The following is a 117,942-nucleotide window of genomic DNA, read 5'->3' on the forward strand; positions in this document are numbered from 1 at the left end:
ACCTAACCCCAACCCTACCCCTAAACCCCAACCCCTAACCCAAACCCTACCCCCTAACCCTCAACCCAAACCCTAACCCTACCCCCTAACCCTCAACCCCTAACCCTCAACCCCAACCCTAACCCCACCTCTAACCTAAACCATAGCCCAATTTTAAACACTAAACCCAAACCGTCTGTATGCCAAACCCGAACAGCCCAAATGCGTCATCTCATAACCCTAACACCTGACTATCCTCTTGAACAAAATCCCTCAAACCCTTCCTCTGAATGCCTAATCCTTAATGCCTATACATCTATCCACCTAACCAAAGATGCCTTTCTGCCTCACCCAAATTTCTAACCCCAAACTCAAACCTCAAGTGTTAACCCTTAACATCGTGCCTTCACCTCAAACCGTGACACTTTCAACCCTTTATCTTTTAATCCCTAATCCTACCCCTCACCACTTTAACCATATCCCAAATGCTCACTCTAAACTTTAACCTTCATCCTAATTTCCCTTTACCCTGAAACCCAGGGGTGTCCAAACTCTGTCCCGAAGGGCCGCTGTCCTGGCTGTTTTGCATCTCTCCCGCCTGCAACACGCCCGATTCAGATGATCAGCTCATCAGGCATCTCTGAAGCAGCATTACAACGATCCTGATTATTTGTATCAGGTGTGTTGCTCCCTGGGGGAGCTGGAAAACAGGCAGGACAGCGGCCCTCGAGGACCGAGTTTGGATACCCCTGGGTTTGAGGGTGTAAGGGAAATTAGGATTCAGGTTGAGGTTTAGAGTTAGCATTTGGAATATGGTTAAAGTGGTTAGGGTTAGGATTAGAGGTTAAAAGATAGGGTTGACAGTGTTAGGGTTTTATGGTTGAGGGCACGATGTTCAGGGTTAGCGCTCGAGGTTTGAGATTGGGGTTAGAAATTAGGGTAAAGCAGATAGGCCTCTTGGGTTAGGTGATTAGCTGTATAGGGCATTAAAGGTTAGGCCTTCAGAGTAAGGGTTCGAGGGATTTTGTTCAAGAGGATAGGCAGGTGTTAGGGTTAGGCGATGATGCATTCAGGATATTCGGGTTCGGCATACAGGCGGTTTGGTGTTTTTGACGCCTTTGGAAGGATACGGGGGTTAGGGTTTAGAGTTTAAAGTTGGGCTATGGTTTAGGTTAGAGGAAGGGTGTGAGGGTTCGAGGTCATTCTGAAATGTGATCAGTTAGTCACTGCAACCCTAAAGAACACACGTTTGGGGTGTTATAGGTTGGAGTTGGGAAGGGGAGTTAGGGTAAAGTATAGGATTGAGGTTAGGATGAGTGTTAGGGGTGGTGTTACGTTTGGAGGTGATACATAGTTATCACAACACTTGCAGCTGAATCAAAGCGCTTTACAGAACACTTCACATCAAATCACAAATGCAGTCATTTAACACAACAAGCATTAGTCGGTTAGGCAGTTAAGCGATTATGGTTTGGCGGTGAGAGTTACGCATTTTGGTGCCTGGTAGATGAACAAATACTGCATCTGCAAGACGGAAAGGAACCAGGACAGTTTGTGTGAATTTACCACACCGTATGTACAAACGAGGTTTTGGGGCAGTTCTGACTCACGTCCGTCTGGAAGAGCTGCAGACGCTGCTCTCGGATTTCCAAACGAAGCCAAACACGTCCACTCCTGCCCGGCGTGCAGCTTGTCTGTCATCCTGACAATCACGATGAACCTGCCTGTCTGACCGACACTGGCGCTGGGGTAAACATCAGGCATGTCAACTTTGGATTGATGTCACCAGAGTTATGAATGGAACTATTAATTGATTTACTATTAGGGTGTTAAGACTTGCGCCGAATTTTCTGACCTCATCAAGTAGTTTCAGCAGCTATCTTCTTAATATTAGCCAAAGAAATATTTTGAAGTGCGATGCCTTCGGTGTACATGCAGTGGACCACAATGGACGCCAAGGGCGGATTGGGCGCCTTTGACTTTCTTGGGGAACTTGAGCATGCCGAGGGGAGAGATGGGCCAGCTGGTGAAATGGAGCTGCGTGACCACACGTGTCATCTTGCCGGCATCGCAGGGTTGCTATGCGATGAACATAAAGTGTTATTGGCAAACCTTGCTAAGAACGAGCCATTCGATACTTCTGCCAGTGTATGTGTTGGATGTAGAACTTGAATTTACACATCGCATAATCCACCAGGATGGCAGAGTCCTCCACTGCCACGCACACATTCCCGTAGGTCCAGCAGCCCTGATCCAGCCAGTACTGTCATACATGTCAATGGACATCTTTCATTTTGTTTCAAATTGCAATTTCAGAACCCTTGGAATGTTAATTCTCCACCATCGCTTTGACTATTCCTCCATTTTTGTCTTGCCACTTGCAATGGCAAGGAATTTGAGATTTAACTGAAGAAAATGAGGGTGCGACCCGAATGAAATTTTTTGGGAGGATTGGGGGGGGGTGGTCAGATGCCCCTTTTATGCCACCATTTTTCCACCTGTTTTGATGCATGACAAACACTCACTTCCTCTCCTTCAGGTGCGCCAGCATGACAACAGTCAACACCTGCTCCCAAATCATCCTCCAGAGATCAGCTATCGTGTCCTCTTTCGACCTGGCACAACAAAAATCTTTATTTTTTTTGTGAAGTAACGTGAATCAGGTGAGCATCAACATACCTTGTGTTGCTGAGAATTTCTTTATGGTGAAACCCTGTTCAAGACTTGGAAGAAAAATCATACAATTATCTACCACTCACGTCAATGTTGAAGGTGTATGAGTGTTAGAGGGTCAGGTGTTTGGGTGAGCCCCTTTGGCCCTGTACAGCAAGCAGCGATAGCTGCCCTCTGCTGGTCAAACTTTGTCACTGCAAACTGAAAGAATACAGGTCGAGGGTGTCCGAAGTTGGTGTGTGGTTCGTGTTAGGATTAGTGGTTTCGGAGTAGGGTGAAGTCTGGATGTGATACATCGTTACTTACGTTGAGCGTACACAACAGCTGGTTTGAGGTTAGGTGTTGGGGTTGAGCATGAGGATTGGGGTGTGAGGGTAGGCGTGTCCAGCTCTGGGGCTTGAGGGCCACTTAGCTGCCCGTTTTCCAGCTCAGACCGGTGCAACATACCGGATTTAGATGATCAGCTCATCAGCCAGCATTAGAACGATCCTGGTTATTTGAATCAAGTGTGTTGCTCCTGGGAGATGAAAAACAGGCAGGACAAGGTCCTTGATGCTAGAGTTTGGACACCCCTGGTTTAAGGAGTGAGGGGGTTGGAGTTCGGTGGTTTGGGTTTCTTGTTAAGAATCAGGTTTGGGATCGGAGGTCAGAGTAAGGCTAACGGTTTGGATTAGGCAGTAAACGTAAGGCAGGTTTGACAGGAGATGTTTGACATTATGGGTAAGGGGGAGACTCGGGGTCCACGGCAGGCGATGCGGGCCTAGTGACTAGGCCGGGCCAGTCCTGCCAAACCCCTCAAGCCGCGACGCAGTCCGAGCAGGGCCGCAAACCCTTGCGAGAGGAGCGCAGAGGCCGGACCAGTGAGCCCACGCTGCGGAAGGCCTGCGAACCAACGGCCCAGCCGTTAATGGCCGCGTGCCAAACTTAACCCATCCACGAGTCCATCAGCGCTACGCCAGTGCAACGCCGAGCCTGACGTCGGCCTGTTAAGATCCATCCTTACTTCGAGGCGGACCTTACCTGAATGGCTACCCGGTGGAGATCGACGGTACAAGAATCAGAGACCCTCTTCTCGATATACTCTCATGACGGGAGTGCACCGCCAAAAGGGGCCCCCCCCTTCAGGAATAAACCCCGCAGTGGAAGGGGGAGCCCGCCGAGACCAAGCCGTTGTCCAGGAACGCAGGTGGTGAGGCCGCCGGCCCCAAGCCGCTGTGACGTCTGGAGGGATAAACCTGCCCGCCCAAGATCCAGTGGCGTGACGTAGGCACCTCCAGGAGCGCTGGCGTAATGATCTTCTTCAGCAGGATGTGCTGTCTTTAATAAGGGGGTTTAAATCGCCTTTATAAAGGCGCCCCTTAAGGAATGTGGCTCCAAGAGAAAGGCGGTGTAGAATGCATTGGAATTTGTTTAATCACGCCACCCCTTACAGTCAAGGTGTCACATCAAATTTGAAATGATCACATTCGGTCATCACAAACTGAATAAAATATGAATATTTTATAAGAAATATAAGAAATAACGTACCTAAAACATACATTTAAACAAAATTTACATACTTCCTGAGTGCCGCAATGAATGCTGGGAAAGTATAGTTTCCAGCCCAGCATTCCGCCACGCAGACCATTCAAATATAGAAATGCATACAACTCAAATATTCCTTAAAATACATCGTGAAGATTGGAAAAGTGTCAGAATGCCATTTAATTTTTTTTCCAGAATATCATTAAATCAGGAAAAGGAGCAAGAGCGGAAGCCATTTTACATTTAATGTAAAGGCGACGGAATAGCTCCCAACATGCTTTGCGGCACGAAGAATCGAGTTTAAATGCATGTTTTGTGACACTTATTTTCTTGTTTATTTTGGATACATCATTTATTCAGTCATCGTTCTCTCTTTTCATTATCAGCCCAGATTGATTTCAGTTTGCTTCATAAATGTGTTTAAAAGTGGCACCGTGAGTCTACAAGAAGGTTGGATTAGAAGCCTATTTATTTTTCATAAATGCTCCCACAAAGCTTTGCAGCACTAAGAATCGCGTTTAAATGCATGTTTTGTGACACTTATTTTCTTATTTGTTTTGGATACATTTATTCAGTGGTTTTTCTCTCTTTTCATAATCAGATAAGATTGATTTCAATTTGCCTTCATGAATTGGTTTTTAATGTGGTACCGTGATTGAACTGGAAGTTCAGACAGGATGGGTGCGATGTCGCGGCCTGTCCACCGGAGGGAGACACACACAGGCCTTCGGAGAGTGTGGCTTTGAGATAGATGATTCAACACGAGTTGATACGTGGACGAATTTGGAATGAAAACCTAAATCATCCAACAGCTAGTCGTATGACGGCAAAGAATTCTTTGCGAATGCCATTGTTGTTTTTGCTGCTGCGAAAAGGCTCCCAAGGGGGTGTCAACGAGCAGAGGGGAAGTCCTATCCAAAATGGAGGGGTGCAGTGGGGCAAGGTCTCCACCGGAGGGAGCCATATTCGGGGCTCGGAGATGCTGGCTTTTCTTTTATTTAAAACGATCATTTAGTCGATGAGTTGATAAACGGAAGATTGAAGAGAAACAAGCACCCGACTCATTCAACAGCTCGTGATATGACAGGACATTAAATGAGTTAATGAGGTCCGGTCGCAAAATTGCTACTTCTCTTGAGCCTTTGGATTACATCCAATTAAAAAAATAATAAAAACAGGCAAGGATTGGGGCAGTTTGAATAGAAAATACATATTGACCATAGATCTTGTTTTTTAACTCGCGAATGTATAATACAAGCATCCCTTTCGCAGTCAACACTGACGTGTTTATCATCAATTCAAGCCGAGCTGTATTTTGTTCAATTCTAGTCCAGTTAATTTTATTAACGTCCCTTCTTATATTGATCATCGGCAATGCCTTCATTGTAATCACTATTTTTGGATCAATTCGCCCACTATCAAGTTTCAGCTGCAACACACAAGCATTGATGGTGTTTGTGTTGGTTTGGTTCAACTTACCAAAGAGCTCAAAGTTGAAAGCTGCTCGAGACGCCGAAATGCAGCGAAATCCACAGTGTGAGCAAGTTTCCGCGCGCCAGCATTTTCACTCCTCAAGTGTCAGAATCAAACACAGTAATAGTGACACGAAAGCGCCTAAGAGAGCAACCCCAATTTGAGTCACTCCAACTTGAAAGAAAACATGTCATAAAGGTCACCTATTTGCTGGTCATAAAGAAGTCTTAAGATTCAAGGAATGAGCATGACCCAAATCAATCCGTATTAAAAAAAATAAAAACTAAAAATCAAGCAAATCCTGTCCAATCTAGTCACAATGTTTTCGCAGATTAGCCACAGCACTTTGGTTCCAGGAGCTGCGGTAACAAATTTAAAATGTCCACCTAAGCCCGACTGGAGTCAATCAACTTGATTCCCTTCCCCGCGGCTGGCTAATCAAGGCAAATCATACCGGCTGTGTGCCGTCCTTCCAAACTTGTGCAAAAACAGCTCGCCGCGCCTCTCCATTCTCTTGGCTGCAAGAAAAAGGATTTTGGCACAAATCTTGTTGGCGCAAACAAGTCTGGAGTTGATGCTCACGAAGAAAGTCACAATGTGACGTGAGGAGCACGCGAGCTTGTTCGCGCGTTGCATGCATGCAGCGTGTGTGTCCAGTGTGCTGGAGAACGAAACAACAGCGTTCAAAGAACCCGTCTCTCCTGGAAATCGGTTTGTTCTCAATGGAAGACGGTGCAGTCCTGGAGCGAGTCTCTGTCACAATCGCTCCGCATTGCCGAGACCTCGGTGTCCTTGACGGTCACGACCGAAGCCGCGACGGCGACAGCCCCGACGACGGCCCGTCCGTCTCGTATTTGGTTCATTTTTTGTGCCTCGTGTAAAATTAAAAAGGAATAATCTTAGGTGAGTATGCGTTGCTCCGAAAGAAGATCGTGAATACCGGATCGCCCGCAGAAAAGGACTTTTGGACAGCGGGCAAAGCGACCGCAATTTCTCCACTTAATCTTCTCCTGCGGCCGACGTCGCAAGCGCATTTAAGCTCAAGCTTCCTCCTCGGAACGAGCTCAAATGGGTTGAGCTCCCTAGAGAGGGAAATGACCTCTTGCGTTTATGGTGGCGTGACAAGGCAGATCTGGAAGCCTTCATTCTAAGTGAATTCAAGAACGGTCAATGGTCGCGACATGCCGCGCGCCCCCCCCCCCCCCCCCAAACAAAAAAACTTTATGCTTTGTGTATTTTGGCCAAAGAAATTCAGCAAGTTAAGTTAGCCTTCCCTCTTTATATCAGCATTATTATTTACATCAATACACATTTGAACAGCTTTGTCATTTTGTAAGCTAGCGTAGCACCAGTATTGTCTGGTCATTGTCTTCACTTCCTTTGTATCGTTCACAGTGCATCCTTCTACTTGAGTGGCAAGCATTTAAGGCCATTTCAGGTTAGTCGGGTTGCGCCGTGGCTGTTTTGTGATTTTCTTTTTTCTTTACTCTTCCCCCTCAAAAGTAGTCTGCCTTCCACCGGGCCTATAGTGGAGCTCATCGTCCGAGTCCTCAGCCTGGGGTTGCGAGCAGCCGTTACACTTGTTCTGCAGACGTCTCCTTAGCTGGAACGTGCGCTCGGTGTTTGAAAACGTGTATTCTTGCTCCTTCAGTTTGGCGTAGTAGTCGGAAAATTTGTTGAAAAGAATGGAGATGGGCATGCCGTTGAGGATGATGCCAAAGGAAATGCAGCCAAAGGCCACGCAGCGCCCCAGATAGGAGATGGGGACCACGTCTCCGTAGCCTACGGTGGAGATGCTCACCTAACGGGGAGGACAAAACTTACAACTCAACAAAATGGAAAAAAAATATGTCTTCTGAATGAAAAAAAAACCCCATATATATATACAGTATATATATACATTTGATTAAAATTTGCTGTTGACCGCAGTTACCTTAATCGTCGATTGATCTGTCACTTATGTCGAATAATCAGATGTTTTTCATAAACGAGTTGAAATTTCCATCCCGTTCTTCAAAAATATGACATAATTATAGAATTCACAAACAGAAATAAATAATTCACTTCCTATTTTGGTTCGCGACATGTCAGAGAATAGGCAAAAAATCTTCATTGATAATTGCCCACAGTAAAAACAATTGTTTTATTTCGAATGGTTGCAAAGATAATCGGTCCGCTTTCGCGGAGGACTACAGAAATCGGATCATATCGATTGATAAATTCCCAACATATTGTAAATTAAAAAGGATATTATACGACTCATCCATTATCAAATATGACGGATGAGTTGGTTATCGACAAGCCGTCGATTAATCCTTTCACCTCGAGTCGATTGTGTTATTTGTAATAATGGTATTAACCGATCATGCTAATTTTGTCAAAAGGATTTTTTTTCTTTATTCTTATCATCATCATCATCATCAAAGGTTGCTGAGCTATTTAGGAATGAGCGGTAAATGCCTCGAAACATCAGGTCAGCGAGCGCTCCTTACCGCCGCCCACCACCAGGCATCGGGAATGCTGCTGAACGGCGTTCCGGGCTGGTCCACCTCCACCGAATGCATCAGAGCCGAGAAGGTGAAGATGCCCATGGCGATGAAGAGAAACAGACAGCACACCTGAAAGATCACAACGCAACGGTCACGGTCACCCTCGTGTTGTCGGGGATGCTTTTCTCTCTCATTGTCGATTTGACAGTTTCGCAGACACCGCCTTTACGGCAGCCCCGATACATTTGCTTCTTCTACTTTCTCCCTTTCGTAGCTTTGCTGCTGCAAATTGGGAATTTCTCCACTGCGAGACGAATAAAGGTTTTTCGGAGTCTATTATTCTTAAAACATTTCATCGGTTCAATCTTAACACGTTCGACACACAATCATAGAGTTGGACGCCGTCAAATGCATGGCGAGAATGTTTTGAATTTGGCATTTATTTTGGTTTGGAAACGAAGGAGCTCTTCACATTTTCACTTGGCTCGGATCGGACTTTTGTTCTGGCGAAAGCATAAAAATAGCCCCGCACATTTTCGAGTGTCCTTTTGATGACGCGCCGCTTAAATATTCAGCACGTCCATACGCCACGACCGAGAGGAGGACGGATTATCTCGGCCTGGGAGAGGTGCTCGCCGACCCGGACTTGGGGAGAAAGCTATTGAGAAAAAAAAAAAAAAGTTCAGCCCATGAAAAACCACTCGTTTTATTTTCCGTGTTGGCATTCGTACCTTTCGATCGATGATAAGAACGTCGATAGGACCACATCTACGTCCCCTCTCCAAAGCGGCGTTTTCCCACTTTGACAATATCACACAGCACACCGCCTCGAAGGCCCCAAAAAGCCTCGACCGCGAAATAACGACGACGTCAACTTCATCTCCACGCGGGCCCGTCGAGTTCAACGCAAAGCCGCCGTCCAAATGGCGCTGGGATTAATTCTACCTTCCGTCACACGCCACCCCGAGACAATTGGTCATCTTTGCGGCAAGTAGCCGGCACCGAATGAAAGGAGATCGCTCGCGGCGGCGGCGGCGACCGATTGCGCGTCGGTCGGACGTTCCCACCTGCTCGGAACACTGACGGATGGTGAAGCCAAAGGCCCTCATGCCCGTGGAGTGACGGGCCAACTTGAGGATGCGAAAGATGCGCATCAGCTTGATAACTTTCAGCACCTTGCTGACTTTGCTGACCCTCGCCATGGCCTTCAAATCTTCCTGCGCGCTCACGTCCTCCGAATCGATGACAAAGGTCTCAAACACGATCTGCACGAAGTAGGGCATGACGGCCACGACGTCGACAAAGTTGAGCGCGCTCTTGACAAAGTGCTCGACGTCGGACGTGGTGAGCAAGCGCAAGAAGTACTCCAGGGTGAAGAAGAGAATGGAGGCGATCTCCACCCACTCCATGTAGGTTTTGCCGGCCAGCTTGTATCGGCGCAGTTCTTCCACCGTGTTCATGGTCATGGAAACGATGGAGATGAGCACAAAGAGACTGGAAAAGACGGCGAAGGCTTTGGCCGACATGGACGAGTACGGGTTCTCCATCAGGTCCCAGAGGATCTTCCGAAGGTTGCCCAGAAACATGCTCTTGTAGCCCTCGTCGTCCTGGTGAGGCTTGATCTCATCGATCAGCTCCTGGTTGACCTTCAGTTGGTCTCTTATGTCGTCCACCTTCTCCTCAAACAGAATGCGGCAGCACCTGAGGAGAGGGAGAAGATGTAAGCCACGCGGACTCTTTCAACGCGCCCCCCCCCCCCACGACCCTCCTAAGGGGAACCTGGACATGCGTGGTGGGGACAAAGACTGTTTGAAGGTCTCCCATTTGAACGCTGTCCTCACAGTCCTTGAGGAATACCCCCAGACATGACGTGCACTCTTACCCCCCACCCCCCCCTACCCCTTTGACCAGGAGCGGCGCCGGACGCGCCGAGAACACGTGCGGTTCTCTGGACGGCTTTAACGGCAACGACGTCCGAGAGGGCCGCCGGGGACCTCTGCCGCGATTGAAGACGCCGGGTCGGGCGCGCCCCCGCGAGGGCCCCTATTCAGCCCGTCTCGCACGTCTCCCTCCTCCGAGGCGCTCGATTCAAAGGATCGGCGCCGAATTTGAACGAGGTTTGTCGGAAAAGAGAGAAACGGGCCGGACGGGACCTCTGTCGCGATTGAAGACGCCGGGTCGGGCGCGCCCCCGCGAGGGCCCCTATTCAGCCCGTCTCGCACGTCTCCCTCCTCCGAGGCGCTCGATTCAAAGGATCGGCGCCGAATTTGAACGAGGTTTGTCGGAAAAGAGAGAAACGGGCCGGACGGGGGCTCTGTCGAGGGCCAGAACAGGGCACCCCCGACGTCAGCGATCCTTTGGCTGGAACGTGCGTTTGCATCTACGGGTCCCGCGATCGGTCGGCGACCGGTCCGAGGGGTGCCCGGCGGGCTCCGGCCGCTTTTGTCGTCCGATTGGACTCGGAGGGGGGTAGCGTTCGGCGGGAATATAAGGAAGTAAGGCCGCACCTGGGGGTGTCCTTCAGTTTCATCCCCCAAAAGGCCATCTCTTCCTCAAAGTTGACGGGGCACAGACTGTCCATCACCCACAAGACGTTGCTGCAGTAGTAGTGGAAGATGTAGTGGAAGAACGTCGGGTCCCTGTCAAAGAAGAATTCGTCGCTCAGCACGTTGTAGTCGTCGCACAGCGTCAGACGCTTGGCCGGATCTTTGCACAGGGCCAGGATTCCGATCCTGGTTTTGGGATGTCGCAGGACCAGATGCTCGGGGATGTGGAACACCTTGCCGCCCACGTTGAGGTTGACGACGTTCGCTTTCCTCAGTCGCGACGGATCTTCGCCCGGCGCTTTCCCGGCGTCCAGGTTGTCCATGGACGTCCACGGCTTCACCGAACTGTCCTGAGAAAAAGGGAATTCGCTCTCTTGCTCCTCGATGCTTTGCGAGAAGCTCTTCTCCCGTTGGACGGTGGCAAAAAGACTGGAGCGCCGCTTCTTCAGCACTTTCAGCTTGGGTTTTAGAGCCTCCATGGCGGCGGCCGCTCGCGGCGCCCTCCGCCCGACAAATCCAAAGTCTATCGGCGGACGGCCGATGGATCGCGGGGTGGGTGCCGACGGGTTTGAAGAAGCTCCGGTTCTGGTGTCTCGGCGTGCGAGGAGATTAGCCGCATCGAGTTGGGGATTCGCTAATCTTATCGCTGCTCTTTCTGTCCAAACGCCAAGTTAAAAATACTCTCGGCAGGGATTAGTCTTGCGATTTAAGGCTTGGAGCTTTGACCGCCACCACAACCCGGCAAGTCGGGACTATGGTCAAGGGCAAACCATGCGGCTCAATAACTTGCTTCTCAAAGACCAGCGTTGTCCTCGGTTTATTTCTTAGAAAAGAATCTTCCCTTCTTTTATAAGTCAATTCGAATGCGCGCGCTCCTGATGAGAACGCCGAATATAAAAGGTCCTCGATGCATTCTTATAGATGAAATGTTTTTAATTTGACTTTGTTATATATCGGAGTCTGCGGTTGGCGCGTGGCTCGTCTTCGCCTACTCCGCTTTCCTCCCGCGTTGCAAAATCACGCGTGGCGGGTTACCGGAAGCGCTCCAAATTGTCCCGAGGCGCGATGGCGAGCGCTCGTCTACGTGTGCCCCGCGATGGGCCGTCAACCGGCGGAGGGCGTACACCGCCCGCCGCCCCAAAGACAGCCGAGATAGGCTCCGGCATGCCCGCGACCCTCCCGAGGAGAAGCGAGGTACAAAACGGACGGACGGAAAGGCCGAGTCCGATCCTGAAAACCATCCGACAGTTGCTGGGATGGCGGCTTGCTGTTCGACGCGACTGTAAACCGCAACAACAACCCACATTTCAACTCATTTTGAGCAATTCCAAAACATTTCGATGACGTACTTCCAATGGACATACAAAATATGCACCGGCCTGTTCCAAAACATTAATTCAAAGAGAGACAAAGATAAAAAAAAGAAAACAAAAATGAAATCCTTTCAAGATTGCCAAGTTAAAAAAAAAAAAAGGGGTGGGGGGGGGGAGACAATAATGCAGTTGCGCATAAATTGTTTACGATGATACTAATGCAGCGTGTTATACCGGAGACAAATTCCTTGTGTGTTCTACATACTTGGCCTGATTCTGATTCTGAAGAAAACTTTCCCAATCAGAATTACGTACTTACGTAGGGTGGGTGTCGGAGGGCGCCGGCCGCCGTTTAAAGCGCCAGTGGTCGGGGGCTTGTCCCGCATCTTGTACGACGAGCTACGCGCCACAGAGAGCTTCCGGGCCACCGGAGCTTTCTCATTGTTCAAACGGAAATGGCTTTCAAACAAGTTGGGAGTAGAAAATTCAAATGAGCATCTAAATACATTCGAGTGAGGGAAATGATGAAGTGGCGTCCGTCAATTCTGCGCATCTTGCTCAAAGCGATCCGTGGCGGCGCTTCGTGCCGGCCCAGCTTCAGCCGTTCGGCCGCACTCTCCGGATCGCTCACCGTCGCCACAGATTTCTTTTTCCAGAAGTTCTACCGCACATTTTGAGGATTCCAAAAGCTCAGATGTTTACAACCAAGTAAGGACATTCCGTTTGCAACTTTGAAGAGACTTACCACTACTGTGAACGACCGTAAAAGGCTCGACCTGTACAGTAAGCCGAGCCAAGCGGTGAAACGGCACCGAGCTTCTCCCGGAGCCCCCCAAAAGAAGCGTGCAAACCGATTCTTTCAGTGAGCATATTTATTTGAAAAAGCATTCAACGAGCCAGACGTCAGCCGTGGCGTGTGAAATTCAAAGAGTCATCTGCTCCACGGCGTCCACTCGGCGCCGCAATTTCAGTGGGCTCTGCGCGGGGGTGAAAAAGAGCAAGTCAGAACATGGACTGCCATTTGCGACGCTCACATTCGATATGCCACTAGCGCATCTGCGACCGAGCCCGGAGAAACAAGTGCGGCCACGCTAAACGCTTTTGCCCGCATACGCTGCGGTGAGCTCACCTATCGCAGCCTCCTGGCTTCTCTTTCGGACTCCAGAAGCGTCAGCACATCTCCTTCCCTGACCGGCCCCTTCACGTTCCTGATGATGGAACGGTTGCTGTCGTCCATGAACTCGACGCGGACCTACGGGGAAGAAGCCGCGCATTCGTTCTTCAAGGCCCGACATTTTACTTTGGGAGTTTCTATGCCCGAGGAAATCATGCCATTTCTTTTAATTGCTCTCAAAGTCATTCCAAATGTCTCCGTTCCTCTCGCTATGGTGCCGACATACGGCGACGGGCACAATTTGTGCCTCGGTTCAATAAAAGGGGCTAAACACTGAAAAAGAACTGTCCGCGCCTAATATGTTGTAGCAGTTCAATATAAAAATGTTATCCAGTGCTGGAGGAACTTTTTGCTCAAAGGCCACATTTTTGTGAACGCATGAGAGCTTGTTTTTGAGATGAGCTTTATAAAGGACAAAAAAGGCTAAATGCAATGTTTAAAATGATTGATGGTTTAAAGCCAGGCTCCGCTATGACCAAACCTGCTACACTGACGAGGCTCGACACCAAAAAAATAAAAAAGATCTTATGGAGTTAAGCAAAAATCCCAAAGCCAAAATTAATTTCTTGGTAGAACGCATCCAATTTTCCATCCTGTGATCGAAGGTCCATCTTTTAAAATCTTACCACTATTTGTGTTGCCACTATCATAGATAAGTAATTAGACACCAAAACAGGCAGGGGAATATTTGGTACTCGTGTGAGGATATATCATTTCCCAATCACAGACATTTGTGAATATCGACGCCAAAGGATATTTAATTTTTTAAAAAAGCCGTCAAACTGTTGAAGAGACAAGCTCGCCTCATGCTAACGGTTAGCAAGCCTACCTGTGTGCATTGTCCCTGGGAGCCAGTTCTTCCAAGCACCCTGGTAACCTGAAAGTTTCAAAACAAAGGTGTTATTATCGGAGCGTACTAGCCAAACGATGTCGAAAATGATAACGCCGGAAATCGCGCGTCGACGACGACGTTTTAATAAGTCGTATGCTAAGCTGATCTCAGCTTAGCTTTCCGCGTTAGCACCGGGAGCGACGGGCCTTCGCAACGGAACGGCAGGTCGAGGGGAACAGTAACTAATCCGCTCCAACTGTGTCGTTTAGCTCCAAGATTTCAATTCGTTGTATGAAATAAGGTTACGTTTCGGAGATATATAGACGCCAAATCGAAAATCACACTTAATCGCAGCTTTTCTTACTCTTGCGATCTTGATCGGCTGCACGCGGCTGGCGTCCATGTTGGTAGTTTCGACCGGAAAGGACGTCACCGAGAAAGCGGAAGTACTTGAACACAACGGCGATGACGCTCCCTCCGAAATTGGACATGTCTTTCTTGATGTAGCGCTTTTCCTCTTCGTCCCCGTCAAATAAAAACAGAGTAAAAGGCAGTCAAACGGTGTCCTCAACATGATACAGTACGTTGGATCACCCGAAGGAAGGCATGAGCTTCATCTCCAATTCAAGTTTCACCATCCCCAGGATGAGTTTTAATGAAGCACGATGTCTTCGAGTAGAAAAAATGCTCTCTCTCTCTCTCTCTCTCTATCTATAGCCCACACTTATACTTTATTGACATAAGAGTAAGGCTTACTTTAATAAATATGCAAACTTAATTTTCATTTGTTGCCGAGTAGTTCCTGTACTTGTGGTTATTTCCGCTTCATATTTAAGGTCATTGTTTTTCAATGTTCCCGAAGACAATGCCGGGCGAGATGTTTCGGCCAGTAACAGAGATGTTCGGTTTTGGGGCGCAGGGCTCACTCAAGCGGATTGAAGGGCCAATCGACAAGAGACGTTTTCCAGCACGGCGATGCCCCAAAACGTACCGCCGGGGAGGTGTTTGAAAAAGAAACGGATGGCCTAAAAAGTCTCCAGAGTTCAACTCAGAGGCAAACCCGTGAAGCGTTGATTTACTTGCATGTATTTCTTTTTCCAAGAAGCTCAAAGGATTTAGCGCAATTCCTGCGCAAACCTGCAAGAAACGTCTCATTGGTGCGCTTGCTAACAAGGGTTTCTCTTTGTTTTTTTTCCACCAACACACTCACTTCAATCATTACAACTGCACATGATGTAACTTGACAACAAAAGAACAGGACGGGCCCGACTCAGGTGACGGAACACACTCGGCCGTCTAGAAAGGGTGCGCTAGCAAACAATTACAAGCTACGTCATCCCCGTCGCTCTTCCCGAGTTCGTCTGACTTCAACGAGCCGAGGCCACCTCCGTATTTGTCTCCGTGTCGCCGAGGTTGAGTCTGCATGCGGTCGAACAACGGCAGCAGCGAAACATGCTTTCACATGCTTCTCAGCAACATAAAAGCTCAGAACATCAGTTAAGAACAAGGCCACCGTGTCATCGGTCCATAAATGTTTTTTTTTAATACAGGTGCTATAAATCTGTACGGCTCTATTGAATTCAAAGAGCAAATGATCAACTTGGCATCGTTCCAAGATTAGGCTTCTCAAACCAAGTACCACTGAAAAAACGCATTTGGTTCTCCACACGCAGCCCCAATAAGCAAAAAATAATAATAATAAGCTCAGCAGTAGGCCTCGGTTGTCCTCCAAAATGAGACTCTGCTTTTCTTGGTCAAAGTGTCCATCGGAATATCATCGTTGTAAGTCACTGCAACACGGTGCCGCTTGAGGGCTTGGGCAAATATTCCGTTGACATCGAAGCAACGGCGCACGGGATTCACGTCCCTTACGTACGGGGACGTCGGAGGGAGTCACGTTCTCCCATCGCTCGCAAAGAGGTCACGTCCTCGGTGGGAACGGGGCACGCTCCCGACGGGCGTTTCTCAGGCGCCCGCGGCAAACTTTGGGGAGAGAAACTCGCAGAGCTCTTTCCTTCGGTCATTTGCGCAAATCCCTCGACACGATCCGCGTGCTTTTGTGCCATTTTAAGCGTGGGATCTTCCCTTGACCTTTTGAAAAGTCTTCTCTTGGCTTTTTCCTCCCGGCATATCTGGCGGTTCGCGAGCAGCCGCTCCCGCTCGCACGCACTCCGACCGTGAGAACGGCCAGGAGATAGCGCGCGCGCTCAACGTAGCGAGCGCTTCGACGAGGTCGCCGAAGAATAGAAAAGGCGGGAAACCGGGGCGGCGCGCGTGCGCCGCGGGGAACTCGGAGCGCGCGGCGAGGTCAACCGCGTTCGCTCTCCAGCTCCCAGATGCGCAGTTGCACAACCCGTACATTCTGTCCTTTTCTGCGGGAGCCCGCTTCGGCCCGCCGGCATTTCCCGAGCACTTTCAAACAGCCGTCGCTGCGTACAAAGTGCTGTACATGGAGCGATTTAACACGCACAATAAACAGTAAGACAAATCGGTAAAAAAGGCGGTAGAAAGCACCAAACAGAAAAACCGAGAACAAATCCAAGTCGTGCCGAGTCGAATGCCAAAGACTACGAGTGAGTTTTGAGGAGGCTTTTGAAGATGGGCAGCGAGGAGGCTTGCCCAATGTTCAGTGGGAGCTCATTCCAGAGAGAGGGACCGGCAACGGAAAAGGCTGCGTCCCCTCTGAGCCTCAGTTTTAGTTCTCGGTACTTCGAATAATGTCTGGTCCGCGGACCTGAGGCGCCGAGCGAGTGCGTCGGGGCGGATGAGCTGGAGCGAGGCCATTTTAGGGTTTGACAATAAATATACGTTTCTTAAAAAGAACTCTAAAATGTGTGTACCACTTACGAGTACCAGTCAAGAGGCGAGCGGCGGCATTCTGGACCAGCTGAAGGCGCTTCATGGAGGACTGGCGGACTCCTAAGTAAAGGGCATTGCGGTCATCGAGCCGGGATGTGACAACGGCATGAATGACCGTCTCAAAGTGTTCACGTGAGAGGAGAGCTTTTACTTTGGCCAGCCGTCTAAGGTGAAAGAAGCCGGATTTGACGACGGCACCAATTTGCCGATCCAGTTTGAAATCACTGTCCAGTTTAAGGCCCAAGTTTGAGACGGTTGGGACCAAACAATATCACCTCTGTCTTCTTTTCATTGAATCTCGAGACATTTTGTGCCATCCGGGTTTTGATTTCTTCCAGACGGGATAGGAGTGGCCTTCATGAGAAGGCGTCTTTCCCGCTCAGCGGGACATAGATCGGCCAGTCGTCTGCATAGCGGCGGAAGGGAATACCACCTTTCCTTAAGATGGAACCCATGATGTGATGATGAAGGAAACGAGGCGGATGAGCTTTCGGGCCGAAGCGGGACCGGAGGGATCAAAATCAATGGCGTTCCGCGCTCCCCTACGGACGTGACGCCCGCTAGCAGGAGCGGCGCACGAAAGCCGGTCTGAGCGGAGCGTCCGCAATCGGCATCCTTCGCCGCCATCCGAAGGCCCGCGGCGCCGCTGCGGGACGGCATTTCCGGACACTCCCAAATACAACGCGCGCAAAGCGGCGGGACAACGAGCGAGGCCAGCGCTCGTACCGACGAGTGAAGCGCCGCGTGCCGCTTGGCAGACTTTGGCGCTCACTTTTGTAGCAATCGCACGCAGTCGTCACCTCGCGAACGCTTTTGCCTGGCCGGTAAGGTGTAATCGTCCCGCCGAAGTTGTCCTACGAGTGTGCGGAAATGCGACGGGCACGGCCTACTCCTCGCGTCCCATCGTGGCCGAGGCGCATCTGCCGCTTGAGCGTTTAGTAGACGTCGGAGCGACGCCGTCGATCGAGTGATGGGGGCGGGCCGACGCAAAGCGTTTTGCGCAGGTCTCGCGCCACCAGGGGGCGGCGGTGAGCTTTCCCGGCCTTCCCCTTCGAGGGAGCGCGCGGTCGAGGTCGACGACGGGCCGGGCCGCCGGCCACGGCCGCCTCTTATCTTCCTCGGGTTTCCCGCTCTTCTTCACACCTTCCGACTGACGTCGAGTGTCCGCACGTACGTAAGAAAATATGACGACGGTGGGTGACGTTCACGACGTTGGGCTAAAGCGAACGTATGCCATCCGATTCGGAATAAATCGGAACATAATGGCCTTCGAGCGCAATCCGGGACACGCGCGCCGAAAGTAAACCGTTGAACGAGAGCACGCTAAGCAAAACGTTCAACGACGAATGTTCAGTACATCGACGCGGGTGGCCCCGCCATCGACGTTTGCTCGGTGAATCGCCTTCCGTGCGATGCGGCGTCGGCGTTCGTCGCCGCATCTCCGCGGGTTCGTCCGTTCCACCCGCGCTCCGTCGCCTGCGACGGGACTGAGAATGTGCGGCGGGGGTCTACGGATGTCGGGCGCTCGGAATCTGTGGAAAAGGTCGGCGCGCCGCTGGCGGCGGGAGCGGCCGTTTTGGCAAATTGAAGAAGCGGCTGCGCTCGAGCGTCGATCCGTCCCAACCCGTCACGTACTGTAGATTCCTGACTATTTCCACTCACGCTACACTGTTCGTGCCCCCCCCCCACGCACAGTTCCTCGTCCGCACGAACGCTTTACACGTAATTCGGGATTTACAAAGCACACGCGTGCATCGTTCATTCATTCGCTAAGGTGAGAACGGAACGACCGGCGTGGGCGTTACTTGACGGCGGGACTCGTTTCTAGAGGGCCCGTCACGGATGCGTTTGTGACCGGCAGGTGGCACCGTAGGGCTCCGCCCGCAGCCGCGCACCCGCCGTCGCTCACCGTGTCAATCGTTGCCAAGACTCGATGCCCGGCCGCCGAGTGTCGGCTCGTTGTCGCTTTGCGCGCGTGTCAAGTTTGGTTTTCTCTCTTGGGTTTTTTGCCACTTTGACTTCTTGTGATTTTGCCGGACTTGATTTGAGTGAGTTTCTCCGACGTATTCCCGATTGCGTTGCGGTTCAGCCGCCCCCCCCCCCCCCCCCCCTGCTCGTTGGGGTCCTCCGACGACCACCTCGCAAAACACGACAAGGCCGGCCGGTTGTAAGAATTGGTCTTCATTTCTTTCTTGATTTGTGACCACTGGATGGTTTTTGTGACTTTTGTTTCTTGATCTATGAATCATGTCAGAATGCCACATGACCGTGCCGAAATTCATTCATTTTTATTCCAATTGCCCATTTTCTGACTGACCCCCCCCCAGCCCCCATCTCAAATGGGCTCTTTCACAACAACGGCGAGTGTTTCCTGTCAATGGGTAAGAACAGCAACAAGAGTATTTTTGCCAGGAACGCAGCAGCTTTTGGCTATCCCGGCGGAAAAACCGCCCACACTTTGCCGAGGCTTCCGCGAGCATAAAGCACGTTTGTTCCATTCCAGACGCGTAAGCGAGAGCCCCGTAATTCCTCCGCTGTAGCGGCTTCCGCCCCGGGCACTGTCGGCAGCCACCTTTCACCCACTTTGTCTGCGTGCGCTGCGGACGGGAGAGGGTTCAATGTGCTCCGCTGTCTTTGTGGCGCGACCCCGCAACGCATCCTGCTCGTCAGAGGTTGTTAAAAAGAAGGGGGGGGCGGCGGGGGCGGGCAAGGAGCTTGTAATGTGGCCCTTTTCTGCGCCGTGAACTTTCCCCTAATTCTCACACTGCCGTTCAGCCTCCCGGCGGAATACCCGCGAACGAGGTATCCGGAGCCAGATTCGGAGGCGGACTCGCTGGCATTTTTGGGAGTTCTGAAGACCCGCATAGGAGGGCCGGACGGACTCGTCGGCCGGATGCTTCGATCCCCACCCGCGTGGTCCACGTGACGACGTACGGAGGAATTGTCGTCGCAAATGTATCGGTGTCCGTGTTGTTTTGGGACGTGTTCGATGATTGTTTTCGATCTCGCTCTCGGTTAAGTTGAACAAAGGTCACGGCTGGAATTCATCACGAATCACGTCGCAAAAATGCGACGTGATTCGTGACTGATCGGAATGGCATTCTGCCAAACGGTCATCGGCTTGAAAAAATACACGACGGCGGACGCCGTCTCCCGAGGGAGGCCGCGGCTTTGTCGCTGGCTTACAGAGAAGTGGAGGGAGGGAGGGAGGGAGGGGGGGAAATGTGAGCGAGGGCGCTCCCCCCCTTCTTGGGAGGGAACCAATGGCGGGCCGCTCGCGGCTGCGGCACGAGCGCCGCCCGAGTATATAACGGCCGAGCGGCGGCCGCCCGGCCGGGAGTCGCGGAGACGGCGAAGACGACGAGGACGATGAAGAGCGCCCCGGCAACTCTCGCTCTGGGCCTGGCGCTGGTCTCGGCCGCGGCCTTCCCGACGGAGAGGAAAGCCGGCGGCGAGAAGGAGAAAGGCCTCCGCTTCGCGGCCTGGGACGAGGTCAACGTCATCGCCCACGGCCTGCTGCAGCTGGGCCAGGGTCTCAAGGAGCACGTGGACAAAACCAAAGTCCAGATGAGGGACATCTCGGCCAAGATCAAAGTCTACGACGGCGCCCTCGGCGAGCTGGCCGGGGAGAGCCGAAGGCGGAGGGCCGAGGGGGAGGCCCTGCGGGCTCGGGCCCGGGGGCTGGAGGACGGGGAGGCCCGGCTGCTCGACGTCACCGCCGAGTTGAGGGAGAAGACGGATGAGATGCGAGGAGAGGGGGCGGCGCTGAGGGCCGGGCTGAGCCGGCTGGAGGAGAGGCTGGAGCGCGCCGCCGACGCGCGCGGCGTCCAGGTCGCCGCACTTTTTGAGTTTTACCCCGGGCCCGACCGAGTCGAGGAGAAGGCAAAACAATGCCGCTCTCTCCGCAAACACGCCTTTTTACTCAAAGTGATGAAGGGGCGCGGCTTCGGCGGCGCCGTCGGGAAAACGCAAGTTAGCGATCAATGTTCTTCGGGGAAACGCCGCGGAGCGAAAAAAGGACCAATGAGCCCACAAAACACTCGAGTGAGTCTTTTCCGCGAACACCTCCGCCGAAGCCGACCAAAGCGCCAAGGCGGGACGCCCTCGCGGAAGGGGCGCCGGATTTATCGGCCCCTCCGACGCGGCAACATCCGTTCGCACTTTGTGAACGCATCCCACCGGGTGGCCGCATTTCACCGCGGCCCGCCGACGTCACGCTCATTCAAGAGATGCGCGTCGCCGTCGGCGGCGTTGCGCGGCGAGTGCGTCCGTGTGTTGGCCATGTGCGCGGCGTGCGTACGAGCTGTCCCCGCGGGCCGGACAAACGTCTTCTGGAATTGCCAAGTACCGTCGCAAATGTTCTTTTCTGTCGCGATGAGCCGCCCCTGTGACTTGACTCACCTGTGTGCGCGCGCGCGCGTTGTAGAAACAAACATCCGCACTTTCTATGACGCGGGCCGGTCGGAGGGAAATCGCTCCGTTGTTTCATTTGGACGTCTTCCTCGCCAAGGAAGACGTCCAAAGTCGAGAGACATCCGACCGTCAACAAATGGGACGCAAAGGCGCCGCCAAAACATAAAGAAAAAAAAAAAAGAAAGAAATCTTCCGAAAAGCCAACATTCGAATGAGCGTGTGCATCATTTTCTTCTAGCTAATCGTGGAGGCTCAAAACCGACGCGTGGACGAACTGACGGCACGTCTGAAACTCCAGCAGGAGAAGCTCGACAAGCAGAACGTGCGCATTAGAAGCCTGCAAAGTCAGGTGAGTGGCTTTGAGCGGGCTGACGAGTTCGCTCGCTACACCGAGCAACTTTTTCATTGACGGTAGCCCCCCCCCCCCCCCCCGCCGCCCTTGAGAAAGCACCGAGCGACAAGTTGAGCTTGTTTTGTTTTCAAATTTGTTGCGAGACCGTCTAACAAGGCAGAAAACAAACTCATATTATGAGTTGCTAAATTGCTCAATAGCTACGGTTAACGCCAGACAAATGGAGATCGCTTACACACTGCACGTGTACAGAATACAGACGGTACGTCTCATATGTTATGTTCGTGTTACTTTTACAATGAAAAGCAACGATTAACTAACAGACGCCTCTAATCCAATACAGCAAATAGGTGAGTTTTCGAGCAAATAAGGGAGGGTCCTCACCGCCCCCAAAAAATGGACATTTGAAACATTAAAAGAAATTCTGCAAATGGAGCGAATAATAAGAAAGCCCCCCGAAAGGGAGCAATGCGGCAAGACCATCGATCACTAATATCCCCCCCAAAAGACTTGATGGTGTTTATTTTTCTCCCCCCACCCGCCGCCAGATCCAACAGTCCAGACCAAGAGCGCTCACCGACACAGAAGGCTTCGCCACAAGCGAGCAACGCGACTCGCCGCTCGGTAAGTCAAAGCCCGAGCGTGTCGCGGATCCGTTCTTAAATCAAGAAATCAAGCGGCGCAATCCGACGCCAAATGCGGCCGGCCGGCCGGCCGGCCGTCTGTTTAGCCGAGCCGCCGAAGAAGCTTAAATCACCGGCGATTAGCATCAAGCGACCCCCTCCGTTTGGGAAGGCGCTTCTTTGGCCGGCTCCGGCGCAAGCCGAGCGTCTTAAGCGGGACCCGACGAGAAAGGATTAGGCCGGGCCGGCCCGGCGCCGTTGGCCGAACGAGACTTCTCGGCCGGCGGCCGACCCTAAGCTTGCCGGCGCCGTCCCGAGGCGCCGACGGATTGTTGCGCTTGACGTTTTTTGCCGGCCATCCACGAGGGCTTCGGCGGACCGCGTCCGCCGCCCCGCCCCCTTCTTTCTCTCGGCGCGGCGTCCGACCGACTAATACGACGGGGCGTTAAGCGCTTCTACTTGAAACGCCGAGGCAAAACGCTCTCTGCCGCTCGCGCTCGCGACCCCGGCGCGAAATGCGGCTCGTTCTCAACACGCAAACTGTCACCGAAACAAAAACGCGCGTTTCAACCGAGCCCGTCACTTGCAGACGTCCGCTGGCTTGATGCCCGCGCAAAAGGCCACAGACGGGCTAACGAACAGCATCGACGTCGCCGCGTTCCGGCCCGTTAAGCGATGGATATTTTGGCCGCCGTCGCCGCGATCGGGCGACGTCGAGCGCGGCAAAGTTCCCGGGAGACCGGAGCATCCGGTCGGCGTTACGCGCGGGGAGCGGCTGATCGTTTGTCGTTGCGCGCGAGACTTCCCCGAATACGATTCGCTCCGGCGGCTGCGAATTTTGTGCGCCTATCTTCCGCACGTACTTGCTTTGCTCTCGTGCGCATCGCTGGAGCGCGAGCGACCTTTCCCCCAGTTGTGTCAGGGAGTCAGACGTCCCTCCTGCGCTCCTCCTCCTCCTCCTCCCGCGCGCTCGTTTGAATGACTAAGAAGTGTGCCAAAGTTCAGGAGAACCCCCTGCCCTCGAGCGGCGCGCGGCCACAAGTCGGCGCTCGTGGCCTCGAGGTCCGCGCGTGCGCTTCGCTTCAACAAAAAGATAAAAGCAAGACTATCGGCACCCCGTCGAGCGCGCGCGCGCGCGCGCGCGCGTCAACTTTGGCGGCCGTCGTTGCCGTCCGCCGGATGCATCGTGCGGCGACGCCATTTCCACGGGAGCGCTTGCGACGACCCGCGTTCTACGAACTGCAGAATCCGAACGGCCTCGTTTGTCACGGCGTATGATCCCGGTGGCCAAAGGGGGGCTGGCCACACCTTGCCGCCCAGATCCAAACATATTTAGCGCTTAGGAAATGCAGCGAAATGAACTCAAATGACATCGATGAGTTCATGAACAAATGGGAGGTCCCGCCTCACTTGCAATGCGACGTGAGCGAGGCAGGAGCCGACCGGCATTTCCGATGTCAATGGAATGATATTACGCTTCCATTTTACAAGGCCTCCATTTCTTGCATTCATTGAGCTCTTTTTTTTTTTAACACAAACATCAGTTGTTGTTTTTTTTCCCTAAAATGACTCCTATTCTTCATCTCCCATCCCCACAACGCCCTGCAGTCGAGTACGTCCGGAACAAGTGTCAGCAATCAAATCAAAATGAAAGTTCAAATCTATACGGTATATTTTCACATCTCATCAAACTGTCTCGTCTATTTATTGGCCGATGAGACATGCGACAGGCACAAAAGGACTCGTCGTCGGTGCGAGAACAATCACCGAAGCCCCCCCCCGAGCATGCGCGCGGCACATCGCGGCCACGCGGCGGCCACGCGGCGGCCACGCGGCGGCCACGCGGCGGCCACGCGGCGGCAACGCACGCCCGCGTCACCGGCGGGCCGCTTCGCACGTGGGCGAGGCGTGCCTGAGGAATGTTGGGGTGGGGGTGGAGGAATTGATTTGGCAAAGGCGGGCGGGGGGGGGGGCGCTTGGGAACTGGGAGAAAGGTCATCCGCAGAGAGCCACGGGAGACGTTCTCGCACAATCTGCGCGATGGTTGTCAATGCCGGGTCAGAGAGCACCTCCGACCTCTCGTCGCATTTGCCGAGATAACAAGCGTCGTTTGCAAACGCCCCTCGGAGCGACCTGCCGATGAGTCCGCGGTGGGGCGGGAACCGTCTCGAATTGCAAATGCTCAAATTCGTAGGCGTCAAAGTGCGGTCCCGCGTGTTTTCCGAGTCTCGCCGCGGCAGCGCACCCGGTTGGAATGAGCGGCTTCAATGTCGGGCTTGATCCCATCATTCCGATCGGGCGCGTTGCGACGGCGAGACTTGGAAAACACGCGGGACGGCGGCCCCCCGGGACCCGACTTTGACGCCTATGTGCTCAATGATCACACACTTTTGGGGGTTCTTTTTCATTTTGATATTTGGGGGGGGGGGGGGCAAAAAATGGTTTGATATTCAGCTTGTGACCATCCATCCCTCTTCATTTTTTTGTTTTGAAGGTTGATCTACAAAAGCTGGCACAATACGGATTTTACTACCACGCGTCATCATTTAGAGCCATGACGTTTCGGGGGGGTCAAACCGCGTTGACCAATAACATTCTTCTCCGTCTTGTTCCTCCAGCGATGGCGTCCGACTGCCACGAGCTGTTCCTGCGAGGCGAGACCACCAGCGGGGTCTTCAGCGTCCGGCCGCGCCACACGGAAGCCTTCCCGGTCTTCTGCGAGATGACAGCCGGTGAGCGGACGGGAGACTCGGGGCGCCCCCCCGAGTCCGACCTGAGCTCAACCGAGACGGCGTTTTCTTTGCGCGGCTCTGTCCAGATGGCGGATGGACCGTGGTCCAAAGGCGACGGGACGGCTCCGTGGATTTTGACCGGCTGTGGTCCGCCTACGAGAAAGGCTTCGGCAGCGTCGACGGTAAAGCGCGACTTTGCGCTCCCGTATGGCGTCGCCTCAAGTCCTTCGAGACGCGACCGCGTTGTCGTGACGGCGCTCCTTTCCTTTCGCTGGCTTTCTTCAGGCGAGTTCTGGTTGGGCCTGGAAAAGATCCACGCCATAGCGGAGAACGCGGACCACGTCCTGAAAATCCAGCTGTCCGACTGGGGGGGGGACTCTGCGAGCATCCGCCTCCCTTTCCGCCTGGGCGGAGCGGAGACCGAGTACTCGCTCCGGATCCGGGAGGCGGGCGCTTTCGGTCCCCTGGAAAGCTCGCTGGGCTCCGACGCCGCTTCCGGTCTGCCTTTCTCCACCCGCGACCGCGACAACGACCGCAAAAAGGAGACCAACTGCGCCCGACATCTCTCCGGTGAGATGCTCGAAAGACGCTCGCCCTCGTTCGTGGCCGCCGAGCGGACGGCAAAAACACGCGCGCGCGGCAAAGACTTGAGAACTTTTGCTCGGGACCCGGGCTCAGCTCGGCCGCTCCCCCGCATACAAAAACAACGCGTCTCAACCGATTCGGCCGTTCCTTGACTCGCTGCCCAATTTTGGAGATTTTTCAAATGCAAGTCGGAGCTCGAGCCATTTTTTCCCCCCTTGTCTTCCGAGCAAAAATTGGAGTTACAAGAAGTGCAACTTCTGCTGCTCGCAGCAAACTTCACAACACGCAGCGGATCGTTCTTAAAAGGGTATATTGCTGTCTAGAAGAGAAGGACACGAGTCCTCTCGCTTAATGCCAACACACAATGCAAAACGCTCTCGGCAGACTCCTGAAAGTAGCATTGACTTCGCGGTCATTGTCAGCGGTGGATATTGGAACACAACCGGCGTAGCAACACAGACGATAATATTCACAGACACAAGTCTTTTATCCTGTGCGAAAAATGACGACTATTACGGCGGACCGCCACATGCTCACAGTACGGCACCGACCCCCCCCCCCCCCCCCCCCCCCCAGTGCGCGTCAGTGCTCCGCAGATTTTCACTATTGATGGGCCGAAGCGGTCCCCATCTCGTGCGGATAGCATCCGTCGACCGTACTGCAGCTTAATGAGTCACTTGGTTGTGGGACTCTTCTTTGTATTTCTGCACTTGAGCAGCCCATCATGGTAAGGCCACTCGCTCACCGCCACAAGGGGGCACAACACGGGGCCGCAACGGATGAATGGCATTTCCGTCGGTTCCGATGGGCAATGAGGACTTCGATGAGAGTTTGTTCCGTTATGCGCTTGGTCACTTCGCAGGGCTTTGGCGTCATCGAGGTGGCACAGAAAACAAACTGGATCATTTTGGGCACACCGGTTGTGTCCTTTCTGACCTCGTCTAAACTGCTTTCTTTCTTTTTTTCTTTTCCGCCGTAGGCGGCTGGTGGTTCAGTAACTGCGGTCGGTCCAACCTCAACGGGCGATTCTTCCGGAGCCCGCCGCCCAAACAGCGGCACCAGAGGAAGCAGGGAATCTTCTGGAAGACCTGGAGGGGGCGCTACTATCCCCTCAAATCCAGCGTGATGATGATCGCCCCGGCCGTGATCCGGAGCAAGTCTTAGCGACGTCAAGTCAAAGAGGGAGGACAAAGACGACCATCTTGGACTCGTCCTCCGATTCGCTAGAACTCGGTTCAGGTTTTAGAGCTCGGCACCTCGGCGCACTCCCTTTGCGGTATTATAGGCGGAAAGTCGGCGGCGAGCGAGGAACTTTTCGACGCGGTCCTCGCGGCGTGTCCGCCGGGACGCCGGCCCCGCCGGAATTCCCGAACGAGCCGAGACTCATCGGCGACGGTTGGGAGGCTGATCATCAAGCGCGGTCACCGCCAAGCCGCTCGCGAAAAGGTCTCTTTTGCAACTTGTCGGCTCGGGGGCCGGTGTTTTCTCCGCGCGGTTGGACCCCGCGGGCTTCGCGTGACCGCGTCGCTTCGTTTCACTTTGCCGAGCCTCACAGAGATGGGGACGCTTGTCCCATTTTGTCGTTTCCGACTTGACCCTTCACCAATGTATCGGATCGTTGCCGCCAAATGATGCCGTTTGGCTCGATCGTGGGCCAACCCGAGGGGAAGTTCAAACTTGAGATTCGTTCAATGTGGCCCCCCAGCCCTAAACGCGGCATCCCGTTTGATATTGCGCCGCATTGCGCTTGCGGAACACAAATGAAGCGTCAGAACCCGCCCGTTTCTATCCCTCTCAGGATGTCGCGTGCCGTCGATTGAAAATGACTCGACAAAGTCCAAGGGCTCCTCTTGCCAATGTCACCTAACCAACCCCCACAAACAGGAGAGCCCTGAATGTTCATTACCTCAGCCTTGGGGTACCGTCATGTCAATTTCAGTCGACAGCAAGTGGCTGTACAAGGCAATATGCCCCCCCCCCCCCCCACACACACACACAAGATGGAGAAAACGGGAGGGTTTTGCTGCTTCATTCATTTGTCACCCACACAATCTTAAGCTGAATGCCATTTAAGACTAGTCGGGGCGCACCGCACATAGTGTGTCAAAACATTTGAAATTTGAAAGTAAGAACATATGGCTATTTTTTACTCTGGAGAAGAACAGATGTTAACAAAACATCATTATGTAGAAAAATAATGACCCCAAATCACAGAGCATTTTCAACATGAACAAGGTGAAAGGATCAGGTTTTGGGTTTTTTTTTTTTTGTTCTTACTTTCCTTCTTGCATGGCCAGTGATGTGGACCAAGATGTGACTTTGATGAACAGTAGCGCAGCCTCCGCGCGAGCATGATGAGGGCCGAGTGGAAAAGTTGAAATCACTGTACACTGACACTTCCGACTGTTAAGACGAACGTCGGCTGCCCTCTATGAGCTTCGCACGGCGACAACGGCATTCCAGCTATTCAATCGCACGATGAATATTCTTCATTATTTTTAGGGGTGGAGATTTGCACAATTTGAAGTCATATTGACTTCTTTACCAATGTTGTACTACAGCGTAAGAAAGAATAGTGTCGTTGGTCTTATAGAACTGTTACTCGTGTGTTGTTTTCCCATTTTCCTATTTAAACGCTGTCACAAGTAATGTCGTATTTGTAATTTATATTGTCTTGTTGAGGTGTATTTTTTAAGAGACGCTTTTTTGGCCTTCTGCAGCCAATAAAATGAATTTAGAGCAAAGCTGTTGTTTGTGTGGGCGTTTCATATCTCACCTCAAAACTAATTAAGTCTTTAAAAACAAGAGCTCGCGCCCTTGACTGGTCGCCAGCCAATCACAGAATACCCATTCACGCTCACACCGAAGGACAATTTAACTGGCCGATGAATGTAATCGGCATGTTTTTCAGTTGTAGGCCGGGAGTAAAAGTAAATGCGCTGCGATCTAAAAAGTCGACACGCCGCTGTTCAAATGTCACGTTTTTGTGATTTGAAAACAAACAAACAACAGGCCCCGATAAATCGTTGAAGGGAGGTACGAATGAACAACTGAAAGAATGATCTTTCCTCAGAATTAACCACCCCCGTTCAAACTTCTGTTGAAAGGGAGTCAGTCCACACACCTGCCACCGTTGATAATGTTTCGGATGAGATCCGAAATCAATTTCAGATGTTCTAGTCGTCTTTTTTTTCTGACAATCTTTGCTGACCTGCAGAAGCCCAAAAGATTTGCGTACGAAACACGTACGGCCGCTTCAACCGCCCAGTCAGCAAAATTGGTCCGGCCCAGCTCCGGGGCAGACGCGGCACGAGCACTCGGCCCACATAGCTCAATGAATGACGGTCCTGCCTTATGAGTGCCCTTCAAAATTCAGGCTAGACTCTAGACAGAATTGTCTTCGTATTGTAACTGTCAGTGTACCGTCACAAAGGACAAATGTTAACCTAAGCATTGTCATATAAGAGGCTATTATTATACGAGTAGTGTTTTATAAACAGTTTGTATTGTGATATGTCATACTTCAGTTGATTGACAGGTCACGCCTATAAGGGGGCGTTCCAGGAAGTAACCGAGAGTAAACCCACCGCATGTTTTACTGCTCTGCACGTCATTAATAAAAAGCCAAATAAAACGCAAACCTTGCCTGCCGACAATCATTACAAGCATGAAATAAATGTACTCACCACGTCTTTTCTGGATGTCTCACCGGAGCGTGCATGGGCAACTGTGGGCAAAGAGCGTCGTCGTTAACTGCGAGCGCTGTCGGCGTCCTCCTCCTCCTCGTCCCTCCCGGGTAGTCGGCTGCTGCCTCGCGAGGTTCACGTCCAGCGAGGGCCCCGGCAGGGCCCTCGCCTGATTCTTGTTTCAGGAGGGTTGTGGGGCGGCTACTCCCCCAGCGCCCCTCCGTTCCGGCGGGGCGAGCGCTGGGCGCCTCGCCTTCAGGGGAGAGCCCACCTCTTTCCCCGCCGGCTGGTGGGCATTTAGCCGCGTCAGGAAACAAGAAAGCTCGCCAACGATTCAGCCATTTATTTGTCATGTACAAATTGAATTCCGATGGTACAAAGCTGTCGTAAGCCTCCAGTGCTCGACCTTCTGTCGGCTGTATTGCAGTAAAAAAAAAAAAAAAGCAACGACCGGCTTCATCATCGCCAAGAGGTACTTTGGCAAATATAAATTATGCGCGGAGAAGGCAAACGGATGATCTTGAACAATGGCATGAAAGTGGACAGAAAACAGCAACGAGTTGGCCTCTGTCAGCTTTCATTAAAAATAATAATAAAAATTCATAAAAATACTTTATTTTAAACACACTTAAAACAAGCGGACACGGGACGAGCCTTTCTTCCAAGTCTTCATTTGTCACATACGGCGACTCACATTAGGTACGGAGAGTTCAGCTCATCTGCAATAAAGTGGATTGAACGCATATATTATGTCCTGTATAACCTGTGCAACTATGTCTTGTCCATTTCCATTTGAATATCCGTCAACTGTAACCTTTTTCCTACGACTGACACGAGTGGGTAAAACACACCATTTGAAAGCGGGTCGCAGGAACATTGGCAAGGATGGAAGGAGGAAGACGAGGGCGAAGGCGACGACTCCGTCTGCACACGGCCTCTCAAATGTCCCCTCGTCTTCGCTCGCCGTCTCGGTGAACGCGCGGGGGGGGGGGGGGGGGGGCGGGGGGCGAAACGGCAACAGAGCAACGAGGGGCGACGGGAGTGGAGTCTAAGTTTGCGATGGGGGAAGGTGGACAGCGGCCGCCCAGTTAGGCGCCGAGCTGGAGGGACGACATCCGGGCTCATTTCAGAGGTATTGTTGTAGAAAGTGCAACAGCATGATCTCGTAGTGTTCTCCGGACTCCGGGCAGCGGATGCTGTGTCGCTCGTTGGGGTACACCTGCGAAGCGGACACAAAACAAAACGATTGGCATCGGCTCGCTCGCTCTCGTGCCCGCGTTCTATCCCCATAAAGATACGCCGCCGTATATGCATTTGAAGTTATTCTATTCAAACAAAGCAAACAAAAAAGAAAATGACACCGCGCACCGCCCCGTGATTGCACGGCAACCGCTTCAGGGTGTGGCCGGATCCGGCATGGAACAAAACTTCTTTCCATCCGTGACGCGAGCCGTTTCTTTCTCCTCGGGAGGGTCGCGAGCATGCCGGAAGCGCATCGGGCGTGACGCGGTGCGACTCCGAGTCCAACTCGAGTCGGATGCAAATCACTGGCCGGGACTTCTCGTGATCGAGAGCGAGCGTTTTTTGCTCCTTTCAAGAAAACGGACTCTCGTCCGCTCGCAAATGTGTGAAATGTGTGTGCGTCGGAGAGTCACCTGAAGTTGATAGGGCTTCCCGGCGCGGATGATCTGCGACACCAAGAAATTGGTATGGAAAAAGTGCACATTTTCATCCAGGAAGCCGTGCAGAATCAGCAAGCGGTTGGGCCTGCAACGACAGCAACACTGAAGAGCGGGCATCGGCGCGGCCGTCGGCAAGGCGGCGCGCGCCGAGATCGACGCCGTCAAACAAACGGCAACGTAGACGAGATCGGACTGACTCGCTGGGCAGCTTGTCCACGTGCAGAGCCACCGAGCCTTCCTCGTAACCTCGCCGGTTGTTCTCAGGCACGTCCATGTAGCGTTCCGTGTAGCCCGTGTCGTACGCCATCCACACGGTCACCGGGGCGCCTGCGATGGCCAACTGACGCGGGCGCCATCAAATAAGGCGGGCGGGAAAACCAAGGATTTCAAAGAGAGGGAAATGAACTGATGTTACGGAACAGAATGTGGTTCGGGCTGAACTCCTCAGGATGATCCGGTGCTTCAACTGCCCCGTCAAACACCGACACCGTGTGGGCAGGGATTGAAACTACGACGCCTCCCCCTCTACATGGAGCTCGTCTTACTTTCTTTTTCTTTTTCCAGTGTGGCTCAAATACGACTCGACGAGACGGCGGTAAGCTTGAGGGTTTTCTTTTTTGGTCTGTCGCAACTAAAAGTGGCAGACGGCTTCAAGGCAAAATGTTTCAGCCTCCTCACCTTAAATACGTTTGGCCGCTGGATGAGGCCCATGAGAGAGAGGAAGCCGCCGTAGGACCACCCGTGGATGGCCACGCGGCTCAGGTCCACAAAGTTGAACTTGTCGGCCACGTACTGAAGGCCCTCCACCTGGTCTTCGATCTCCACTTGACCCTGAGGAAAGCCATTCGGCGCGCGCTTTCAACCGACATTCATGGCAACTAACGTTACAATCTGAAGGACGTCGACAGTGCTAAAGAGTTATTCCAAAAAAAATAATAATAAGCGACATGAAGATCCCGCTTACCATTTTGTTTTTAAGCGCGCCTTCGAATTCGAGGCCCCTCTGGCAAGAGCCCCTGCCGTCAATGACCACGACAGCGTAGCCCAACGAGGCCAGCGTGTTCAGCCGGAGGTACTTCATGCCCTTGAAGGAGTTGTTGACCAACTGCACCTGGCAAAACAAAGCATCGTAAGAGCGCCGGGCCCAAAGGACGCGCCGGGGCCCGAGCCGCAACGCTTCTCCGCACCAACCTGCGGGCCTCCGTACACAAAGAGGACGGTGGGATGCTTCCTGCCGGGCCGCAGGTTGCGAGGCTTGTAAACCATCCCGTAAAGCCGGAAGCCGGACTTGCCGGGAAAGTGGAAAATCTCGGGCGGGTCGTAATCTCCCGGGCAACCTGCCAGACACGCCGGTGCAATCGTCAACCGTCAGCGGGGCTGCCGTTTCCGCCGGGGTCTTCGGGATCGGTCGCGCCGGACGTGAAATTCACCTTTTGGATCGTATCCGTGGCTTCTCGGATTGTGACGTGCTAGTCGTCGTATTAAGGGGTGAAAATAGGATGAGGAGCCCTTCCGAAAATAAAAAATCTAGCAAAAATGCTCCACCCGACCGAGCCGGCCAGGCTCCCGTCGCGAGGCCGCGGCCGTTTATGGCCCAAACGCCATCACGGTCTCTCGCGCCGGGGGAAGACGCCGTGCAAAAGCGACCGCAGAAAAATGCACCGAAAGCATCGCAACAAACCGATCTCGTTCCTCGCTCGCGCACGCATTCATCACAAAGGAAGCGGGGAAGTTCACGCTTGGCGGAATGTACCTGGCGACTCCATCATGCTGGCCCAGACTTCGGGCACGACGTGCAACGGATCGCCTTCCGAGCTGCTCAGTTTGTAGACGTGAACGCAGGGAGGTGTACTCACGTTACTGTAGTGGCTGACGAAAAAGTCAAAGTTCTGCCGAGCGCCGGCGGGAGACAGAGCGAGAGAGAGCGGAGGAGGTCACGCGCGGCCCAAAATCGGAGCCGCGAACCACGAGGACCGCTCTTACTTGACTAACGGAGCAGCTGTGAGAAAAGCCCAGCTTGGTGAGTCGAGCCGCATCTCCCGGCGAGTCGTAGCTGACGACGTAGAGGTGATGCTCGAGGGGAGTGTCTTTGGTGCCTTGGAAATACACCAACTTGCTCAGCTCATTCACCCAGATCTAATCCAGGGCAAAAGAGGCTCGCACTCACAACCGGAAAGGCCACCGCGCGCTCATCGCCCATTCTTCTTTTCGGGGAAAGTCGGGGCGAGAGGCCATCGATTGTCTTTACCTTGGAGCCATGTCTGCCGAGCACTTCCCATTCCCCGCTCGTCAAAGCAACTTCCTCCTTGATTGCACATTTAAATTGTCCTGGTGGAGAGAGGAAAAAAATCACCACGCTGCGGGGCATTACAAAATAGAATTTGAAAAAAAAAAAATCACATCACATCAAATAAAAGTGCCCGGCGGGGGCGGGGGGTCAACGACACCTTACCTTCCGTGTGCTGGTAATCGTCCGTCCACTTGCAGCAGCCGGGTTGTAACAGGGAGGTGATTTTATACAGATGACTGAAACCCGTTTTCGACTCGTTGATCCAAATGAAACTAAACTCTTCATCTGACGTTTGAGTCAATTGATAAAATATGTCGTGGACCTGGAAAAGAAGCACAAACGCTCGATAGAAATGTGACGAGCGGCTGCCATCTTTGGAGGGTTTTCCAAAACTAAATCAAATACAACGTGGAACGAGCACTTCAAATGCCCCCCCCCCGCCCCCAAAAACAAACCAAATCCTCAGTAAAAAATACATTTACAACCAACCCGCCCCCCCCCCAATTGATTAGGACCCTTCCCCTTTTCATGAACCTTCTTCCATTTGCGCTATTTATGTCACGCTCCGAAGCCGTAGAAAACCGTCACGAGTAATTTGGAGGCGTGGAGCGCGAGAGTCCCTTTTGTCACCGGGACTCGGCGGGTAAGAAGTGGTCCCCCGTGCAGCAGACCCAAGGGAAGGCTCAAGGCCATATGCTGAAAAAGAATTCAGTTCTACTCTTGAGCAGATTATCTGCAGGTGACAGCACACCAAACTGTTGCCCGCCCCCACCCCTAAAAAAACAATCTCCCTTTCTGCAGAAGCCATCATTCGATTTTCCAAATTCGTAACGGTTGAAGCGGCCAGTCCAACCAGACTCGGCTATTGGGCAAACTTGTCATGTTGCCGCCATTCGGTCGAAAACGATTCATCGAATAATTCACAGGCATTAGCGGGGGGGGGGGACAGAAAGTCAAGAAGACGACCCCAACGATCACACTTTTGTTGTTTCGCGATGCAAAATCAATCTGTCCAATGACTCGGGACAAACGCTGAGAATATTCTATGAGCGCAATCATCTCTTTGCGGATGTGACTTTTGTTCGGGGTTCAAGAAAGACAAAAAGAAAAGGACGCACGCGCAGAAGGTCAACGCGGCGCACGGAGGTCCAAAGACGGGAAGGACGTACGTTAATCCAGACGTGGGTGGTCTCTTCGTAGATGACGTACGGCCGCGCGTTGACGGGGACGCCCTCCAGGCTGGCCCGCCTCTGAACCGGGTCGTCTGTGACCGGGATGAAGAGAGACGGAGGCAGCAGGACCAGCTGCAGTTTCCTCTGACTGCGGTCCAGTAAAACCGCCCAGCCGCTAGGAGGAAGGCGCAGACGCAATTGGCAAAGGCTTTCTTTGAATTCAATCCGGTCATTGCGCTGCGTCACTCTTGAGTCCGAATGTCGCGGAGAGCGACAAGCTCGGATTTCGAATCGGCGCCGTATCGCCACGCCGGCTCATTCCTATCGGTAGTTGGCTTCAAAAGGTGAAACTCACAGTTGCCCGACGCTTTTTTGACAATGCTCAATTCTATGAAGCGCATTTGATTATTGGAGGCTTTGGTCAGGCGGAAGCTATCATCGTCCGAGTGCTCCAGACTCAATTCATTCGAGATTTCAATCCACGTGTCGCGACTTTGTACGAGTTTCACTTTTTTACCCAAACCATCTGTTTTCCACGACACCATAATTGACCGAGATGCCCCCGGATAGAAATAGAGCACTTTATACCAAATAGCACCTTTGGGGAGGAAGAAAAAAAAAAAAATTCTCCGCAAGTGCCAACATCACGACCGTCATTAAAATCCAGCGGTAGCTAAAAAGTCACCGGAACGTTGGGCGATTGGGACACACCAAATAAAGGAATTTGCAATTGAGCAAGCATTCCATTCAAATGTCCAAATGCACATCAAAGTTGAATCCAAATGGTCTCCGTGTTGGAAATGAAGAGTTCTTCGAGGTGACATCTCACAAGCGAACGGAACTCGGGCGGCCATTGTTTGACGCGCGGCCGGAGGGAGCCCCCGTTCCGCAGCCGATCGCCAGAGCGGCGGACTCGACACCTACTATTTGCCGTCCGTCGTCCATCCGACCCTCGCGATGTATTCCGTCCCCGGAAATAAGGAGGCGAAGGGGACCGCCAGCTCTTGATCTCGCACGCTCACGATCTGCAGACACGCACGGGCGGCCACCGTGAGGAGCGCGCGGCCACGACGGCATCCCAGAGAAAAGAATGACGAGCGGTCAAAGTGCGACTCACTCTTCCTCGCCGGTCGGTCTTGATCCGGGCTAGTTTGAGCGTGGCCTGTGGATTTTTGCTCCCTAAACATCCCAAAGTCCGAGGTTCGGTCAAGCGGCGCGGAACGCGGCTCGGCGGCGCGGACGGCGGCACCGACCTGTGCGGGGGTATCTGTACGCGTCCGCCTTGCGCTCTTCCAGTGCTGGAGATGGCACGTGAATAATTTCCACTTCCGCCTCATCCACCTCCTCGTACAGCAGAGACATCGTTTTCCCCCCGCTCGAGTCTCGGTAGGGGGAAAAAAAAAAACACAAACGCACTTTGGACACGTGTAGGCGCAGCAGCAAATCATTTGCGAGGAAGAGATTTCGAAAGATGGTCCGAAATACTCCGAGCTTCGGCGGAACGACGGAGCGCCCGCGTAAAAATCGGAGCCGGTATGCGCTGACCTTCCTCTGCCGAGGGGTTCCACCAGTAGCCGGTAAAACGGTCAAACTCTTCTTGGATGACGAATGTTGCTACGCCCGCTGACTTGGGGTCTTCTTTGACGTTATCCACACCTGGAAAAGAGTCGGAAAAGAAGGAAATGACATCCTCGGGACACGGAAAGAAGATCGGACGTAAGCGCGGGGTGATCAAAAGAGAATCCACAAACTCGACTCCAAGTGCATTTTTCGAGGGCTCTGGAAAAAGTGCTGTATGGAAACAAATTCATATGACAACAAATGAGAAAACCATCGATGAACAACAAAGACAAGAGAAAGCACGACAAGAGCCAAACTCAATATCAAGTCTCACGCCGAGTCAAAAGACTAACAAGGAGTTTGAAGGCGAGGTCATTCCAAAGAGAGGGAGCCGCAACGGAAAAGGCTCCGCCTGCCCGGTGCCCGCAGACCACGGGCAATGCGGCCAGAGTAGGAGCGACGCGCTCCCTCTTACGCGTACCGGCCAAGAGGCGAGCGGCGGCGTTCCGGACCGGCTGCAGACGCTCGGTGGAGGATCGCCGACTGCAAAGTCAAGCGCGTCACCGTCGTGCGGCCGAGAGGCGACCGAGGCCAAGTCGCTATGATGTACCCGTAAGTGTATTCCATTTGAATAAGGAGGGGGTTCATATCATATGGTTGCACAAGTGTGCACACCCCCGCGTACCAGCCAAGCGGCACATTCAAACTCTCGTCGCGTTACATGGGAATCGGCACACACCCGCCACCGCCCGAAATTAATTTCTCTTGTTCTTCCTGACATTTGAGTTTGCTTTCCAGCCGAAGCCTCAACATTTGAGACAAATACTAGCGTCGTCTATTTCAAACGTCCGCCGGGTCGAAGGCCCGACATCGGCGGGGTGTTGCCTTTTGCCCCCAAAAAGTGCCCTTTGAAATGATGGCCCACAAACTCAACCTTGGTTTGTGGATGACAACAAATTCTCCCAAACACGTGTTCCGCTAGCCCTCATCATAAGAAAGAAAGAAATCCATCCATCCATAAACGCCGAAGCGTCCAAATCCGCAGGCTCACAAATGAAGCCGTAGCGTCGACAAACGTGAACTCGATCGGTCATCCTCACACCTTTGTGACAGTAGGTGAGTCTCCTCTCCTCTCCGGTCTTGACATTAGCGACCCACAGGTCGTTATTGTTCACGAAGGCGATGAAGTCGGGGTTTCCCGGGCAGATCTTTGGATCCATGCGGGTGCCCGAGCACCGGGTCTTGATCTCCACGGGCTTGACGGGAGCGGACTGCTAAAAGCAGAAGGCGGGGAGAGAAGCGGGAGATTTGAATGAGATCGAGGAAAGGGAGGGGGGGGAAAAGCCCCAAACAAACAAAGATACGCATACTTTAGCGTGAGCGCAAAATGAACATGAACGCCGTGACGTTCATTTGCAACGCAGAGACTAGATTTCCCGACAACGAAGTGGACAATCGCGGCCACGCCTCTCAAATCCTTCCACCCGCATCCGAATATCATCCGGGAGGACTCGGCGGAAGAGCCCGCGCCGCGGCGGCCTACTCACAACGAAGCCGTTGTTGCCTCCGTCACGACAGTAAAATAGGCTGTTGCTAGCCTGGAAGAGGAACAGGCCCGTCCGCGCGTGGTAGTCGTAAGAGGTGATTCCGAAGGCTCCCAGCCGCTTGCGCTCCCTCAGCAGTTCTTCCTCTCGCGAGTAGGCCCCCTGGTGCGGCGTCGCCTTCGAGTGACAGCGGAGATGCTCCATTAACACGGACAATTCCTTTATTTCGTGTGCGGAGAAGTCCGTTCGAGCGGTGCAGGACATGTATGACTGGAAGACGGCGGTGAGGTGTGCCGTAGGTGTGACGGAGGAACTCGAGGTGGAGGTGGCACTTCACCGGGTGCCAAACGGTGAAAACTGTTGTGGAGAAATGCGTTTATCGATTGACAAAGTAATCGGGACCCCCGCACATTCAACCCCATGTGGAATGAGAGTCAGCACACACCTGCCCCCGCCCAAATGAAGTTCAGCTGTTCTAGGCCTTTCCTGACAAAAACGGACGGATGGACCTACCCAGTCAAACTAAAACGTACGACGGGGAAACGACATAGACGGACGGGGCTAATGACTGGCATTGGTGAGGCAGATTTGAATACAAACCCGCACATGTAGGCGGAGATGAGATCAAAAATAATAATAATAACAATAATTCACAGCCGTATATTCTTTATCCGCTATAAAGAGCAAAGAAATTTAACGGTGGCTTACTGAACACCAGAAGGAGCAGCACAACAGCCACTGAATTGAAGCAAAAAAATGTTGCGGCCAGTCTGTGATGTCATGACTGTGTATTTTGAATTCAAGTTACAAAGTAGACTGCAAATTTCCCCAGTGCGGGACAAATCAAGGTTATCTTATCTTATAAATATTCGTATTTATTGAAGAAACACACACGCACGATTGCATGTTGTTGTTTGTGTCATCAGCAGATCAGGATTGCAACGAAGGCGACGCAAACCGAGAAGAGTGTCGTGGCGATTCACCTGGAAATGATCAAGCATTTGTTTCCACGACAAGACTAAGAGAGCCTCTTTGCGGATCTTCTTTGGGATTTCCGAGTAGAGCAAAGAGTTCTCTCTGCTTCCGTAAGGCATTCCTGACAAACGGAGAGAAAAAGACAGCAGAGACACCTTCAACTCAAACCGCAGACCAGGAGAAATTTCACGCCGAGACCGTCGTCAAGTCACGAGAGCTTATTTGTGCTGCGCGGGGGGGGGGGGGGGGGCTTGAGAAGGTCAAGAGGGGAAAACGAACCGAGAGCAAGCGCGAGTCACAAACCTACCGAGGTAGTATAAGCGGTGGGAATGGGGAGCATTTTCATCCTTCTTCTGCACAAACTGGAAGTCGTGGGGCGCCTTGTTGGCGATCATGCCCGAATACTTCCTGCTACAATGGATGATGTCGCGGAGGCCTTCCCACGAGTGCTTCTCCACAAAGAACTGAGAAGGCACGTCCTCCATCTCCACCACCTCCGTGCTGTCCGAGAGGCCGTCCACAGCCGTCATCCCCACTGTAACGCAGCTGAACGTCCGCCAGCGTCACGACGTGACATGCGGGGGATCATTTGGAACTTACTTCCTCTCTTTGTAATCACAGTGGAAGCACCAGCTCCTTTTTTTTTTTTTTTTTTAGGGGGTGGGGGGTCTGGGGTGAAACTCGTCACCGCCGCAATTTTGTGCTTTGCGCCTGCTTGGCAAAAGCCAACGGTCTACGGGATGCCCGGCATGTCGAGACCACGCCTTACGTCACGACAAGTTCCGATGATTCCAACGCGTCGGGGGCTGGACAAGTTCACCGGATTGTCGACGCATCCGTTTGACGGTTGCGCATCGATGCCTAACGTTGAGCTCGACCAATCGACGAGGGTTTTTTGGCACTTTGTCTTCCCGTCGGCCAATTTACGTTTGGACTCGCCTGTCCGCTGCTATCGCCAGACCGTGACGCTCTCAAACCGGCGGATAGCGCAAAAGCGGTCGGGCGAGGCCGCGCCGTGCTCCAAAAATATCAATAGCGTCCTCAACGGAGACGCGTCCGCGCAACTTTAAATTTGTTGTCGTCGACTATGAAATATCCCACCTTGGTCGCCCCCTTATTTCATGCGTCTTCTTGACGCAAAGTGGCACGAGAAACAAAGAGACTTCTGAAGGCTATTTCCTCCGTATGTGAGAATACTGAGGCCAGGTATCGCTAGTCGGCCGGCAGCGGCCTCCTTTCGAAATAGTGAGCGTTCATAAAAAGGTTGCCGGCAGCACCAATCCTAGTCACCGATATGAGTTACTGGCGCCGCCTAGTGGCCGGTCTACAACTGGCAAGTAAAGGGCACGGATGGATTCAGGATTCATACTTTTCCTATTTTGAAGTGGTGCTTAATTTTTTTTTTTTTAATTTATCAGTGGCGGCTAAAATGAAATACATTGTGATGAATATTTCAGCTGCTTCGTTTCCAACTTCAGATTGTCATGCTGCACGCTTAACGGTGGGACCTGTATTATTTTGCACATCAATTGATTTTGAAGTGAGATTAAAAACTCGGGGAGCTGTCAATTTTAATGTGCACTCATTACCAATGAATCCCGATTCAGAGTGAGTTATGTGTGTTGTATGTTTTGAATCTAAGCGCTGCATTTTGTCAGAAATCAATGACATTGTTTCTTTTAAATCATCTTGTCAATGATTTAAGAGAAATTGTATGGATCAAAAGTACCGGTGGTATCGGTCACTCGATATCAGTATCGGTGAGTGTCAGCAGCGGAGTACGACTGCTGGTATCGGTTTGCAAAAAAGTAGTATCGAACATCTCCGACGTTCACAGTAAACTCAGTTGAATTGCAAACGATGTCATTTTTGGAGTGTTTGCCTTTGGAGGTTCCACTGCAACTACACCTGTTACACGAAGCCAAGTGTGTTCATCGATCTTCAGAAGCACAGATGAAAGGAAAAACGATACCTTTTCCAGAGACCCTCTTCAGTTTGGCAAAGCTTGGCCTTCTTGACTCTATGCATTCACCGGTCAACGCACCTCTGGAAACCTGCAACATGTAATCGGCATTTACAGCGGTGAAATTCCTCAAATGGTGTGCACAATAAGCAAATTGAGTCAAGCTTTAAAAATAGCACGTCCCCGTTTGTTTCTTGACGCGTGAATCCACGGAACGCGTTCTGAACAAAAATGAGTGGAACCAAGTCAATCCTTCACCAAGCGGCGTGGAAGCTGCAAGTCTTGCGGCAAAGACTAATGTTTAAATGGGGTTAACTTTTGGGTCTCCACGCAATTCTCCACATTCCTTCCTTTATAATCGGAGTTGGGTCAGGGATTAGTGCGGGGAAAACTGACAAAGGAAAAATGTACTCTCGGCTCTGGAGAAGAAGTGTATTTAGGATTGGGCCCTCAAAGGGTGACGCACAAAAGAATGACTCAATCAATTGTGCAAACTATTTTATTCTTCCACTACATTCGATTCTACGATTTGATAACATCGCTTTCAAATGGACTATCACATGCCCAATGTTCAAAGAGATAAAGCTTGAGAACGTGACAGGAAGCGTTAATTACTGCGCACTCTCGGCACTAGTTTACGCGGCAAACAAATGCAGTGCAGCTCAGCCTCTGTCTATCAAACGTCACGGCTAAGAATATGCTGTCGCGGGCACTTCGACCTCATTTGAAGCGTTTCAAAATCAAATGTACCGGGCATGCGTTTTTAAGAGGTTGCATTTACATCAAACGTTGTCTTTATCATTCTTAACTCCTATAAACGTGGGGTGGAAAATGCGGGCCCCGTGGCGACAACGGTTGAGAACCCTGGCTCGGAACCCCACCTAAGAAATAAATCAAACCCAGACCTCGTTTTTCATGAACAAGCGGCTATGCTACTGTATGTTAATCATTATGAAGAACATTAAGAATTACTGTGCTAGGAGGTTAGGAGAGTCCCTCCAAGTAGCTTTGTAAAGTGCACAACAGTCTTATCAGCTTACAACTTTTGATCACATCACTCTGTAAGCAATGTGACATACAGTGTTCGGAATGACAGAAAACGGGAACAACAAACGACAGTCCTCGTAATTGTGAATGTCCGGATTTTGATTCTTGACATCACACCAAATATGTATGTCATCACCGTGTCAACTTTGTGGGTGGTGATGAACTAAATTGCAACAATAACGCTGGTCATGGGAAGAAGCTGTCGATAAAATATATTTGTTCCGTTTTGTTTTTTACTGACACATCGGGGGAGGGGTGGGGGGGGGGGACCGGTCCATTCGGATCCGGTGTTGAACATTTGCCGCACGCAACGATAAGATTCCTTTGGCAGCGGGTGGCAAAACCCGAACTTGCTTTTCAGACAGAGGAGAGAGTGGATCAATCCTTGTTTCTTTAGGTGTTGACATCATAGTTGTCGACTGTCATTTGCGCTCCGAAGCTATCTTGCTAACGATTGCTACCGTTAATTTAGCTCCAAGCTAGGTGGCCGATAGCTACCGCTAGCGGTTTCGGCTTTATAAATAAAATTACATTTTTAAAAAACGTGCACTACCCGTATGCAACGAACCCAAATAAACGGAACCACTTACCAAACTACGCGCTGTTTGTTATATCGAGCAGGAGGCTTTCCTAGCTTGTCAATATTTTGCGACAGCTGAGGGTTGTGGCCATTTCCCGGAGCGGCCACATAAAATGTTGCTCGCTTCCAGAGCGGAAAGCGGGCGGAACCTTTGCTCGCAATTGTGCTGCACATACCCGGGACACTTTCGGGAACGCACTGTGTCAATGGCCACTTCGTTATTGGCCTTACTAAACCACGCGTGACTGAAACTTTGCTGTGGCGCAACAACCTTGACAACGTCTGTTTACAATCTTTCGGAGTTGAACGATATTGAGTGACAAATAAAAGTTTGAAATTAGAAGAAAAAGAGGGGGGCGGAAACTATTTGTCGCACAATGGAGAAATTAGCAATTTACAGCAGCATAAATTATGAAAAGGAGAAAGAAAAAAAAACGCAAAAAGTATTTGCACGCACCCAAAAACATCTAAGGATTATCTGCACAAATTGCAACTGTGTTGTTCCTCTTATAAATGATGAGCCATCATTTTATGAACAAATGAGCCTGAGCTCGACTTCATTATCCAGCACGGACGGTGATCTCCCGTGAACTCCCTCGTTACCGGAAGCCTTGTCATATGCTATCAACTATAAACCTACAGCGCCCTCTGTTGGCTATATGTTTCACAAACACATATCAAGACAGCAACTTAGTCGGATGAAGTAAATATTCAAATACGTTTATCACGCTACGTATATTAGTGATACTTGACAATAACGTAGAGCTCCGGTTTGTGCACGTTGAACTCAACTCGACTGCATTTATCGAGCACTGTCAAACAGCCATCGCAGCATACCAAGTGCTGTACACTGAACATTCGGCAAGCCTCCTCGCTGACCATCTTTCAAAGCCGCCTCAAAACTCATTTGTATTCTTTGGCATTTGACTCAGCATGACCCAAATTATGATCTTAGTTCTACCGTTTGGTGCTCTCTACCGTCTTTGTTACCGATTTGTTGCTTTGCTTTACTGTTGGTATAGGTTAGTTGCTCCATGTACAGCACTTTGTGCGCAGCCATGGCCGTTTGAAAGTGCTCGAGAAATACATTCGAGTTGAGTACTTGGAGCGACTATCATATACACAACAATAAAAGCAATAAATTGGTAACAAGGACGATAGAAAGCACCACACAGTCAAACTAAGATCAAGTGTGAGTCAAATGCCAAAGAAGAAAAGTGAGTTTTGAGGCGAACACCTCCAGTACAGTGCAAAATATCTTTCAGAAGGCCAATATTCCTCAAGGCAGCCAATCAATGAACGTTTGGAATATGAATCAAGAAGTCAAGCAGACAGGTTTGGTGGAGTACACATTTTTTTGTTTTTATTTATACAAAGCATCCAGCCATTTTACTTCAGAGGGATGAAACGGGAAGAGTGCGTGGCTCCGATACCAGGACGACCGTGCTTGACCGGCTTGTAGGTGATTGAGAACTCGCCCAAGTAGTGCCCACACATCTCGGGCTGTGGGGACAAAAACACTTCCTTTAGTCATATGACAAATGCATTAAGGTCAAGGACAGGCAGTGAGGAAAGATGCTCGTTTTTCCACATTGGACAATTGTACAAGACAATTTCAACAAAGTGTGCACGTTTTGGCAGGCATCTGCAGACATCCCTGCGGTTCCATTTGGAACTGGCATCTTTGCACGGTTGAAATTGAATTAGGAACGCACAATCATCCCTCCATTAATTGAGGGTCGCGGGTGTGCCGGAGCCTCTCACAGCTGTCTTTGGGCAGTAGGCGGGCTACGACCCGAACCGGTTGGCAGCCCATCGCGTAGACAAACAACCATCCGCGTTCACACTCACACCTCGGAACAATTTAGAGTGTTCCGTGAACTTGCCGTGCGTGTTTGTGGAATGTGGGAGGAAACCACGAGTACCCTGAGAAAAGCCACACAGGGCACAGGGAGAAGGCGCAAACTCCACACTGGAAGGCCGGGGCCACAGAATCGAACCCCGCACCTCTGCACTGTGAGGCGGGCGTGCTCACCGCTCGTTCGCCGTGTCACCGCCACTCAATCAGACATCTGCATTGAAGCACTCACCTTGATCTCAACCTGGTTGAAGGTCTTCCCGTTGTAGACGCCAACCATGGAGCCGACCATCTCGGGCAAGATGACCATGTCCCTCAGGTGGGTCTTCACCACCTCGGGCTTCTCCATGGGCGGAGCTTCCTTCTTGGCCTTGCGCAGACGCTTCAGGAGCGACTGCTGCTTACGGCGCAAGCCACGGTTCAGCCTCCTCCGCTGACGGGCACAGTACAGCTGCATCAACTGCTCGCTGCGCGAGGAAAGAGAGAGGTGGGGGCGAGTGGCGTCAACGGTCTGAGAATCGTTTGGGAGTTTCCATTCGAGTTCATTTTGATCCCAGAGACCCCCCTCCCTACGATTTTCAATTTAATTTTTGAAAATTATCTGTAGAATCTAAAGGGGGAAATCAATCTCGCCTGTCCACAGCCTTTGAAGCTCCTTCTGTAACAGCCAAACTGCACCGCATTGGAAAATCCTCGTAGAGGTGCAAACTCTAGGCACGGCTCGCTGTGAGGTTAAACATCACGATGCAGAGAAGGATCCAAATTGCGATTGGCAGTGGTGGAATTAGGTGACCAGCCATAACCAGTGAGGATGGTTACATTTTCTCTCTACATTTCATGCCGAGCATGTTCAAGTATCAGTTGGGGTTTTTTTAATGCTGATATTTGCCCGAATATAATTCCAAAAAAGCAATTCGTCGGCCAAATAATTTGGAAAACGATCTAATATATCAACATATGAATTACTGGCAGAAGATTTGGCTGTTTTCAACACTTTGTCCGATAGTCTTTGGTTTGACTTTTCAATTATGAGCATAATCAACAAAAATATCATTGTCTTTGTCATAATGTTATGTGATAGCATGCTTGATAAAAAGGTTACAACTATAGTCAAGCAGTTGTTAAAGAGCGATTATCAGCAGATTAATCAATTAGGCTCACGTTATAACAGCCGTCGAGCAAAACCAATGCTAGTCTGGCTAAGTCGTCTGTGGTGTTTTACATTGTGTTTCAGCATCAAGAAAACTGATTTTTCATATGACGCGGTTATGTGGTTGTTTGAGGTTTAGTTTGACCGCACACTTCGACTGGGATGGCGACCAACAGCTTGAAGCAAAGCATTGTCCTCTTTTATTTCTTGAATCATTCAATCTGTCCAATTGTTGCTTGACATGATGTGAGCCACGTTTTCCCCATGGCTATGCAAATAAATGGAGACCAGCGAGCATAGCGTCACCCATCTCGCTTCGAAGTCGAGGTACCATTACTTCCTTTCCGGGGAGGAAATTATACAGCCAAGCGTAGGACCAGAAGGCAAAGGTGCACAAACCACGACATTCAAAAGTTCTTGCGGCGTCCAACTTACTAGGACATGTCCAGAAGCTGGTCCAGATCAACGCCCCTGTAGGTGAATTTCCTGAAGGTACGCTTCTTCTTGATCTCGGCATCCGCCTGGAAGAAGAGAAACGTCGACATTTAAGATTCACTCAAACGAGTTTATAAGTAGGAATTTCATTGACTGATCGGTGCATGACGGAAATGTATAGACAGTCCCCGAACTAAACCCAAAGCAGACATGGGCTCGTTACGAACGACCGTAGCTAAGCTAGCAGTTAGCCTAGCACGGGGAGTCACGTAACCTGACAGCCAGTGAACATATTTCGCCGACATGAACGAAGACCATTTAAGACTGGGGGGTTGTTAATGGCGTCACACAATCGAACGGTACATCCGTTTGTCCCCAACGTTGTTGGGGGGAGTCAGATGCATTTGGATTGTTTCGAAAACAGATTAATGGTGAGTTCGAACCTACCATCTTGCTGAGAGTTCCGCGAGAAAGGGAGGCGCGGGATCTCGTTCGTTGTCATATCGCGCGACTTCAGGTAGACCCGACAGGCTTTTCCCGGTGGCACAATACCCCGAGTAGACACAAGGTGGCAGCAAGTTGACATGGCAACAAATGTACCGGAGTTACAGTCCCGATTAGTTTGTTTCTTGTTAGTCCGTAAATACAATTAACGATTCGGTGGAGGTATCTGGAAATCAATTGTACGGAGAATATATACATATATATATATTCGTTCTTTACATCGGACATCTCAGTCCAGAAATATGCAGTGCTGGGAACAGCAAGGATACTGCGCAGAAGCCTCAAGCTTCCTGGCCTCTGGTAGAGGACCCGAGCTGAATGAGGGACGGACACCACCCGAGGGGTGAGACGAGGATATATATATAGCATTAATTTGTCGTTAATGCTATGGTACGAAATAAACAAATGACATGCGATGTTTATGCTCAAATTAATGCTTAACAAAATATTATGATAGTCACATTGACAGTGTTTATTAGTCTTTTTTTATTATTTAAAAAAAAACCCTTTTCCCCCTATCCACTGTAAGAGGATTGTCAATTTTTTCAATTAAACGGAATCAACACGTCATTTCCCTAAACTCAATCACGCTTCGAGACGCTCTTCAGAAATATTACCCTGGATTGCTCGCTCAAAAATTACTGATACAAAGAGAACCTAACTACAACTCGTGTTTTTACAAATACTGTACATCCAAATATGTGTCCTAAAGTAACAGTGTTTTTCTGGAATGTTCTCACGGATCTTCCTTGCTTGCTATCTTACCATCAGGTTGAATTATAATGAAGAAACAGGGACGTTTAGTGTTAAAATGTCTTAAATGATGCGCCCTTGACGATACACTCTTTCCCTTGGCATTCTCCGTTGAATACGGCAATTCTTTGGGGGGGGGGGGGGGGGCCCCCTCTGTTCGTCTGTTGCACTTTTAAGGTACCACTAGAAGTTGGAAACCGCCGACAGGTGAAAGACGAAGTTGTCACAGCTCTTCCGCCACAAGACGGCAGTGTTAAGGTTTTGGCAGAGAAACATGGGCGGTAAGTCACGGTCAAACATCTCGTGCATCTGATTAATTTAAAAATATATATACTGTACATGTGTTTAAATAGTATGCGTCACTACGAGCGTGAAAAGCGACCGGATTACCAGTGAAAGTAGTTTCTAAACGCACTTTCAAGCTTTTTTTTTCCACGTGGGTTCGCCCCCCAAAATAAAATACGACTTAAAAAAAGACAACGTAGGTCTATATTTGGGGACAATGACGCGTGTAACGTAAAAGACACAGAAGTTGCAGCGAGCCAATAGTTCGAGTGTGGTGGGGTAATCCAAGGAGCTCTCCTTCTTCTTGTGATCTAAATTTAAATGTGGCCCAACCTTAAAAGGTCCTGAGGGCGCCTTGTGCGTTCTGCAGAGTAGCAGTATTATATTTGGTCTGTGGACCACCCTTGTCCACTGGCCCTCAGTCCTGCTTGTCTCCCCTCGTCCTGGATTTACTTGAGTTGACATTTTTAACGCCTCATATTTATTCACTGTTGGGATTCTTGGAGACTTGATTGCGGTAAGTCCTGTCTATTTATTCTATGAATGAGTAGTTTGCGTGTTTGGTTGTGTAACAATGAACTTAGAAGGCTCCTCGAGCTGCTTCATGTTACATTTATATGCAATTTATTGGGAATGTTAACATGCCGCCCTTGTTCAGGTAGAGGCTACATGTTGCGTTGTTTTGAAATGACATTGGAAAAAAAGAAATACAGCACACATGAATTATTGTACTGATGCCAAAGTGAAACGATGGATAAATGGGCACAAGAGCATGCATTATGAATATCACCATGATCTAATTCTGGAGAGTGGTAAGCATGAAAACAAGGTGAGCAAGAGTTGAATCAGGAGATGTTTTGTGGAGATGACCACAGGGTTCTCATAACATCTCTCTTTTACACACACACACACACACACACACACACACACACACACATATATATATATATATAACATAATCATTATTTGTTTTTATTTTTTCTTCATCAATATATCCACCTTTAAATTGCTTTTTGTTATTTGATTAACTTTTGCTTGTAACAAGACACTTATGTTTTCTTTTTTGTGCTTATTTTTAATGACAATTTTATTTGTTTTTTTGATCTTTTTTCCCTGACTTATTTGAATGATTTCATCCCACTAGGTATAAGTTAAAGTACTTTAAGAATTATGTAATTAGTATTAGTTGTACCTTCCAACACCTGCAAAATGACACGGAAACCTCCTCACAAATATGAATGCAAGTTAATAAATGAATTCCCATATTAAAGAACAGCAAACAAAGGGCTCCGATAGACACCAAAACAACCCGTGTGATAATAAATCATTAAATAGGATGGTCATCAACCAATATGCATTGGTCATAAATACATCTGCGATGGTAGCGATGATGGAGGTTTTTTGTTTTTTTGAGGCAGAGCCGGTCCAGACGTAAAGTGTGTGACATTGCGGAGCGGCACCCAAGATGTCAGGATCAGTGCAAGTGTCACAGAAGGAGCGGCAGCTGCAGCATCGCAAGGAGGAGCATCAGAAGGAGGTTTATCGCCATCATCATCATCGACAGCAGCAGCAGCATCAGCATCGATATGAAAGCAGCAGTCACTTGAGCACTAAGTCATCCGTCAGCAAGCAGTCCTTCTCCACTTACAAGACCACTACCCATCGGTAAGCGACGGCGGTGTTGCAATGGATAGCCGAACACAAATGGTACTGCAACACATGTAGACAGACCACCTCGCAATATTTACGGTCATGTAGACAAGGTCATTGCACGGATCCCAAGAGAAGACTCTTCAAGATTACTGTCCCAGGAACTTTCTTTTTTATTTAAAAGATGGCTGGGTCCAGATACCTTGGGTATGAGATCTGCAGCACTGATAATAGCCAATATCAGTCAGCTACGCGAACCGCTACACTTATCAATGGCCGGTCATTTTTCGAGAGCAGAGAAGTGCTCTTGTTTTAGCTCAAATTCAGCAGTTAGTTTTGATTCCAAAAAAAAAAAAGTCTGATGGGAAATCTCCATCCGAGCAGCTAGCTGCAGCATCGTTGTTAGTTGCGTCAAAGCGCATGTGCACTTGTGCCTCACACAACATAAGTCAACACGTATTGTCGTGTCCTTCACGCCGCAAGTGTGGCACTGTTTCTACAAAGAGGTCAGGGAAGGAATTTGAGCTGGAGTCAAGCACCGCCGGATACATTCATGACCAGCTGGGCTATTTGTGAAGGCCGACTCGGACACTTCACTTCATGGCGCTGAAGAGACCTTCCTTGAATTTTGATAACAGTGGTCAAAAGAAAGTCCTCACTTGTTTTCTTTTCTAGCACATCGGGTCTTTGAGGTGTTTTCATTGTCGCTTTTAAATTTGTTTTAAACGCGGAGGTTGGCATATCTGCTGAGTTTGTTTATTTCGGCAAGAAACTTAATGACACACGCCGCTCGCGCAGCAGACGCGGCATCTGCAAAGCTGACGTTAACATGGGACTCGAAAGAGAAAAGTTTGCATTTCGGCAGAAAAGCTGCCAGACACGGCCTGTGGAATTAGCTGCTTGAACACTGTTGCGAACCATAACGGTAGCAAGTAATCAGTAACTCGGATCGATTCAAGCCTATGATCTTGTACGTTCGTATGACCAAATTCCCCATCATGCAGTATGAAAATGCCCGCAACGGCCCTCGCCTCGGTTGAAGTCATATATTTCTTTGTGTTATCCTGTTACGTATTTATAAACCCATAAGCAAATGGTGTCCGGATTCAGGCTTAGGTGGACTGGAATGCATCTTTCATTTTTACATTCAGTGCCAAAAGACACATCGCACGCATGCCAGACCCCCTCAAACAAACAGATGCGCATTTCAGTCATTGTAATAAAGAGACGGGCACGAAGCACGACAACAGGAAGCAAATGGTGCGCATTGCCACCTCAGGTCGAATCCATCCATTTTTCCATTGTGCTCATTCAAGTCTTGGGTGAGTTCGAGTCGGTCTCAGCAAAGGCCGAACTTCGGAACTGTGAGGCACACGTGCTCAAGACTCCCTCGCCGCGCTTCCCAAGTGCATCGTGAATATGCATCCGTAAATTACAGTGGCGGCTTGCGTGCTTTGCCTTAGGAAAGGTGGCTTCATTTCATATTAGCAATGCAAAGTCCCGCCCTTCACGTGCTAATGATTAGCAATCATTTGTATCAAATTTCGGTTTCGGGGGTGAGGGGGGGGGGGGGGAGGCACACTGGAACAGATTAAGGGCATTTCCATTCATTTGATTGGCAAAAGATGATTTGAGATACGAGTGCCCTGAGCACAAGCGTTTTTACAGAAGGCACTCCTACAGTATGTCACGGCACCACTGTACAGTCTACTGTTTTCTATGTGACTTTCAAGCATGAAAACCACCGCAAAGTCCGACGAGAAGGCTCTGCAGCGGGCGGTCAAGTCGTTGAGTCCGCTACCCAAGCGAGCCAAGCGCACCTACCTGGCCACCGACTTGGACAAGGAAGTCATCGGCTATGTGATTCCGATTTTCAGAGCCAAGTGAGTGCCGGCCGAAAGGCTCCATAGCCCAGACCTTTTTGTGACGAGCGGCATTGAGACGGGTCCCGGGATCCGTGTGAAAATTCCGATTCCGTTGCGAAGCCACGAAGAGGTGCGCGGGTTGATGGAGGCCCGCGAGGAGGACCGGACCGAGGAGGGCATCAACTACGTGGCCATGAGGAACCTGTTTGTCCGCGAGGCCGAGGAGGCGACGGAGGTCAAGGTGGAGAAAAAGAGCAGGTTCACACGCATCCGAGAGTCGGCCGAGCGCGTGCAACTCAATAGGACCGTGAGTCATCCTTTGGCCATTTTTCCAAAAAGAATCTTTACCGCATTCATTATCCCAATGCGAATCTCTCGATGCGCGGCCACAGTTGGATGAGTGGACGGAGTTCCGCAAGAAAATGAACCCGGATAGTCTCGTGCACCCCCCGGAGATGACCACCAAGCCCCGTGGACAGACCGTTTGGGAGGGCCAGACCATCAGGCTGCACTGCGCCGTGGCTGGGTGGCCCAGACCGAGGATTGCCTGGTAAGATCAAGATAAGATAACCTTTATTTGTCCCGCACTGGGGGGACATTTGCATGCTTAAGTACCGCTATTAGTATTTTCAATTGTCATCATATAAGGCTAAAGAGAGGTGAACCGCTAGAGTTTGAATATACAGTAAAGGCTCGTCGTGTGTTCATGCGCCATTCAAGGTACAAAAACAACGTGCTGATTGATGCCAAGGCACACCCCGAGAAGTACACCGTGGAGAGCAATTACAACATGCACTACCTGGAGATCAAAAAGTAGGTCATCACCAAGCCTCGTTGACACGCCCCCCCCCCTCCCCTCCCCCAAAATATCACTTTTGTGTTCATGTGGGGCGGTTTGCTTTTTGCCCGCCCCCGCCCCCAGCTGCGACTTCCTCGACACGGCCGCCTATCGGGTGTCTGCGCTCAACGTAAAAGGAGAAATGTCCTGCGTGGCCACTGTGGTTGTTAAACGTGAGTACGTTGCAGTCAAAAATCAGCATTTCTTTTGTAGCAGGGGTGGGCAAACTATGGCCACATACGGCCCGCCCCCTTTTTGAACCCCGCCCAAGGAGCATTTACATGAAAATGTCATTTCATTTTAGTAAACCTAAAGTCAATTCTAATTATGATTTAAAAAGACAAATGAAAAATGATGGCAGAAAATTATTGTTTAAGAATGAACCCCTTTGAGTGTGTTGAGATTTTTCCATTCTTTAACCCTTCCAGGGACAGCAGTTAGTTACTACACTGGAGAGCTTACCGTGTTATCGGGTTACACGGTGCGTGAAAGGGTTAAAATGAGCGGAATATATTTTGACACGAATGTTTTTGTTTATGGAAAAAAAAACATCCATTTTTTTTTTTGCTGGCTCATCTGTCCAGTGTAAGAATCAAACGTTGTCGTCGCTTTGATTTGGAATCAAGGATGGCTATTTGTTTTCCTTTGCAGGCTTCCACGATGAGGAAAGAGATCTGACTGTGACCCAACCTCGTGAGTCAATCCGAGTTACAGCTTAATAATGTTTACCACGATATTTTGGGGAAAGATCGCTACGTTAAAAAAAAAAAAAAAAAAAAAAGCATGATCTTTATTCGCATGACCTTTAATGGTATGCAAGGGGTGCGTGATTTTCTCAAGGGAGAAGGTCTCAAAAGGTTGGGGGAAAAGAATGCTTTTGATGAGTTTTGCGAGGATGCGAAAGCGTTTCCTGCATGGCAGACGGCTTCGGCTCCCACCGCGGCGTCACGTTCGAGACCACCATCCTGGACAAATTCAAAGTGGCGTGCGGCCACGAGGGGGAGACGCTGAGCCTGGGTTGCACCGTTATCGTGTATCCCGCCGTCAAGAACTACACGCCCGAAGTGGTGTGGTACAAAAACGGTGAGCGGACCCACTTTCGGGGTCAGCGTTACCCCAAACTGTTCGCGGCGTTCAATCTGAAGCAATCTTTTGACTTTGCTCACTCGTAGGCGTGCCGCTGAAGGCGTCGCAATGGGTGCACGCGCAGTGGGGCGGGCAGCGCGCCACCCTTACGCTGGTCCATCTCAACAAGGAAGACGAGGGCTTGTACACCATGCGTGTCATCACCGAGTCCGGCTATGACGCCTACTCCGCCTATGTGTTTGTCAGAGGTCGGTGTGTTTAAAAAGTGTTTGCGAACATCTTTGCGCATTTTTGCAACCTCGAACGAAGCCTGACGAAAAACCAACATTCGGGCCGTACGCAAACGCTCGCAAACCTTCGCCGCTCAGTGAGAAACGGGCTCGAGGTTTGCGTCCCAAGACTTTTGTCCGGAAAGTCGACACCGCGGTTGAAGAAGTAGGTCCGATCGCGGATACTGCGCGGGTGATAGAAAGCGCGCGGATTTAGAAACGTGAGCGCTCACGGAACGTGCGCGTTTGTTTTCCCTCTGTCAGATGCCGACGTGGAGGTGGAGGGGGTCCCCGTAGCCCCCCTGGATGTGCGCTGCCACGATGTCAACAAAGACTATGCGGTGGTGACCTGGAACCAGCCCGCCGTGGAGGGCAGCGGCCCCATCCTGGGCTACCACATCGAGAGGTAGCTCGGTCCTCCGCGCCGCCGAGACCTCCTCCCGTTCAAATGCCAAAGAAAGCGCTGCCCTGAGAAATCGAGCGGACCGGTTTGACGAGCGCCTCCAGACGGTCGCCGTCATTTGGCTATTTTTACGCCTTTATTTTTGGGCTTCGGGCACAAGCGCCGATCCCAAACTGTGTCCGGTGAAATCAAGTTGATTCGTTGTCCTTCATCACAAGAGAGTTTCACCAGCCCATAGTTGACAGTTGAGCGACATCCCCGGATGGAAAACGCTCGCGGCAGGAGCGGTCCTTTCAATTTGGTGGCATGAAAGCATGGTGCGCATCTGATGACATTCTTTCCATTCCATGTCATTGCTCTTTTTCTCTTTTTGGTCAGGTGCGAGGTGGGAACGCACCACTGGGCGCAGTGTAACGACACACCGGTCAAGTACGCCCGCTTCCCCGTCACGGGCCTGGTGGAGGGCCGCTCTTACGTGTTCAGGGTGACGGCCCTCAATAAGGCGGGGGTGAGCCGCCCGTCACGCATCTCCGACGTGGTGGTCGCTATGGATCCCTTCGACAGGGCCCGCCTTCTTGGTGAGGAACGATAGAGGAGCTTCGATTAAAGTCAACTTCTCAAACTATTTGTGGTCCCCCCCTGCAGGACCTTCTGCCCCTTGGACTGGCATGATCAAGTTCACAGAAGAGGATCACACCGGTATGAGCTTATTGACTCAAATAGAGTGCAACTGGGATGTCTCCCCAGTGCCTTACTTTTTTTTTCACATTTGCCAATGGCAAAAATCTGCGAGTAAGTGATGCCTTGCTCACCCTAAAAATGGTTTACAATCGCTTACAGATGCCACAAGATGGCGGCAAAACACAACGTTTGTCTAAATGAAACTCCTCAACTCACTTCAACATACCGTAGTTCCTTGGCACCAGGATGCCTTGAGTTGGTGGCAAAGCGCTATTTTTGTCTGAATGAAACTCCTCAACTCACTTCAATATAATTCCCTGGCATCAAGGTGCCAGAAGAGGGCGCCAGAATAATACAGTAGTTGTATTCTTCTGGCCTAACTAGGTGAGTTTTTCAGAGTCGGTTGTCCGCAAAAATCTGCAAATAGTTGAATTCACAAATGAGCGTTAACTGTAAATGCATTCTTTTCCGCTCGGATTTCTACACAAAAATGACACTGTGAGGTTTTTTTTTTAACACAAAACTAAGAAATCATATGTAAGTACAACATGAAATGTGAAAAAACAAATGAAGGACTGTGAAGACTTTATGGATGATTGCACTGTCAATTATTATTATTGTGATTATTATTTTTTTTCCATATAACTTGTCAAAGTGTATTCCATCCTCATCATCTGCGTGACGTGTACCCCCAGTTGGAGTGGTCCCCGGAGAACCCACTGAGGTCGTGGTTACCGAGGCGACCAAGAGCTACGTGGTGCTAGCCTGGAATCCCCCCATCCAAAGGGGTCACGAAGGAGTCATGTATTACATTGAGAAGGTGACAAGTGCTTGACGAACACTTATTTGGAGGAAAAAAAGGTCCCGTGAGAATATATCATATAGAATCATATATAGAATAGAATATATAATAGTCATCGTTTCAAGGAAATGGAACAAAATTTATGTTACGATTCTTGGAAGTGACAGAGTAGTCTTTTTTTTGTGGGGGTAAAATTTCTATAAGAAATTAAACTAAACATGTACAGTACACCGGTATATAAAAAAAATAGGAGTCTTTTGAGAATATTTGTCATTTCTCTAACATTGCACTATTCAAAGAATAACGGTCGTGAAGCTGTCATACCACACAAATGAAGTCCTTCAAACTAGCCGACGGCTGCTATTTTCTTCAGTGCGTTTCAGGCTCCGACACGTGGCAGAGGGTGAACACCAGCGCGCCCGTCAAGTCTCCCCGCTTTGCCCTGTTCGACCTGAGCGAAGGGAAATCTTACAGCTTCCGCGTGCGCTGCTGCAACTCCGCCGGCGTGGGCGAGGCCTCCGAAGCCACCGGCTACATCACCGTGGGAGACGTTCTCGGTGAGAGGGCCGGACATCGTAGAAACCTTTGAGAGCGACGTCAATGGCGCTCACCGCCGCGCTTCCCGGATAGACCTGCCGTCTTCTCCGGGCGCGCCCGTGGCCACCAGGAACACCGGCACCTCCGTGGTGGTCTCCTGGGCGCCCTCCGAGGATGTCAAGAACCTGGTGGGCTACTACATCGAATACAGCGCGGTGGGCACCGACGTCTGGATCCCGTGTAACAACAGGCCTGTCGATCAGACCAGGTGAAACACTTTGGCGAGAGGAGAATGTGCTACAAACCATCTAGAGACGGTTTGAGCACAAGTGTCGGGACACCTGATCTTCATTTAACGTATCAATGGAAGGTGAACGCTGCACAATATTGAAGTCATTCGTGCGCTATGAAATGAAATTAGCCTCGTTTAAGTACAACAAAAATCAAGTATTTGGCCTTTCGAAACGCCAGTTGTCATCTTACGATGAAAAGGCACGCTCCCTGTGGCAAAAATGTCAAATGTAAAAAAAAAAAAAAAAATGCAAGTCATTTCATGAGACTCGTGGTTCAGAAAATGGATGCATGGATAGATGGGTTTTTTTTGCTCAAGTCTGTGACTTTGTTCCTTTCTTATTTTCGCGTAAAAACCAGAATCTTACCAGAACATTTTCCGAGCAAAACGTTATACTGTACTCTTGAGATATGATGAGGAAAAAGGTGACATCTTTAAGACTGAAGCTCATTATTATGAAAAATCCTAATCTAGCCGTATGCTACAGGAAAAAAAAAACTATTCATCTAACGAGAAAAAAAAAATATACAGGTATATATATATACACACACACCCACGCTTATACTCACACTTCTGAATTCTTGGTTTGTGGCCGGTGTTCAGGTTCGTGTGTCATGGCCTCACCAGTGAGACGACGTGCGTGTTCCGAGTGAAGGCGGTCAACGCCGCCGGCTATAGCTTGAGTTCCGCCGCTTCGCAGCCAGAGCTGGTGCGGGCGGCCATTTGTGAGTCTCCTCGCTGGTATTCTTTTATTTCACTGACCTTTTAAGTCTCTCTCTCTCTCTCTCTCTCACCACCGGTGCTCCGATTTCATCAACTTTTAATAGACTAGAATACGTTCTTCTCTTTTTGAGTTCATGTGCTGTGACTGTCCTCCTCCTTGTTTTTTGTTGTTGAAATTCAACATTATTAAGCATAAAAAAACCAGCGTTAGCTTCTTACAAGTCGCACTCAGTCTCAGTCTTAAAGGGGAAGTCAAGTCCAAAATCTTCACCACAATGTTATGTTCTGTGTGGCCCCACTGTCTAAACATGGCATTGTGATTACTATTGCGTTTGCAGAATACGAATTACAGTACAGTACTTGATGCGTTCAAATGGCGTTCTATGTCTCAGCCGTCCCCGCGATGCCAACCGACGTACGGCTGCTGGAGGCTCACAGGGACACCATGGTGCTGGGCTGGAGCGAGCCCACCGACAACGGAGGAGCTGACATCAGAGGATACTTTGTGGACCGCCGGACCGTGAAGGGGCGCGTGGTCGGCAAGTGGCGTGAGCTCAACCTCCGCGCCTTGACCGCCACCTCCTATAAGGTGAGCTCAAGCGCCCGGGCCGTTTCGGCTGCTCCGTTTTCACGCGGAACTCGTCCGCCTCCGTTTGCGCTCAGGCGGAGAACCTCCAGGAGAACGTGGTTTACCAGTTCCGGGTGCGGGCCGCGAACGTGGCGGGCGTGAGCGACGGCTCGGTGCCCAGTGCTGCTTTGGAGTGCCAAGAGTGGACCCTGACCGTGCCAGGTAGACGGCCACGGGGGCGCGACAAAAATCCCCAATTTTCCCCATTGCTTTTAAATAGACGGTACGGACAACAACGATGGCGTTATATGAACTTACAACATTTCTTCATTCATTTCACGCATTCGTAGTGAACAGTACAACAAATGCGCAGCAATATAAAATACCACGGTGACCGACTGAAAGCGGACAGCTCTGAAAACGGTGGACCGTATCCGTGCAAAGTGTCCTTAAAACGCCCGCCCCCGGTTTCCTTTTCCAAGACGCTCCCGTTGGTCTTCACGTTCTGGAGGTGCGGGACTCCTCTATGGTGATCCTGTGGGAGCCGCCTTCATTCGACGGCCGCTCTCCCGTCAACGGCTACTATTTGGACTTCAAGAAGGCGTCGGATGGGGAGGAAGGCTGGACGGCCGCCCACGAGAAGGCCAACAAGTCCACGTTCATGAAAGTGAGGAGCACTTAGTCGATGCATTTGGAAAGGAAAGGAGAGAAGCTCCTCATGAGTGTGGTTGCGGATTCAGGTGAGCGGGCTACGGGCTGCTACATCCTACGTCTTCCGCGTGCGCGCTCAAAACCTCGCGGGTGTGGGGAATCCTTCCGCGGTCTTGGGTCCCGTCCTGGCCGAGACACGCCCCGGTGAGTGCAATTGAGACATCGGGGAAAATCACAACAAAGTCCAAATGGATTGTGTCCACAAACACACGCGCAAAAAAATGTAAACAACACTCAACCTGAAATCACCTTGAAACTTACACCAAAAAAAATCGATTAAAAAATGAGCCAAAGAATCAAAAAATGTTATTGAACATTTCATTTAATAGCAAACAAATAATCAAATGAAACAAAGAAAGTGCGAAATATGTCATTTGATATAAAATGAATGTTTTAAAAGAAAACATTTACAGTATTAAAAATGACAATCCAAGTTTTTGTTTCATCAATTAAAAATCACACAACATACTCATTTCAAAATGGAATGAAAAGTTGTTCCAATTTTTAAAAATGAAGACTGAACAGGCTATTAAATGAGCACTTCTCAAACAGCGGGGTGACCCTTTCTGCGGCGTTGGGGGAGGCACGGTGCGGCGCTAGTGGGGGCGTGTCCTACGAGAATCAAATGTAATTGCACATTTACAGTAAACCTTGAAGGAAAAGAAGATAAAACAATTGGCCGCCCCCAACCAAAAATATGACACTCCGGTTCCAAAGTCTTTCCATTGACTGTCCCCTCAGGTACCAAGGAGATGTACGTGGACGTTGATGACGACGGTGTGATCTCCGTGGTCTACGAGTGTCCCGAAATGATTGAGGGCTGCCAGTTTGTTTGGGCTAAGGATTACCAGCCCATCACAGACCCCACCAGACTGACCATCATCCAAGAGAAGGGCAGGTAGGCATCAATTTCCACTTTTCAAAGGTGTGCCGCGAGGTTCTGTACCGGATCCATCAATATATGACGCCGGACCTCTGAGTGTACTGCGCTGGAAACGTGGGCTCCAAAAATGGCCAGTCAATCGCAGTCGGCTACCTCTCGTCAGCTTCTTACTCGGCGTCCTCAATTTTCCAGGACCAGAGCTATCTTTAACGACCCCTCCCCGGAGGATCTGGGCAATTTCTCCTGCGTAGTCACCAATATGGAGGGGGTCTCCTCCAGCTATCAGCTCACAGAGGAAGGTGAGCCGTGTCCCTAATTGCACTCGCTCTTTGTCGGGCGCGTGGAGAGACGCTTCGGAAAAGTGATCCGCGCCATTCCCAGCTGCCGGACAAATGGAAAGTGGCCGCTCTGTGCTCTGAGGAAAATCGCTTCTTTGTTCTGCTCTTGATGTTGTTGACAGGTCTGATGCATCTGCTGGACATCAGCCACGACCACAAGTTCCCCGGTGAATATGCCGCAATAACAATAACACACGCGTTCATTCTGTGACTCTGCTCAAAACAAAACACTTTTATGAATGGATTCATTTTGTTCTTTTTACGTATGTGTCGATTCACGTCACGATTTTTATGGTTTATCTTATCTGTCTTTTTCCTCTTTATTTATTGACCCTTAGTTATTTATTTGTGATTATGTTTGTCTGGTTTCCTATGATTTAAAGTTGCTTGATCTATTTCTTCCATTTATTTTATTCATTAATTGATTGTTCTGTTGTTTCTAGTTATATTTGTCTCATTCATTTCTATCAATTTCTCATCTCTATATTTTGTACGTTGCCGTCTGTCTTTTCATTTCTTTTTATTTGTATTTATTTGTCATTTTATGATCTTTTCTGTATTTTCCATACATTTAATTTCATTTATTAATTTGGTTTTAATTTTTGAAATACCCCCCCCCCCCTTTTATTTTTTTGTTATTTTTGCTTGTATGTTTTTATTCTTTCTCTATTTATATTTATTTCAGCAATTGGATTTTTAAGGCCAGTTCTATTTGGAATTTGTTCCACAGTCCAAACAGTCACCAACATAAAACTTAGAATAAGTGCACAGTAATAGTCATAGTTGTGATACAAGCATAACTTAAAGTAGCGGCAATTAAGTTGAACCGGAACCTAAAGTCAAAAGCTACCAAATGAAAAGTAATAACAAGGGGCAAATGTCGAAGCATGCCGTGCCTCTGATCGTCAGTCTTCTTTATCTTTGTTGGTCCTCAGTTATTCCCTTTAAGAACGAAATGGCCATGGACTTGCAAGAGAAGGGCCGGGTGCGCTTCTGGACTCAGGTGGAGAATTGCAGCAAGGACTGTCAAGTACAATACGTTTTTAACGATGCCATCATTCAGCAAGGAAAGGTAAGAGCCAAACCTAATTGTGTATCCCCACCCACCCCCGTGTCTTCCATGAACTAAAATAGTCCTTTTTTTTTGCTGGTCTCCAGAAATACACCATGAACTTTGACAAGAACGCCGGCATCATCGAAATGTTCATGGACTCCCTGGAAGTAGCCGATGAGGGAACGTACACCTTCAATTTGGTCGACGGCAAAGCAAAGGGCGCCACCAGTCTGGTGCTCATTGGAGAAGGTACTGCGCCGCAAATGTCAAGCAGAGCTTTTCTAAGATGAGAGCCGTCGGTCGGGCCATTTTTTTTTTTTGGCGACGACTTGCCAGCGCAAACCGAGTGCTTGTGTGGTGGCAGCACTGAGTTCGATTCAGCCCAGTTCACAATAAGCGGTAGTTTTTGCAAATATTTATTCTCTTCTTTTGAAACGATTTTCCGATGTGCAGAGTTCAAGGCGCTGCAGAAAAAGTCGCAGTTTGAGAGAGCAGAATGGCTCAGGAAACAAGGTGCGAAGCGATTCCTCTCGTACGCCGTCAAATGCACACCGCTGTGTTTATGTGACACGTTTACCTCCACAGGTCCTCACTTTATCAAGTACCTGGACTTCACCATCACGCCGCAGTGTGACGTGCTGCTGCAGTGCACGGTAAAGACAAAAAACAAAAAAAAAGTGAGCAAGGAGTGAACAAATCATTTTGTGACAACGCGACTTGGTTTCTCTCCGCAGGCGGCAAACATGAAGGCGGACACGGAGATCATCTGGTACAAGGACAGCCTCTCGATCGGCGAGCGTGACGAGGCCGCCGAGAAGCTGGAGAAGAAGGACGACGTGCTGACCTTTAATATCGGAAAGGTCGGCTACCGCGGGGCGATGCGCCGCCATTTTGTCTGGCCGTATCTTTCATGCTAGGCCGTCTAACACGCAAGACGAAACTGCTTTTAGTGCAAATCATCACGCCAGGCACTCTTTGGAATCTTAAAGTTACACGTAGACGGTAAAGTAGACAACGTTCGCTCATTTCATTGACAGTCGCCTCCCACCACGAGTTAAAAGAAATGCTAAACCCTCCACGGGTGGTCAAGGATAAACGCAGCCGCTACTTCGCTTTCGATCGACCCGCCGTTGGCCGCAACTGACTCCTTCACTCAACCCAGAGTTGAGCCAGTTAACAGTCAGCCAACTCTACATTTTCATTTGCTGACTCGCTCGTAACTCAGCAGGACAGGCCCCGCCTTTTTTGAAATAACACGCATTCAGTCACGGAAACGGCAGTGCTGTAGAATGTGAGGATGGTGACCCTTAGTGGACAAAAAGAATACCTTCATCTGAAAATGCAGACGCAGGAGACACATATTCATTCGCGGGGTGATAGGGGCCAGGCTGACCCGCGAATAGCGCAAATCCATGGTAAATAAACAACAAACATCTACAACTAGTCTAATCCGTGAGAGTCAAACCAGGTGTGGAAAGTAATCTCCACGCTCAACAGGGATGACTGTATTTAGCATCATTTCGCTCTCTTTATTTTCTATTTCTATGTAGCCTTCTTACCATTCCATCGCCATCATTTCTTACTGAAAACGGCTGCCTTTGTCCGTGTCGTGCATTTTTTGTCGTCTGTGCCCTTCTATTTCATCATGAACACTGTTGTCAACACGTCACGTTATCATCCATGGTGTGTCGCTCTTTGTTGCCATTAATGTGCTCATGTGTCTTAATTCGCAGTGGCTTAGTAAACAGGACACGCAGGCACAAAGCGAAGAGAGCGAGCCGCCCGCCGAGGACGTTTCGCCGCCGCCGCCAAGACCCAAAGTCTGCACCACCTGGCTCCCCCCCCCCCCCCCCTTTACTCCATGCTACCATTCCATCGTTTGCCTTGTCACGTCTGCCGCATTTGCCTTTGTCTGTTCGGCCGACCGTGCGGTTATCAAAGACGCGCGCTTCGTCAATGGACGCCGCTGTCATCTCTCTAACGCAAACGCTTTTGCCCCTCAGATTTCCAAGAGTGACGCGGGCATCTACGAAGTGTACCTGAGGGACGAGAGAGGCCAAGACAAGAGCAGGTTCGATCTTACCAATGAAGGTAAGATCACACACAGGAACTCCACATTCCGCTCACTAAACCTTCTAATGTAAATCTCCGTGGGTTAATTTTTTTCCCCATTGTTCGTTTTTTCAAATATTTGTGTCTAACTCATGTTGACCCCCCCCCCCCCCCCCTCCGTTTTTGCATTCTTTTTCTATTTTCATTCATATGTACGTTTGTCAATGGCATCTTGACTCCCTGTCAAAAGGCTAAAGTCTCCAAATAATGACATACCTTGTATGCTGCCATATTGGATTTTGTTTTTTTTTCCACCTGGTTCACCTAATCATTGCGGTGTCTTCCGTGCTGAAGCAGGCTACTGTGAATCTTGGGCTTGTTTTCTGATCTCTTGTGATATGCTGTAAAATTGCCGGATGGCGCGGTCACGTATCGCCATCATTTACATGGCACCGTGGAACCATCTCAGGTTTCGCATTGTCTTATTATTTTGGCAACATCCACTGACAGAGTGCAACGAGTGCTGGTGGCTTTTGCAGGGGAGGAGAGCTCACAATTTGTTGCCAAAAAACAACTTCCTGATCCTTTTCTGTGTTTCTCTCAAGGTTACCAGGCTGTTATGAATGAATTATTCAGGGTGATTGGTGAGTGCACACACAAGCTCTCATGATGGGCGTAAGAAGCGTGCGTGTATTATGATCAGCTATGATAAATGCTTGTCCTATGTTGTTTGATTCCAGCCAACTCCTCCTCTCAAATCCAAGTCACCAGCACCGAACACGGCATCGTCCTCTCCTCCGATGTCACGTACTACCACGAGGACCAGCGCATCAACTGGCTGCACAAGTACGGCCGTAGCGGATTTAACATTTGAACGCACCTCTCCTTGAATTGACACTCCCAATGTGATGACATGGGCAGAGTTCTTGTGTACGTAGAATGTTGTCTCACTGAACCTGAATCGAGCGAAAGTTAGAATGCTTTCTCTGCCCAGGTTGCTCCATTGCTATACATGAGCTGTACGTCGCTATACGTTATACAACTGTTAGTATTGTGTCGGTTCCCGTGAAAAATGGGACCAGATGACAGAGTTGGATGCAGAATCTGTATTCGCGAGCCTTGGTGCTTTCTCTACTCTGGTTGCTATCTTGCTCTGTTTGTATGCCCACTGTTAGCGTGTTTGTATTTGATCAACTCAATGGTAGTTGAATACAGGACAATAAGTACAGTCCTTGTCAATCTGCCTGAGTGACCGCTAATGCTAGCGTGTTAGCATTTATCCAGTGGAGTCTTTGCGCAAAGGCCAAATGTTATGAAATAATATCTCACCAAACACATCGTTAAGCTAACACCCCAAGGCTCAACAGAGCGACATTTCAAAATGATTATTTTGTTCCTGCTCCACCAAAGGGACGCCAAGATCGCCGCTTCAGAGCGCGTGAAGGCGGGAGTGACGGGCGAGCAGCTGTGGGTCAAGATCAACGACCCCACCGAGAAGGACAAGGGCAAATACACCGTTGACCTGTTCGACGGCAAGGACGGTGTCAAGCGCGTGTTTGAACTGTCTGGACAAGGTGACTTTTTTTCTTCTCGTTTCAAATGTAAGTTTCTGCTTATTTGTTATTGGATACGGTTTGATTAATGTGTGCGCGTAATCCCCTCGTGCAGTGTGGGAGAGAGCATTTGAGGAATTCCAAAGGCTCAAGTGAGTAAACGAACATCATGTGCAAATAAATGATTCCATGTGGCCTGAACTGAAAGTAACATCCTCTGAGTACTTTCAGACTGCCATGGCGCACATTGTTTAATTCTTTCAAGACACTTCTGAGATTGACTCGCTCTCTCTTTTGTTTCCTTCTATAGGGCGGCAGCCATCGCAGAGAAAAGTAAGTTGAGCTTGTGGCAAAAGATGCCACTTTCTTCGTAACGCTTTGAGTTGCAGAAGTGCGTCCCAAATACTTTTGTCTTCCAAAAATAGGCATAGCGCTCTATAATATTGTACCTTATGAAAACATACGGTCATGACGTCATGGAAGAGGTTTTGCCATTGTGCTGCCTCTTCGGATGTGTCCGCCTTGGCCACCTGGGGGCAGTATAACGCAGACATCCAGATATACCTGGAGACGTCTCAGCTCTTCAATCAGCCGCAATAAAAGTAGTCGTCCTTCGTGAACGATAAAAAAATGTATACAGTATAATTGTTAGTAGTTACACAAATGTTTGGGTGAGACCTGGGGTTTATGAGGGGTTAACTACATTTCCATTCATTTCAGTTGGGAAAGGTGATGATATATTGTTTGCCTTCTGGTACGACCATCCACCCCCCCCCCCCCCCGCCCACTCCTGTCCGTTTGGGCTACAGCATTAATTTATTCCGCAATTAATGAGAAGCATGGCATCATCTATCAGAGAACTGGAAATATTATTATAAATACTGGACCAAGGACATAAACAAATACCAAACAAAGTATCCCATCTTTTGTTTTTGATAAAGATCGCGCTCGTGTCATTGGAGGTCTGCCAGATGTGGTTGCAATCCAAGAGGGCAAGGTAAACTAATCCGGCTTCTTTCCTATTACATTGCCTCCATTCCTCACTTGACATTTTTTTTCCCTCCCCAAGTCTCTTAATCTGACCGGCAACGTGTGGGGCGACCCCACGCCCGAGGTGAGCTGGACCAAGAACGAGCGAGAGCTGGTGAGCGACGAGCGCTACGTGCTCAAGTTCGAGCACGGCAAGTACGCCAGCATCGCCATCACTTCCGTCACCCGAGCCGACTCCGGCAAGTACGCCTTGGTGGTGCGCAACAAGTACGGAACGGAGGCCGGCCTGTTTACGGTCAGCGTGTACAACCCGGAGGATGACGAACACCTTCGGCAGGAGAAAAAGTAGGACTGAGGGTGCAAAGTGGAAGAGTGAATAGTTGGGTGGTTAATGGCATTGCAAAGGCAAGCAAAGCACTGTTTTCTTAGCAAGTCGGGATGTGAAGTAAACTTTGAAAACAGGTTGCTTCTGTGAAGGAGGAAAAGCAATAAAATAACTCTGATATCTCCAGCCACCGTTTGTTTTCTGACTGCGTTATTATTTTGAGTAACCCGTAAAAACAGGTTGCTTCTGTGAAGGAAGAAAAACAATAAAATTCTGATATCTCCAACCACTGTTTTTTTTTTGTAATTGAGAAACTTTGACGTGCATCGGGGTGGGCAACCTTCAACACTTTGCAGTTTGTATTTAAAAAGTGTTGTTGTGCAGGGTGATGCTGAAGCTGCCAAAACTATGACAAAAAATAGCAGGGTTTAGGGAAAATACTATACACGTTTGACGATAATTCAAAAATACAGTATGAGCAAGTAATACACATAAACACTAGAAAATAAAACACCAAAATATATGGCCAAATAAATATAAACATGGTTTTACACATTAGTGTTACACAACAGTAATCGAAAGAATCCGCAAAAAGATTAGATGACAATGACACAAATCTTGTGAAAATACCAACAAAAAACACACACCTATATTAGAGGAACAATACACAAGTAGAAGAGTATACATACACATTACAAGACTAAAAATACCCCAAATATTACATGAAATATTACTCTCTTTCATGATCGTTTAATATTTGGGGGGGGGGGCAAAACCCCATAATGGTCACCTCGATATTATTATGGGTTGCATATTAGCCCAACTTGTTGTATGACTGGTTAAACGGATTTTAAAAAAAAATCACGTAAAAAAAAAGAAAAGAATATCATACGTTTTATTATTTGGGATATTAGCATAAATATTGACGACCGGGTACATGCCAAAAAAGAGAACTCCGGTCTTCTTCTTCTGATTAGTTGCGCCATTGCGCGCGTGCGCGTTGGTTCTCACCGGCCCACCGCCATCGTCGTCAACATCTCGGTGCTCCACTCCAGATCGGCACCTCTCCCTCTTTCCTCATCCCAGCTCGGTGGTCCCGGCGGAGGACGCGTCAGTCAGTCGGGGAGGTTCGGGAGCCCGGAGGAGGTACCGGAGCTGAAGAAGTAGTAGTCGTAGTAGTCGTTGTATTAGTAGTACTACTCGTAATAGTAGTAGTTCCACACACGGAGGCGAGGAGGACATGAAGGACACGGAGACTTGCTGATAAACAAACCTCCGCTGAAGACAATAGAAGGTAAATTCAATATATCCATACCTATTTATTTGGTTGTCTTTTTTTTGAGAGGCAGATGTCTTTTTAAGGCGACACTTGTTGTCATGTTGTCACATCGCCGAGGCAGCTAGCGGTAGTTAGCATCGAAGCTAGCTGACATTCCCCGCAGCTTCGAATGATTCATTTGCGGGAATGGAATTGTCAACTAAATACTGTACAATTGGGCGAGTAAAAAGCTCTTGTTTTCGTGAGTGAACAGAATGCGCGTGTCGCCTACTACCGCTTGTCATTCAACGATGAAACCGACGTCAAGTCAACAGCAGCTAGCCGATGGACGAACACGGATCATTCATTTTGGGCTTTTTCCATTTCGACTTGCTTCACTTGTGTCTCAAACGTCCACCATTAGCCACCTCAAGAGATGTCTCCCCCCGCCCACTTTGGTCCCTTGTTGTCCTTTCCCACAAATCCAGCCGTGACGTTCAAAATTCCGCGGTTAAATTGGTGGGTCATTTTAGCTTGAATATGTCCACATACCAGCTGAATTGGCTTTTTTTTTTTAAACTTGACATCTGTTCAATAGGAGACGCTTTTGTGTTGTGAGTCAGTGGGAGGAATCGGAAACCTCGAAAGCGCCGCACAACAGTTAAGTGGCAGCTTCTCAAAAGTGTGGTTCCCTGTTTTGGATTTTGGACCTTATTTGAAGTGGAATTTCCCCAACCATTGCACTGTGTGATGTCAGAAGACTAGTAGGCAATAATGGGATGCAATACAGCCCTCACTGCAATTCGTCATCGAGACCAATACCGAGTAGACACAGGGCCCCAATTGCTATCCAAAAACATTGAAATACCAGTGATTGAAATATTTATTCTAGTCACGAGAATCCCTCAAGAGGCAGGGGTGGAGTGCCTTGCTCAAGGGCCTCTGACTGTACTGCGAAGGCAGACTCGTCCCTCTCCAAAAACACGTTGCCATGTTTTATTTTATTTTTTGTCCGAAGCGAGATCTGAACTGACCGATGTCAAACATTGTTTGTTTTCTGTCGGGATATGCCGTTAACGGTTGATTTCATGCCTACTTTTGTGAGGGTTAATGTTCAAAAAGGACGCTCCCACTTTGTTTTCCACATTGCTGTCAATGATTTGAATAGCGGCGGTGTCGTCCGCGTCCGCGTCGCTCGATATGTCCCTTCGGCAGGCACGCTTGTCCATGGCGTAAGCTCCAAGCTGGAATGAGCGCAACGTGATCCTTGCGTGTTTGGCTCGCAACTCTGTTGTCGCTCTGCTCCGGACACATTGTTGTTGTCCCTTAATCAACAACCGGTTGTGCTGTGAGACACCCCGGCACGTACGCTCGTTAGGTTGTGAGCAGAAGTGTTTTCTGATTTGGGCAGAGGGGAACTCACTGGCCACTTTGTATGCAGTATCAGCTTTCCCCCCCCCCCCCCCCCCCCCCCAGAACAGATAAGACGGAGTGCAGCCTGTCCTGTCTCTTCTCCGGTTATCCAGATTCATTTCTTTCTCCATTGCTTCCCGCTTAAAATACGAACAAATTGGAGGTTGTGGTACAGATGACGTTCCTCCCCTCGAGGTTGCACGGCCGACATCTTTCCCGCTTTGTGTAACTTAATATGCCAACCAACAGTCGGGTTCATTTCAGCACGATACTTTGCTATGCAAGTGGACTATTCCCTCTGTGGTCACCCCCCCCCCTTTTTTTTTTTTACAGTCCTGTCATCGTCCCATATTTGCCGTCACATATTTTGGATGGAAATGAATTCACGTGCCGCGGTAACTCCGAGCCGTCCGAATAAAAAAGCCACTCACTTCCCCCGATGAGTCACAATAACAAGCAGACGCAGCAATCATCATATCGCTCATGTGACCGACCGCGCGCGTGTGTGAGAACGTCACGTCACGCCGCGGAGTACACCTTGTTATCAGGAGGGGGAAAAAACGCCGCGTCACGAGTGTGAGGCCTTATCAGCCGTCAGCACCTTCAAGCTGTCATCTCATTGGCTCAACGCTGAGGATCCTGTCGCCTGGCGGAGGGGAAAAAACAAAACACAAAACGCACACCGTGAATTCTAAAGTTGATGACAGCATTTCGCAAGAGCGCAGTGAGCCGATGACGTGATAAGTTGGGGCATAAATAAAGATCAGCTTCGGGATGCGAGCGGCAGTCATGGTGGAGTGTCATGCGGTCTTGTGGGGGCCATGAAGAGGCAAAGATCCTCGGGGACCACCAGAACATTGACAGCAGTGAGTGAGTAAATAAAAAGCAAATCAATAAAAAGGCTAGAATTCAAAGAAGTACGTCAAGAAGTTATTCAAAAGCCCAACTAAAAAGATGTGCCTTCAGCCTCCTCTTATCTCACGCTACATTTGAAGACTCGTTTCAAGAAATGTATGGATCCTGTTGATTGTAATACAGGATCACAATTTTTGCTTCATCCCGACTCTGCATCATTTCATGAAAAGTTTGGTGTTTTTTTTTTTGTGGATTGCCGGCAAAAGCGATGCCACTCTCGCACGCGCGTTTTTCATCTCCAAGCAGCGTCCCTCTCCCACGGCTGCTCTCTGTTCAAACTAAAGGCCAGCGTGAGATGGAAACATTTTCAGGTCTCGTCAAGAAAAGCCAGCGCGTTTTCAAGCCCCACGAAATGAGACCCTGTCCCGACCCGCCGTTTGCAACAACATCACGTTGCCGTTTGGCATGAGTTAGCCGGCTTGCGACGAAGGAGATTTTTATTCTTGGCACTTTGCTCGCAGGCGGAAGCCATGAACTACGTGGGTCAGCTGGCCGGGCAGGTGCTGGTCACCGTCAAGGAGCTCTACAAGGGCATCAACCAGGCCACGCTGTCGGGATGCATCGACATCGTGGTCGTCCGCCAGCGGGACGGTAGCTACCAGTGTTCGCCCTTCCACGTGCGCTTCGGCAAGCTCGGCGTGCTGCGCTCCAAAGAGAAAGTGGTGAGTTCCCTCCACGCTTGGAAGATGTTTGCTCTTTCAGGTGGTGTGTGTGTGTGTGCGCGCGCTTTGGTCACCTCGGGGCAGTTTAAGAAAGACATACAGTACTTGAGGCTCAGTGCCGCTCGCGGCTTCTCAGTACAGCGGTAATAATAGTTGTTCTTCTCAGAGAATGAGAAATACGGTGTATGCCTCCGAGTATTATTTGCTTTGTCTACATGTGTTGCCGCACCCTATGTTTTCAGATGCCCATTGTCAAAGGCGGTGGTTCTTAACTGGTGGGTCTTCACCCAAAAGTCCGTTTTGGGTGCAGACATCTAGTAAAAAAAAAAAATTAAATTAGATGCGTTTGTATTCAGTTCTTTTCAGAACCGTAATGAGGTTAAGCTCCTACATAGAGCATACAATATTGGGTAAGCGTCAGGAAACGTTACTCAACTTGTCCTCTCGTCACCAGCTACTCTGTGAACAGATGTGCCGCTCAGTCTTTGGCTAGCGAATGTCATAGCCGGAAAAATGCTTTGGAGGCATGACAAACTCGTATGAAATTGCGTTTAAAAATCTAGCATTCTGTACATGTATCTTGAGAGGCTATGTTTAAACAAACAAACAAACAAAAAAACCATTGGTCTTCACTACTGTAAAATGGGTTGGGACTTTGCAACAATAGGAAGATTCAGTTCCCAGGGTGACAACATTTGACATCGACTGCATTCAAGGGTAACGGCACCGCCACTTCGATGCTAATTGTTAGCCCGTGCGCCTGTAGTTTCCCATTGTATGTTAGCATTCAGGTCGTGAAAGCTTGAAATACTCGTGTTGTCTAGTTGAGAGTCTGGCAGTAGCCGCTACCATGTCGATTTCAAGGGTCCGTCCGCTTTATCCCACCATCCCTTACCCCCGATTCTGTCTTGGTGCTACGTGTGTAGAGTAGCAACACGGAAAAACACAGAAAAGTTCAGGCATTTGCAGGCTGTGTCTTCCCCCTTGTTAGACTTTTATTTCTTTTTTTTAATGACTCACTCGAGGTAGTATTTTTCGTGTTTCTTTCTTTGCCTTGATGAATGGTCAGTGGGGGGGGGGTCTGTGTGAAGTTGGTACTTTCTGACAATTTCTTTAGAATACCGATGGACTCGGAGCAAGGAATGAATGAGCCGTTGCCATGGCAACAAGCACCACAATTTGAATGCGTGGGCAGGGGAAGAAACTGAAAGGGGGGGGGGTGGAGAAAGGGCTGTTTTGCAACCAGAATCTCATCTTTTATCGCATTTACTCAACTCTATTTTTAAATGGAGCTATTTTGAAGTGTACAACATGGTCCCTCCTTCCACACTTGGCCCACTGTGGTCGAGCGAGCCGTGGAGACAACTTCCGATGCATGTGAGCCGTCACCCACTTGGCAGGGTTAAAGAGGGCGCTCATTTATTCCGCCTTATTAGTCAATTAGACATTAAACTCGGCCATCATCCCTCGCCTCGCGTAAATTCCCCCGTCGGGCCCGGAGGGTGGGAAATTAAATCTTGCGACTGCCGAGCAAGCCTCATTTTCAGCGCGGCACATCGGGGTCGCGGTCAGCACGTCTGCGTTGCAGTCAAGATGGTCTGCCTGCCTTCAAATCCTGGTTTGTTCCCACTTTGCGAAAAAAAAGTGCGTTTGGTTCATCGGAGACTACAATTTCGCTTGTGATCAGCGGGTGACGGGTTCAGGGTCCCCGCCTCTTAGCCTATTTCAGCTGAAATAGGCTCCAGCTCACCCGCTACAGTATTCCAATGAGGATAAGCGGTGAAGAAAACGGTTGGAAAGCCAAAAGATTCATACCAAGCTTGTCACTCAGTCTAAACTAAATCCAAAGGACTCTCATTCTGCTTTTTGGTCATTATAAGTCTTTGTTTAATTAATTTATTTTTTTCTTGTCCAGATTGACATTGAAGTGAATGGAGAGCCAGTGGAGTTGCAAATGAAACTCGGCGACAATGGCGAGGCTTTTTTCGTTCAGGAAACCGAGCAGAAAAATGTAAGTATGTCACAATATGACTATTTTTAAACGTACTTACGCCACTGTCGTGACCGGTGGCCCCCTTGCCTCCAAGTGTCCGACATCCCGTCTCACCAGTGACAACCACAAAGTCTGCAGGATGTCGTTGCTGTTGTTCCTTTTTGGCTGCAATAGCCTCACACTATATCCGCACCTAGTATGGATTTGTTTACAAATAGTTTTGTCTCTGGAGTACCTACCCACTGATTCATTGGAAATGGTCTGTGTTAGCTGCCCCCCCGCCCCAAATTGTGTCTATGAGCAAGCAGTTCTTGTGTTTACCAGAGTAGGGCTAATTGACATCATGCCGCCTCCAAACAGACTTAGCAGCAAGATTCATCGTTTGATCGCTGGCTTTTTTTCTTCTCGCTCTGGGCTACAACGCAACCCCCTAGCTCTGGCCCAGGTCGTCATGGTAATGAGAGCCGCGCTTGGCTTCGACCTTGTAATAGAGGGGGCTGGGGGTGAGCGATGGCTCATACGCATAAAACAAGACCTTGTTATTTTGTTGTCATTGTTAAAAAAACAAAAACAACCCCCCAAGATTTCTCCTTTTAAATTTGCTTCTTCTCCGTCCTCCGGCAGATTGTCCCCGCCCACCTGGCCACATCCCCGATCCCGACAGAAAGCCACCTTTTCTGGATCTCAGAGGTGGAGCACCGGTCGTCGAAAGACTTGGCGGACGACGACCCGGCCGACCAGGAAGACCCACCCGATCTGCCGGCTCCCGCCACCGTCTCTACAAAAAAGAAGAAGAAACGGAGGAAAAAGCACAAAGGAGACCCCCGTCGGGAAGAGTTGACTCCCCCGATGTCGGTCACCCCCGGTGTCGCTGCGACCACGCCGGCTGCGACGACCAACGAGGAAATGTTTGAGATGGACCTGAGCTCTGACGAGGATGTCTCGGTGCCTCACGTGTCCAGATCGCCTTCAGTGTCCACAATACGAGATGTTGACCCCAGACTCCCGGCGGCCAGACATAACTTGGATGGTTACGCGCTGTCTGATGGCGACTGGACAACAAATGACAGGTGCGTTTTCGGACATTTGCAAGGATTTAAAATAGAGGAAGTCAATGTTTGTTTGTTTGTTTGTTTTTTTCCCCCGCCAAATAGTACACCTACATTTGGTACACATCACTGGTGGAATTAGCATTTCGTAGCACTCGGCAGATGACTTCCTGAACTCCTCGTCAGACCGTCCCCGCCCAAACAAATGGACCATTTGAGAACAAAAGACGAGATAACGTCTCAGAGCCGTGCTGCGGGACCCGACCGGTACTCGCCTGTGAACAATTAGTCCCACCTCCAACTCCCAATGTGCACATTTTAACATAGACGTAGCGATTCTCCGTTGCCCAATCAACGGGTAGCGGTGTGTGTCGCTCCGCCCCGCCAGTGTTTGTACAGCTAAAAAGGAGGCCTTAGAGTCAAGAAATGTGAAGTATTTGAGGAAATACGGCACCGATGGCAAATAAACCGCTCCTTATGTGTACACGTCTTTTTCTGTCCCTTCAGCCGTGACTTTTCCCAGGCCTTTTCTCCAAAGAGTGACTCCGAACTGATGGTGAGACCCTCGGAGACTTTGCTGCGAGCCGAGTCGCACATGCAGTGGACCTGGGGAGAGTTTCCGGAAACCGCCAAGGTCAGAAATGAATCTTCCGAATGACGTTTGACGTGGATGTTTAGTCTTATTCCTTCCTCTCTCTTTGGACCGCCAATATCCAGGTGACCAAAAAAGACAAAGCGGAGCCACTTAAAACAGTGAGCATCACCCCTTCCGAGAGCACCCATTTCCGCGTCATCCTCAGCTCCGAGGCCATGGAGGACGACGGCGAAACGGACGACGCCGACCGTCCCGCGTGCGCCATCGTCAAGCCCGAGGCGCGCGCACTCACGAGCACCTCCTCCACTACCATGTGCGAGAGTCTCGCCACTCTGGCAGAGCCCGTGGACTTGCTGCCGTACAACGTGGTCACCTCCACCCCTGGCGGCGGCCAGCAGAGCGACTCTCCATCTAAAAAGAAAGGTAGGTTGGATTTTGTGTTCGGCGTAAGTCGGGCTGGGCAATTGCTTTTCTCGATGAATTTGAGTTTATTGCTTGGCAAATTTTTCGGGACTGGTTTGGTCGCGCAAAGGGCGTCGTCGCCGACGTGTACGGCTTGCACGAGCGACGTGGCTGCACGCTTCACAGACGCTTCGCGGTCCCTCTTTGCCGCCGCCGCAGCGCTGGTAGATGGCCACGTTTTTTGTGCACCTCACTTGTTTTTTGCTGTGCCCAAAAGCAATAGTCGTGTTGACACTTGAGCGTTTTGTTCAAAATAAAGTTTCAAAGCTCGTTTCGCACCGGCGGACCTGAAGCAAATTCAAAAATGGAAAAAAAAAAAAAGGAACATTTGTTTTGAATACAGTACTGTCGTCATTTGCTTTCACTATCGGCAGAGGGAGAAAATATCGATTAAACTCCGAAGGCCTGCATTTCTGGCTCATCGACCGAGGCCAAATTTATTGCACAACCCTCATCGTGAACTGAACCCGCGTCAAATGAATTTGTTAAATGCAGGTGTCCCGAAGAGGAGCCATCATCAGGGCCCCGAGGACATCTACCTGGACGACCTAAATGCACTTGAGCCCGACGTAGCCGCCAGATACTTTCCCAAGAGGTTCCACTGCCGCCGATGTTCAAAGAAAGTAGTACGAACACGACCTCACCCGGTATTCTCTTGCCGCAGCGAGGCCGAGGCAGCTGGCAAGCACTGGATGGAAACGGAGATTCCCTCGGGCTCGCAGTCGCCGCAGTCGGTCGGCAGCGCCGCGGCCGACAGCGGCACCGAGTGTCTGTCGGATTCAGCCGGCGACCTCCCGGACGTCACGCTGTCTCTGTGCGGAGGCCTCACAGAGAACGCGGAGATATCCAAAGGTAGCGGAAGTGCGCCTTACCCGTAACCGGCCCTCGTCGTCATGGCAACAAAAGCCATTCTTGGGTTTCGGGACACCCGGCCGTAGACTGGGCGGAGGGAGCAGCGGTTCAACAAACCCCTGCTATTCATCTGTTAACCACGTCATCCCTTCCCCCAGATGTGTTGGTCGTATTTTAATCTGGGGGGGGGGAGAATAGATATAAATGCAGCAGAGAAAGCTTTGTAGAACTTGGGCAAGCAACTCTTCTCTTCTCTCTTCAGAAAAGTTCATGGAACACATCATCACCTACCAGGAATTTGCTGAAAATCCATCAATTATAGATAACCCCAACCTTGTGGTTAAGATAGGAAATAGGTAAGCGTCGTGTCCTTTTTGACACCGAAAGGCATACCACCGACAAACGCGCGGTAAATACCCGAACCGCTTCTCAACTCTTTTGTTTCTCGCAGATATTATAACTGGACTCTTGCCGCTCCCTTGATTCTAAGTCTACAAGCATTTCAGAAGAATTTACCAAAGGTAATTAGAAGTTAGGACCGTGGATGCGCTCTGTACTGTTGTCACGCGCGGGTCTTTGAAGAGCGCTTTGTATGATTCAGGCTACAGAGGAGGCCTGGGTGAAGGAGAAGATGCCAAAGAAGTCGGGACGCTGGTGGTTCTGGCGGAAACGGGCGGACGGTGCAATCAAGCAGGTTTGTGTGGAGTTTGAGGCTATTTTGCTTTGTGCGAAAGTATGCATTTCCATTTTCTTGCAGTCTGAGACGAAGCTTGACGCTAAGGAGCAGTCGCAGTCGGCGCACGAAGGACCCGCCGTGACGCAGGAGAATCTCACCTTATTGTAAGTCGCTTCCAAACAATCGTGTATCGCTTATGTCGGTCTGCAGCAAATGTAATCAAATAAATGTATCTCGAAAGGACTAAAAGCAATGACTCGTCCAGCGATGAAGAGCGCGAGGAAGTGAGCGCCGCGTCATGTCAGGAGAGACAGCATCTTAACGACGGTCAGCAGCATCTCGGCGCGCATGCCTACAGGAAGTCGCTGCGCCTATCCTCCGATCAGATCGTGAGTAAGCTTAGAAATGGAACCGATTATAGACTGAGTAAACAGCGCGGGAGGGGGCTGCGGGGTGGAATACAAGAATTTACAAGTGCCTGTTTTGACTTCACTTGCCAGTTTGGGGTTCCATCCGCTGGCTGAAATTGGTACTTGCCGCATTCAATATGTTCACAGCGGGGCGATACGTACTGATTGAAAGATTGCCAGATAGGTACATTGATAATTGAATACATTGATTGAGAGATCGATAGATTGGGTGGTGGGGGCTAGGTTGATTGCCGTTGCCCAAAACAGTATTATGCTTCCATAGTCTGTACAGACAAAACAATGCAGTATCGTATGAACCACAGTCGAGTCCACCCTGGACATGTACAGAAGAGATCTGAACTAGGGCTGGGTGATATAGCCAAAAAGAAGCATGATTACTTTTTTCAGATTGCCCCCCCCCCTTTTTTTTTTGGATTCTGCCAATTTTAAATCATCCGTACTGAAAACTGAAGAACCTAGCGTGAAGGTCAACATTTGAATGTATTTGAGTTATTGTTTTAAAAAAGATAGAAATAGGAACAATATCAGCACAGTTGATACTCAACAAGTGTAACTCAAGAAGGGTTCAATGAATGACCGCCAGAGCGCGCAGTCACTCGGAGGCCTCGCGTTCACAAATTCTGCCCGTTTAAGACGTCACGTCTTTCTACGTCATTCGCGAATACGCGGCGTAGGCATTGCGCCTCAGAGGCGTCTCATTGATTCAATTTCGACGTACCGTATTTTATTTGAATGTGCCAGGTTGGGGCCAAATTTCTCCTCTTAATGTTTGACTACTTGACAACGGCGCTCCCATTTTCAAAAGATTGGACCGGATGATGCAACCCCCTGGGTCTTTTGTATTTTGGAAGCATTTGTGGCAGCGCCGATAGCGCGTGATTGCGGTTGTAGAAAGAGCGCAAAGCTTGAAACGGTTCCCCTCTGCAAACGCAGCAGCCGTTGCCAATGTGCTTTGCGCGACAAAAGCACATCATCGAAAAGCCATGAACAAACGACAACATGGGTATAGCAAAGAGAAAAAAAAGTATATTTCCATCTGATTTAAATGGCTTCAAGAAGACATTTTGACAACGTTTCAGCATATTTCCAACCCAAAGATATCAGGCCGCAGATTGGCGATGTACTTGGCACGTTGTCTTAAATCGTAATTTTCTCAGCATTGCGCAACCGACGGTGAGTGACTTGCGGTGTCAAAAGAGCCGCCCGCATCTGCGGAGGATAACGGGAAGCCACGGCTGACGTCTGTTTCGCTGCCCGCAGCTGCATTTTAACTCCACGTTTGCTCATTGTTTATTTCCGACTACGACTTTGCGTTGATGTCTTCAACTTGAAAACCAAAACGGAGCGGGAAAAGTTTGCCTGTAATCGGCTGTGGTCACACATTTCCGCCGCGTCCGATGGAGTAAATACGCCGGCGGCCGATTAGCGACCCGAGTTTTACCATCGCTAATTGCGATGGCCCCGCTGTGAACAAATTTAGTGTGGCTTGTTTTCCACCGTCCTTGTGCTTCTGCTGGCAGGCCAGTCTGAAACTGAAGCAAGGCCCCAACGACGTGACTTTCAGCATCACCACGCAGTACCAAGGCACGTGCCGCTGCGAGGGCACCATCTACCTGTGGAACTGGGACGACAAAGTCATCATCTCCGACATCGACGGGACCATCACCAAGTAGGCCGCCCGACGACACGCCCACGTGCGCTCAGGACTAAATGTTCCTTTGATTGTCGATTCTCGAATCACGCGTTACGATAGGACGTAGAGGTGAGCGGTACGGACAAAAATGTCTATCCCGATACAGCCACATTTTTGATATGTCGGTAACAATATACGGTATATTATTCCCGTTTCGTATTTTGTATGTTTAACTGAGAAAAGGATGCCACGACAAGAGCCCGCACATGATAAAAAGGCTTTTTCCTGCAAGCGACTTTTTTAGATGAAGGCAATTATCTGCCAAGGTCTTACGATGCATTTCCTTTTTAATTAGCTCCAAGCTCAACTCTGACACGCCACTGACGTCGCCCCCCCCCCCCCATAGGCCCGCTCAGCAAAGGCGCATAGCATAGGTGGCCGGCAGCACGTCAAACGAGCCAGATTGGCCGCGGCTTATTATCTCCCGTGACCCCGCAGGAGACTAGTGACGTGTGGCTTCCGCTAGCGCGGCGCTCACAAAGCTCCATAACGAGCTCGTTTACATTTGAGCCGCTTCCAGCCTTTCCCGTGCTGAGCTATTCTTGCTTTCTACAAGAACGCCAGTTATGTTGTCACTCCGATGGTCGCTTCACCTCAGTTCTGTCACCTCCAGGTCCGACGTGTTTGGGCAGATCCTGCCGCAGCTTGGGAAGGACTGGACCCACCAGGGGATTGCCAAACTCTATCACTCAGTAGCTGAGTAAGTGCGCAATGACCATTGACGACACGGGAAGGAGCGTCTGAGCTTGAGTCACGGTTGTCACGCTGCGGGTTTTGCCTTTCTTGTGGGCCAGCATTGATGAGGCTTTGCTTGAAACGGAGTCGTACTTTATGACTTCAAAAAAACCCACACACGCACAATTTAGAGTTCACAAAATGTTTCTGACCTTTTTTTTTTTTTAACCGTGACTCATGCATCGACAAAATTAGCAGAACTTTGTGTTGTCAATTGAAACCTTGAAACTTCAGCTGCACACTTTTGTATACAGACTGCGGATGAAAGCCATCCTCCTTTGTAATGTTGCGATGCTGGCCGTGTTAAAACTTCAAAATGTGCCCCCAGGCTGGAATTTAGACACTCCTGGTCTTTCATAGTGAAGAGAATTTGTTTTGCGTTCCGAATGTTATAATCTAGCCAATCAAACTGGTGCTCTCCAGAATGTTCTCAGCCGTTCGCCTTTGTCTTCTCTTTGGCCCCCCTCGGCAGGAACGGCTATAAATTCCTGTACTGCTCGGCTCGCGCCATCGGCATGGCGGACATGACGAGGGGCTACCTGCAGTGGGTCAACGACGGCGGCACTATCCTCCCCCGCGGGCCCCTCATGTTGTCCCCCAGCAGCCTCTTCTCAGCCTTCCACCGGTAACCCCAACACACGCGCGCAAGCACACGGAGACTCGTGAAATGTGCTTTCTCCCCAATGTTGCGCGCATCCGTATTTGTGTTCTTTTAGCCGTGTTATTTCTTTTGAACTCTGCTTTAACTTGACATAAAATGGCACCCTCGTCCTAAGGCTTGTAATTGCTTCGACATACATCAACAAGATGGCAGCAAAGCACTTTGATTCTATCAGACAAAGCTTTGGCCTGACGACACTCCTCCCTTCAGTTCAACGTTGGTACTAACCACCAGATGGCGCTAAAGCGTTGTTTTAATGAGCCATGGCTGGAATTTTTCTGCAGAAAGAGTTGACATAGGTGAGCAAATGTACAGTATTTACTTTGTAGGTACGGGGTTTTTTTTTTCTGTAGTGACAATTTCAATTCAGATTATTTAAAACGGCACATTTGATTTCAGTACAGATCTGAAACATAACATTGAAAAGCTTTACAAAAAAATAAACACACATCCATAGGATACATAACACACAAACATTGAAAAACAGCCTCCAACTGATTCCTGAAAAGCTCTCCTCTCAAGAAATACGGTAGCCCGTGGCACCCGCAGGTGCTTTGGTTGCGGCCTCTCGCGACATTTCCCAGCACTCTTGTGATAAGACCCTTTTGAAAAGGATGCGCCGATACAAGTAAGGTCGGCCGTGACACAATTCAGATTTTGTTCCGCTCCCTCGTGGCAAAATGGGGACACGCGTCAAGGCAGGAAAAAGCAAGGAATTGGATCTGTATCGTATCGCAATGATAGCCTTTGTCTTTCTCATGGCCCGTCCTCATTGATTTGATTTTGATCTTTCATTGAAACTGCGTGAGCTCAAACAAAATACGCTTTGTCCGTAGCGCATTTTGATGTCGATACCATGAAATCAAAGCGGGTGAACTTTTGCCCCGATCTTCGTCTTTCTATTTTAAAACCAAAAATGTCATCCGTATACATAGGAAAAAAAAAACCAAAGGAATTGACCTCGCCGTTCCAACGCTTTCGGAAGGGAGCCGGTCACATTTAGATGCCGGCTGCTGTTTGATTTGGACTCCCAGGAAACGGCGAAGGCCTCTGGCATCCCCCGTTGGCATTTTTCCCCAAACGTACCATGTGTTGCGCAAACCCGAGCTCTCTATTACAGAGCATTTTCACTTTAATTACACTGGAAGGGAGTTGTCTGCCATATTTTCTGCCGCCGTTATGTCGCCGTCGTCTCGGCTCGTAACCGCAGCGACGTCCGAGGCCTCGCCTACGACATCTGTCATAACAGCCCCTCGTTGTGTTTGCTCCGGGCACGAGGAAATTCTTGCTCCGCGTCATGCCCGTCCAACTTAACTCAGGCTATAATCGCAGCCTCGTGTTTCTTCAGGGAGGTCATCGAGAAGAAACCCGAGATCTTCAAGATCGAATGCCTGACGGACATCAAGAACCTCTTCCAGCAGAACAAGCAGCCGTTCCACGCCGCCTTTGGCAACCGAGCCAATGTGAGTTTTCAACCAGACGCGACGCGACGCAAGCAAACCGCGTCATGTGATCTAATGCGGCGAATCTCTCCGGCCGCACCGACGCAAGCGGATGACGGTGCCCCGCCCGAGAAAAAGTGACACATACTGGCTTCGCATCTCGTCCCCACGCGTCATCCAGACACGCAATCGATTGGGGCGGGAGGGGGGGCAAATAGCTGGAAACTTGTTGCTAGTATGATGCAGGCTATTATGCAATCATGTATGAGCTCATCTTAAATATGTTTACACTCTTGTTAAATTGATTCTTTATAAAAGTCCTTCGTGGCCATGAGCTGTAAACACGCGTCGATTTTTATATCCTAACCAGGTTTAAAATTGTGACTTCCTTGTACAGTAAGTTCGATGTCCGTCGTATAATGCGAAGCGCAACTTTTCTTCTTCTTGTCTGTGTAGGACGTGTTTGCCTACAAGGAGGTTGGCGTTCCCGTTTGCCGGATCTTCACGGTCAACCCCAAGGGAGAGCTGATCCAGGAGCAGACCAAGGGCAACAAGTCATCGTATGTACACCTGACGGCCTTTCCTTCTTATTATTCAAAAAACAAAAACAATAAAACTTTGGATCAATTTTGGGCGGGGGCATGAACGGATTCCGAGCGTTTCCATTATTTTCCATTCATGCGTTTTGAGTTGCGAGCTTGGTCACAATGAATTCAACTGGTGTCTCAAGGCGCCGCTGCACTTGGTTGTTCAATCTCACAGTTGACGGGTGGGAAGGCGCTCAAGACAAACGGCCCTTTGCATCCAAACAATTCGAAAATCAAATTTCCGTCCCATGCGCTCGATTTCAAGATGAGCCGTTGTTTGTCCAGTTACTGCAGGCTGAGCGAGCTGGTGGAGCACGTGTTCCCACTGCTGAGCAAGGAGCAGAATGAAGCTTTTGCAATGCCCGAATTCAGTTCCTTCTGCTTTTGGAGGACCCCCATCTCTGCCGTGGACCCCGCGGACCTGCTTTGAATATGGCTCAGGTACTCTCTCGCTTTCTTGCAACGTGGAGAGGACCGAGACGACGACACTTCAAAGGGCGGCCCGGAGGATCAGAAGACCTTTTTTTTTGTTTTGTTTTTTTACGGCAATTCCCTGGCACCGCAAATGCACAAAAGAGACACCTGAGAGTTGCTCGCTTTTGCCAAACCAAACGCCGCCTTAGAAGCCCTTCTGGACCTGCTTAACGGCTGCCGCAGTTGCGGTACAGCGAGAATGAGTCACGCTCAGTATTCAAGGTCATGCCTCCGCTCTCAACACGAAGCAGCTACTCCTCATGCGGAGTCCTCTCACTTCAATGACGAGAGGACAATATAGGCACAGAACGCTCTATTTATGAACCACCTCTGATCAGTCATTATTATTATTATTATTTATGATGATAAATGGTATGTTTAAGTTATTACTGATTGTGACGCCTTTCGCTTTGTCTGAAGAAGTCTTTTACGGCCACATTGTTGGGCAACATTAGCACTAAATGCTAACAGGAAGCCTTTTTACTTTGAAGTCAATAATATGTTCATGTTTGGTACACGCATATTCCTCGGCGTATGTACACAACCGTTCAAATCGCTTCATTCAGTTTGGGGTCGCTTATTATTCGTTAAAAAAAACAAAAACAAACACTTTTGGAAAGAAAAGCACGAGAACGAGACGTACGCAATAATATACCATTCAAAAGTTGAGGCTCTTTCAGATAATGAAGCCACATTAAATGAATCGGCAATGCATTCCGCACGTTATTAATATGTTTAACAGCGGTGAATTCCAAAAAAAAAAAATTCTAAGCGCCCCCAAACGGTAGTGTATATACTTAGAGCTTCCATTTGAAGGATTCTGACAAAAGATGCAAAGGAGTGGTGTGACTAACTGATGACTTTGTCTTAAAGCGGCAAGAGACGCGCTGTCAACGCAGCTTTTTTTTTCTTTTTGCTGATCTTGTCAAAACAGCTGGCTAGTGCCGGATGTGCACAGGAAGTGATTTGTGTACGTTTCCGCGGGAGCGAGGACCAAACGTTTGGGGGGGGGGAAAAAGCAGGACTTTAAGCACAAGTGACGCAAACAACTGCATGGTCAGGATCAGTTGGCGTTATTGCATCCACGGTTGAGTCACGCGTGTCCTCTGGTTCGCGATATATTCATCAATAATCCATTCTTTCTATGAAAGTAAAGTATCTTGTGTGGACAGCGCACACCATCTCGCCGCATCACACACGTCTTTGTTATATTATATCACGAAGCCACAAATGAAAAAAAAAAGAGTCCCGTTTTTAGGATGTGCGGATTACTCTGTTGCCTTTGATTTGTGTGTGTGTGTGTCTTCTTTTGTTTGTCATTTCTTCTTAAGTGAATAATGCTTGCTTGCGTGTGTGTCCCACCCACACGGAACAACCACAGTGTTCGTTTGTAGATCCAAATGTGGTTGAGAGTATCTTTCAAAATACAAATGGTAAAGAGCAAATACATTGAAAAGATGGAAGAAAATAGGCCTACTGATGCTGATTGTGGCTGTTATGGTCTCGTTTGTATTCAATAAAGTTTCTAACTGAAAATGTTTGTGTTTGGGCTCCATTTTGTTTTGTCCACAGTCAAATGTTGAAGAGGAAAAGTGTAACAATAAAAATATCCTTGGACAGCTTATGACAGGAAGGCAAACTTGTCTGATTTAGTCTTTTTTTTTTTTTTAGCAAATGAAGAATGTCTGGTGATAAATTAGCACTGTGCAGTGAATCAATTAATTGTAAATTTGGGTTTTTGTCAGGATTTTTGCACGTGTCTGTGTGGGTTCCATTTTTCAAAAAGTGTCCTCGCTGCTAATAGGGTGGTGCTAATTTACAAAATCTAAATCAGTGTTGACCACTCGGCGCCTTGTATGACCTCTGGCACGTACGCCACAAAGTTCGCACCAGACTTCTTCAATGAGCATAAATATTGGTGAATGCGTAATTTTTTTTGTTCAGAAACATTTAGCTTGCAGTATATCTCCATTTTATTATTTGTTCTCCTTTTCGGGGGCCTCAAAAGTTCCTAATGTGGTTTCGGGACAAATAAAATTTGTATGTCAAGGCAACATTGTATATATATTTTTATTTTTTTGGTGAAGCTGTACTGTTATCTTAGGAGTCAAGAGTTTTTTCCTGCATGTTGATGAAAAATCTTGAGTTGATATATGACCATTTATTGGCGTCACGTCACAGATTATGAGTGTTAAATTATAAAGACTTTTCCATAATCCCAATGGGCGGTACAAAGATTGTCAAATATATTAGATGATGTTCGTTCGTATGCGCACAGTTCCACATTGCAGCCGGTCTTTGAGCTTGAGCTATCTGCGCTCATCTTGGGGCCCGTACAGGAAGAGGGCGCCAAAGGTGGAGAGCACCTCGCGGGCCTCGGTGGTGGCCAGCCGCCCCGCCGTCCTCAGCAGGCCCACGCGATCGCCTCGCTTCAGCGGCACGACGAGGCCGAAGGACACCGAGCCGCCGCAGCCGCACGCGTCCCGACCGGACGCCGCCGAGCTACGAAACCTCTGAACGCTGCGCCGGGACACGGACAAGATCGCCTCCACCGACTCGCCGGGCGCCGCCGTCAGAAGGCCAGAGATCAGGTAGCGGCCATCGTGCGGGACCGTGAACAGCCCTGCGAATGTGCAAAATAGACGACGCGTTGTGTGAGCAGGGAAAAGAGCGGCGCCTTTTCACAAAGTTGTTTGGGGAAGAAAAGTTGCAATCTTACGCGACCCCCGCCCCCATACTATCTGCTGTTTTTTTAACCTTGCGGTATTTGAGACTTGACAAAACCCCGTGAATCGATCTTGTCCCGCGGTGGTGCGGACCAATCACAAAGAAACGGGGCGGTTTTGGATGTGCGGCTGTTCCCAAAACTTTTCTCGGATGACGATCGGTTTGATCCTAAAATCAACATGTTGTTATTTAAGAGGCCCTTTATCCGTATATTTACATTGACAACATTTAAATGACAACCATCACCCACAACGTAGCTTTGTGCCAATTATCGAGATAATTGGACTCTGCCGGTGAAAACAAGGTGCACGCCGATGACGACATTTTCATTCGTTGCCGTGATTGGGCAAAACAAAAGGTTGGTAGGCGGGCACGAGTTGCCATCGTCCTATCAGTGCGAAATACTGTGGTGATTGTCCCGCCTCGCCCGAGCAGGCCTGGATTGATACTGTGGAGAACTTCATTGAGTGATTCGTTGATCAGTCTGGCTTTTGTCAGGTTCCTTTTTTTTTTTTTCTTGGAGCGCTACAACCTTTTTTTTTCTCCAAAATAATCATCTAATAGTCATCTAGTAGTAAATTGCTTTCCCGTTGTTGTATTGTAAAAGTGCCATTCCTCAGGGCTCGCGAAGAGAGTCTTTATAAATCTGCTGTTTCATAAAGATGTCATGTTTAGTCAAATGAAAGTATTTTTGTAGAGGATCTGACAAGTGTCGGCAAATACGTGCGTTTCCATCGGTACCTGTGTGGGGACTGTAGTGGCCGCCGTCGTTGAGCAAAACCTTGTCGAAGAGAATGATGCCAAACTCTCCCGAGAAAGGCTGAAGGGTGAGGCCGGCCGAGAAGGAGAAAGGCTCGGCCGAAGCCAAGCGCTCTACCGGAACGCCTAGCGACAGCAAAGTACGTCACGAAAAACGTGGTCAAGAGACTTTAGGCCGAACGCCGCTCCCGGTGTCCCATTTACGAGCAAGACTTTACCGAGTGATTGGACTTGCCGCGATGGCTGCCAGGGCACTTTAGCTGCTAGTGGACCTGCCAGGGACAAAACATAACAGAAGAATTGCTGTGCAGAAAGCATTTGAGTACTAATTGACTGTTGGTGTGAATGGTCATTTCTGATGTAATATTACAGTATTTCGATTTAACAGTTGTTCTTATAGAATGACGTTGTCTTTTTTGCAATGACTTGTTCTTACAATGTTAACATTTGTCATGAAACTCTAGCCCCCACCCCCCAATATAATATTTCCGAGGAATATTTTGTAAACTTCAATGTTCACGCTGGGGTTCTTTTTTTCATATTACAAGTGTTGACTCTTACACCTTTCTCCCTCTTGTACGCAAAATCTTCGCTTTTTTTCCTTTGGACAATTGCCATTCTTTTTTCTTTCTCTTTCAAGCCTTCACAGTCATTAAAAGTGCAGAATAGATCTGGGGGGGGAATCAGTTTTTCTTTTCACTTTTGTTTTGTTGCAGTCTTCTAATTGCCCGAGTGGCTAAATGATCCAATTTAGGCCTAGCTGATCACAATTAGGATTATTTGGCCTTGGCGGAGGTCTGCTCCGCTGTGCTTGCGTGATCGAGACAAAACGAGAAAGTGTGTAACTAAGCAACCGGGGAGAGAGGGCAAATTCTTTAGTTGAACATCTGCAAATGGTGCCTCGACAAATACTTCAATCCAAACATCCTTTTGTGAAGGCTGCTCTTTATTCACAGCTTTACCTCTCACTGCGGACACGCGCAGGTGAACGCAATACTGTGCCGCCTTGAGATGCGAGTTTAATTTGTTCCGTGACCACACTTTTAACTCTAAACACTCGTCTATCAAATCATATTTTCCTAATGAGGTGAATTGAAATTCCATTGAGACGTTCCAGCCCCCCCCCCCCCCGCAACCCTAAAAAAACACATTTTCACTGAGGCATCTCATCTCCTCTCTGCTCATCAGTACAGCACTAATATTTGTCGCTCTTTGCAGAAGATAAACGATATGTGACTGTGAGCAATGTTATATTGTCTGTCTACACGTTTTGCCGCACCGCCCATGTTGAATCTTTTGCTTAAAGTGTAATCGATTCATTTATGTTTCATCGGACAGTAAACTTCAACTGGGAGTGGCTTGAAAGATTTTGAAGCCTCTTTTTCCCGAATCAATCGTTCAGTGCTTGCCAAACTGCTTCTGATTGTAAATCATTTGAGTGTAAAGATGAGTGAGGTGCCGGTATCGCAAAGCACCTCTGTGCACTGCCGTACCTGTGAAACCGCTCCACTTAGGCTTGAACGATACCGGCTGCGAGGGAGGATAGCCTGCAAAAAAAAAAAGCCACAGTTTCGACGTAACGTAATACAAGCGCGGTCTGGAAGATGGAAAGAAAATGTCTAAAGAAATTGGCTCGGCGCGAGGGCTACATGAAGTAATGAGCGCGACCGCAGACGGCATATGACCGCTCGGCACGAGTCGGCACCTTACCCGGCGCCCCCGCGACCCCGACGAGCGGCGAGTCGGCCGAGTCCTCGGATCCCCTCCTCGCCGTGACCCCGCGCGTGAAGCCGGGAGGTCCCGCCTCGCCCGTCTCCACCACGGGCCTGCCGGGCATCACGGGGACGCCGCGGCTTCCGGGCCACCTGGGGGCGGCCGGCCGGTTCGGGGGCGCCGTCCTCGCGGGGTGCCCGTCGGGCTGCCTGGGCGGGGGGATGACGAGGGGGATGTGGAATCGGTGAACTCGGCCTCTGCCGGGGTCCGGCGGGGATGCCGGCGGCTCGGGTCTGAGGAGGACTCCTGGGGGGACACGATGAAATGGCGTCGATTCGTGTTTTTCAACAGCGCGCGGGTTCCCGGCGGGACGACGTCAAACCGAGGTCGCTGATGTTTACGCGAAGTCCATCGGTGTGCGCGGGAAAAGGAGGGAGACGCGTCACGAGTGCTCCGATGCGATCGAGACGCATCGCGGTTTGACAACGCTCGCCTCTCTCGGCTCGTGTTGCAAAAATGCTCTTCCCAAAACGAGTTTGCTGCCCTGGTATTGGTGGACGCGGTGCACATCGACGATGCCGAGTCAGAATTATTCAATTGAATTTGGTGTCGTTTCTTTCGGTGAATATTTAGGTTGTAAAAAAAATCATTATTTGTAGGGCATCTAAAGCTCGGCCACGATAGTTCTGTTTGAGCGGCGTGAGATGGGGGTCGCCGGGGGAAGCAAAAAGTTTGAGAGCGGCGCAAATGAGCGACGCCTCGACGCGTGAGCCGGCTGAGTGTTACAGGATGCCGCCGTCCGCTTGCGGCGATGCTCGCCGTGTGCTGCGGTTACCCCCGCCCCCCGCCCGGCCCCTTCCCGCCTTGAAGAGTCGTGGGGGAGGAGGACGCGCGGGAAATGTGCACTTAGGCAATCCCGAGGCCATGTTTTGAGTTTGCGCTAGGGTTCCAAATTTGAGTTTTAAATCGGCAGTAGGCTATCAAATAAGGCTTTCGAGTTTGAATTTCGCATTCGGAAGTCAGGTTTCAAATGAGGTCTTCCAGCATAGTTTCCGGCAAGGGTCGGCGTTTCAAGTCTTGATAGGGGTTTCCCCACCACGCCACGGGTTCAGAGAGACGCGCCGAGTTCCTCCACCATTTTGTTGTTGTTGTTTTTGTAACCCCGCCGAGTGAGGACGGAGTTGAAAATGACGACGGCCGGCGCGTTCGCAGGCCTCCGCGCGGCCCTCCGGAGCATACGTTGTGATTTCACGCCAAACGAAAAAGGGAGCGTTTGGTTTCCAAAGTTTCACATCCAAACGGGAGTGTTGTGGAAACGATTCGCCATGAGCGCAGACCTTCAGACATGAGCGGCCCCGGCGACCGCTCGCTTCTACGTCAAAAAGAAAAGAAAAATGACACACGCCAATGGTTTTGTACCCGCTTGTACTCAGCGGTGACAAACGGCCTCGTGCCCCCCCCCCCTCCCCCCCTCATATGACGGCGGTCTGCGGGATTGTTGCGGATCACCGATTTCACTGCCACTTTATGACTCGTCGCGACGACTTTGCTTTTCCACCCTGGGCCAAATCAAAACCTCTTTAAAGGGAAAATCACAACAACCTTTCGGGGCGGTGACTTGTTTTGAGAGATTTCTCTCGCTCACTTCACGAATCAATCGGCGAGGGGCCACGAAACCCTTTTTCCATCCACGGTACGGCTTCAGCTCCCGGAATTCGCCAGCGAACCGGATTCCTTCTTTATTTCTTTTTGGCTACAAACGGCAACGATGGCGTAAACGCCGCCGCGTCCTGTTGCTACGATGTCGGACGATTGACGTAGGCGCCGCCCAGAATACACGGCCCACTGCGGAAACGGCGGCCAGGTCGACGTCGAACTCGAGAAGACACTTTTGACGTCGGCATACTTGCAGACGGCTCGCGGCGAGTTAGTTCTCGTTCCGAGCCGCCGACGTTCCGCTCTCGACTCCAACTAGTGCCAAGAGTTTTGGGGAAAGCCCCGTTTCCAGCCGCGTTCCCCGTCGTCGCGCCGACGAGAAGAAGGGAGGCGCCGGCCGCGCGGCCCTCCGCCGTGACGTCGCGGCGGGGGGCGGGGGGGCGATCCGCGCATCTGGCCGCGGGCGCGGAGCCGCGCTGAGCTTCGCGCCTCCTCTTCTCCATCGGCGCAATGAGTCAGAGCCCTTAATGAGGACCAGACCCCGACTCGTCGGGCTGAGGTCACCCTCCGAGAATCCCTGGGCTTTGATAACGCATGCGCGTGTGAGGCGAGGCAAGAAAGGAAAACTCAAAAAGAGGCAACGTGACTCCGTTTGTTACTCAGGGAGGGGGAAAAAGTCCGTCGACTCGGGCGTTCTGATGGCTCCCTCCGGGGAAGCAAAAAAAAAAAGGGCCCAATGAAATCACGGCAAGCGGTCGACGAGGGCCGTAAACCAAAACCCGCTTTGGCCGCGTAAATATTTGAGCTTCGGATTACCTGCCGCATTCCTGCTGGAATTGTTGGGACGACAACTTGGCAAGTCACAGGAAGTTTCCATTCTAGGTCCGGACGGCATATTGGATGACATGGGAGGAGGCCGGCCGGGCATCCGGCGAGAGGCCCGGTCAACTCGGGGAAATACCCTGCGGCCATTGGGGGGTGTTTGTGATCCTTTTCCTCCAAGCCTCGATGCGAGTCGCGCAGGCCCGCCGCATGATATTATGTGCGGGAAGGCTTGGTGTTGTGCAGATGTTAAGCACGCTCGATAAAACTCAGGAACGCTGGCAGAGGGAGGCGGCAAGTCCGCCGAATCATCGCATCTCTTCCGTCAGTCCGTTTGAGAGCGAACTCGGTGTCACGGTCTCACTTTCTATTTCCGGTATGAAAGTTTCATAAATTTGCGTCAACACCCGCCCGACGGCGAGAAAAGATGTGGAGTTTTGTCGGGGATGTTGAGGCGACCGGCTATCGATGGCCACGTCTGCATGAAACTCACCCGGATCCCTGGCGGCGACGTCCTTGGAGACCTGCCTGGCCATGGCGGACAGCCGGGCCTGGAAGCGCCGCAAGGCGTCGCGCAGCTCGGCGACGTCGGCGGCGCGGCGTCCGCAGGCGGCCTCGGTCCCCCCCGGTCCGCCCTCGGCTTCTTCCACGCCGGCGGAGCGGAGGCACGCCTTCTCCAGCGCCTCCACCCGTCCTTTCACCCCGCTCAGGTCGGCCGACACCCGCCGGGCGAGCGCTTCGTGCGCCGGCCCCCCCGGGCCGCTCGTCCGCGCCCGGCAGCACGTGGCGTTTATTTGAAGCACGTCCCGGTCGCGCTCGCTCGAGGACTCGCTCAGCGCGGCGACGGCGGCGGCCAGGCCCGCCACGTCATCTCGAGCGCGGGACAACTCCTTCCGGAAGGCGTCCGCGGTCTCGGAACGTCTCTCGTCGCCGGCCGATTCTCTTTCGCCGGCTTCCGGCAACCGCCGGAGCTTGTCGGCGTTGGCGTCGACGTCGGCGCGCGGGGCGTCCAAGTCGTTCCGGAAGCCGCGCGGGTCCTCCCGAAGGACGTCGGCTCCCTCGGGCGGGGGCGAGGAACTTCCTCGGCCGACGGTGGTTTCCGAGCCCGAGCGCCCCGCGCAGCACGACTCCCCGACGGCGTTGATCTTGTCGTCCAAGCCCCGGAGGAGGAACTTATTGTTGTCCACCTGCGCCCGCAGGGCGTCCACGGAGTCTCCGTAGGCGCCCGGGAAGGACCTGTTGCTGATTTCCAGCAGCGTGCCGGTGAACCGGTCCTCCGCGCCGTCCAGACGCTCGTCCAGGACTCGCCTCAGCGACGCCACTTCTTCGGCGACGGTCCGCGTCAGCTTCTCTTCAACGTAGAAGCAGTGAACCTCGGCGTTTCGCTCGGTGACGTTTAAGCGGGCCTCCAAATCCTCAATCAGCGGGACCAAGTCGTCGCCGCGCTCCCGAGGCTCGGACAAGTGCGCCAGCTCGTTGTCGATGCGGACGTTCAAAATGCGGTACGCCTCTTTGATGCGCTCGATCTCAAGCCACAAGTCTCGGCGGTCGCTACGGTTCGTCGGGTCCGTCTGCCGCTGAGTTCGCGACGGCCCGTCCGCGGCCGTCCCGTCCGGCCGCCACGCCCCGAGGCGGGCCTCCTCGTCGTCCGGCGCTTCGGCGGGGCCGTCGGAACCTCGGCCGCCGGCGTCCTGGCGGGTCTTCTGCGAGGCGCCGATCTTGTCCAGTTGTTCTCTCACGCTCCGCTCCAGTTCCTTCTTCAGCTTTTCGACTTTTGCGTCGATGTAGCCGCGCACGACGTCGAGCTCCGTCGCGGCGGGAGCCTGCGCTTGCGAGGCGTCCATCAGGACGCGAATCTGCCCCTCGTGGCTCCTCACGGAGCCTCGCAGGTCTTCCAGCGACTCCTCCTTGCTTTTGAGGACGGCGTCGATGTCATCTAAGCGGCCTTGGATTTTTTCCAAGACCCGGTCTCCGGCCGCGCCGCCTCTGGACGCCTGGTGGCCGTCCAGCACGGCGGGCCCGTCCCCGGGGCCGGGTGGCGCCGCGCCGTCGGGAGGCCGCGCGTTGTTGAAGAGGCCGGTCAAGGTGGCCCGGGTGTCCTCCCGCAGGTCGGCGCTTAAGCCTCCCAAGGCCGAGCGCAGGTCCAGGAGCGTCCGGGAGAGGCGCTGAACTTCACCTTCCAGAAGGCGCACCTTGTCGTCTGTCTCGCGACGGCCCGTCTCTCTGCGCTCGGCCCCTAAAAGAAGGGAGGGAACGCCGTCACGCCGCGCGGGCCAAACGCCTCGACGGACGGCAAAAGGGCCACCTTACTCTGCGCGTGTCGTGCGCTCGAAGGGCCGGGCGGCTGAGTTCCTTGCGCTCGCTGATGCTCCGGGGCGGCTTTGAAGTCCCGACAGCCGGGCCCTCGGTAGCCCGGGCAGCAGCGCCACTCCAACTCCGTGACTTCTTTGCGCCCCATCTTGTAGATGGGGCGCAAGCGCGTTTTGTATCTGAGGAAGGATCGGGATCGGCGGACACGCGTGAACCCGACGCCCTCGTCGTCGATGCCCGCCGCCCGCGATCGAAATACGCAAAGGTCGGGAAATACGAACGGTGACGTCGTTCGCGTAGCGCCGGAGGAATGCGCTCCGACCGTTTTGCTGTGTTTTTTTGTCATCTCAAAATAGATCCCGTCGATCGCCCGACCCTCCTCACGCTGCGCTTTCAGACGGGCGTACGAATGCGTCCGTAGACTTGCGCGCGGAGGTTCCGAAAAGATGGAGTTTGGAAAGAAGCTGACGATTTCTCTTCTGAGCCGCGCGACGATTCATCCGTTTGCGATGCGGTTTTCCCGTCGGGCGGCCGAGACGGGAGGCTCCCGGGGAAAGAATAAACGACGTCGCTCCCCCGCGGGCGGGGGTCACGTCTCGCGGAACGTCCGGGAAGCCGATTGTGCCTTTCCCCCACCCCTCCCCCCCAAATCTGACACCCAGAACACCGCTTCCCCTCGCCGATGCCAAATTGAAGAAAAAAGGACAACGTGACCCGAACTCGGAGGTGGCTCGCATCCGCGGCGGAACTCACGTGACTTGGCGGGGGCAGTCGGTCACGTAGGGCGGGCAGGCCGCCGCCACCGGCTCCCGGAAGCTCTCGGTGCCGCCCCGCACGGCGCAGCTGATGTTCCTGTGCACCACGTAGGCGCAGCGGTTCCTGAGCGACGGCGGCAGACAAAGCGCGTTTCGCAGTGCTTTTCACATGCGAATGTGATTCTTGACGATATTTGCACATGGCCGGGACTCGCCCGGCAACTCTTGAGGACCATTTTCTCAGACCCTCCGCATTGGGGTCACTCTCCCTTGCGGCTCCTTCACTCGGGTCGGCGCTATCCGACAAGCGGGCCTTCTGCTCGCTTCTTGCCGTGAACCCCCTCAACAGTTGACTCCAAATCCCATCGGTGGAATTCCTTCCTTTCTCCCTTCGCTATCCCTACCGCTTGTGCTCCATAAAACATCGCCTTTTAAAATATGAGGAGTACAAATCGAAATGGTTGGACGCTAAAAGGCGGCATCGGTTAGCGCGTCCGCCTCGCGGTTCCGAAGTCCCGGCTTGAAATCCGAGCTTGGCTCTTCGCGGTCGAGGGAGCGCGGGTCCTCCCCGCCACCGTAGGTTTTTTGCCGGCCGTCGCGGTTTCCTCCCGCGTTCCGAGATTATGATTGAAGACTCCAAATTGCCCATAGATGTGACCGAGAGCGCAAACGGTTGTTTGTTGATGTGCGCCCCGCGATCGGCTTCATCCCGCAGCCGGGCCGGGCTACGGCGCCGCCGTGACTCTCGGGGGGACAGAACGGGTGCATTGATAGACAATCGATAGAAGTGAAAATACACAAATATTGCAAAAATAAACAAATTGGACCAAAAATATGAGAGACAAATATGCAAATTTACTTGGGGGGGGGGGAGTACAATATCGTTAGGTAAAAATACACAAATTTTAGTGGAAAAAATGTGAATATCCGTCTGAATGTCAGGTCCTTGAGACTCAAGCGCAGCCGTGCTTTGACCTATTCCAAGAATATTCTGCTGTGAACAGTTGTTCTTTTTGTTAATACGCTTGCATTTGGATTTTTTTTTTTGGTCTTTGTATGTGTATGACTTTGGTCTGCAATGCCGTTGAAGTGCACCGCATCATTCGGAGAGCGGCGACCTTTAGCACCCGATCAAGCGCATTTGCATGGAGAAACTTCCTCTCGCTAACTTGAGCCCTGCGCTGCGCTGAACTCTTCGCTTGGCAACGCACAAGCGTTTGGGCGTCCACTGTCACAAACAAAGCCCGACTTGTTTCTTATCTGCTCGGGAGAAAACCATTTTCTGTCTTGTCTAGTCCCGTTTAGGCGATCAAATAAGTGCGAAGACGAAAGGGGTGAAAAGAACTTTTTTTTGGGGGGGGGGGCATCTGCGCAGCTTGTGCGCTCCCCAAATTCGATCAAGCAGCAGAAACGCCCTGAGTCGGGGCGAAAAAGAAAAAGAGACTAGAAGTGACTTTACCGACCTGTTTGTGTGTGTGTGCACCGCTCCGGCGTGGGAGGGGTCATAAGAAGGTGGTGGAGGAAAGCCATGCGTGAAAAAGTGGCAAAAAAGACAGAAAACCGTCCACCGCAGCGCGCCTCTCGTAGCCATATTTGCATGAAACAAAACCTTTAAAACATCCACATCGAATATCTTTTTAGACTCGCGGCTTGTCTTGACGCTCCCTGCGTGGTGTGTGCGCTTTAAAAAACCCAAAAAGTTAACTGCAACAACTTGACTCCAACTCCTTTCTGGCGTGACGCAAAGGGCTCCACGCCCTCCCCCCCCCCCCCCCCCCCCCCCGCCCCTCCCCCCCGATGGAAGGAGAAGGAGCCGAGACTGCGGGGGCGATCGCTGTTCAATCAAATTGCCGTCTGGGGAACAGTCGCTCTTTAATTACCCACGAAGATTTGATTAGGAGGACTTTTTCACACTTCAGCCTCACGGGACACTTGGTGGGCACACTTTCGCAATGGAACCATCAACCCCCCCTCCTCTCCCAAACAAACCATAAAGTCATAATGAAAAAAAGATGGCTTTCCAAGATAATGACAGATGGGATGAAAAATGCAAAGGATTCCTTTTTAAAATGATCGAGTGACATAGTTGAAAGGGAATCGATGACTCGCCGCCTCATGGTCACAATCGCGTTCTAAAAACCAGGTGACAACTTCACTTTCCTCAGTGTACAGTGTCAAAGCAAGCCCTTGCTATGTGGGCGCGGCTTGGAGCCGGTGAGCCGCGTCCGGCTCTCAGATGGGCCCGGCCCGGCCCGGGATGTCTTCAAAGTGTTCCCGCGCACGCGTCCGGGTAGCGGAAGCTTTAGGTGAGAGCTGAGCGGGCGCGCCTTAGAGATGCTCGCTCATCCATGTCTCCGTCCTGTGGGCAAAGCGGGCGCGGCTCAGAAGTGGCCACCCGCGTCCGGGCCTTCATCTGAGTAGAAGCTCAAGCCAAACTGCGCCGGAGACCCGGATCCGACACCTCTGCCGAGGGGGGATTGATGCAACGCGCCGGGTTTCGAGAGCCCAGCGGTGCTTTTGGAAATGGTTCCAAGATTGTGTAAATCCAAGTTCGTTGGGTTTCCCATCGTTCCGACGAGTTGCCCGATCAATGAGCGCGGTTTGGGGATCCGCGGGCGTTTGAAGACGTGGCTACAAAAGACGCGAGTCTGCTCTTGTCCTTCTCGGATCTTAACCGGGTGGCTCGGGCTTTCCCGTTGCGTCAGGATAGTTGGACGCAATCAAGCGGCCTCATTGTCTTAAAGCTTCAGGAAGTGACACCATGCTGTTTGTGCAAATGCGGCTCCTAGCGCCAAGAAAAATTGCCCCCCCCCCCCCCGGCCCCTCCCCTCCTTGCACGAACCATGGATGGCCTTTCTAAAATAAAAGGTTTCATCAGACGGCGGCGCCTCGGGTGAACCGCCGCCAGCGGGCCTTACATAAGCGAATGTGCATGCGAGGCGTTAATGATGAATCAAGGTCGAATAAAAGCCGGCTTGCTTCGAGTCGTCCACTTTTTGAAAGCGTTTGTCTTCCGCTCCTTTTCTTGCTTTCGAGCCAAACGCTCAAGCAATTAGGACGCATTTCATGAGCCCGATCCGGATTCTCGGCTGAAAAGAAGGTGTTGTTCCTTTTGCGTCCAAAAGAGGGCAGCGGGGCAACAAGAAAGAGCGCCTCGACTTGCCTCTGGCCCCAAATAAGCGTTGGACGTTTCATTCGCGAGGAAGGCCGGGTGCCAAAAAGGGGGCCTGCCGTGCCGCCGTCGTCATCTTCATGACCACTGGAACAAAAAAAAACAACGAAACAATCCCTCGCTTTGAAAGGACGCCGTGATTTTTGGCCTTAAACAGGGCAGGGCGGTAGCCCAGCTGGAAGTTGCCATCATTTCGTCCAGCCATTTTTAGAGGGTTCGAGACGCTGCTTTGGAATGACAAGCTCAACCCTTTTTGGCAGGCTATTTCAAATTCTGCCAGCGTGCTGAAAAAGTCACCTTGACTTTTGCCCTTTTAGCCAAAGTAAGCCGAGGCGATGGACGGTTGCGGCTCATTAACTCATTCGGTACCGGACAATTCTGGACCGAGTCTAAAAAGACGTTTAAAAACGTCTTTGGGAGTGAATGAGTTAAGCGCAAGGGCCTCACTTTTATCACCGTTTCTCTTTGCATCCGGCGCGGTGGTGAGAGACCGTCGCCGTTCGCGCTGGCCGCCGCGTCCTCGGCTTCTCGCGCGATACTTTTTAGCCGTCAACTTAGCGCATCCGAGAAAATTGGGAAATGTTATCCAATAGTGCCGTGAACCGATTACGGGAGCGCTGAAAAGGAAAAGAGAGAAACAAAAAAAAAAGAAGAGTCCTCCGCCGTGCCGATCAACAAATACGTTGCCGTTTGCGATCGCTTTCCTAATTATCGTCTGGTCGCATCAATGAATATCTCCAATATTCCAAGAGCAGTTGGAGCAAATGTGTTATTTCACAAGTGCGGACTATCAAACTTCACGTTAATGAGGAGTCGAGTAGTAGCTCTCGGTTTTGAAAAGGTTGGTGACCCCTGCTACAGGGCACGCCCCCCCCCCCCCCCCCCACCCAGCGCAGTCGTATCACGACACTTTCTTCCCGACCGTACCGCGTGCCCACTGACTTCAGGTTGTTCAGTCCACTTTTTCCTTCTAGATTTGACAATAGACTTCGCCGTCACCCGATGAACGACTTAACAAGTCGCCGCATTCAACCATCGACGCGAGCGTCTCGGGTCCTCGCGTCAAAATGTCCACCTTTTGAAGATCGGCCGCCGCCTGCGCGCGGAGCGGATTGTTCCGGATGATTTATCGGCCTGTAAAATGTTCATCTGGCTTCGAGCCGCTCTCGCGAATGGTTAATTAAGGCCGCGACGGGCCGGTTCGCCTCAAATGTTAATGAGGTGAGACGACGGCGTCGGGGCCGGCGGGTCCCGTCGAGCCGCTGAGCAAATAGCGCGGACGAGCCGGAGCGCGCTCCGATAAGCGGCGCTCGCGGCAGCCGTCGCTCATGAAAATAATGAACGGGACGATGGGAAGTCATCACGTTGGGAGTCAAACGTATTCATCCCGACCACGTTTGGGGAAGCGGACGCTCGCCGAGCACGTCGGCTTTCGGCAAAACCGGCTTCGTCCGATCAAACTAGTCCGACCCCGTTTCGTCGGACGCCAACGTTGCGAGCGTATTTCGTCTTTGAGCCAAATGAAGACCGCTCGGACGAGAGGCAAAATATCCTCCCGGATAACGGCAACGCTCGCCGTCGATTCGTGACCCGGAGGAAGGAGAACATTCGCGGGCGCTTGATGAAAGCCGAGCCAAAAGAATGGTCTTTCTCGCCGACGACTCGAAAGCTCGTCGCCCGTCCGCGAGCCGCCTTCCCCGATCCGCGCCGAATCGTAAATCTCGACAAACTATCTCGGATGCCCTTTGCGTGGCGCTCCTCTAATAACGAGCCGACCGACCGACCGACCGACCGTATTCAAGACCGCCGAAGGAGTTGGCTTGACGTTGGTAAAATGGGCGGGATCACTGCCGGGGACGCCATCAAAGGAACTCCGTGCCAAGTTGCGGACTTTGCGTCGGGCGCATTCTTTATGAATTGTCCTCGACTTTTCAGACCAAATTGGCATCGGCCGCTTTTTTGAACTCTTTCGAGCACGTTTAGCGAAGTGACAAACAACTTTTCCTCTTCACTCCACCAGTCGCGATGGCGCCAAGGACTCGGTTGAATCACGTTGCGGTGACGCAACCCTCTTAAAGACTTTGTCCTTTTGTTGCGTGGTCGGAGCAGACACTTTTCCATCTGCGCTTTTGTGTGCAAATGCGCGAAGGAGAAAAGAAGGAAGCCGGACTCGGCTCTCGGATGCCGACGCCTTTGTCAAACGTTACTCTTTCGCATCGCTCGCAGCCTTCGCGGAAGTTGCTTCGAAAGTAGGCGTCGGACACAAACGTGACGCATCGCTCGGCGACAAACCGGATCCCAGGTCCGAGTTTTCCAACGAGATTGGATTTTAATGTGACAGAAATGTCAGCATTTTTGGTATTCCCGCCGTGTTCCTGCACTCCCGAGACCCCCCCGCCCGACCCCCCCGATGACTTTTTCACTCCGAGCCAAAATCGGCAGCGGCCGTCATCGCCTCGTCCGTAAAAGTTTCGGCGGCGGGGGGCCGAGAAGTAGAACGAAAGGATTGCCGTGGGATCCTTTTCGGCTCGAAAGATATTGATTTCCTCCTGTGTGCGCGTGCGAGAGAGAGAAATCTGCCAATTGTGGAGTCAAACGCTGACAAATAGCTTCAAGGTTATTTTTTTTTCTTTTGCGGTCGAATGCGTCGGCAAATCAGAACGCACGCGGGATTTCGAAACATTGCCGACGTTACGGAAATGACGTTGCCTTGCGTGGCCTCGGCAACCTGAAGCCTGTTCAATTACCAACGCGTAGCGGCGCAATCATTCATGTCGGAAACCACTCGAAGGGAACCGTTGAGCTATACAACCTTCCATCTCCGGTGTAACAACCCCCCCCCCCCCCCCCCCCTTTTGAGGAGCAGTTTTGATTAGCGGCGACTTCATTTGAGGATGAGGAGCGGATTTTTTTTTCTTCTTTGCATGTTTGATTCAGGTGCCCCAATCAATGGTTTTATTTCAACAATGAAAACTTGACAGTAGAAAGGCGGAAGTTGAATGTTGGGCTGCAGCTAAAATGTCTTTTTTCATCTATTATTAAGTATTCAAATATTCTATTGAATATTCAGGTATTTGGACAACTGTATTTTTACTTCATCCCCTTCACTTGATAACGAATCAGCAATCGGTTTCCCTTTTGAAATCATCAATCATTTTATTCTTTGCATCGCGGCGAGCTACATTTTCAGTGGGGGCGATCTCAAAGAGAAATCTTCAGTTACGACGTAGCGTCTGTTGGATCGGAGGCAAGGAATTAAAAAAAAAAGAGCGAACGCCCTTTGTGCAAGAAAAAAAGAAAAGCCGCCAGCGTTTTGGCATGCGGCAGAAGAGTACGGTGCGTTCCCGGCCGGGTCTCTCGCGAGCTCGTTCTTGATACGACTAAAATAAAGAGACCTCAAGACCAAACAAATACTTCCTCCGTTTCTTCACCGAATCCCTCTCCTGTTTGGAAACATCCTCTGGGACCGGCTTTTTTATTTTATTTTTGACCGACCGCGCGCGGCTGAAAACGTAGCGACGCCGCGCAAATGTCACACGGCGCCTACGCTGAAGAGAAGCTCCGAGGCGGCGCTTTTCCTCACCAAAATAGGACTTTAAAGGCGCTCATCAATAGCGGTAAAATTGCTTCGCTTGTTGCCTCGCGATCGTCAAGATGAATTTTAAGGAGCGCGCAAACCCGGAACTTTGTTTTCTTCCTGGCTCCAAAAGTGTCGGGAGCAATATTGCGGCGGCGGACCGACTCCCCCTTTCTATTTAGCAAAGGCTTCCTTTGGATTCCCGCTCACTCGCTTGTTGTTTTTGGCACGTTTTGCGCACACACGCACACCGCGACCAAACATTGACTGATGGCTCCATTCGATTCCTGCCAGAGAGCTTTTGTTGCCTCCGTCTCCCTCCTCGGCGCAGTTGGAAGACCAAATAATTGACTGGCTGTTTAGCGGCCAGCTGGTGGACGCGGCTGAGCTTTTAGCACAGAAAAAAGCACCCCCCCCCCCCCGTGTGAAGGCGGTGAGCGGGAAAGATGGATTCATTCGTTGTCATGCGATTAGAAATCTTAAATGTCATCTATTTCATTCACATCTTCACCGCAACTGTTGGACATCCTTCTCGTCCTGCCTGACAAATGAAGCCAAGGTGACGACAAGCTGCGTCCTTTGCATATCAATAAAGCCCCCCCCCCCCCCCCCCCCAACCCAACACCTTCATATTGGTCCCGCTTTCTATTTTCAGCCAAGCGGCCCTCGGTGGCTGATCGTTACAGGCGCGGTCGACTGCGGGTCAAATGAAAGCGTCGCCCACGTAAAATGTCCCCCGCTGAACGCTCGCACTCCTTCGTCATGACGATGAGGGCGAGTTAGCATTTGACAAGCGGCCCCTATTGGCGACCTTACGCGCGATTCCTGCTCTTTAGCGAGGTTCATTTGGGCAAATTGCCAATTCCGGCGTCAAAGTGCGAGCTCTGGAATTTGCCCAAAGAGCGCGGGAATTTCGCTCGATCGGATTTTCTCCCCGTCGCAAAATAACGCGGGCCTAGATGAACAAGATCGCGCGCGCTACGAGATACATCATTTCCGCCGACGAACGCGCTGCGGCGCAACGGCTGCCGATCGGCGGCCTAAAAATGAAAAAAAAACTTGAGAAGAAGAGAAGCCCCAAAGTTGTTTTTTGGGCGGCGGCGGTGCCAGGAACACGGGCCCCGAGTGCCTCTTGGCCGAGCTCGTGAATTGGGCTTTTGTTGTGCTTTTCATCGCCAAAGTATGAAATGAGACCGAGCTGAAATAGCGGCACAAAGTTGGCGGCGGCGAGTGGGTGACGTTCAAGAGGAAGTTGTTCCAATCGCGGATTAATTCGATCAGCGTTCTCTCACATGTACGCCCGTTGCGCCTTCATTAGTGTGCGCGTGTTCATTAAGCGAGACCGGAGCCGAGGTCAGCCGGCCGGCGCGGCGCGCTAGCCGGCTAATGGAGAGGACGTAGGAAAGCTCTCTGAGCATCCCGTTGTTTCCCCCCGAGACCGGTGGCGTGCGTCTGTCTTCCCGCCAATCTTATTTCCCAGATTGCACGCGCACTTATTTCATTTTGGCCGGTTTCTCCGCCGCCCCCCAAAGCCACGCCGCCCGCCCGCCGCATTGATTGATTTATTTTACTCGGTACCCTCTCTGGTCCAATCGGCTTCGTCTTCGTGTTTGAGCTGCAAGTCTTTTGTATCCGTGCGATCTACTGTATGAATCAAATCATAAGCGATACCACCCCCCACCTGCCCGCGCCCCCATCTCTTGATCCCCGTGTGTTCTTCTTGTTTCAAACTCTTGATTTTTATTTCCGTTGACTTTTCTCTTCCCGGCTTTTATTTCCCCCATCGAGACCGGCGGATATGAGATGGCGGCCCACGTTTTTTTTTTTTTTTTCTTCCTCGTAGACGTCGCTCTTAGGTCTGCCCGTCGGTCCCCGCGGTACATTAGCTGTCCCACGTCATGTACAGTCTTATGGATCGCCTCTCTCTAATCACCGTCTCCGGTGTTACCGGTGAGCCGCCGGATGGCGGGCATCGCCGACTCACTCGTGAGTGAAACTTTGTTTGTTCCGTGTGGGCTTTGTCGTCGCTTTTGCGCTTTACCTTGACAAGCGAAAAATGCAAGAAAAAAAAAAAGGAATTGCACACCCATATTTGTATCTAAATTTTTGATTGCGTTTAAATATATAAAAATAGATTTTTTGTGGAACGGCAAAGTTGGAATTTTGGGAACTTTTGTTCCCAAGCAAATTGAACGGATTCACGTCGAAAGAATTTCCATTGATGGCGCCGTGTACGTATCGTGCGCCGTCGAGGTACATTGGCCCGACTTCAGTACAGACGGCGTGGCTTCAGTTCCCACTCGGTGACAGTGTGAATGTGTGGCTGACTGGCTACCAGTCCTGGGCATAGTCTGCCTTTCGCCCAAAGTCCACAGAGGGAGGCTCCAGCTCCCTGCGAAAACAAACGCAACGAGTGGGCGAGAAAGTAGACGGATGGGCGTTTTCATCCACCCGTCCGTTTTCCGATCCGCCTTACCTCACGAGGGTCACGGGGGGCGCCGGAGCCCCTCCCGGCCATCTTCGGGCAGTAGGCGGGTGACACCCTGAAGCGGTCGCTAGCCAATCGCAGGGCACGCGGAGACCAACGACCGTCCGCGCTCACACTCGCAGCTAGGGACAATTTTTGAGTGTTCAATCGGTCTGCCGTGCAAAACCGGAGTACCCGGAGAAAAGCCACGCAGGCACGGGGAGAACACGCAAACCCCGCACAGGGAGGCCGGAGACGGGATGGAACCCGCGACCTCTGCACCGTGAGGTCGACGTGCGAACCGCTGGGCCGTCGGATTCCGCATTGGAATTAGCCCCCCCAAACTTTTAAAGCAAGAATACCTCGTATGCGCCGGCGCTCATAAACACACGGTACTCTGATTGAAATTGCCTTTGTGGAAAAAGAATTCATTGGAATAATGCATCAATGGAATGGCCACACTGTGTCGGGCGAAATCCTATTCATTGCGGACCGCAGGTGACGCTGAAGCGCGTGTAGCGCCTTGCCCGCTAAAACGGCCGGCCATTGGATTATGTCGGCCCCGAGATGATCGAGAGCGATGGATTTCATCATTGCGTCCTGTCTCCTCCGCGGCTGAGTTGGAAAACTTGTCCGAGCCGTCAGAGGGAATGTAGCGAAGACTAAAAGGATTGTCGTGAAAGAGATCTGCAAAAATGCGGTCCGGATTCACGGCATTTAGGATCATGATTATGTTCCTTTTGGACCTGTCACAAAATAGAGTACGTGACTTGTTGCTATATATTTACTTTTGTTTTTCTTTGTAAATGGGCAGCAATTCATCGCATCGGTGAAGAGGTGGACCGATGAAGCGAAGCTGGCACTCCTGGACTGCACTGGCCCTGCGTCGACCGTCGAGACCGTCACCTTCCCGGGAATCGCAGTCTCTCTGGACGTGAAGTGGGAGGCCAAGATGAACTCCACCCTGAAAAAGGCCCGGCAGAGGACGTACTTCCTGAGGCTGCCGAGGAAGCGCGGCCTGCCGCGGGACCCGCCGGGACAGTTCCACGCAGCGGTCATCGAATCAGTCCTGAGTTCCTCCGTCAAAGTCCGCTTCGGGGCTCCGTACAAAACCCGACTCGGCGGACAGTTAGGACTGCGGAAAAAGTCGTCGGCACCGCCCTACCGTCTCTCGAGGACTCGCACCCCGCAAGAACCAAGACAAAGGCGCGGAAAATCCTACCGGACCCCGGACACCCTGCCCACCACCTCTTCCGGCCGCTCCATTCAGGTAAGCGCTATCGAAGTATGCGCACCAAAACCGGCGGACGTCTGTTCCGTTCTGTGCCGTGATTGCTAGCTTGCGACGCGGGTGGGGGGGGGGGGGGGGGGGCTCGGTTGGGTGAAAGGCCAATGAGTGCAGTTATTAAACCCTGGGACTGCCGAATCCAAATCTTCAACAAGTTATCCTATTTCCCCCGAGGAAAAAAAAACAAACCAATGGGAGTTCAGAGCGGGTCACAAATTTGACTTTTGACGCCTGGAAAATATTGATTATTATCATCTGCGCTCGTCGTTTCCAAAAGGTCAAAGCCGGCGATGTAATAAGAGTGAATGAGCGCGGCGGGTACGTCGCGGAGTATGTGCATTTATTGGTGCCGTTGAGAAGAAAAGCATTTCTTCCGCATGTTGAAGGCAAGAGTAACTCACCTTGAATATTCCACCTCGGGGGGAAGCGGATGAAAACGCGACACGCTCGGCTGTCGTCGAAAGGTTTCATTCTCTCCGGCGCCGCGGATGAAATCTGGCTTCTTGCCGCTCGCCTCCGCCCACGCGTTGGCCGGGCGTAATGAGAGCCTATTTCCCCCGTGTGCGGAATCGGATCCAAGAAGCGCTTTTAGAAACTTTATTACAGCCGAGCAATTATTTGCGTGTTTGCCTTGGTACGCGTTCCACACGGTAAATGTTAATCTGAAATGAATGTTCGACGGGTGACTTCGGATGCAACTTTGACGCCTCGATTGCGGTGCGGCGAGAACGCGCCCCGCTATCGGTGCGACAGTAATACCTCATGCTCGGTGGAATTGCTTTTTAATACGAGCGTCTGGCAGGAATCCAGCCGGGGCAAAATGTTTTATTGAATTTCCCAGTTCGCCCGTGAGCAAAAGCCCCGGCTCGGAGATGCCGTTACTCAGCTGACTTCTGTCTTTTTTTTTTTTCAAAGCCAAGGCAAGAAAACAAGAGAAGCGATGCTCGAAAATAATCAATGCGCTTTTTAGGAAGGAGCTGCCGATTGCGCTTGCAGTTCAACTCTTAAAGCGTTACGCCGGCGGAGATGCCCTCCATTCCTTTGCGAGACGCGAACGAACGCGATCGGACCCTAAACTGTCGGGAAGCTCGAGTTAGAAAAGAAATTGAATGGAAAGAAAAATGAATACAGCCTCTCTGTCGACACTCTTTTTGAAACTTCATTTTCGGTATGGCGACTTTTTAACGGCAGGCACTGGCACATGGGTACAGATGGGCACATGAGTGACTCGGCCGGGAGATAGCATCTGTCGCTATCGTCCGACAGATGAAAAATCGAATGGGATTAAAATGCTAAATGGAGTGCACTTTGTATCATTGTACCGCCATCATAGGGTGGCCTCCCAAAGAGCTTTACACACACACACACATAGCTCTCACGTACACTTATCGCAAATCGAACAAACTGTTCAGTACTGTTGGCTGACTCCCGACATTTTAACTCCTAAAATGGCGAAAGGGTTTAATTTAAAGTTGAAAATGGTTTCCCTTCAATAGATTCTCACTCGGCATCGTGGCCGAGGGTAGAGTTCAATTCAAGTGGCTTCGACTACTCTTGTCTACAAATGCTCGTCGTCTTCTTCTTCTTCTTCACCGTATTTTTATTCTCGGTTCCTTGGGCGGACTACCGCCACCTACAGGACAGGAAGCGCAAGGCGTTTGCATATCTAGTGAACGGAAGCCCCGCTTGTATTCGGCCCCGCGAATAATCACACAAGAAGGTCGGGCGCGTTTCTGTCAGTTGTCAGCAAAACGGGCGTTGGTCAGTGGCGGACTGACCCGCTTCCGTCAGCGCTTAGACCGGGACGGCAACAACTCCTGCAGAAATGACGGTCTCCGTGGACAGCTCTCTTTGTTCGGGGGACCGCGAGTCACCTTTGAAAGAGCTGATATGAGTCCACGTGAAACTGTCTCCATCCGGCAACTCCAGCTGATGGTTTCGTGTCGTTGAAAGGTCGCCCAACGCTATCTCCACCGGTGCCCAGAAGCTCTTTGTTCTTTGACTTACGTCACACGTCGTTCGATAAAGACGGCATTGGGCTTTGTACCATCTGGAGCCGAGTTTGAGAAGTTTTCTCGGATACGATCCGGCAACTTGCGGTGTGAATCAGTTCTTCAGAAATCCAAAGGGATTCTACTTCTGCTGCGCAGCTTCCACTCTACTTAGTACGTCCGTCTCGTCTGCGTCCACTCTGGGGGATGCTCCAAATATAGAGCGGAGTAGACTGTATGTCCAAAGTCCAATTCCAATGAAGTTGGGACGTGGTGTAAAACGTTCATGGAAACAGAATCTTTCTGAAACGGGCCATCTTCAGCACCACAACAGCACCCAGTGGGTGTGCAAAAGATCCTGCGGGACTCTGGGCAACGACATACTTTTGATGATGCGTGATCACGATCGTTCAACCGTGAGCATCCATAGAACGCATAGTCACGGGTTCTTGGCGGATGAAATACGACCGGCGGGTTGAAGGTAGCAACTTGTCGTGACGTATTCACTCGCATGACTATACTTCTGCCGGTCGTTTGGCCATTGAGATGCCAATTGGCAGATATTTTTACTTTTACTTCCGTATTTATTACTATCAACGGGTAACACCTTAAGTCTCCATCCACTTGTCTCAGATTGGTGCGTTTCTTCCTCGGGACCCCTCAAATGCTGCTTCCGGATTGTTTTTTTTTCTTTTATAGTTGCTCTTTTATTGGCGCAAATGTGAATATTGCCGCCGCGACGATCAAATTTCCCTCACGGGGCTAATCGTTTGTCCGCGCGTCCCTCCGTCGACCTCCGTCGCAATGATTTGCAAATGCTTTTTAACCTTGATTCCGTCGAATACCCTCCAAAGGAGGCAAGATGTTGAACTTTTACAACTCATAAACTCCATTTCGCCAGAGTTGTTTCAGTCATGGGCAAAAATTGATTATAAACCACAGGTGTCAAACTCAAGGCCGGGGGGCCGGGTCTGGCCCGCCACCTCATTTGATGCGGCCCGCCAACGCAAAATCAAACATGTCCACTTCCGTGACGCCTGCTAAAATCTCGAGCAACATTTCAAATTGTCATATTGAATAAATTGGACGCACGGGTATTTTCTTGCCACCAAACCCCTCATTACAGTAACTTCATCAATAGTTGAATAAAGCGTTCCGATTGACTTTTTAAGATGCCGCCGGTCATAACGGCCTTCCGAGGGAAACGCTAACGAGAATGAGTTTGACACCCCCGTTCGAAACGATTGACAAAATCCTTGGTGATATTCATTCGTATTTTTAGCTCTTTCTCTCAACGAATCAACGGCATCTGTGCTGTTTGCGGCCAAGGTGTGCGCTCCTTTCTAATCTTTGCCTCAAGACATGATTAATCCGCAATGATCGACACAATTACTCTCGTGCCCATCCTTAGTTAATACTGACACCACCTCACGTGCGCTCGCTCATATATTGGAGGGCACGGCCGATTGATGTTTTGACTCCGACGAGACGATGAAGGCAACGGCGTCGTACGCGCTTACATTCGTCCACGAGCCTTTGGAAATTAAAAAAAATAAAAAATAGACATACAAATGAGTGAATATCAGCGCAGCAAAGCACACCACATCCATGGCCAATGCATTTTCTCATTTGCGAGCGCCGCACCTACTTGTCCCAACCCCCCCGCCGTGCAAACCTGTTGTTACCAAGGTAACCGCGGGAGGCGATCAGAGTTAAAGCACCTTCTCCTTCCGACGCGACCTCAGCCAGACGGGGCGCTGCCGGTCCTTGAGCGCATTCTTGGACAAAAGCCGCGCATGTGAAAAGAAAAGGAATATCGAATGGACCCCCCCCGCACGACGACGCCCGCGCCCGCTCGGTCGGCCGATGCGGTCGCGGGAACGCGAGCGACGCGTCTCCCCGCGGGGAGACGAAGAGGCCGGAGCGGACGGGGATAATTATTTTCTCCAATTTTCCGGACCGGCCCCGCGCTTCCCATCTGTGGCTGACCTTCCAACTCCCGCGAGGGGTTTACATTTGCCATCTCTGGTTCTGAAATATTCATGATAGGCTAAGACGATTGCTGATAGACAACAAATCCCAAACTGCAATTGAATATGGCGTGTTCGCTACATCGGTCTGAATCGATGGCGGCGGAGCATCCAAGTCAATGTGTTTGTGTGGAATTAAGGCGGAACTAATTATCTGCACCGCATTTAGCTAAATCTTGCCCAATGGGGGTGGCCAGCGGGGCGGGGGCCGAGCGGCCACCTTTGGCCAACATGTCGCTCCTCCCCAGTCGGCGTGCCATCATCTGCTTTTGTGGGCCACAAAAAAATGATGTGGCGGATGGATCTGGCCCCATGGCATTGCGTTTGACAACCCCCCCCCCCCCCCCCCCCTTAAAAAGATTGTTATTCGCAAGATGCAATGACCAATTATTGGTGGTTAGTTCAAACATAGTCTTGGCACAAAATCTTTCGAGGTTATGTAAGCAATCCCCCCCCCCCCCCCCCCCAGTGCCGTCTAGGCCACCCAATCCACTTGCCGCCTCGTCTTCACACTTTTAATCTCAACTAGTCTTCAGGTTCCGAATGATGAGTGGCAGAGGCGACGATAGGCTCCTCCTCACGCGGCGTATTCCCCTGCCGCCACCCGCGTTGAAGGGTCATCCATCTTTCGCCGGAGACGGACGGACAAACGGGCTGTCGCGCGTCCATCTCATCATTACGGCGCTGCCGGCAGAGCGCCCCCCCCCCCCCCCCCGCTCCCCATCATCCGCCGGCTGCCACTACGCAAGCATTTTTGACTCCGCGGGAACTAGACGGCGGCAAAAGATGAGTCGGAATGTGTTGAGAATCGTAAAGCGAGGTGGCGGGCAGGCAGGTCTGGGCTTAAGTCAATTTGACAAACGTATTCTTTTTGAGAAAAAAAAATGTTATTCGCAACCGCGGGCAAAAAAGCAAACGCTCCGCAGTAGTCGGCCATCGTTGGTTGCCAGGAAAGTCAGAAATTGATGATAAAAAAGCAACTCATTCAGAAATCGAAAACGGTTGTAAAGCAATCGAGGTGACGGAGTAATTGTGTTCAGCGCAATCATTTGTCGGCGCGAGCGGCTCGGCCTCCTCCTCAAGGCAAAACCCCCCCCCCCCCCCACGTGATTGGCGACTTCGCCACATCATGCTATTACATAGTCGAGGGCGGCGCGGCGGTCGACCGGTTAGCACGTCGGCCTCCCGTGTGGAGTTTGCGTGTACTCCTCGTGCCTGCGTGGCTTTTCTCCGGGTACTCCGGTTTCCAAAAACACGCATGGCAGATTTAATGGAAGACTCTAAATTGTCTGAAAGTGTGATTGCGAGCGCGGTTGCTTGTTTGACTATGCGTGCCCTGCGATTTGCTGGCGACCGGTTCAGGGCGTATCCCTCGCCGACTACCCGAAGACACCGGTCGGCTCCGGGCTCCGGTCGACGAGTCTGCGCGTGCCCTAATTTCAATTGCGTGCCGTCGCGGGGGTTTTTTTTTTTTCCCCACTGCTTTTAAGTCTTGAGCAGCATGACCATAACAGCAATACGGTTGTCCTTTCCAAACGTTGTCATGCGATTCTTCAAGGCTCTGCGCCGGAACAAGTATAACGCATCGTTGCGCGCGGCGTACGAAAAAGTAAACTCGTTTGAGCCGCTTGTCCGCTTCATCGTGATTATTTCATCATCGTCATCGTCACATCTGCACGGCGGTCCTCACTTTGGCAAATTGCTCGGGGAAAAGAGTCAACAAAGTATTAATTCATGGAAAATCCTCATCGCATTCAGATGCGTTGTTTGCCTCATGAATATTTGACAAGCTTTATTCCAGATTAAACCAACGCCTCCGAATCGATGCTCCCGTTTATTGGGACTGCTTGACGGCGCCGTTCTAACATTAATAGTGCAAACAATTACAGAGCCGCAAACATTTTGACTGGAGGTTGCGGCGGGTAGCTGAGAATAGAATATGGGCGGGGGGCCGGGGGCGTGGGCTTGTAAACAAAACGGCTCATCAGCGGTCACATCCCGGTGCCCTGATCTGTTTTGCTTCCGGTTGACCGCTCCGAGTAATCACCAGATGCAAAGAAACCTCATTCCAGCGGGTCCAATTCACCCCTACATTAGGAGCAAAGGAGGAAAACCTTGTCAGGAAGAAAGTGCTTTGTAAATTGCATGGGCTCGGGTAAAGAGACCTGTGGAACTTCATCGCAAACCTCTTATTTAGCTTGAAAAACGAATCTAGCGATGATGAACGCGGCCGCCGGATGAATTCGGCCTCATTGACCGACAGCAGACAAAACAACTCTCACCGTTGACCGGAATCCGCTCATCGGCTCGTTTTGTTTTGCTCCACGAAGCAACGAGTCTCAGCATTGGAGCGGTCAAATAACAAGCAAGCCACCACCGCGCCACGTCTCGCTCTGACCTCTCAGAAACGAGCGCTGCAAGGCAGCCCGCCGTGCAGGGTGAACGTAATGCTTTCGATCGGGCCTCTCCTCGCTTTTGTTGTTTTGTTTTTAATCCATTGCCCCCCCCCCCCGTCTCCCTCATCCCTCCATTTCTTTTTTCGGCTCCACTTTTCTCACCTGTCGTCGCTCCCTTTTAAACCTGCTACGTGGGGGGCGGATTGATTTCTAGGATGGCCGCGTCCGCGTCGCTTTCTGGACATTCATCCTCCTTTATTGCACACTAATCTCCAGAGGGGGCCGCGTCGGCTCCTGACATACACCCAAATGCATCAAAGCACAAACGTAATTTCAGGATTTGGCCCTAATAGTTGAACTCATCCCCCCCGACTTAAGTCCTTTTATTGGCCTTTCACAATCAAATCAGACTGATTGATGAATTCATTGCCATTTCATTTGTATGAAAAGCTACCGTGCTCTCAGCGGGCCTACGCGGCCCGCTTCCGCGCGCATGGTCCAATTCAATATGCCGGTGGCTTCGACTCTATTCGGGCTTGCGCGAGATGCTAACGTAGCCGTCTCGCTATTCACTCAACAAAGGGCATTTTTGTTTGGAATCGGACTATTATTCGCATGTTAGCATCGAATGATGAATCTTCAGAAGTAATCACTGAATACGCGTCACAATGTAAGACCTTTGTCAACCGATACGAGGCAGGTCTCTTTTCAGGTTGCTTTCTTGCCTCGTGCGGCGTCGCGAGCAATTGCGAGCATGTTACCGTTTGATCGCTTCTCACTCTAAACGCTTGTGAAACACCAGCACGTCGGCATTTGATAGTTATCGGCCGAAATGCTACGTGAGTACTTGTTGGCATTTTATCAGTTCTCATTTGGGAGTGCGGTCCACACGGCCGAGGCTGAGGCGGAGGCACCAACTCGTTCTGTCGTCTTCTGTACTATATTTCATCTCTTGTCGTTAGGAGGGAACTCTTTTCGGTTTTTGTGTCCACGCACTTAAAAGCAAACCCTTTCTTTTCCTTGCGCGTCGATTATAACATCGTCTCCGAAACAAACTTCGGACGTCTGCGTACCAAACAAAAACAAATTGATCGCCGAGGCAAAGTGCAAGAAAAGTCAACAGCGGTGGCATTTGCGAGGCGTAGCCCGGCCGGCTCCATCGCGCCGAGTCGCTCCGTGACAACAATGCGGCTTATATTTTGGCGCCACGCGTGTCACCGGTGTCAACCGTCGGGCCTCTTTAGCGACGCGGTGCTTGTGGGTGGCGTGGACACCAAAGCGTCAGTCTCCTGTGGAGTTGTCCTCTGTCGTGCGCGCGCACACACGCGCGCGTATCGCTGAGGACGTTTTAATCGGCCAAGGAGATGAAATGAGTGACAGCGACATGAACATGAGCGCGCTGACATATTGACGAGCGAAGACTTTCACGCGGCATACTAATCGGCCGTACGTCGACGCACACTTGCGACTGGGACTCGGGCTTCCTTTTTTTCGTACTCAATAATTTAGCACCGTTTAAACACTGTCAAATAACACTGCGGCTGCTGTTGTTTCTCCCCCCCCCCACTCAGTTAGGTTGCTATTTCCTCGTATGCGTTGATCACCGGCGATTACGATCATAAAAGCGATCGATATTTACACTCGCCGGTGACTGAATGTTAGGGGAGAACATGAAATAAGTCTTGTGATAAAAGCTTGAATTCCGCAGTCAATGGCGCGCATCTGCCGGGAGCACTGTTTGTATTTATGCTTTGATAATCCATCACACTCTCCATTGGTGTTGACTGACGAATACGGCGAGCTCTGGTTAAATAAGAGATTGCTGCATTGTTTGGCCACTTTAAAAAAATTTTTTTTTTTTAAATCAAACACCGTGAGGTTGCTCCTCCGCAAACCCGCCTCGGTCCCGAATGGATGGCCAAATAGCCATCTTGGCATTTTGACAAATAGCAGCAATCCAATCAATGGCACTGCGGAATAAGTCCAACCGAGGCGATGACAAACTCTTTTTCGGCCGTCTGGACCTGCTCGTGCCAGTGGCAGGCCCGCAAAGTGTTTCCTCGAGATAGGAGGGACCCGACTTTGGCGTTTTTCAGGCTTCGAGCTGTTTAATGTTGAAGTCTACTGTCAAACGAATTGGTTTTTTGTAAAAATATTGAACAACGCCTGTGAAACAATGCAAGCGGGGTGTTTTTAATTGCTCACAACTGCCCAATAATAAGGAAATTGGCACCGATTCCGATCCCGGCCGATCAATTGGCGCACCCCTAAATATTTGAGCACAAACGGCGGAGCGACACACGTCGACTGATAATGTGATCATATCGAAGGCACGGGCATCTTCCTGTCAAGACTTACTATACAGTACACAAAACGTCAACGTGGCCAGTGTGGCCTATATTTCTCTGACCGACTCTATGGAAATGAGAGTTAATTACATTGAGTAAATGTTTCCTGTATGCTCTGAACTCCTGCTTTTGTGCCAGGATTGTACTGAGCGCAGATGCCGACCTGTTGCATTTGTGAGGAAAAGCATCTCCCATTTTCAAGAATATATCTTTTTAGAAAGCATATTTTCTCGACATTAAAAAACATTTTGGAGCAGAAAAGTTGCATATATTTACGGAAGCCTAAACGGCCCTTTGTACAAACGTAAGAGCGTATTCGATGAAGAGGCGCTTGTACGCTCGCGTGCGCGTGCGCCCCTGCGTTTGCGCGTGTGAGAAAGAGACGCGATCGAAATCCCTCTGGCGCGCCACACTAGGGGTTTATTCGCATTTGTCCGGGGCCACTTACGGCTCCGGAGGAAAGCAACGATCCATGTTTCCGCCCTGAATAGACGACCGCACGTCATCGAGTCAATGTCCCTCTATTAAACGCCGGACAAAGACTTTGCAGTAAAGCAAGGAAGCTTGACCTTCAACGCATTCGCGGTTCTGTTAATAGACAAAAAAAAAGCAGCTCGGTCCTTCCAACGAGTCCGTCGGCTCCGACGACCGCATGGAAACACGCCGGGACCCAGCCAAGGTCTCCGCAGCTCAATGCCATACTTTTCCCCCTACTTTTTTCACTCGTAATTGTGCGCCTACGCGCGAAGTGCGCATTTTTACCATTAAACCGTTTTTTTTTTTTTTTCCCACGCTCGTGTTAGCTGAAAAGTACAGTTCTGTCAGGGCAAAATTGAACTTGGTTGGACATTCTTTTCCCAGGCGTACGCGTGTCAAGAGACTGAAGGTACGTTTACATCAAACAAATGTAAAGTAAAAGGACTCACCTTGTTGAGCCGCGCGATGTGAGGAACAGGAAGGTTTTTGCACAGCGATACTGTCACTTTGCGTTGCGTGAGAAGTACCGCCGGAATTAAGAAGTCAAAAATATCAGCGGGGTGCCTCGAGATATCCAATGCAAGCGTGAAACGGATTACATTTTGCTTTGACAAATCCAAACTCGAGATATCGGCAACTTATACCTGTCGCGTCGGTCTCAAAAACAATGAAGAAATATTTTCACAAACTAGGCTTCAAGTTGTTAAAATGTATTTTGATATATACTCTGTTTTTGTTTTTGTTTTTTATACCTCGCCGTATACGAGTGTGGCATCGGAGATTGATGATCGTTCTGAGGAATCGCCACAAAATGGTTTTGGTTCCAAAGAATGACCTCACGCAGTTCAGCGTCACTCTTTAGCCAGGAATCGGCTACGGCGGTATCGATCTGTCCGTCCGCCGATCGCATCCCGCTTCCTTCCGCGCGTACGGTCACGGAGAAGACGGTCGGCCGTGAGTCCGCTCGGACGTCTCCCGGCCTCAGCCCGAGTTTACCGTCCATGAGATCGGGCGATCTCATGAATTGCTCGCGGAGGAGCCCGAGGCAAAGTTCAGGCTTCAAACGGCAAAGGGAGCGCAACGGCGGGAGACGTGCCGCCATCATCCGTCATCGCTCCTTCGCCGGGTGGGACTTGATGGTGGAATCGTGGGGGTCTTGTCGCTGTCGCATCAAGAATTCATGATGGCTGTCAGTTGACCAGTGAGGTTGTAAGGTGATGATTAGGAGATTTGGGCTTCAAAAGAAAAAACCTGAACGTCCTGAAATAAGCCCTGAAAGTATCCGTCCACGGGTCACTTTTTGACGGGTAAAGGAGAGATAGTAGCAAAGTCGACTTTTAAATAGCTTTCAAATAAATACGTGCCTCTCGACATTTCCCGTTTACCCCTCGGATGTAAATTTAGTCAACCGGGTTCTCGTTTTGTTTGCCAGCTATCGATGCGAATGGTTTCTTTTCTTTTATTTCATTCATTTCCTTGGGACAGCGCACATGAATCAACGCGAGAATGAACGCCGGACTTAGCATAAATGCTATTTTTCAGCCCTCGTCCCAACATGAACAGAACATCGACCGTGAACATAAAATAACGGAAGAATAGAACACGACACATAACATAATCACACGTTGTTGTTGGAAGCAGTTCTAGATGAAAGGGGAGAGAAGCAAAGTGGATCAGAGACGTCACGCTGAAAATGTGCCCGCGTCGGCGACGAGCTCAGCTTGAAAGTCAACAAAAAGGCACTTTTACTCGCGGACACGTGCGCACTTAGTTAAATGCAGGTGGAGCGGCGAGATCCGGCCCGCCACTTCGCGCGCGCCTGTCGGCGAGATTTTTCAGATTCGTAGTCAGGAAACCATCGCTCGCCGTTAGCCCATCGGAATCCGGGACGAAACCACTGGTGAAGAACTTTCTTCCTTCAGACGGCAAACGGTTTGAGGCTCAATCGGCGGCCGAGCGTTGTCGCAATAGCTTCAAGACGTGAGCGATCAATTCCACCGAATGGACGGACTTACAAACGAGCGATCGTTTCTTCTAATGCCCATCCCTATTTTGGAGCGAAATATCATGAGATTGTCAGTACAGTCGCGCTGATCGCACCGGAATATAAAGCGCCGACATTCTCGTTCCAAAAAACCAACCCGACGGTGGATTTAACGGGGGTAACGGCCGACGCGGCGCCCTCCGCTTACGTTCAAACGAGCTCGTTTGTGTAGATTGGCGACGGGGCTAAAAGTCAGACGGCTAACGTCGGAGAGAGCGTAGTCGTCGAGGCGCTCCTTTTCTCGGTGTCACTTTCTGCGCTGCGCCCCGACTCGACCGGAAGTGCTGCGTGGCACCCGACCGGAAGAACTCTCGCTTCCTGCAATCATTATCAATGTCGCCGGCGTACTTGGCAGCATAGCGGCCGAGAGGGCGCGGTTGACTTTTTATTATTATTTTTTTTGGACCAACCAGGCTGCCGTGGAAATGTTTAAAATAAAAACACGAAACATGCATACATTTGTTTGTTTTGCTGGCTGAGTGTGCGGCGGACGCACGGCAAGAGCCAAGTGTTTCGGTCACTCTTTTAACAAAAACATAAAAAAAGACTTGATCCGATTGAAACTGACGGATACAACCAATATTTGATGTGTTTTATATATATACTGTATATAATGTAGTATGTACTCGTTTTCAGCCGACGGGAAGGACGTTTGGAGCTCTTCATCATTTTACCCATCTTTAAAATGTGCTAAATTCCTTTATTTTTTATTTTTTTTAATCAGTTTGCGCAACACTTTCCGAAAGTCCAAACAAAGTTTCTGTGCAGTTCGGTTTCCGGGAAAACAACAAGAATGACAAGCCCCAAAGATCCACTCACGGGTCTAATTAGAGCTACAAAATACGAGCGGCGGCTTTCGGGCGAGAGACATCGTGGCGGAGCGTAAACTTTGCAACTCGTTTATTGATCTATCCGATTGTTTTGTCCAACCGCAAGCCTTCAATACACACGCGCCAGCAAAAGGTGACGAGGTATAACCAATTAAAAGAGGGCAAAATTAATGAGGGCGAGGAAACAAACGAGTGAGATTGAGTTTGTCAGCTCGGGGGGGGGGGGGGGGGGGAGAAAAACCAAGGTGCGCCTACCCTGGTTTACCATGTGAACTTCTTCTTCAAAGTCATGAAACTTGAGGTCTGAGAAGGGGAGTGGGAGGAGCGAGAATTTCGGGCTCATGCCGACGCTCCCGTCGGCGCCGTGTTTGCGGTCCCCCGCTGACGGCGTGCGGGTGATGGATGGCGCCGCCGCCCGTTATTTCACACGCACGCACGCGGCGGCTAATATTTTCAGACTGCCGCGAAGGGACGCGAGATCGGCGCAGACGGATCTGATTTTCGGGGATCGGCCGATCGCCGATCAAAATCGAGCGGCTCGCCATTTAGACGGTTCGCGGCCAGCGCGGTGCGCTCCATACCCCCCTTTGCCGATTTGGACGTCTCTCGACGGGCCGGGCCCCGCCTTCGAAGTTCGCGCGCCTTCGGTCGCGGATACGACAGCGCCGTAGGACGTGAGGGGGCTCGCTGCTTTGTGGATCGCGCAACCCCCGCGATGAACCAGGCATTACCGCATCGCCCTCCTTCCGATTTGATTTGATCTGGTCTATGGAAGCGCGGTACTCTGAATTGAGAAGCGCGCCACCTTTTTTTACGGGTAAAACATTCGCCGGAAGTGTATTCACGGCCGATGAAAACATGACGATTCGCTCGGCGCGCCGACGGGCTTGCGAGTTGGACACAAAGATGAGCCGACGCCTCCGGACTATTCGTCTCAATTTGCGCGGCGTCGCGTCGCACCGCTTGCTCGTGCTGTATTATGTATGAGTCTTGCACGTGTGCGTGCATGTCTAATTGCTGGCGGCCATCTTTTTTTTTTTCTCTGATGGAGCGACTGCAAATAGGAGGTGACCTTAAAGCGCCGACGGATGGGCGGGCCGTGACCGAAAACGCCAACGCCGTCGGCGGCCCCCGTCGGCCCCCGTCGGCTCGTGGCTTAAGGTCACGTCGTCGTGACGGAAAAGGGAACGTCGACGGTGACAAAAAATAAATAAAAAGAAATGGCGGCGTGGTGCCGGAAGGTATTATAGTTCAGCCTCAGTGTGCGGTCTGAACCCCCCGATCCGTCATCCTCAAACGCGGCGAGACGCGTCGCGCCGAATGAGGCGAACTCACTCATCTGTAATTGCTGCCGGGGAAGGTTGTTAGGTCGACATTCGGAAAAGGGTGGCTTCCCCCTCGCGTTAATTGAGTCTTTGCTCGGGAGTCGGAAAACACGGCGGATTTGTTCCTGCGCGGCCAAACGATGACAAGTTCCCGCTCGGTTTTTTTGTCGGGCCGGGCGAGCCGTCGCTCGGCGCTTCCTGTGCGCTTTTGCGTCTTTCGGGAGACTCGTTAGAGGATAATGGCCGCAATGAGAGTGATCGTAGCCCCTGATGCAATTAGCTTCGGATAATGTCAAGCCGCCGCGTCGCGCCGGGACGGGTCTTCGGGGGTACGCGCAACAGCTTGCGGCTGTTTAAACTTTTATATTCCTAATGCATTTTTGATGGCGTGACGCACCTCGCGCCCCCCCCCCCCCAACACCTCCTAAAAGAACCGAGCCGGTCGGCTGGCAGGCGGGGGGAATGAAATATATTCTCGCGTGTGTGTTCATTATGAATTCTTTATGGCGAGCGAGTTCGCAGATATTGCTTCACTAAATATAATTCTGACACTAAAAGGAATGTTAAAAGGCCTCCGAGAGCACGCGGCGCTCTTCCTGAGCAAATGCGGACGGATGGGGTCGCGCGCGGCCGTCTGAATTGCACGGAGGCGCCCGTTTGAAAGAGAGCGAGCTCGGACGCCGTCGTCTGAGGCGCTCGCTTGCGAGCCTTCGCGGTCGCGAAGGAGGCGACGAGAAGCGAAGGACGCGGTACACGCGGCCAGCGTTTTCCGCAGAAGGCGCGGCGAGGTCCGAGGGCCGGCCGCTTTGCCGTCGACGCGGAAACGACATTTCTAATCATAGAAAGAAGCCGAGCGCGGTCAAAGTGGCGGGCCGGCGACGAAGCCGCGCGGCAACGCTACGTCGCTAGCGAAACGGACCGTTGCGAAGCCACGTCACCCTTTCGAGCGCACGCAAAGCACGGCGGCCGGGCGAGATCTCGGCCGGTGGCGAATCCGCATGATGGGCGGATCAAGTCATAGCTCGCAATATTTTCCCTTGACGACGTCTCGCTAGAGACGAGCGCTTTGCTGCCTCAACAGGCTGCTTGAGAAACAACCGCCATTCTTTTGAATGAAAGACCAGGTGAAGTTCACCAAAGAAAGTCCCATAAATTCCGAACCGTACCGCCCGGACAGGCTGCCCCTCTCTCTCCCGCGCGCACCCCTCCAAAGCTGTCAAAAACAACAAAACTTTATCGCACACTCTCACAGAAAAGTCACGATGATACGAAAGCTGGGACGGATAAATGGCGCCGCCATTCATTTCAATGGGGAAAGATGATTTGAGATGCGAGCGCTTTGAGTTACGGATCGCGCTCGCGGAACAAATTCAACTCAAGTTTTATCTCGGAACGCGCTCGTGGAAACGCGGCGGACGGCATCTGCGCTTGAACGTTTCTTCCGCGTTCCCTCTGCCTCTGCGGGCGCTTTGATACGTCGCCGCTCGGCTGCGTCTCGATGGCGTTGACGAAACGGCGCGCGGCGAATGATGCGGCGGGCGTTTCTTCCATGCGCGCGTGCGCGTTTGTGTTTGTGTTTGTGTTTGTGTTTGTGTTTGCCGCGTGGGCGGTACGGGACGCGCCACCCGGATCGCGGTCGGCTGTGCTCTCTAAGCGGGCCTGTGTTTTTGCACCTCGACGGTTAGGCCGGGCTTTCATCTCGCGGTTCGAACCCGCCGCCAGTCCGTCCATGAGGCAGACGTTGCGTGATCATAAATATGAATAGGGGAGGGGGGCTGATTTGTGCAAGACGAAGAAGGCGCGGGACACGGCGGCGGGTCGCAGGGTGTCTTTTGAAGGCGAGCGTGCGATCGATTGATGGAACGGCTCGGGCTTTTTTTTCATCAAGATGCTCACGGCGTCATATGGGCGGCGGCCTTATTGGCAGGAGAGTTGATTTCAATCCATCTGAAAGAGAGCCTCTCGATCGCCCGGGGAACTTCAAAGTCGGCGAGCCGCAGACGCTAATGAAATGGACTCGTTCGACCGCACCGGCAACTTCGTGTGCGCTCGATGGAGTAAAAGTGCAGCGAGTTGCCGAGCGCAAATGCAGCGACTCGGGAAGTTTTCTGTATACCGCTTTGCTGAAAAAGAACACGCGCCTTTCCGCACCGGCCGACATACATATGAGCCTTTTCCCACCCGAACCGCTGGCATCTCACATCATCTTGACTGGCCCAAGATGTCAAATTCACACCGAGGAATTTGTCTTCCTCGTCCCAACCCGGTTCGCTACTCGCACAATACCTCTTGATTTAGCGGCCCGAGTTTTATCGATTGAAAAAAACAACAACAACAACATGATTGATTGAATGGAAGGCGGGGGGGACGTGTGGGAGGCCCAATCCGCGCTACTTGAAAGGGCAGCGTGACAACGCAACGCTGGCCGGCGGCCGCGGCCGCGGCCTTATCCGGGCGATCTTGGCATCCGGGCCATTCGGAGCCTTTTTGGGGGTCGGGCCGCACGATTTGCAAAATGATTCCCGTTCAAGTCGTGTCTTGACCCGGTGAATATTCTTGATCTTTGCTTACCCTTACAGCAGGATGCGCCGAGCATTTTTCTCAGCATCGCAGCTACTTACAACATGTCCAAGTCCACACGTTCTTCCCATTTATGTATTTATTTATTTACCCGTTTATTGATTGA

At 50.8% G+C, this 117,942-nt stretch overlaps 8 protein-coding genes across 13 annotated transcripts; 3 read left to right on the forward strand and 5 right to left on the reverse strand.

Annotated features, from left to right (window-relative positions):
* Positions 1-6,908: 6,908 nt before the first annotated feature.
* On the reverse strand, positions 6,909-11,547 carry LOC147194358 (potassium voltage-gated channel subfamily V member 2). The gene is made up of 4 exons (XM_086128702.1): positions 10,646-11,547; positions 9,206-9,839; positions 8,142-8,267; positions 6,909-7,450 (listed from the first exon to the last, which is right to left on the reverse strand). The coding sequence occupies exons 1-4, from the start codon at positions 11,161-11,163 to the stop codon at positions 7,133-7,135; spliced, it is 1,596 nt and encodes a 531-aa protein (XP_085984828.1). The 5' UTR covers positions 11,164-11,547; the 3' UTR covers positions 6,909-7,132.
* Positions 11,548-12,851: 1,304 nt separating this feature from the next.
* rps28 (ribosomal protein S28) lies at positions 12,852-14,495 on the reverse strand. Its single transcript, XM_086128703.1, has 4 exons — positions 14,368-14,495; positions 14,001-14,048; positions 13,127-13,249; positions 12,852-12,974 (listed from the first exon to the last, which is right to left on the reverse strand). The coding sequence occupies exons 1-3, from the start codon at positions 14,404-14,406 to the stop codon at positions 13,127-13,129; spliced, it is 210 nt and encodes a 69-aa protein (XP_085984829.1). The 5' UTR covers positions 14,407-14,495; the 3' UTR covers positions 12,852-12,974.
* A 5,626-nt stretch (positions 14,496-20,121) lies between these two features.
* On the forward strand, positions 20,122-28,311 carry angptl4 (angiopoietin-like 4). Its single transcript, XM_086129673.1, has 7 exons — positions 20,122-20,693; positions 21,514-21,624; positions 22,176-22,251; positions 24,869-24,982; positions 25,069-25,164; positions 25,268-25,552; positions 26,547-28,311. Exons 1-7 carry the CDS (start codon positions 20,232-20,234, stop codon positions 26,729-26,731), a joined length of 1,329 nt encoding a protein of 442 aa, XP_085985799.1. The 5' UTR covers positions 20,122-20,231; the 3' UTR covers positions 26,732-28,311.
* Positions 28,312-29,581: 1,270 nt separating this feature from the next.
* dpp9 (dipeptidyl-peptidase 9) lies at positions 29,582-42,238 on the reverse strand. Of its 4 annotated transcripts, none has more exons than XM_086128699.1 (21): positions 42,077-42,238; positions 40,449-40,530; positions 38,784-39,022; positions 38,485-38,597; positions 37,505-37,678; positions 37,060-37,228; positions 35,943-36,053; positions 35,651-35,779; positions 35,515-35,576; positions 35,322-35,422; positions 34,395-34,572; positions 33,388-33,547; positions 33,184-33,263; positions 32,919-33,071; positions 32,689-32,824; positions 32,127-32,272; positions 31,900-32,046; positions 31,614-31,766; positions 31,133-31,275; positions 30,909-30,941; positions 29,582-30,472 (listed from the first exon to the last, which is right to left on the reverse strand). In XM_086128699.1, the coding sequence occupies exons 2-21, from the start codon at positions 40,502-40,504 to the stop codon at positions 30,025-30,027; spliced, it is 2,931 nt and encodes a 976-aa protein (XP_085984825.1). In that variant the 5' UTR covers positions 40,505-40,530; positions 42,077-42,238; the 3' UTR covers positions 29,582-30,024. The 4 variants fall into 4 exon arrangements, with proteins under 4 accessions (XP_085984825.1, XP_085984824.1, XP_085984827.1 ...); XM_086128698.1 differs by having other exon boundaries at positions 37,060-37,231; XM_086128701.1 differs by having other exon boundaries at positions 30,247-30,472; positions 30,909-31,020.
* A 1,164-nt stretch (positions 42,239-43,402) lies between these two features.
* Positions 43,403-46,052, reverse strand: rps15 (ribosomal protein S15). The gene is made up of 4 exons (XM_086130005.1): positions 45,957-46,052; positions 45,510-45,595; positions 44,157-44,391; positions 43,403-43,569 (listed from the first exon to the last, which is right to left on the reverse strand). The coding sequence occupies exons 1-4, from the start codon at positions 45,957-45,959 to the stop codon at positions 43,456-43,458; spliced, it is 438 nt and encodes a 145-aa protein (XP_085986131.1). The 5' UTR covers positions 45,960-46,052; the 3' UTR covers positions 43,403-43,455.
* Positions 46,053-47,455: 1,403 nt separating this feature from the next.
* myom1a (myomesin 1a (skelemin)) lies at positions 47,456-64,862 on the forward strand. The gene is made up of 37 exons (XM_086129112.1): positions 47,456-47,568; positions 48,470-48,716; positions 50,435-50,584; positions 50,687-50,873; positions 50,959-51,116; positions 51,287-51,379; positions 51,489-51,577; positions 52,056-52,097; positions 52,326-52,487; positions 52,577-52,738; positions 53,024-53,165; positions 53,541-53,740; positions 53,808-53,861; positions 54,539-54,663; positions 55,019-55,202; positions 55,276-55,450; positions 56,078-56,199; positions 56,590-56,786; positions 56,861-56,987; positions 57,248-57,432; positions 57,506-57,620; positions 58,218-58,374; positions 58,552-58,658; positions 58,820-58,864; positions 59,633-59,769; positions 59,856-60,000; positions 60,205-60,264; positions 60,337-60,404; positions 60,486-60,611; positions 61,755-61,842; positions 62,409-62,447; positions 62,544-62,649; positions 63,214-63,377; positions 63,472-63,508; positions 63,667-63,689; positions 64,298-64,353; positions 64,426-64,862. The coding sequence occupies exons 2-37, from the start codon at positions 48,517-48,519 to the stop codon at positions 64,693-64,695; spliced, it is 4,497 nt and encodes a 1,498-aa protein (XP_085985238.1). The 5' UTR covers positions 47,456-47,568; positions 48,470-48,516; the 3' UTR covers positions 64,696-64,862.
* A 957-nt stretch (positions 64,863-65,819) lies between these two features.
* On the forward strand, positions 65,820-82,105 carry lpin2 (lipin 2). 3 transcript variants are annotated; one of them, XM_086129118.1, is made up of 19 exons: positions 65,820-65,965; positions 68,719-68,919; positions 70,835-70,930; positions 71,537-71,982; positions 72,469-72,595; positions 72,679-72,979; positions 73,514-73,613; positions 73,683-73,870; positions 74,133-74,226; positions 74,322-74,391; positions 74,472-74,564; positions 74,628-74,710; positions 74,788-74,935; positions 76,498-76,646; positions 77,284-77,370; positions 77,878-78,030; positions 79,415-79,529; positions 79,965-80,068; positions 80,381-82,105. In XM_086129118.1, the coding sequence occupies exons 2-19, from the start codon at positions 68,728-68,730 to the stop codon at positions 80,523-80,525; spliced, it is 2,691 nt and encodes an 896-aa protein (XP_085985244.1). In that variant the 5' UTR covers positions 65,820-65,965; positions 68,719-68,727; the 3' UTR covers positions 80,526-82,105. The 3 variants fall into 3 exon arrangements, with proteins under 3 accessions (XP_085985244.1, XP_085985243.1, XP_085985245.1); XM_086129117.1 differs by lacking the exon at positions 65,820-65,965 and adding an exon at positions 68,080-68,208; XM_086129119.1 differs by lacking the exon at positions 65,820-65,965 and adding an exon at positions 68,092-68,212.
* A 610-nt stretch (positions 82,106-82,715) lies between these two features.
* On the reverse strand, positions 82,716-93,052 carry emilin2a (elastin microfibril interfacer 2a). The gene is made up of 9 exons (XM_086129116.1): positions 92,775-93,052; positions 91,310-91,435; positions 90,557-90,735; positions 88,740-90,482; positions 85,766-86,074; positions 85,549-85,602; positions 84,274-84,327; positions 84,038-84,181; positions 82,716-83,192 (listed from the first exon to the last, which is right to left on the reverse strand). Exons 1-9 carry the CDS (start codon positions 92,900-92,902, stop codon positions 82,879-82,881), a joined length of 3,051 nt encoding a protein of 1,016 aa, XP_085985242.1. The 5' UTR covers positions 92,903-93,052; the 3' UTR covers positions 82,716-82,878.
* Positions 93,053-117,942: the final 24,890 nt, after the last annotated feature.

This window comes from Hippocampus guttulatus, chromosome 14 (genome assembly GCF_054856545.1).
Source record: "Hippocampus guttulatus isolate MCC_2025c chromosome 14, RoL_Hgut_1.0, whole genome shotgun sequence".
Taxonomy (NCBI): Eukaryota; Metazoa; Chordata; class Actinopteri; order Syngnathiformes; family Syngnathidae; genus Hippocampus; species Hippocampus guttulatus.

Coding starts and splice junctions, on each gene's coding strand:
- angptl4 (XM_086129673.1), top strand. CDS start 20,232: ATGAAGAGCGCCCCGGCAACTCTCGCTCTGGGCCTGGCGCTGGTCTCG. Junction 20,694..21,513: donor CCGACGCGCGCGGCGTCCAG/GTCGCCGCACTT, acceptor ATTTTCTTCTAG/CTAATCGTGGAGGCTCAAAA. Junction 25,165..25,267: donor AGGCTTCGGCAGCGTCGACG/GTAAAGCGCGAC, acceptor GGCTTTCTTCAG/GCGAGTTCTGGTTGGGCCTG.
- rps28 (XM_086128703.1), bottom strand. CDS start 14,406: ATGGACGCCAGCCGCGTGCAGCCGATCAAGATCGCAAGA. Junction 14,049..14,367: donor AGCCGATCAAGATCGCAAGA/GTAAGAAAAGCT, acceptor TGAAACTTTCAG/GTTACCAGGGTGCTTGGAAG. Junction 13,250..14,000: donor CCCAGGGACAATGCACACAG/GTAGGCTTGCTA, acceptor TCTTCCCCGTAG/GTCCGCGTCGAGTTCATGGA.
- rps15 (XM_086130005.1), bottom strand. Junction 44,392..45,509: donor CAGCTTCTGGACATGTCCTA/GTAAGTTGGACG, acceptor TTCCTCGCGCAG/CGAGCAGTTGATGCAGCTGT. Junction 43,570..44,156: donor TCAACCAGGTTGAGATCAAG/GTGAGTGCTTCA, acceptor TTGTCCCCACAG/CCCGAGATGTGTGGGCACTA.
- emilin2a (XM_086129116.1), bottom strand. CDS start 92,902: ATGGCTACGAGAGGCGCGCTGCGGTGGACGGTTTTCTGTCTTTTTTGC. Junction 86,075..88,739: donor CGTCGCCGCCAGGGATCCGG/GTGAGTTTCATG, acceptor GTGTCCCCCCAG/GAGTCCTCCTCAGACCCGAG. Junction 83,193..84,037: donor CCACTACAGTCCCCACACAG/GTACCGATGGAA, acceptor GCACATTCGCAG/GGCTGTTCACGGTCCCGCAC.
- dpp9 (XM_086128698.1), bottom strand. CDS start 40,504: ATGCATAGAGTCAAGAAGGCCAAGCTTTGCCAAACTGAAGAGGGTCTC. Junction 33,548..34,394: donor CCACCCACGTCTGGATTAAC/GTACGTCCTTCC, acceptor CTTCTTTTCCAG/GTCCACGACATATTTTATCA. Junction 30,473..30,908: donor GGAAGCCCTATCAACTTCAG/GTGACTCTCCGA, acceptor TCCGCTTCGCAG/GTGTACCCCAACGAGCGACA.
- lpin2 (XM_086129117.1), top strand. CDS start 68,164: ATGAAGAGGCAAAGATCCTCGGGGACCACCAGAACATTGACAGCA. Junction 72,596..72,678: donor AGTTTCCGGAAACCGCCAAG/GTCAGAAATGAA, acceptor GCCAATATCCAG/GTGACCAAAAAAGACAAAGC. Junction 74,936..76,497: donor GCCTATCCTCCGATCAGATC/GTGAGTAAGCTT, acceptor TTCTGCTGGCAG/GCCAGTCTGAAACTGAAGCA.
- LOC147194358 (XM_086128702.1), bottom strand. CDS start 11,163: ATGGAGGCTCTAAAACCCAAGCTGAAAGTGCTGAAGAAGCGGCGCTCC. Junction 9,840..10,645: donor AAACTGAAGGACACCCCCAG/GTGCGGCCTTAC, acceptor CCCTCTCCTCAG/GTGCTGCCGCATTCTGTTTG. Junction 7,451..8,141: donor ATGCCTGGTGGTGGGCGGCG/GTAAGGAGCGCT, acceptor CCTCCCCGTTAG/GTGAGCATCTCCACCGTAGG.
- myom1a (XM_086129112.1), top strand. CDS start 48,517: ATGTCAGGATCAGTGCAAGTGTCACAGAAGGAGCGGCAGCTGCAGCAT. Junction 55,203..55,275: donor CACCGTGGGAGACGTTCTCG/GTGAGAGGGCCG, acceptor CTTCCCGGATAG/ACCTGCCGTCTTCTCCGGGC. Junction 63,378..63,471: donor GTTTGAACTGTCTGGACAAG/GTGACTTTTTTT, acceptor CCCCTCGTGCAG/TGTGGGAGAGAGCATTTGAG.